The 136,694-nt window shown below is 45.7% G+C and overlaps 1 protein-coding gene across 1 annotated transcript; it reads left to right on the forward strand.

Annotated features, from left to right (window-relative positions):
* Positions 1-9,818: 9,818 nt before the first annotated feature.
* Positions 9,819-87,683, forward strand: CRYBB3 (crystallin beta B3). The gene is made up of 5 exons (XM_075341728.1): positions 9,819-9,917; positions 54,698-54,816; positions 64,881-65,013; positions 74,198-74,340; positions 87,442-87,683. The coding sequence occupies exons 1-5, from the start codon at positions 9,843-9,845 to the stop codon at positions 87,653-87,655; spliced, it is 684 nt and encodes a 227-aa protein (XP_075197843.1). The 5' UTR covers positions 9,819-9,842; the 3' UTR covers positions 87,656-87,683.
* The last annotated feature ends 49,011 nt before the right edge of the window (positions 87,684-136,694 follow it).

Here is a 136,694-nt window from a genome sequence, read left to right on the forward strand (position 1 = left end):
TGTTATAGAAGCTACAACATGAGAAAAATAAAGAAAGCCTGTACAACGACTTGATTGCAAAAAAAGATGTAAATTTTATTAATATAATACCAATACAAAAGATATAAAATAGTAGAACCAGATAGTGAGTGCCAGCAGGTGGCGACCTCACATCACATACCAGCACACAGAGGCACACCACAAAAATCGGCAAATAAACCCAGCGGAGTGCCGCCCGTAGACATTGTAAGTACCCACAGACAGCTCAATCACATGGGAAATGCCAAAAATTGGATAATGTCCTGCAATAGCTGTACATAGGAACCAAGTAATAAAACAGAGTCAATTTATTTATATGCAGCACAATATTACAGTGAAATAACAAATTACAAGCCCTAAGTACCTGTGCGTGAAGTGAGAGCCCAGAAACCCCGACCTATAGGTTTCGGTGTTATAATCCTTCTTCCGGGGGTCATGTGAGGTCGCCACCTCCTGGCACTCACTATCTGGTTCTACTATTTTATATCCTTTGTATTGGTATTATATTAATAAAATTTAAATCTTTTTTGCAATCAAGTCGTTGTACAGGCTTTCTTTATTTTTCTCATTAAAATTCTGTATATGGCTTCCTCCATATCTCAATTATGGCATGGGACACTCTGTGTATATTGGTATTGTTTATTTAGAAGCTACAACATGCAGCCCAGTAAGTGGCACATCACTGGAAGCACAGTCTCTACCCCTGTATTATGCTGCTCTCAGATTAACTAGTAAAACTTGCTGACAGATTCCCTTTAACAGTTGTAATAGTGATTGTGCAGGATAAGAAAAAAGATTCTGCAGGGCTGTGTTCACAACTGTGGTCACATTGCATTTTTTTTGCTGTGCTTTTTAAAAAATTCAGCAAAAACTGCCATTTTATTGGGATTAGGGTAAAACAAGGCTATGTTGGAAATCAGCCTCAATGGGCTGTGTCTGGTATTGCAGCCTTTACTGAAGTGGGGATGAGTGTCAACGCTAGATACAGCACACATACAAGTGTGATATCGTTTAAGGATAAATGTAGACCCGTTTCTTCCTATTATGTACTAGCTCTTTACATTTCAGATGCTATGGAATTTCAATGGAATAGCAACCAATATGGATGCAGAGTATTTTGGATTGTGATAGAAATGTTGTGCCTTGAACCATTTACTACTAGTGTAGTTAAATCTGTAAGTTCAAAGAAGATTCCAATTTAAAGGGAATCTGTCAGCACGATGTAGGCAGAGTCCCTGAATCCAATGGTGTATCACTTAGTTACTGGATGCACCTGTTCTGATACAGTTTTTAGATTTAGCAATGCAGCTGAGCTAAGAAAGCTTCCCCCGCCCACACCATATCTATATACAATGGACAGAAGAAATGGAAGGTTTGGATCCAGCACCGATTCCAGATAAGATAAAAAATTCCTTTATTGATGTAATAATCATAAGGACTCTTTTTGTTTTTATTATGAAGTCCGAAACGCGTAAAGGCTACCTATGACCTGAATTTTCCATCTGCGGTCTTCATATATTTTTTAAAATGTATCAATAAAGGAATCAGTGCTGGATCCTAACCTTCCATTTCTTCTGTCAGCTACATGCCGGTTAGGACTAACCAGCGGACTCCGTGCACCCCTGGGATCTTGTAGTATTGGGTGACAGGTGAGCTGATTTTTCTTTCATTCGCTCTATATACAATGTCTTTAGACAAGTAGGTGCTAATCACAAGAGGGGACGACGTCGAACAATATGTCAGGAGCTAATGATTGTAACCTAGTGATCAAATAAAAAGTTTAAAGAGGTTGTTCACTACTTTAACATTGATGGCCTATCCTTAGCATAGGTCATCAATGTCTGATTGGCCAGAGTCTGACATCCTGCAGCCCCACAGATCAGCTGTCCTCGCTGCCAGCAGGCTCCCAGAAATGCTCAGTTCTGGAACTGCTCTTTCTTCTGATAGTGGCCGCTGCCGGGAAGTGCACATACCCTCCTATTGATTTGAATAGGAGGTGGATGTACAGCACCCACCCACTATCAGAAGATGGAGAAGCTCCGTAACTGAGCATTTCTGTCCACCTGCTGCCTCCTCCGGGTCGAGAATAGCTGATTGGCAGGGGTGCAGGTTGTCGGAACCCCGGCCGATCAGACATTGATGACCTATCCTAAGGACAGGCCATCAATATTAAAGTAGTGGACAATGTTGTTAAAATGCTACAGTTTTTTTGAGGGTATAGTCTGACATCTCTTTAAGGCTAACGTCACATGTACAGTAATCATCCATTAGAACAGATCCAACAACAATCCGTTGATGACTTTTTTGCCCGTTTTGAAAAAAATGATTTTTTTCAGAGTCCATTTTTTTTAACATGGGAGTCTATGGTAAATAGATCCATTAACTGATTGCTATATAGCTATCTGTTTTTCTTTCATTTGTAAATGATCCATTTTTTGGTTACTGGATCTGTTTCAAATGGAAAATAAATAGCAATTAGTTAACAGATCCATTTTCCATAGCCTCCCATGTTAAAAAAAAAAGGATACTGCAAAAATAATTTATTTCAAAACAGGCAAAAAAGTTGTGTTTCAACAATTTTTTTCCGATAGATTGCTGCTGGATCTGTTCTAATGGATGAATATTGGACATGTGACTAATAATAGCCTTACTGCATTGAATTCAATGTTATAACCTATGGTCATTCATGTAAGTCCCATGCATCAGGTTCTGATACTTTTACTAATAGGGAATAATAATGCATATACTTTTGTAGCCTGGTACATCAGCATACAAAAATACTAAACCTAGAAATTATGATAAAATTATACAAGAAATATAGTCAATATATAAGGACGAGAACAAAGAGTTTTTGCATGCAAAAAATAGACAAATTTATTAGACACAGTGGGTGAACATCCGTATTAAAATCACATAAAATCAGCAAAGTGACAGGACCATGGGCTGGATACCATGTTGCCTCAGGGAAAAATAACAATCAGTATATATATATATATATATATATATATATATATATAGCTGTACATCCAGGCAGATACATATGTTGAATACATTCTATCTTAGTACCAGCAGTATAGAAAACCCCTCAGGGTCACAACCACATTTTGGCATGTGCAGAAAATCATCATGTATCTACCAGAATTGGATGACAGCAATAGAGCCAGGCCAGGTCACAGGAGCAAACCTCCAAACGCAGACGTACGTTTCGAAAAGGATTTCTTTATATCTTCATCAGAGCAGAGGCGTTCTAACCTTCCACCCCAACAAACCGGGTTTTAAATATTCGCGCCGATCAGCTGTGTCCAGAGGCTCCGAATCGGCGCATGCGCGGGCTCTCAGGCAAGTCCCGCGAGACTGCCGCCGTCACGTCAAACCGCGCATGCACGGGAGCAGGGACGCGTCACCATGGCTCCCGCGCAGGCGCGGGACGGCAAGACAGCAGCGATCCAGCAAGGACGAGCATGAGAGGCAGCGCACGCGCACAGGAACCACCAGGACTCGCTGAGGTCGTAACAGTACACGGAAATACAACAATGCAGGTAACTAATCATCAATTTCAAAGAGAGCGGCGCTCTATATGGGAGTCGAGATGTTATTTTGATGTGATGGGGAAATCCATTACATCTTTATTCATCCATGTGGATCACGTATCACTCCCAAAGATGATGGATATTAACAGTTTAACCTATAAGCATAAAAGGGGTAAATAAATATCTCCGGTGTCAGGGATAGATGGATAGACAAAAGGTGCATTTTTTTTAAAAACATTTAAAACATCACGGATGCAAGTGGTGAAGGAATAGAGACAGTGCCACAGTCAAATATATGGAATGAGAACAAGATATATACAACAAGTTCATCAGCATACGAGCACATTAATACTGTACGTGTGTACATATGCATGTGCACAATGCGTATGTCCCATGATGTTATAAAAAAAGGTGAATAACTAACGGCCTCGTTGAGACCCCTAGGGACCAGAGTGTCCAAGGTGACAATCCATTTCGTCTCGCATTGTGCTAGACGTTTTTTGAGGTCACCACCCCTGATTCCCCCCACTATAGTCTCAATGCCTCTGATTCTGAGTTTGGCGGGGTCACAGGAGTGGTGAGATCTAAAATGTCTAGGCAGTGTTTTTAAAACACTTGGATCTACTTCCGATTTTGCCGCAGCAATGTCCCTAACATGCTCCCTGACCCTAATGCGGAGCTCACGGGAGGTGAGCCCCACATAGGTCAGGGGGCATGTACATGTAGCAAAATATACCACGTGTGTGGTGCCACACGTGATATATTGTTTTATATGGAAGTTTTTTAATCCGTCTGAAGAATGAAATGTAGAGCTACGAAGCACATTGCTGCAGGCCAGGCAGTGCCCACAAGGGACGCAGCCCTGTATCGGCCCGCGAGACCCAAATGGATTGGCCCTAGGAGGGACATAATGGCTCTGTACCAGGATGTCTTTCAAACTTCTGGCACGCCTAGAGGTCATCATCGGATTCTGGGTAAGTATCTCTGCCAAAACCGGGTCAGTGAATAAGACTGGCCAATGTCTCTTCATGATATGGCGCATTGTTTCCCATTCTTGGTTGTAGGTTCCAATGAACCTCACTGTATCATCCTGTTGTTTACGTCTTTTTGGGGGGTCGACCAACAATTGTGCTCTTGGAGTTTTTTTAGCACGGTTGTAGCCTGATTTAATACTCCTCCCACTGTATCCCCTATCACGGAAGCGGTCTCTAAGGTCCGCAGACTGTGCCTCAAACATGGTATCGGATGAGCAAATCCGTCTCACCCTCAAGTATTGCCCGGTCGGAATTGCGTGAATTGTAGATGGATTATGGGCCGAGGACGCATGCAGCAGTGCATTTACGGACGTCTCCTTACGAAAGACGTCTGTTTGGATCGATCCCCTGTCATCCACCGTAATTAGTATATCCAGGAAATCGATCCTGCATCTGCTGCTCTTATAGGTAAATTTGATGTTAAATTTATTGGTGTTCAACTGTCCCATGAACTGGTCAAGCTGCTCCGGACTACCCTGCCACACAAAAAAGACGTCGTCTATATAACGCAACCAGCACTGCACATGGGCGCAAAGCTCGGGGCCCCCATCCCCAAACACCAGCCTCTCCCAGTATCCCAGGAAGACGCCAGCGTACGAGGGCGCACAGGCCACGCCCATGGCAGTGCCATGCTGCTGTAAGTAAAAAACATCTTTGAATACAAAAAAATTATGGGACAGAGCAAACCGGAGCAGTTCAATTACCAGTTCGCCCATGTCGCCATCCCGACCTGACATCTCGAGGAAAAAACGGGCCGCTCTGAGGCCGTCCTCATGAGAGATACAGGTGTAGAGGCTTTCGATATCGGCTGTAACCAGGATCATGTCATCTTCCACAAAGACCCCATCAATGCGCCGCAGGACGTCCGTAGTGTCACGAACATAAGAGGGCAGTGTCTCCACCAAAGGTTTCAGATGGTAATCTATAAATTTACTAATGGGATCACACAAGCCCTCTATGCCGGACACTATTGGACGTCCGGGGGGATTGACGGCGTCTTTGTGGATTTTAGGTAGGATATAGAAAGTAGGTATCCTAGGATATTTTTTACAAAGTCCTTCAGACATTTTCCTGGTAATTAAACCTTTCTCAAAAGCCTCTCTCAAGATGACAGTGAGCTCATTGGAAAAAGCAACCAACGGACTGGAAGGAAGTCTCTTATAGGTCTCCTTGTTCCGTAGTTGTCTCAGTACTTCCCGTTCATACTTGTCTACTGGTAAAACAACCACATGGACCCCCTTGTCTGCTGATTTTATAATTATGTCATGATATCCCTGCAATTCAACCAGTGCTGTTCTCTGAACCCGTGTCAAGTTATCACGTTTGCATCTGGTTGATATTTGCCTGAAATCATCACACACCATTTTGGTAAAGATGTCCACAGCGGGACTCAGAGACAAGGGGGGAAATTTTGTAGACTTTGTCAGCAATGTATGTGGGAACGTACCTGTAGGTTGGGCCTCCTGTTCCTGGAGTAGATCCTCTAGGTTTTGCATGGCATCCCTTTCCACCTGACTGTCAGAAACCATATTCCGCTTATGAAAAAGTTTTTTTAAAATTAGTTTGCGAGAGAATAGGTTGAGGTCCTTCAAGGCTGTAAATAGATGGAAGGGATTAGAGGGGGAGAAGGTGAGACCCCGTGATAGGACCTCCACCTGAGCACCAGTGAGCACCCGTGTTGATAAATTGATTACCTGCAACCTATTTCCCTGCCGCTTATTCCTTCCCTGGGCTGCAGGTGGACGGGCCCGTTGCTTGATGCGCGCTCCAACCGTTTCGGCTGCAGTTGGGGAGCTCACCGAAGCTCCGGAGGAGGAATCCCCTCATGAGGTCTCTGACACCAGGGAGGAGGATCAAGTTTTCTGATTCTTAGAGGGGTAACCCCCTGTACGTCCTCTCCCTGTGTCCATTCTCCACTTGTAAGCTCTCCGAGTAGAATAATCAGTAATATCCCTGTTTAATTTTTTTAACTTGTACGCCTTGATCTCTTGTTCCCATCTCTCTAATTCCTGATTCATTTCGGTATTAAATCGGGTCATGAAGTCTGGTGTACAGGTGTCATTCAGACTTTTCTCCAGGGATTCTAATTCTGTTTCAATCAAAGTCAAAGCAGAAGAATTATGGTCCCATAGGAGGGCCAAAAAGCCACGGGAACACGTTTGAGCATGTTCCTCCCACTTAGTTTTAAATCCGTCGTCATCTAAGATGAAGGAGGGAAAGAACTGTACGCGGAGACCACGGGGCACTAGATCTTTCTCGAGATACTTTCCCAAAAAAGCCTTATTCCACCATAATTTCGTTCTTTTTTTCAATAATTCCTTATATCTTAAACTCATTGTCTCATTCGACTGGGAACCCTCACTTCCACCACCTGATGCACCTCCTGTCTTCAAAATGTCATCTATTTGGGACTGCCAGGTATTATCCCTGGCTCTGAAGTTCATGTTGGCTGGGAGACTATCTGTGATAAACAGAAAAGACACATATATTAGGAAAATACTCCATATAGCCCAATGTAAATGTTTGTGGGGATCAAAGGACCTAAAACCCCACAATTGGCACAAACTCAAAAGCATAATATATAAGGACGAGAACAAAGAGTTTTTGCGTGCAAAAAATAGACAAATTTATTAGACACAGTGGGTGAACATCCGTATTAAAATCACATAAAATCAGCAAAGTGACAGGACCATGGGCTGGATACCATGTTGCCTCAGGGTAAAATAACAATCAGTATATATATATATATATATATATATATATAGCTGTACATCCAGGCAGATACATATGTTGAATACATTCTATCTTAGTACCAGCAGTATAGAAAACCCCTCAGGGTCACAACCACATTTTGGCATGTGCAGAAAATCATCATGTATCTACCAGAATTGGATGACAGCAATAGAGCCAGGCCAGGTCACAGGAGCAAACCTCCAAACGCAGACGTACGTTTCGAAAAGGATTTCTTTATATCTTCATCAGAGCAGAGGCGTTCTAACCGTCCAACCCAACAGGGGTGCAGGTTGTCGGACCCCGGCCGATCAGACATTGATGACCTATCTTAAGGACAGGCCATCAATATTAAAGTAGTGGACAATGTTGTTAAAATGCTACAGTTTTTTTGAGGGTATAGTCTGACATCTCTTTAAGGCTAACGTCACATGTACAGTAATCATCCATTAGAACAGATCCAACAACAATCCGTTGATGACTTTTTTGCCCGTTTTGAAAAAAATGATTTTTTTCAGAGTCCATTTTTTTTAACATGGGAGTCTATGGTAAATAGATTCATTAACTGATTGCTATATAGCTATCTGTTTTTCTTTCATTTGTAAATGATCCATTTTTTGGTTACTGGATCAGTTTCAAATGGAAAATAAATAGCAATTAGTTAACAGATCCATTTTTCATAGCCTCCCATGTTAAAAAAAAAAAAGGATACTGCAGAAATAATTTATTTCAAAACAGGCAAAAAAGTTGTGTTTCAACAATTTTTTTCCGATAGATTGCTGCTGGATCTGTTCTAACGGATGAATACTGGACATGTGACATTAGCCTTACTGCATTGAATTCAATGTTATAACCTATGGTCATTCATGTAAGTCCCATGCATCAGGTTCTGATACTTTTACTAATAGGGAATAATAATGCATATACTTTTGTAGACTGGTACATCAGCATACAAAAATACTAAACCTAGAAATTATGATAAAATTATACAAGAAATATAGTCATCTTCATTGTTTGTTAAAGCACTCCCTAATTTTAGACTAGTGTTGACCAAACCCACCAATATCGACAATAATGACAGAACAAAAAGGTAATTCTCCAGCTCCATCGTCAACTGATATAAGCCCCACCCCCTTAGTGCAGTGGGTGGAGCTTAGTGTTCCTTCTTCTACTGCAGACAGAGCCCAGAAGGGAGGCTTCTGCTGCAGTCAGTTGTCTTACAGCCACACACAGGACAGTGAGGAGAAGGTGGACATTTCTCATCTCTTCAAACACACTGGTTATATCTTTTAATATATTTCTCAGTTTTATTGTACTATGTAACAATCCAGAATCAATGAATGTAAGGAAATTAGGGGAGGAATTTATGAGATATTTTAAAATGTTTAGGGCATTTTCTGTGTGTTGTGTGGCTTTTCATTAATCTTTCAGATGTCATCTATTGCAGAGATCTACCAATGTGACCCTTTAGTGGTAATTCAGAATAAGAGCTCTATGCTGAAAAAGATTGATGTGGTTTTGGAAAAATCCTTATCATCTTTTGTAGTTTATTTAAAAACAACAACAATAACAAACTGTGCTTCATTCATGCTCCCCAGGTTCAGTGCCAAGTCTCCACCTTTTCTCACAAAGTCTGCAACGTTGATGGCGCTGTAACAAATAAGTGAGCTTAGCGCTCTGATCAAGCTGACATGCCATCTCAGGGCCACTGGGCTCACTGATTTGCTGCCGTGTGCCTATGTAGACAATAACAGGCACCAGGAACAGCGGCAGACACTTAGCGCTGGGCCTGGGCACAAACTGCAGCCAGGGGACAGGGATTTTCCGAAACTAGAAAGCACCTTTAAATACTGTAAATTGGATCTTCTATCTTGTTGTGGAAGACTCTCCCCTTCTATGACACCTTTTACATTAGTAACATTGAGATCTTTTCTCTGGAGCGCCTTCATCTGGATCACGCTACGATCTGGCAGACTGGACAGTGCAATGTCTATCGGCCTACTCTAGCATTTGATCTAAAGGTCACAAGTTTCATATTCACAGATGGTCTTTTTATTTACACCTACAGATTCTGTGAATATCTATTACCAAATCCTTAACTGGTTATTAGTTTTAAAATATGTTCTAGGCAAGACACTGATGTGTAGGCGAGATATAAAGTCACATTCATCCAATTACACAGGATTACCTAAAACGCCACAGAAAACAGAGCAGTTGTTCGTAGCCAGACCAGCTATATCATTATATGATAAAGATCAAAATGAGATGATGTGTTTCTGTTTCATGTGTTAGATAATAGCCTCCTATCTATTTTCCATGACTGCAGTAATACCTTAATTTTCTGCAGGTTATATTGCAAATGTAAGAGTGTCTATATCATAGACGCAGCCTATTATCATAATAGGGCCTCATTCTAACAAATAATGAAAACCTGTGCAGTGATTCAATGAAGTCCTATATTCTACATTTATATCATATACTTATTGATGTATCCTGATTACTAACACTATTCTTTTTGGTCCAGGTAAACATGAGTGAACCACAAAGCACTCCAGAACAGATGGCAGCGGGCAAGAGTCATGGTGGTATTGGTGGTAATTACAAGGTATTGTGCTATATTCTTGGTTTACTAACATATTCATGCCATCTCAGGAACAAGTGCTGTTTTTTGATATTAGAATTATAAGCTGAGAATATTCATGAGCATCTTGGTGTTTATTTGTGACACTGCATTTATAGAAACTGAAACACTTTAAAGGGAACCTGTCATGTTGAAAATGGTATCTGATCTGTGGTTAGATGTTATAGAGCAGGAGATGCTGGTCAGATTGATAGACATATTTGTGGGAAAAGGTTAAAGGGTACTTTACACGCTGCGATATCAGTACCGATATCGCTAGCGAGCGTACCCACCCCCGTCGGTTGTGCGTCATGGGCAAATTGCTGCCCGTGGCGCACAACATCGCTAACACCCGTCACACGGACTTACTTTCCCTGCGACGTCGCTCTGGCCGGCGATCCGCCTCCTTTCTAAGGGGGCGGTTCGTGCAGCGTCACAGCGATGTCACACGGCACCAGTCCAATAGCAGAAGAGGGGCGAAGCTGAGCAGCCGGAACATGCCGCCCACCTCCTTCCTTCCTCATTGCCGGTGCACGCAGGTAAGGAGATGTTCGTCATTCCTGCGGTGTCACACATAGCGATGTGTGCTGCCGCAGGAACGACGAACAACAGCGTACCTACAGCAGCAACGATATTATGAAAAGGAGCGACGTGTCAATGAGCAACGATTTTTCACGCTTTTGCACTTGTTGATCGTCGCTCCTTGGTGTCACACGCTGCAATGTCGCTAACGGCGCCGGATGTGCGTCACTAACGACGTGACCCCCGACGATATATCGTTAGCGATGTCGCAGCGTGTAAAGCACCCTTAAGTAAAACTTGTATTTCATTTATTGAAATCCCTGGTATATGTATATGAGTCCAGAGGGCGGTCCTGTTCAGTGATTGACAGCCTTCCCTTTATGACTGTACATGCTGAGATAGCTGTAAATCACTAGTAGCATCACCCCCAGAATTCATATGCATACAGTGTCTTGAAAAAGTATTCGTACCCCGTGAAGGTCACATGTTTTCTCATTACACCCACTAACTTAAATGTATTTTGTTGGGATTGTATTTGATATACTAACACTAAGTAGCAAGTATTTGTGAAGTGTAAAAGAAATGATACATGGTTTTCTAAATATTTAAAAAAATAAATCTGAAAATTGTGACATGCCTTTGGATTCAGCCCCAACTACTGCTGCAAGTCTTTTGGGATATGTATCTTTGCACATCTAGAGATTGAAATTTTGCCAAATCTTCTTTGCAAAATATCTCTGATCCATCTGTGAACAGCAATTTTCAAGTGTGGAAACAAATTTTCCATGGGATTTAGGTCTGAACTTTGACTGGATCATTAAAACACAAGAATATGGTTTGATCTAAGCCATAACATTGTAGCTATGACAGTAGGTTTAAGGTCATTGTCCTGCTTGAAATTGAACATCCGCCCTAGTTGCAAGTCTTTTCCAGATTCTTACAGGTTTTCCTCCAGAGATTGCTCTGTATTTAGTTCCATCCATATTCAAATCAACACTGACCTGCTTCCCTGTCCCAGCTGAAGAAAAGCATCCACACAGCATGATGTCGCGACCACTATATTTGATGGTGTTACTAGGGTGATGTGCACTGTTAACTTTTCGCCACACATACTTGTGGAGACACGGGGCTCAGTGGGTGCTCTCGTCCACTAAAACCCACCGCCTTTAGAAAGACAGCGTGGCTCAGGGCTCATCCCAACTGAACGCCGGCCTCCTTAACCGTGGGCGTAACACTACTCAGAAAACACAGGATGAGGGAACCACAATAATTAGACTTTATTGGATCCCCAAACAATTAACGGCACATAACACATAACCAGCAAAACACACAAATGTAACAGCCAACAGAGTCTCACCCTTCCGCTGGCTCACCAGGGATTTAGAATGTCCATGCCTCAGAGGTTCCAGGGCCGCTTACTCCAGTCCAGCAGCACCCCTGCTTTTGGCGGGCACCCACCGAGAAAGGAATAACGCCAGATTTAGGAAGCTGTGTGAGGTCTGCAAAGTCTGTAACAGGTGACTGAACTGTCCCAACCTGAGTGTCCTCCTTAGGTAGTCCTGGTATGATGTTACAATCCTGTCAGCCGGAGTCGAAATCCCTAGGCTGTGGATATGGTCTCCAACCGGATCCGGAGTCCCTAGATTGAAGCCATAAGATATCCTGATCCTCTAGTCAGCTCCAAAGAGCTTAGACTGGATCCATCAGCATCCATCAACCTTCATCAACCCTGGTGGCTTAAAGAAGTCCCTTTTATAGCCATAACATTCCCTTAGGATACACTGCGTCCTCATCGATTGGTTGGACAAGATTGCTTCTCCCATTGGAGGAATTTCAAGCTGCATGGATAATGTTCATTTAAATGATGTGCATAGAAAGACTCAGTATATCTACATGGAGTCGGCAAGTCACCGACTAGACAATGGCTACTAAGGTAATTACATTATCAATACACAACTACAATACAATGGTTACTGGAAAAGTCTGGGGAGCAATAGCTAAGCAAACATGACTTAGCACACATAAGAACAATAGTCTGGCTGAATGTTAAGAAACTTTAACCCATGAGAGTCCATGTCGTCACAATACTGTTTTGTATTTAACCCAAAAATTTCTACTTTATCTCATCTACACATACTAGGAATGTCTCTACAGGGCTTTTTGTAAACTGCAAACGGGACTTCTTAGGACTTGCTTTGTAAAATGGCTTTCTTCTGACCACTCTTCCAGATTTGTAGATTTTATGACTGATAGTTGCCACCTGAGCTGTGGCTCAGCGGACCTCTCAAGTGACCAATGGCCCTCCAGGCTGCTTATCTAATTTGTCCTCTCCTTGCTTGAAATGTCAGTTTAGGTGGATGGCCATGTGTTGGTAGATTAGTAATTCTGCAATACTCCTTTCACTTTTGGATGATATTTAGAGTTTGCTAAGAATGTTAGCCTATGCTTAAGGATGCTCTTCTGCGTCGGAATGCGTCACGGTCTTCATTTTTTGGATGGACTTTTTTTAATTCTATCTGGAAATAAAGCAAGAATACATTTTATTCTGGATGTGCCGATTTTTCTTCTTCTTTATGTTATAATCCATCTGGTGGACTTTTAATCGTTGCACTACGTGGATCTGTGGTTACTCATTCCATTAGGCGTGGCAAGCTTTCTTCTACCTCCTTATTGAGCTATACAGTTGTGTTCAAAATAATAGCAGTGTGTTAAAAAATATGAGTTAAGCTCAAACTCTTTGTAACAGTTCTTATTTCCATGCATTGGGAACATTGGACACTCTTTTCTAAATCAAAACATGCAGAGAAATGTATATAATGTTAAGAACTTTACAGAAAATATAGGAAATGATCATTGGCCTGTTAAAAAAAAAATAGCAGTGTCTGCATTTTTCTTTACATAATCAAAATCTGTCCTCTTTTTATTTAGGATTTAGCATTCCTGTGAATCACTAATCTAATACTTACTTGTATAACCACAGGGTTTTTATAGAACTGCTTCACATCCATGTTGCATAGACTCAACCAATTTCTGGCACCTATCAACTCTTATTCTAGCCCAGGATGCTTTCACTACATCCCAGAATTTATTTGCATTTGTTGGCTTTGCCTTAGAAATGGCGATTTTTATTTCCCCCCCACAAGTGTTCTATAAGATTAAGGTCCAGGGATTGGGTTGTCTACTTCATAACCTCAATTTTGTTGGACTGGAACCAAGATTTTGCTTGTTTACTGGGGTTTTAAGGGTCATTGTCTTGTTGAAACACCCATTTCAAGGGCATTTCCTCTTCAGTGTAAGGCAACATGACCTCTTCAAGTATTTGGATATATGCAAACTGGTCCATGATCGCTGGTATCTGGTAAATAGGCCTGGCACCATAGTAAGAGAAACATGCCCATATCATGATGCTTGCATCACCATGCTTCACGGTCTTCAGAGTGTCCTGTGGATTGCATTCAGAGTTTGGCGTTGTCTGAAGAACTGTCTTGGACCCAAAAAGAACAGTTTTACTTTCATCAGTCCACAAAATATTTCTCAATTTCTCTTTAGGCCAATTGATGTGTTCTTTGGCAAATTGTATCCGCTTCAGTATATGTCTATTTTTAACAGAGGGACTTTGCGGGGACTTCTTCCTAACAGATTAGCTTCACACCGGCGTGTTCTAACTGTCACAGTCCTCACAGGTCACTTGAGACTGTCTTTGATCATTCTGGAGCTGATAGTTGGCTGAGCCTTTGCCATTCTGGCTATGCTTCCATTCATTCGAATGGTCGTCTTCCATTTTCTTCCATGTCACTCTGTTTTTGCTTTCCATTTTAAAGCATTGGAGATCATTTTAGCTGAACAGCCGATCATTGCCTGCACTTCTTTATAAGTTTTACGTTCTCCAATCAACTTTTTAATCAAAGTACGCTGTTCTTCCGAACAGTGTCTACAACGACCCATATTCCTTAGGCTTTCAAGGAAAAATGCATATACATGTGCTGGATTCACCCTTAAATAAGGGTCACTTAATTCACACCTGTTTCTTCACAGAATGATTGACCTCACTCATTTACCTCCACACTACTATTATTTGGAACAATTAATTATTGAAATACACAGACTCAACAACCTGCAGATCATGTATGCCGAGTCTGGTGGTTTTCTAAGAATCTACTGCACCAACTGGTAAATTGTTTTACATGTGGTAATATAATTTATATTATTTATAATATATATATATTGGACTGCTATTATTTTGAACACTACTGTACATCATCTGCTCTATAGGGTGAAGAAATGCTGCATTTTCAATGAAATGCAATATATTTGTGTTAGGTTGACCTAACGGTCACAGCTGTTGCCAGCGATGTCCGAATGCAGAGAGGGTACCGGTGACCCCCCCTCTGCTACTCCGTCTCAATGAAAACAAGCGGACGCTGTTATACACATAAGACTGGAGATGTGCGGCTCCGAATAGAAAGTGTATTGATATTGTTTACATTACAAAGTTATACAAAGTTGATTAGGGCGTAACTATGCAGCATACATATTCATTAAAGGCGTGAATTACATATTCCCAGCAAGAGAAATTAATATAATGACTTATACTCCAATAACAAGATGTTTTTCAGTCGTCTCTAAGTCCAAACATTCTGCGTCCTTGAGGTTGGTCTCACAGTTTATTACGCAAATAAGTCTGGTTCGGTCTTGCCAGGGAGAATGAATTTCTATTATTTTCTAAGTCAGTGAAAAAGGTTAACTCTTTCCTCACAATCCCCCCTATTGGCGTGATTGATGGACAGGGGGCCATCGAGAAGCTGTGGACTATAGAGAAAGCAGGCTAGCCTCCAGTTACTTTCTGAGCCGCGGGTTTGCTCAGGGAGTGTCGTCTCACATCCGTCACCCAGGACTGCCTGCATGCCTCTCGATAGGAGTCTCATCATGATACGCCAAGGTGATTTCTAGAGGAAAGAGTAGAGAAGAGAAAAAAAGGCATATTAGTGATTTCATACGGGTGCTGAATAATCATTGTATCTACATTGCTTCAAGCAGCGGGAAAACAAAGCCATTAGCAACTTGAACACTACATAAGCAACTAGTAAACAGAGTAACACTTGGAACACTGATAGTCTGTTGTAACAGCCTCCCCATTGAAACACTTTGTTTATTGGGACTGGTATGGCTAAGTATGGCATGGAAGAGGCTGTCACAGGTGCGTGTGTACTTATCCAGCAGTCTGTGATCTCAAGTTTTTCAGCTAACACTTCATGATGGGTCTCAAATGAATTCTGCCATGGTGTAGAAGGCCCTAAAAAGGGAGTACACATAGAAATACTTATCAGCAGTATTAGGCCTTCTTGCAGTGGCTGGCATGGACCCATGTCGATCTCCCCTCAAGTTTGACGGAGGTTGGAGTGGTCAGCTGGACAGTCAAAGGCCCTTCGAATCGTGGCTCAAGGGTCTTTTTCACGTGCTTCTTTAGGTAGACCCGGTCACCAGGCTTTAGAGAGTGGGTTCCTGGAACGGCATCAGGATCAGGTAGAGAAGAGTAGACCCTTTGGTGGGTTTCAGTTAGTCTCTTCTGCAGGGAAACAACATAAGACGTTAGGCTATCACATTGCAGGTGTAACTCCTGTGGGAAGTAGCATCCTAATCTGGGTGCACTACCAAAGAGTATTTCAAAGGGTGAGAGCCTGTGCTTTCCCTGCGTTGTAGTCCTTATAGAGTAAAGAGCTATGGGGAGACATTCTGTCCATGGTCTACCAGTCTCCTCCACTGCCTTGGCTAGTTTGAGCTTTAGAGTTCCATTTAACCTTTCCACTTTCCCTGATGACTGTGGGTGGTAAGGCGTGTGTAAGGCTGACTGAATGCCTAACAGGGAACAGGTATTCTGGAAAACCTGTCCAGTGAAATGGGTAACTCGGTCTGACTCTATGACTTCAGGGAGTCCAAACCGAGGCACCAGCTCACAGGCCAATTTCTTTGCTGTAATTCGAGCCGTGGCTGAGATTACAGGATAGGCCTCTGGCCATCCTGAGAAGAGGTCTACACAGACAAGTACAAACTCGTAGATGCCATGTTTTGGCAACTGTATATAGTCTATTTGTACTCTTTGAAATGGGGCAAACGTCTTTGGCATGTGTCTTTGCGGGGTTTTAGTTAGCTGGCCTGGATTGTGTTGTTGACAGATGTGACAAGCTTTTATTCTCTGGGAGGCGTATTGTCTGAAGCCGGGGGCTACCCAATATGGTTGCATCTGGTTCATGATTGAGTTTGTGCTACCGTGTGTGGGATAGTGGAGTTCTTGGAAAATGGCAGGGAACCAACTGCGTGGCAGGACGGGAAGTCCGTTTAGGCGCCAAATCCCCTCCACTTTTTCTGCCCCCTTGGCCCGCCATCCGGACTTTTCTTCCTCAGAGGCGTTTTCTTGTGTCTCAAAGAGGTTCTGCATTTCTTCCTCCGTCGTTGACACTATTTCCGTCTCCTTCAAAGGGAGTAAGGCGGCTTGTTTTGCTGTTTGATCGGCCAAGCGATTTCCCCTTGCCTCGTGTGTTTGAGCCTTGGTGTGGGCAGCAACCTTTATGATTGCTAGCTGTTTTGGTATCAAGGCTACTTCCATTAGTTTCTTCACTGAGGCTCCATGCCTGATGGGATTTCCTGTTGCTGTGAGGAATCCTCTTGTCTGCCAGATAGTGCCAAAATCGTGCACAATGCCGTGTGCATAGGCTGAGTCCGTGTAGATGTTCGCTGTTCGTTCTTCCAGAAACTCAATTGCCCAGATGAGAGCAAGAAGTTCTGCTTCTTGAGCAGATATGCGTGGAGGTAGCGGTTGCTTGGCTAAGACTGCATATAGAGTCACTACTGCAAATTCAGTGTGGAACTTGCCTGCTTCATCAGCGTATCTGCTACCATCCACAAAAAGTTCAAAGTCTGGATTTGTAAGCGGTGTTGCCTGAATATTGTGCAGGGGCTTTGCCTCATGTTCAATGAGTTCCTGACAATCATGATCAAATGGTGCGCTGGTACGTTTGTCACTCTCTTCTGTCCTCTCTTCTGTCCCCCCTTCTAAACTTGTAAAGATCAGCAAGGTTTAGACTTGTAACTCGAGCAAATGAGATGTTTGGGGGTAGCAACAGCGTGCACTGGAGTCTGACTTGTCTTGCCATGGAGAGGTGTTTCAACTGCACTTGATTGAGATCAGCATAAATGTCATGGCTGGTAAGGATGGTAGTCGGGAAATCGAGTGAGATTTCAGATGCTTTCTGCAGTATGTCTGAAACTGCTGTAACAGCACGGACACAGGCTGGTGCTGCTTTTGTGACATTGTCAAGTTGAGAGGAGTAGTACCCAATTATGTGATGTTTGTCCGTTTTCTGGGTGAGTACTCCTACGGCAAATCCTTGAAGCTCTGCTACGAACAGATTAAAGGTGAGATCATAGTTTGGTAGTGCCAGAGCAGGTGCATCAATCACTAGTTCCTTGAGATTTTGAAAGTTTTGTCGAGCTTCTTCTGTAAGGGAAAAAGGAACATTCTTTGTGCAATCATACAGCGGTTGCATGAGTAGTGACGCATTGGGAATCCACCGTCTGCATTTATCTCTGCTTGCTTTGCATCCTACTTCTGCCAGAAAGGTAAGAAGGTTTATTGAAGCCGTTTTACATTCCTCTTCACTAGGGCAGCACAGTAGTAAATCATCCACGTACTGGTAGATGTACTGCGAGAGGTAGCGGGAGGGGGGATTGTCTCAGCTGCGGTGGCGTAATTCCAGGCTTGACTGAAACTTTTACTGTGGGCACGGGTAGTGTGCCGAGGTCAGTTTTTGATGTGGACCAGAGTTTTGCAGGAACTTGTAGAAGTATTGGATCCGTGTTTACTTTACATGTAACATCAGATTCTGGTTGATCTTCTATCATCTGGAGAGTGCACAGGATTTCTTCTGGGATATCTTCTGGAATTTGCAGGATAGCAGATCCATCTTCATTGTAGACAATCTGAGCTTGTAGTCTTGATAGTAGATCTTCTCCCACTAGGGCATCTCCACCCAGGGGGGACACTAAGAATTTAGACACGAACATGTGTGGTCCCAGTTTCACCTTTGGTGGATGTGTTATTGGGATTATCTGGGCTTGTCCATTAAATCCGGATACTACAGTAGCTTCAGATGAGATGGATCCTTCAGGCACTAGGTTCCTGGGGTTCAGGAGCGTGAGGCTCCTGAGTCCACCAAAGCTCTTATTTCCTTGTTGCCAATGGGAAGGGGGACGTGTATAAATGGACCTCTGGCATCCCTATCCCGTGCTACCGCAAGTCAGGCAGTCTTCTCCTCCTGACTCTCGGGTTGGTTTTGAGTGTCCCTCTTCTTCTTTCTACAGTCTCTGATCACATGTTCTCTGATCCCACAATAGTAGCAGGTCGGTGCCTTCCTTCTTGTACCTTCTGGCTGACCGTCCACTGCTGCTATGACAACTTTCTTGTTGCTCCTTTTATCCTTTGCGTCGGTTTCTAAGCCACTTGCTTTGTTGACTAGAAGATCTATGTCTTCCATGTTTCTCCATTCTGGGCTTTCAATCTTTCTGCCAGAGGTGCATGTATTCCATCCATGAAGGATCTTACCATCAGGCGTCGTATTGCACCCGCTTGTAAGTCCAGCCCTTCATCTGCGAATGACTGCATCAATCTGTAGTAAAATGAGCTGACATTCTCCACAGGACCTTGATGCACTGGTCCCATTGTGCCCTTAGTTCTTTGCTCCTGGGCGCAGAAGAGATTGAGTCTTATCATGAAATCTTGGCCCGATTCCACATTACGGGTATTGTCCGGAACATGTCCTGTCAGGTGGGCAGTGAGTTTGGCATACAGTTCGGGAGACATTTTAACTCTACACAAACCTTCCATGTCCAACCAAGTGCTTCTGTAGGAGACCTGTATTTGGTTCAGGTAACGTGAAAAACTGACTGGGTTTCTAGTCGGGTCTGGAGCATTTTGCAGGAAAGCCATCTGCTCGGCTGGAGTCCAGGGTACGTAGTCATCATACGTACGAGGAACTGCATCTCTGGGAGCATCTGGGTTTTGTGGATTAACAGGTGGTCTTATCAGGACTCTTCTTTCCACTATGGGATAGAGAGGCACTGGTGCTGTGGCTTGTAGCTTGTGCTGTGGGGCTCCACAGGCTAGGCATGTTTCACTCCAGTCCGGATTTTGTTGGCCACAGTTTGTGCAGGTCCATCCCGGGGATCCTGCTATTTTTGAAGCTGTTCCAGGAGTAGCTGACAGGTACAGAGGAGGCTGCTGTTGATCCTTATTAGCCTTCTTCCCAGCTTCTTCCCATGTGTCTGATTCTTCATGATATATCCAACCTTGATCGTGGGCTGTTTTTGCCATGTCAGAAAGAGTTCTGACTAGTTCAGTCCACGATTTATCTGCTATCACTCCTGCTCTAGTAGCTGTTATTGTGTCCCATTTGTTGGGGTCCAATTGATCCTTCCCCTTCAATCCAAATGTCTTAAAAACTTCCTTGGACTGACTGGCTGTTCTTTTGCCATGATAACACGTAATGAGATGTTGCAGGGTGCATCCAGCTCTTCTGTCTTTTGATATTCCTTGCCCCATTCTTCTTCTTCTATCTTCTTCAGCTTTTAGACCCTTGAACGTCCTTTGGACTAAACCTACCTATCCTGGAGATACTCAGAGACTAACTCCTTTTGTATTCCCACCTAAGGTGAGGTCTAGAACCACCTTTCCTGGAAGTACCCAAAGACTGATTCTTGATCTGTATTCCTACTGAAAGGTGGTGTCCTAACTTCAGAGGGGGCTGAGAATGTTGAATGGTGCTGGGTTACCCTTCTGTACCAGAGATACACTCTATATCCGATAGCAATGGCAAACAGGGATATTCCCACTAACACAAGGGCAGTGAATATCACATCCATTGGACAGAGCAGGTACACTATTCCCTTTCAACACTCACTGATGTATGGGATCTATGACAACCAACAAGGACAACAGCACAGAAGTAAAGCGCAGGAGAGCAGACACGCGACACACGGAGAGGCAGAGAAACACAGAGAAACAAACAAGCAAACAACCAAACAAGGCACAGAAAACATCAGCTGGCAAGGCTCTCTCAGAGTTCAGTAGAAACCCGCCAATAACCCAGTATCTACTCACAGTGTACCTCTTGCGCGTTGAGGAGAGGGGAGATCAGATGTGGGGAGCATAAAGAGAAGAATAAGGTTCAACTCTTACCTGGCCAGGTGTTTCTGGTCCCCACGTCTGGTCCACTCCTCCTCTGAATGGCAAGACAGTCCACTGCGTCCTGGTATTAGAAACACGGGTCCCTGCTTTTCGGGCGCCAGATAATGTTAGGTTGACCTAACGGTCACAGCTGTTGCCAGCGATGTCCGAATGCAGAGAGGGTACCGGTGACCCCCCCTCTGCTACTCCGTCTCAATGAAAACAAGCGGACGCTGTTATACACATAAGACTGGAGATGTGCGGCTCCGAATAGAAAGTGTATTGGTATTGTTTACATTACAAAGTTATACAAAGTTGATTAGGGCGTAACTATGCAACATACATATTCAATAAAGGCGTGAATTACATATTCCCAGCAAGAGAAATTAATATAATGTCTTATACTCCAATAACAAGATGTTTTTCAGTCGTCTCTAAGTCAAAACATTCTGCGTCCTTGAGGTTGGTCTCACAGTTTATTACGCAAATAAGTCTGGTTCGGTCTTGCCAGGGAGAATGAATTTCTATTATTTTCTAAGTCAGTGAAAAAGGTTAACTCTTTCCTCACATTTGCAGTATGACCTGTAATGTTACGTTGCTTGTCTATTCCCCAATGCGTGGAAACATATAGGAGTTCTGGAACACACAGAAATGTAATAGTCTGCAAAGCATGTAGCACACAAGGCTCATACATAGTCTCTGGGATTATGCAGGGGTATAAATCTTCCAGTTTCATCAGACAAATATTGAAGAAGTTTAGACTCTGCAATGCCATTTTTTAACCAGCAGGGGATGGTATTCTGATGTATTTCCACTTTATTATATTGTATAGTAGCATTTTGCTTAGAAGTTTACATTATGGAGCACAAATTTGTCATATCCATACTTCACTTTAATGTTTTACTGAATTCCATGCATTGTATTGAACTGTCCTAAATCTGATATATTGGGATATGTGATGCGCTAAGTATTTGTAAGTGTCTTAGATTGTGCTTGTTACATGCTGTCTTGTTATGTGTTGCATAAGTATAAATTCAACACATGAATTTCGACTATTGTCAGGTCACACAATTTCTTTAAATATTCAAGGGACACTAAAGTCCATTTATATTTTATTGAATACGTATGGTTCCCCACTGACTGTTGTCCACACATAACAGAAATCATAAGGCGCGTGTGTGTCGCCCCCGTGCCAGCAGCCACCACTGATCGGATCCGGACCTTCTGGGGGGTGGCTCGAGGGTCTCCGGACCCGGGGGTCTCGCGGACACACCGAATAAAAGGGGGGATGTAGATGTACGGGCTAGGCAGTATTAAGTTTGTGACGCCACCCACGGTATATGGTGATGTGGGACACCACCGCTGCTGTTATGGGGCACCCGGGGGAGAGGTATTAGCAGCTGGATGTTAACCCCTCCGTGGGTAGGGATGGTTGCCCCGGGACCCAGTGTCTTAGTGCAGGGTATAGCGATGGCATACCTCCCAACCGTCCCGGATACAGCGGGACTATCACGCTTTGCATTGTTTGTCCCGTTGCCACGGGCGGGACGGCCGTCTCCTGGGCTCCGCCCACCCACTCTCTCCCCGCCTCCCTGCTTTTCCCTCCTACCATCCTAACACGTGACGTGGCATAACAGAGAGGAGCGCGCTGCCCGAAACTGCTCTGTGCTGCTGCTAAGGTATGTAAACATAATCTCCCCAGCGCTGATTCCCCTCCCTCCCCCACCCTCCCCGGCCGGAGCCTCTCTGTGCGGTCGGCCGGCCGCCTCTCTGTGCGGGCGGACGGCCGCCTCTCTGCGGGCGGACGGCCGCCTCTCTGTGCGGGCGGCCCGCCGCCTCTCTGTGCGGTCGGGCGGCCGCCTCTCTGTGCGGTCGGCCGGCCGCCTCTCTGTGCGGTCGGCCGGCCGCCTCTCTGTGCGGTCGGGCGGCCGCCTCTCTGTGCGGTCGGCCGGCCGCCTCTCTGTGCGGTCGGCCGGCCGCCTCTCTGTGCGGTCGGCCGGCCGCCTCTCTGTGCGGTCGGCCGGCCGCCTGTCTCTGCGGGCGGACGGCCGCCTGTCTCTGCGGGCAGACGGCCACCTGTCTCTGCGGGTGGACGGCCGCCTGTCTCTGCGGGCGGCCCGCCGCCTCACTGTGCGGGAGGCCGGCCGCCGCCTGTCTGTGCGGGCGCCCCCCGTCGCCTGTCTGTGCGGGCGCCTCCCGCCGCCTGTCTGTGCGGGCTGCCGGCCGCCTGTCTGTGAAGGCGACCGACCGCCTCACTGTGCGGGCGACCGGCCGCCTCACTGTGGCTGCCTGCATCTCCGTGCTGGAGGCCCGCCGGCTGCCTGCGTCTCCGTGCTGGAGGCCCGCCGGCTGCCTGCGTCTCCGTGTTTGGAGCCTGCCGGCTGCCTGCCTCTCCGTGCTGGAGGCCCGCCGGCTGCCTGCGTGTCCATGCTGGAGGCCCACCGGCTGCCTGCGTGTCCATGCTGGAGGCCCGCCGGCTGCCTGCGTGTCCATGCTGGAGGCCCACCGGCTGCCTGCGTGTCCATGCTGGAGGCCCGCCGGCTGCCTGCGTGTCCATGCTGGAGGCCCGCCGGCTGCCTGCGTGTCCATGATGGAGGCCCGCCGGCTGCCTGCGTGTCCATGCTGGAGGCCCGCTGGCTGCCTGCGTGTCCATGCTGGAGGCCCTCTGGCTGCCTGCGTGTCCATGATGAAGGCCCGCCGGCTGCCTGCGTGTCCATGCTGGAGGCCCGCCGGCTGCCTGCGTGTCCATGCTGGAGGCCCGCCGGCTGCCTGCGTGTCCATGCTGGAGGCCCGCCGGCTGCCTGCGTGTCCATGCTGGAGGCCCGCCGGCTGCCTGCGTGTCCATGCTGAATGGGTGTGGATGGGGAGTGGATATGGGCGTGACTGTGAAATGGGTGTGGTTAGGGGGCGTGGCCTAAAAAATTGCCCCTCTTTTCCTTCTTTAAAAGTTGGGAGGTATGCGATGGCAAGGGCCGGCGCACCTGGGCAAGCAGGGGGATGTTTGGTTACTCGCAGCAAATGAATCACACGAGTCTTTTGGTAAACCAAGGTGCTGGCGGCTGGTTGCATTCAGGTCCCCCACCCAGGCTGGTGGTCACTGTCCTTTTCCTCTGCACTTGTTTTGTGTATGGTGGACTGCCTGGTCTGGAACTTAGGAGTCCGCTCCCGGCTGGATGTGGCCTAAGGAGCCGTGCCCGCAGACGCTGGCCCGTGGGATCTATGGGCCCTGGCGGTGGCCTCCTATTCCTATTGGTGGGCTGTTGTCTTCTCTTAGGAACTTTGGGTGGGACAGGACCTGTAATCCTGCCCTCAATCGGTTAATTAGCTAGGCCACTGGTTTCGGTCCTGGCTTCAGGGTCCGAGTACCCCCTCTGTGCTACGGTTTCCAGCTTGGTTCCCCGTGTCAGTACCGGCGGGCTACAACCCTGTCCCGGTCCACCTCGGTTCTTCCGAGCCGTCTTCCCGTCTCCTGCTGACGGAGACCATCGTCTGCCACCTAGCCAAGGCACCAGGGCTCCAACCCTGGCACCGTTCAACTTGAACTTCAAAGCTTCACTACTTGTATTCCCGCCCCGGGCTGTCTAGACTGGTGTGTCTATCTTTCCCTAAGGGGGGGGTGACTAGGGTTTTTCGGTCGGCTGTGTGTTACCTAGGTGAGGGAAGGTGTTATGCGGGGGCCTACCTGTGACTATCTGGTTTTGCCAGGGCGTCACATCCCCCCTTGGTTTAATACAGACCATCCGCGGGCTGTCCGACCACCAACATTTATTGAACAGGAACTGAAAAAAATGGAAAAAGGGGTAAAACACAATTACAAGTATACTAAGATATTTACATCGAAGTATATTTGGTTTCTTCCCTTACGGGAGGCATTTTTCTTAAACGTTACACATTTAAAACCGGGACGGGACGGACTGGGTCCTTCTCAGCTCACTCACCCAAAACAACCTAGCCCTAATGCCACCTCTAAAACACAGGTTGGCACCCTTTGCCCAAGTCCAGGTTAGGTCCGGGTGTTGCCCGCACGGGCCGGGTAAAAAGTTCCTTACCCAACAGTCCTTTTTCAAGGGCCCCACGTCCAGGGGACCCCTGACCCGGAGGATAGTCACCGGTTTTGCTAGTGACTGGGCCTCAGCCGACTCTACCGCAGGCCCTTCCTCCAACCAGCCTCTCCAGAGACTGCTGCAGGGTGAGAAGGTTGGTCAGGGACTATTTACAAAACCCAATAGTTTTTGGGTTGGCTTTCCAGTCCAAAGCCATGGTCCATGAACTGTAAAACAGGAACTGTAAAACAACAGACGGTCTCAAAGGGGACTTCAGGACTTGGGTAGCCTGGGAACCGCTAACTTAACCTTTTAATCTGGTGAAGATCTCAGTTAATTGGCATTCATTCATACATATATTCACACCACTCATTAAATTGCGGTCTCCCTGTACCTGAGCGGTGGCTGACCTAAGTTAGGGCGTGTGGACCTTCTAAGCCCTCTAGGTTCGCATTTAACCAGCGGGGGAGAGGTAAGGGCAGGTCCCTCTGCCCCAGTGTCAGGTATGGCTGGCAGAGACCTATGGAGGCGGGGTATAGGTGCATCCAGGGGTGGGATTCAGCCGGTTCTGTCTGGTTCTGGAGAACCGGTTGTTAAAATAGCAGCCGGTTCCCTGAACCGGCAAGAAACAGCTGCGGCAATCCGGTTCCCTGTATTCATTTGTGTTAGTGTCTCTTTAAGACACTAGCACAAATGAATCCCCGTACCTCCGCATAGCACTTCCGGGTACAGTGGAGCCTGTCTGCTCCCTGACCCGGCGTGCAGCGACGCGCTGACGCTACAGAGGTCACGGCAGCGTTGAGAGGTAGCTCCTCCTACTGCCGTCTGTCAGCGTGCCTGCAGAGAGCCGCGGAGGACGGAAGACTGAGGAAAAGCTGCCGGTGCTTGGAGCAGGTAAGCGCTCAGTGAGCCGAAGATGCAGGGAGAGGGGCCGCATAAGATGGCAGCTATATGTGGTTATATGGGGAGAGGCCACATAAGATGGGAGCGCTATATGGGGAGAGGGGCCACATAAGATGGGAGCTATATGGGTAGAGGAGGCCACATAAGATTGCAGCTATATGTGGCTATATGGAGATAGGGGCCACAAAAGATGGGAGCTATATGGGGAGAGGGGTCACATAAGATGAGAGCTATATGGGGAAAGGGGCCACATAAGATGGGAGCTATATGGGAAAAAAAGCCATATGGGACAGGATCTGCAGGGGGAAAGAGGCCATAATGGGATGGGATCTGCAGGGGAAAGAGACCATAATGGGATGGGATCTGCAGGGGGCAAGAAACCACATGGGATGGGATCTGTAGGGGGAAAGAGGCCATTATGGAATTGGATCTGCAGGGGAAAGAGGCCATGACGGGATGGAATCTGCAGGGGAAAGAGGCCGTGATGGGATGGGATCTGCAGGGGAAAGAGGCCATGATGGCATGGGATCTGCAGGGTAAAGAGGCCATGATGGGATGGGATCTGCAGGGGGAAAGAGGCCATGATGGGATGGGATCTGCAGGGGAAAGAGGCTATGATGGGATGGGATCTGCAGGGGGTAAGAAACCACATGGGATGGGATCTGTAGGGGCAAAGGAGCCACATGGGATGAGATCTGTATGGGGAAGGTCGTCCGTTCCAATTTTAGCAGGGCTCCTTTAGTAATAATTTTTAAAAACTGTAGAAAAACCATTTAATACAATATGACTGGAGCAACTGGTACTGGACAGGAGAGTGACGGTATAGGATGGGAAGGAAATTTTACTTTAAATTACTTGTATTTTTTGGTTGAGGAAACTGTGTGAAAATGGGTGTGGCTAACAAAATGGGTGTGGTTACAGAATGGGTGTGGTTTTCAAATTGGCGGGGTTTACAGAGAACCTGTTGTTAAAAATTTGAATCCCACCCCTGGGTGCATCCCTGGGCACTGATATTAGTGTATTGCTGATAGACCCTTGACCCTGGCTCTCTATCTTCCACGGCTTGTGGGAACATGATAACGGGAACAATCACCGCTCTATTCTGCATAGGCCAATCAGCCGGAAAATCACCCATTACAGTGTGGATCACCTCTTTCTTCTTTTCCACGTTCGGCGTAGGAGGGGGGACCTCCTCCACCACCTTCAGGGGTTCTGGGCACTTCTTCAGGTGGTCCCTGGAAACAGTGGCCATAGTCTTTCCCTGGTCACGACTGACAAGGTATGTTTTCTAGTCTTCCCATCAAGTAGGTTGGATAACATAAGGGGTCCTCTCTCACTGGTCATCGAGCTTGTGCGTCCTTCTTTTCCTCTTCAGTACCACATCTCCGGGTCCAAAGGGGGTAGCCCGGGCTCGTCTGTTAAAACGCTGCTCTTGCCTCTCTCTGCTCTGGCGCAGGTTCCTCTCTACATATTCTTGGATCTGCCGGTACTGCTTCTGGCGCTTGGCGTCCCAATTGGCAGTGGGGGAGATGGTCTCAGGTACCTCGACGTCCAATTCTAGGTCCACCGGCAACTTCCCGGGCCGGGCCCTCATCAGGTATGCAGGTGTGCACTTAGTGGAGCTGCAGGGAATATTATTGTACATGTCCACCAGGTCGGGCAACTTCTCGGGCCACAAGTTTCTTTCACCCAGAGGCAAGGTTTTGAGGAGGTTGAGAACCAAATGATTCATTTTCTCGCACATCCCGTTAGTCTGGGCATGGTAGGCCGTGGTCCGGATCGTCTTGCACCCATACAAATTGCAGAATTCCTGAAAAATCTCTGCCTCAAAGGCCGAGCCCCAGTCTGTAAGCACCTTCTCTGGGTAACCATGCGGCCAGCAAAAGTAGGCCTGCAAGACCCTTGCTGCAGTGCTACCCAGCGTTGTTCCAGGGCCCCCAGCTTTGCCGTGTCCAGGTGCATCAGAGGGTTGTTGTCCGTATAGGCTGTGAACTTCGCCGATGCCAGGTAATGCTTAAACCTTTCCGTTATCGCCCAGACAAGTGCCAAGAACTCCAATTTGAAGGAGCTGTAATTTTCGGGATTCATTTCCATCGGCTGGAGCTTCCTGCTTGCATAAGCGATCACCTTTTCCCTGCCATCTTGCATCTGGGACAGGACAGCACCCATGCCCACATTGCTGGCGTGGGTATAGAGGATGAACGGGAGGCCATAGTCGGGGAAGGCCAGAATTTCTTCTCCGGTTAGGGCCGACTTCAATTGCTGAAAGGATTCTTCGGGTTGTTCACCCCAGGCGAACGGGGGCCCAGGAGCTCTGCCATTCTTGGTCTGTCCCACTAGGAGGTCCCGCATGGGGGCTGCCATCTTGGTGTAACGCTCGATGAAGCAACGGTAGTAGCCCACCAGGCCCAGGAACTGCCTTACTTCTTTAACTGTGGTAGGCTGCGGCCAACTCTGGATGGCCATGATCTTCTCGGGATCCGGGGCCACCCCTTCGGCACTTACCATATGCCCGAGATACTGCACTCTGGGTTTCAGCAGATGGCATTTAGAGGGTTTCAATTTCATCCCGTATTTGGAGAGGGCTTCAAACACTTCAGCGAGGTGTTCCAAATGGGCCTCATACGTCTTAGAGTAGACGATAACGTCATCCAGGTACAGCAGAACTGTCTTGAAGTTGCGGTGTCCCAAGCAGCACTCCATGAGCCTCTGGAAGGTTCCTGGGGTGTTACACAACCCAAAAGGCATGCTGTTGAACTTGCAAAGACCCATCGGGGTAGCGAACGCAGTCTTTTCGCAGTCTTCTTTCACAACCGACACCTGCCAGCAGCCACTAGTGAGGTCAAGAGTAGAGAAATAATTAGCTGTCTTTAGCGCAGCCAACGATTTTTCGATGCGAGGAAGAGGGTACGCACCTTTATGCGTTATCTGGTTAATCTTCTGGTAATCCACACACATTCTCATGGTGCTGTCCTTCTTCCTCACCAGGACCAACGGAGCTGCCCAGGGACTACAACTATCACGGATGACCCCTGCCTCCTTCATGTTCCTCAACATGTCTTTGGCGCACTGGTAATGTGCAGGTGGATTCGGCCTATATCTCTGTTTGATAGGTGGATGTATGCCAGTGGGAATATGGTGCTGAACCCCCTTGATCCTCACGAAGTCTAAGGGGTGTTTACTAAATACTTGCGCATACTCTTGCACTACCCGGTAATCCCCTCCTTTGCGATGGGCAGGTGTGGATTCGGTGCCTACATGTAGCTCCTGGCACCACTCTTCTAACTGCTTGGGTGGGGTATCACTGCCTGGCTGTGATGCGGTGATAGTGAAGTCTGCTACGTGGATGGCGTCTGCATATACAGTGAATAATTTAGCAATGGAGGCGTAACGGGGAAGAACCTCTTCCTCTCCGCAGTTCATAACTCTCACGGGCACTCGTCCTTTCTTGACATCAATCACCCCTCTGGCTGCCATTACTGTGGGCCAGTGCTCAGAAGGCAGAGGCTCCACCACTGCCTGGTAATCCTGTATACGGGACCCACCACTGCCCTACACCAAATCATCATCTCACTCCGCGGAGGCACCACTAGAGGTGCTACATCCATCACTTGCACACCACCGATCTCTGCACCTGACATGTTCACCTGTTGCCGCTGCATGAGAGCCCGGATATCACATGCAGAGCCCTCTGACGGCCTCCTCCTGCTGTGGCAGACAGTTGCTGCAATAGGTGCAGCACTTCCCCCATACAATTTTCAATCACATTGGTCCATAGGACCATTTTTGGGTTGCGGTCACTGGGGTCATTCTGCACTACAATCAGTCCTTGATGTTTCAGCTCCACTCGCCCCACCTTCAAGGTCACCTCCTTAAATCCCACTTGGGTCATAGGGAGTCCGTTGGCCACAATGATGGTCAAACTGGCATCCAGGGGCGTGAGCTCACTATCAGACCAATAACGTTTGTACAGTATATAGGGTATAGTCGTTTCCTGCGAACCGTTGTCAAGAAGGGCGGAGGTCGGGATACCGTCCACAGCAAGGGAGATAATGGGGCCTCCAACGTATCGATCACGCCAGTCAGCTGGGCCTTGAGGATCTATTCCTGAGGATTGGCTCTTGGCCTCAGGGGTTGCTCGTTTAAAGGATACCGGCGGGAGTAGTGACCAGTCTTGTTGCACTTGTAGCAGATGGGTGGTCCATACCGGCTGTCGTTGTTCCTCCTCTGTTGCATCCAAGGGACGTCTTCTGGGCTGTCGGCAAGCTGTATCTTCTCCGCTGGCTTGGCCTTCGGTGGTAGCTGTAAGGCGGCGAGGATCCTGGCGACGTCATCACTCAGGCGCTGGACTTGCGATGACAGGTCCTTCAGGGTCCGCACCTGCGGGGGCCGGCAGGGCCAACAGGGGGCTGCTATCGAGACGGGAGCAGTGCCAACCGGCCAGGATGGCGGGTCGGGGGCACCAGCATCGACCATCTGTAGGGCTTTAGTGGCCCGGTCTTTTAGAACTGGAAAGTTCAAGTCCGAGTGCTCCAGAGACCACAGCCGTAGTTGTTTACGATCTTCAGCGGACCCTAGCCCCTGCAGGAACTGCTCTACCAGCATTTTGTTGCTCTCAGCCTCGTTAATAGGGTTCACCTGCTTCAGCGTGCGTAGGGCCGTCTGCAGCCTCAAGGCATAGTCTCAGATACTGTCCCGCGGGCGCTGTCGGAAGTTATAGAAATGCATCCGCAACTCCGCTTCGGTACGGGTTTCAAAAGCAACCTGTAGTTTGTCAAAAATGGCGGTTACCGAGACCCGATCAGTGTCCGCCCAAGTCTCCACCTCCTGCTCAGCGGCGCCGGTCAGCTGCCCGAGTACCACAGATGCACGCTGCTTGCCAGTCATGGCAAATCAAGAATAGTACATATTTTCTTCTTGAATACCTGCAGGGCATCAGGTTTCCCATCATACTGGGGTAGCCAGGCAGCACCAGGCACGTAGGGCAAGGAGATCGGCATTACTTGGGTGACCGCCAGAGCCACGGCTCCCCCTTCTCCTGCGACCGGAGCGGGAGCCGCCACATTTTCGTCACCTGCCACATCTGCGCGTGACGCCGCTCCAGCGGCCGGTGCCACTCCGCCATCTGGGTTAGGCGCAAACATCTTCTCTCTTTTACGGCTAGTTAGTTTCATTTTACAACCTCGGGGTTCACCTTCTGGCCGTGTTCCCAGGGGTCTGGGCTTCAGCTTTGCGCCCTTTTCTCGGGGAAGAAGACGCTGGGATGCAGTTTTCGCGCCTAAAAATGGCGGCAAAAATGGCGACTTCTGAAAACTTTTCAACGGATCACCGCTGACTGTCCAGAACAAGGCGCACTTCCACCAGGTAAGTGGATGGGTAAGTATCCTGTTCGTGACGCCAAGTTTCGGGGTGTGCCGCCCCCGTGCCAGCAGCCGCCGCTGCTCGGATCCGGACCTTATGGGGGGTCGCTCGAGGGTCTCCAGACCCGGGGGTCTCACAGACACGCTGAATAAAAGGGGGGGGACGTAGATGTACGGACTAGGCCGTATTAAGTTTGTGACGCCACCCACGGTGTATGGTGAGGTGGGACACCACCGCTGCTGTTATGGGGCACCCAGGGGAGATGTAGTAGCAGCTGGATGTTAACTCCTCCATGGGTAGGGATGGTTGCCCCAGCAAGCAGGGGGATGTTTGGTTACTCACAGCAAATGAATCACACGAGTCTTTTGGTAAACCAAGGTGCTGGTGGCCGGCCGCCACGGTCAGTTGCATTCAGGTCCCCCACCCAGGCTGGTGGTCACTGTCCTTTTCCTCTGCACTTGTTTTGTGTATGGTGGACTGCCTGGTCTGGAACTCAGGAGTCCGTTCCCGGCTGGATGTGGCCTAAGGAGCCGTGGCCGCAGATACTGGCCCATGGGATCTATGGGCCCTGGCGGTGGCCTTCTATCCCTATCGGGGGACTGTTGTCTTCTCTTAGGGACTTTGGGTGGGACAGGACCTGTAATCCTGCCCTCAATCGGTTAATTAGCTAGGCCGCTGGTTTCGGTCCTGGCTTCAGGGTCCGAGTACCCCCTCTGTGCTACGGTTTCCGGGTCGGTTCCCCGTGTCCAGTACTGGCGGGCTACAACCCTGTCCCAGTCCACCTCGGTTCTGTCGAGTCGTCTTCCCATCTCCTGCTGATGGAGACCACCGTCTGCCACCTAGCCAAGGCACCAGGGCTCCAACCCTGGCACCGTTCAACTTGAACTTCCTCTGCTGGAGCTACACCTAGCTCCAGTCCACACTCCTCTCAACTTGAACGCCAAAGCTTATCTACTTGTTTTCCCACCCCGGGCTGTCTAGACCCCTAGGGTGGGTGTGTACCACCATCTGGTCCTGCCCACTGATGTGTCCATCTTTCTCTAAGGGGGGGTGACTAGGGTTTCAGGTTGGCTATGTGTTACCTAGGTGAGGGAAGGTGTTATGCGGGGGCCTATATGTGACTTCCTGATTTTGCCAGGGCGTCACACGTGTTTTGTGAAGATTTTGTTGCAGACTTACCTTGATTACCCTGACATACACTGAATAAAAATCTAAACACAACACTGTTTTTGCTCCCATTTTTCATAAGCTGAATTCAAAGATCTAAAACGTTATCGACAAAAAAGGCCTTTTTCTCTCAAAAATTGTTCAATCTGTGTTAGTGAGCACTTCTCCTTTGCAGAGATAATCCATCCACCACACAGGTGCGGCATATCAAGATGCTGATTAGACAGCAGGATTATTGTACAGGTGTGCCTTAGGTTGGCCACAATAAAGGGCCACTCTAAGGCTATGTGCGGACGCTGCAGATTTACCGCGGATTTTACTGTGGATTTGCTGCAGAAAATGTGTCTAACATTGCTGCAGTCATTCCCCAGCAAATCTTATGGGTTTTAAAAAATTCTGTGCACACATTGCGTTTTTTTTATACCCGCGGATTTACCCGCGGATTTTCCGCTGTGGAATTAATGAGCATGTCACTTCTTTTCTGCAGGTACCTGCGGTTTTTGCCATAGATAATGGTAAAAATCCGCGGGAACCGACTTGCAGAAAATCCGCGGCAAATCCACAGAAAATCTGGAAAACTGCGGTAAAACGCATGCGGATTTCGTTGCGCTCTGGATGCGTTTTTTTTACTGCGGTTTCGGGATTCTTTAAGAGGGTCCGATTTTTTCTTAAGAAAAAAAGGCATTTTCTAGTGCACACATAGCCAAAAATTTCCTTTTTTGCAATATTGAGGGGGTCAAAAAAAACAGCCAGTATGTGGCGTGACTATCATTCACGCAGTGCAACACATCTTTGCATAAAGTGGATCAGGTTGTTGATTGTGGCCTGTGGAATGTTGGTCCACTCCTCTTCAATGGCTGTGCGAAGTCACTGTCATATACACCAATCCAGAGCATCTCAAGAAAGCTCAATGGGTGACATGTTTGATGAGTATGCTGGCCATGCAAGATGATTTCAGCTTGAAGGAATTGTGTACAGATCATTGTAACATGGAGCCATGTTGCTTTTTACTTTTCACTTGCCTTTTACTGTAATCCTCTGTGGATTTCAAGATACAGTGGCATGCAAACGTTCGGGCATCTCTGGTTAAAATTACGATTAGTGAACAGTTAAGCAAGTTAAAGATGAAAGGATCTCTAAAAGGCATAAAGTTAAAGATGACATCTTTCCTTTGTGTTTTAGGCAGAAAAAATAATTTATTTTTCATCTTTACATTTTTAAATGAACGAAAAAGGAAAATGGACCAATGTAAAAGTTTAGGCACCCTGCATGATTAGTACCTAGTAGCACCCCCTTTTGCAAGTAGTAACACCCCTTTTGGCAATTGTCACAGCTTGTAAACGCTTTTTATAGCCAGCTAAGAGTCTTTCAATTTTTGTTTGAGGGATTCTCATCCATACTTCCTTGGAAAAGTCTTCCAGTTCTGTGAGATTCCTGGGTTGCTTGCATGCACTGCTCTTTTGAAGTCTAGCCTAAATTTTCAATGACGTTCAAATCAGAGGACTGTTGAGGTAGTCTATTGTGGATTTGGATGTGTGTTTAGGATCAAATTATTGCATTGATCCTTTTTCCTTTTTTGTTAATTTTAAAATGTAAAATTAAAATAAAATATTTTTTGCCTAAAATACAAAATAAACATGTAATCTTTAACTTTATGCCTTTTAGCGATCATTTAATCTTCAACTTGCTTAACTGTTCACAATAATAGTAATTTTGACCAGCGGTGCCCAAACTTTTGCATGCCACTATATGTCCCTATGAGGTTAAATCCACAGTTGACCTCGAAAGTGTGTCACATAAATCAACAAATGCAAATACAAATGCAGATATCATCACAAAAATAGTGATGTCAGCAGGTCAAAGTGGCAAGTTTCTGCTCTGCATTTCCGTTGCTCCACTGGCCTCCTGCATGTGCCATTTTTTGGTGTTTTTAATTCCACCAAACAGCTCAAGAGATTTGCCTTTTTATCTCGTGCCCAATTTTCTGGGGTTTTTTTAGTTTTTTTTTTTAATTAATGGGGCAAGTCTCATACAAATCTCTAGGGGTGTGTCTTTAGACTCCTCTGCATTATTACTAGTGAGACACACCCCCTATAAAGACAGTAAAAATTGAATACTCAGAGAAGCAGCAGGAATAAATTAAGAACAAAAACTGCCTGTGTTTGACCTCCTGACAGGTCCCCTTCATGCACAATATTTCATGGTCGTTGTACTGGACGACCATACATCCCTGCATCTATGGATGTTCTGTGAACTAGGCAGCCTGATGGCATGTCACGTGTGCACCACCCCGAAACAATGACTTCACGTCAGGCCAGCTAATCAAACTAAGGCCTGTTTCACACGTCAGTGATTCTGGTACGTTTGTGCTTTTTTTTAAACATACCAGAATCACTGACATACGCAGACCCATTATAATGAATGGGTCTGCTCACACGTCAGTGATGTTTCACTGACCATGTCTCCGTGCAGCGTTCATGCGTGTCCGTGATTGCCGCACGGAGACATGTCCATTTTTTTCTTGCATCACCGATGTCCCACGGACCACGCAGTGGTGTGGTCCGTGAAACACGTGCCAGAAAAAAACGTGCTTTTAAAATAAAAAAAATTTGTACTCACCCGGCTTCAGCGGCGCTCTCTGCAGCCTGTTCTTCCTGCTGCTTCTGAGCCGTCTCATTACTGTCGCGCATATTCATGATGCACGACACAGCCGACCCGGAAGCAGCTGCTGCGGGGGTCAGCGCCGGCCGGATGCTGCACCGCGGGAGCGATCAGCACCATGGAGAGCGGGAGCGCACACAGGTGAGTTGATTTCTAAGTGCAATCACGGGCCACGGAGAACGGAGCCTGGATTGCACTTAGACAACCCACGTGTGCCGTAATTCATGGCACACGGAGGGACATGTGCGTGTTTTACACGCCAGTGAAAAACGTCAGTGTTTTTCACTGACGTGTGAAACGGACCTAAGAGCCAGGATTCTATTATGTAAGAGGCAGTTTGCCCAACTCCCATCTGACAGTTATGGATAACTAAAGGCCACTTTACACGCAGAGATAAATCTTTGGCAGATCTGTGGTTGCAGTGAAATCATGGACATATTGTTCCATTTGTACAAAGCCACAAACCTGGCACTGATTGTCCACAATTTCACTGCAACCACAGATCTGCTGCAGATTTATCTCTGTGTGTAAATTGGCCTTAAGGCCGGTTTCACACCTGCGTTCAGCGCAATCCGCCGCTATGGAGAATAGCACAGTCCGTTAACGCACTGCGCTATTCTCTATAGGCTCATATGGACGACGCACTGTAACGCAAGTGTCAGCGTTGCATCCGCTGCACGACGCAGCGTCGTTATTTTGACGCTGCGTCGGGCTGAAGGAACGCTGCATGTAGCATTTTTTGGGTCGTTAAAATATCGCACCTTGACGGATTCCGTTGGTATCTGCCAAGGTGTGTAATGATTGTCTATGGCGGCGGATTCTGCCGCAATGCGCTAAGCGGCAGAATCCGCTGATGGTTCCTGTCACGTTCTACTGAGCATGCTCAGCATGTCCAGTAGAACGATCTAAATCTTTGAAAAAAACTTCTGGTCTCTCCCCCCCTCCCCCCCTCATACTCACTGATCACGGGCGCGACTCTGCACAGCTGTCACAAAGCTCTGGCGGCTTTTCCTCTTTTGAAAATGCCGGCCGCTCATTAATCCATCTCGTATTCACATATTTCCCCGCCCATGATTGGTTGCAGTCAGACCCGCCCCCACGCTGAGTGACAGCTGTCGTACTGCAACCAATCACAGCCGCCAGTGGGTGGGTCTATATCGTGCAGTAAAATAAATAAATTATTTTAAAAAAACGGCGTGCTTTCCCCCCAATTTTGATACCAGCCAAGATAAAGCCACATGGCTGAAGGCTGGTATTCTCAGGATGGAGATCCCCACGTTATGGGGAGCCCCTCAGCCTAACAATATGAGCCAGCCGCCGCCCAGAATTGCCGCATCCATTAGATGCAACAGTCCCGGGAATCTACCCGGCTCATCCCGAATTGCCCTGGTGCGGGGTAATAAGGAGTTAAATGGCAGCTTGTAGCTGCCACTAAGTCCTAGGTTAATCATGGCAGGCGTCTCCCCGAGATACCTTCCATGATTAACCTGTAAGTGAAAGTAAATAAACACAAACACCCAAAAAAATCCTTTATTTGGAATAAAAGACAAAAAACACCCTCTTTCACCACTTTATTAAAAGCACCAAATGCCCCTCCAGGTCCGGCATAATCCACACGAGGTCCCGTGAAGCATCCAGCTCTGCTTCATGAAGCTGACAGGAGCGGCAGTAGAACACCACCTCTCTCTGTCAGCTCCACGCAGCAACTGAAGTGAGCCGCGCGATCAGCTGTGCCCTCATTCAGGTGACCCGCGGGCACAGCTCTTGGGTGGAGGACTTCAGCTGTGGCCGCGGGTCACCTGAGTGACAGCACAGCTGATCGCGCAGTTCACTGCAGTCACTCAGGGGATTTGCAGTCACCTCTCTCTTTCCTCTCGACCGCAAATCTCCTTTCCCAGCGAAACATTAAAAAAAACAATAAAACGCAAAACATTCTTTTAAGAGAATCCATTACTTTTATTAGCACACTATTTGCAACGCATCCGTCACATGCGTCACACAACGCACTGTGACGGATGCCTCACAACGCAAATGTGAAACCGGCCTAAGCTGACCACTGAACTTGGTTCTGCAAATTAATTCACACCATCTCTAGCAGTAATATGCAAAATATAATTTTAAATACAAATTTAAAATCTGCAGCAAAAACTACATGTCAATTTACACTGTGGATATTCTCTGCAGCTTTTGTATGACATTTCTAAAATTATCAATGCTAACTGCTGAGACCCAACACCACCACCCCAAAAAGTCCAATATAAAGAAAACACACAACTTAAACAAAACTGCTTTAATGGATGGAGGTCGGTCACAGCCATTCTAAACATTATCTCTTAGAAAAGCCACAAAAGGCCAAGTGCAATGTCGCGGGCAGGGGGTGACTGACCATGTCAGGGAAGGATACCCGAGGCGCTCGGGTCCGGGTTCGTGGCCGGGGCTCGTGCAGCGGCCCGTTGCCCACAAGAATAAAAAAGGGGTTATTTACAGGGGAAGAGTTTGTCAGTGACGCCACCTGTGGGTTGCGGTGAGGGTTTGTGACACCGCCGCTGCCTTGGTACGGGACCCCCAGGGCTGATGGAGCTGGGCAGCGAGGTGGAATCCCCTCCACGGGTAGGGGAGGTATAGTCCCGGGGCCCAGAGGATGGTGCGGGGTTGCAGGGAGCAGTCTTTAGCAATGGACCGAATGGTACCGGAGTACTCACTGTGGTAATAAATCACACAAAGTCCATGTGGTAAACCAAAGCCGGATGCCGGGAGCCTCTGGAGGGGCGTGCTTGGTCCCGCACATGGGCTGACAGAGCAGGAGCCCTTCCTCTTGCACTTGTAGTTTCTTGTGTGGTGACAACCCGCATAAAACGGGAGAAATCCGCTCCCCAGTGTTTTGTGTACTGTGGGAGCCGTTGCCCGCAAAATCTGACCCTTGGAATCTCTGTGAGTTCTGGCAGACACCCTATCCCCCGCGTTGGGCTTCCGTTTCGCTCTCTGGGCTACTCGTGGGACAAAGTCTGGAACCTTGTCCCCTACTGGCTAATCGGTAAGGTGCTTGAAGCGGTCCTTGCCCTGGGGTCCAGGTACCCCGACTGTGCACGGCCTCCGGATTCCCGCTGTTGGCACCAGCGGGCTACAACCCTGCCCTGGTCCACTTTAGGTCCCCCACGACCGCATCTCAGTCACCTGTGGCCCTGCTCTGCCGTCTGCCACCTAGTCAGCTCAGGTAGTCCGGTAGTCCAGGGGCTCCAACCCCTGACCACCACTTCACACTCCTCTTCACTCCACTGTCTAGACTCATCTGCTAACTTCAACTGACGTGTTCCCTCCCCTGACACCTCAGGACCCCTAGGTGGGTGTTCCCATCCGCCTGGTCCCTCCCACTGGTGTGTCCATATTGTCCCGTGGGGGTTGACTAGGCTTTTGTGGCTGGTGTTACCTATGTGTGGGGTGTTGGTGGAATCCCAAGGAGAAGGTGATTCCTGCACCCAGGAGGGGGTACAGTCATCTGTGACTACCTGGTTTTGCCAGGGCATCACACAAACACTTGCAGCATAACACGCCGGACTCCTGGCTGATAAATCCTGCCTCAGTAGGCCATTAATTGGGCATTGACTGCCAAGGAGGAGCATGGTGACTAAACTGTGCTCCGACCCCCACCCAGAAGAAAAAGGGCCTGCTCGATTCCATCTTGAAGGCCAGACAAACAACTAAAAAGTCTGATATCCATCAGCCAACATGAGGCTGGAATTATTTTCTTCCAACTGGCGATGACGGATGACAACTCCTCCTTTGAAGCGGATGAACCGGGACATCCTGGCATTCAGGATTTTGCGAGAACGCTTAATGGCAGAAACTTCACGAGCGCCCTGCCACACCGCCCGAGAGATGACCTCTGACCATACCAGGACCAGTTCAGAATATCTGACCGCATCATGGTAAGCAGAACATCCAGCCGGAAGGAGCAGAGGTCATTCCCGCTGGCATGAATGACAAGGATAACAGGGGATGAGGCCACATGTGAGATCCCCACAACCTTAGGTAGAATCTGGGACCAAATTAAACCTCTGATGCCTCTCCAGGCGATGTCGAGCACTCTGAAACCGAGACCTCTGCCACCTGGCTGACCATCAGCTTGCTGAGCAGCCCAAAAGATATACGAGCGACCCAATATCCACACCTTCAGCCTGGCACCTAGAAGAAAAACACATCAGGGAAGCAGCAAATCAGGCCTAACATACTTTGCAAAGCACGCCGAACGCCATCTGCCGATACGCTGAATTTCCGAGTTAGGCAGACCAGCTCGGGCTGCCTCAGTTGCGGTACCAATTTGAAAACAGTGTGTGCCAAATTCTCTGGGCGGCAGGCCTAGGTGCAAAAAACCCTTACGAAGAAGGGACAAAAACTGGTACTGTGTGAGGGGGGAACCATCCTCATGGGACAAAAAGGAAAAACCGCCACGCCCTAAAGAAAGGTTAGCCAAAGTAAAAAGTAATAGGCAAACTGGCCTGGGGATACTGTTTAGCAGAATCCATGACCCTAACCCGGCTGGGTCAGTTTTGGACTTGTGGACACGGATGCGAAGGCCTCCATCACAAAATGACACATCATCATGACGCAAACCACCTGACTTCTGTTTAGACAAAGAGTGCAATTCCCCTATGCGCAATGCCCCAAAAAATGCAAGGGCATAAGCGGCAGAAAACAAGGCGGACTCGAAAGGGGAGGAGCAGATAGCTGGAGTTGATGAAATCAACTGCTGGAGTAAGTTAAATGAAATAGGCCATCTGCTCATCCCCAGAGCCCGGCCTTCCTTCCAGCTCTTGAGGACCTGGCGAACAAAAAAACATTTGGTAACATCCGACCAACCCTGGAGATGAAAATGGAACGCCAAACTTGAAAGGCAACACTGTGCAACTGCCCCCGATACCCCAGCATTAAAAAAATAGAGCAAATAAGTAAGAGTGACATCGAGCTGACAGGCATCGGAAGACGACATCGACTTCCCTTCAGCAAACTTAGACACTCCTCCCACGCCTTACCATATGTATGCCATGTTGACTGTGCTACCGAAGATTGCACCAGAGGCATTAACTGGCATTTAGTGGCTTCCAGCAGTGGGCATTGCATTGCAGGGCATTGGGGCTCAATCCCCGAAATTTCTGCCAATTAAAGAGGGAGAGCGAGTCAACAGCAACATAAGTAACACCTGATACATGCCGGGTGCGAAAGCAGATATTGAAAACCAAGCAGCGCAAAACTAAAAACCGTATCAGCTTAATAACAGTAAGGGACAACGAGGCCAAATGATTGATAGCATGCACTACGCTAATGTTGTCTGACCAAAAGCAGATTTTCTTGTTGCCCAGGGAAGAGCCCCAGATGGAGACAGCTGCAACTATGGGAAAATCCTCCAAAAGCATGATATTCATGATGTGGCCCGAAAGACACCAAGACTTGAGCCAGGGCTCCGCGCACCACTTGTTGCCAAAGATTACCCCAAAGCTGGTGGATGCGGGCGCATCTGAGAACAAAGAAATTTCTTCATTTGATACCTCAGGGGACTAGAAGTAAGTATTGCCATTATAAGACAACAGGAACTGTTTCCAATCAAGTAAATCAGCGAGGAGAGTAGGAGCCATCCTGATTCTGTGGTGAGGCAACCGAATTCCCCTGGTGGACAGAGACAAGCGCCTGGAAAAAATTTGGCCCATAGGCATAACGTGACATGCAAAAACAAGTAGACCTAATAGGGACTGCATCTGACGCAAAGTAAGACTAAAGCCACAGAGTCTATTTCAATACCCAAGAAGGACAAGGAGGTAGTTGGGCTCACCATTTTTTCAGCACACAGCGGGACACCAAAATCAGCCATCAGGGACTGAAAAGAATCCAACTGATACTGACAGGACTCTGAATCATGTGGGCCAACAAAGAGGAAATCATCAAGATAATGAATTATGGAACGAACATCCGTTTCATGCCTGGCCACCCATTCCAAGAACAAACTAAAAATCTCAAAATAATGGCAAGAGATGGAACAACCCATGGGGAGGCAGGTGTCAAAGTAATAGCTACTCTCTACAAAAAGTCCCAAAAGGTGATGACAATCAGGGTGAACAGGGAGGAGTCGAAAGGCAGACTCAATGTCCGTTTTGGCCATAAGGGCCCCCGGGCTGGCATCACGGACTAAGGAGAACACTCTGTCAAAGGAAACATATGTGACAGACAAGTAAAGTTCCGAAATACCGTAATTTACAGAAGAACCCTTGGGGTCGGAAAGATGATGGATCAGCCGAAAATTCCCCGACTCTTTCTTTGGTACAAGTTCCAAAGAGGAGATGCGGAGGTTAGTAAAGGGCGGGACTGAAAACGGGTCACTATCCTGCCTAACGAAACCTCTTTCTGTAATTTGTCAATGATAGCCAGGGGAAAATCCCTGGCAGATTTAAGGTTAACCGCATACGTTGGGTGTCTAAAGAAACGGAAGGGGATGAAAAACCCATAGGTAAAATCATATTGTAACTGCGATGCCGCCTCTTTATTAGGGTTACGGGCGAGCCACGGTTCCATTGCAGACATGCTCCTTGGGCTCAACCTAGGAAGGTGATTTAGCTGGGAACTTAGCTGAGGGGCGGGGGCATTTAACTGCTGCGTGGGGGCCTCCACAGGCAGAGCACTCGTGCTTATACTTGCAGAGGCCGAAAATACAACAGTGTCCCTCATTGTAGAGCCAGTAGGAACACGGTCTCCGGACAGCCGCAAGCCCATTACCGGAGGCGGGACTAGCGGCTGTGGACTGAAAGGGGGTTGTGTCCTTTTGCACTAGCATAAGACGGAGCCATGAATCCATGGCTTTTACACCCAAACCTAAATGAGGCTGGAGTGCCAGGTGTCTCCTGAATTCCTTGTCATACTTCTAGGACTTGTAAGAATTATAAATAGCGTCAAAGTATATAAACATCTACGAACAATGTTCGAGATAGCGCTGACCTACAATGCAACCTATGACCGAAAAAGCCTGAATCCAGTTGTTCATGGTTCTGGCAACTTTTGGCCGGCGCTCAAATGACTTGTCATTGGCGCGGCGCTCCTTTACAATTGTGTGTTGGTTGATCGAGACCAGGGACCAGATATCAATATAATCATTGGTTCAAATATTAGTGATTGTGTCCTCATCCAAATGAGAACCAAGGGGGGAGGATCCTGCAGAAAAAGGCTATCCGTGTATGCAGCACGGATAGCCTGTGGCTCTTTTTCTTTTTGCGACGGAGGAAAGTTATGGGCCAAAACTGCTGGGTTTACATGAATCCTCCTAGCTGCCGGTGCGGTATAACGCTGGAAAGCTGGTTGACTAAAGCCTCAAAGGGCGGGAAACATTACATTAGCATCCCCCCAGCCCCAGAATATTGGTAATCACTGGCACTTTGCACAACTGGAGCACCTGGGACAGAGACTTGCTGAGTAGGAGTGGGTTCCTTGGCGGTTCCACAATGGTGTCTGGACCTTTAGCGTGAATGTCTGTGAGAACTCACCGACGATCCACACGACCCCTCTGTAGATGATGGCGAATGCCACTGGGATGATCGTGAATAGCGGCTCCACCTGGATTATCTCGAGGTGCGAGAGGAATAACCTCTGTGTCTGCTCTGGGGTCTGCGAGAGTGACGGTGGTCTGGGCTTCGGGAAGAGGACGGGGAGAATGAGCCAGCAGTGCGGGTACCGCGCCCGTAATGGCGGTGACGCCGGGCCGGAGATCCTGCACCCGCTAAGTACACAGGGATCATAGGGTTGGGCTGGGAACTGGAGGTTATAGGGACAGGTAAGCTGAGTTGAGATGGGGCTGTATGGGGGGGTAGGGGGGCAATAAATACAGCAGGGTCCACAATGGCAGTACTGGCCAGGACCATATTTTGTGTAGCAATAGGCACAGCAGGGGTTAATAAAATGGGCTCGTTTATTGAAGCAGCTGCAGCAGAAGGAGAGTGCTGTGCAGCAGGAGACACTAGATGACAGTGCTGAGCAGTTTCCTCGGTAGAGGAGATGCTGCTGGATGCCTGACCTCTCATGTTAATAGCGGTGGTGCAGGCAGAAGGAACAGGCTGGGAGCGAGTGAGGTAGCAGCGCTTTATTCTCTCACCAGGGCAGAGTTGCTTCCAGGTCCTGCGTGGCAGGGAGAGGCCGGAAACAGTGGGATCACCCTTTAGAAAAGGGAGGGGAGGGAGTTAATCCCATTGGCAGAACATACAGTTAGGTCCAGAAATATTTGGACAGTGACACAATTTTCGCGAGTTGGGCTCTACATGCCACCACATTGGATTTGAAATGAAACCTCTACAACAGAATTCAAGTGCAGATTGTAACGTTTAATTTGAAGGTTTGAACAAAAATATCTGATAGAAATTGTAGGAATTTTACACATTTCTTTACAAACACTCCACATTTTAGGAGGTCAAAAGTAATTGGACAAATAAACCAAACCCAAACAAAATATTTTTATTTTCAATATTTTGTTGCGAATCCTTTGGAGGCAATCACTGCCTTAAGTCTGGAACCCATGGACATCACCAAACGCTGGGTTTCCTCCTTCTTAATGCTTTGCCAGGCCTTTACAGCCGCAGCCTTCAGGTCTTGCTTGTTTGTGGGTCTTTCCGTCTTAAGTCTGGATTTGAGCAAGTGAAATGCATGCTCAATTGGGTTAAGATCTGGTGATTGACTTGGCCATTGCAGAATGTTCCACTTTTTTGCACTCATGAACTCCTGGGTAGCTTTGGCTGTATGCTTGGGGTCATTGTCCATCTGTACTATGAAGCGCCGTTCGATCAACTTTGCGGCATTTGGCTGAATCTGGGCTGAAAGTATATCCCGGTACACTTCAGAATTCATCCGACTACTCTTGTCTGCTGTTATGTCATCAATAAACACAAGTGACCCAGTGCCATTGAAAGCCATGCATGCCCATGCCATCACGTTGCCTCCACCATGTTTTACAGAGGATGTAGTGTGCCTTGGATCATGTGCCGTTCCCTTTCTTCTCCAAACTTTTTTCTTCCCATCATTCTGGTACAGGTTGATCTTTGTCTCATCTGTCCATAGAATACTTTTCCAGAACTGAGCTGGCTTCATGAGGTGTTTTTCAGCAAATTTAACTCTGGCCTGTCTATTTTTGGAATTGATGAATGGTTTGCATCTAGATGTGAACCCTTTGTATTTACTTTCATGGAGTCTTCTCTTTACTGTTGACTTAGAGACAGATACACCTACTTCACTGAGAGTGTTCTGGACTTCAGTTGATGTTGTGAACGGGTTCTTCTTCACCAAAGAAAGTATGCGGCGATCATCCACCACTGTTGTCATCCGTGGACGCCCAGGCCTTTTTGAGTTCCCAAGCTCACCAGTCAATTCCTTTTTTCTCAGAATGTACCCGACTGTTGATTTTGCTACTCCAAGCATGTCTGCTATCTCTCTGATGGATTTTTTCTTTTTTTTCAGCCTCAGGATGTTCTGCTTCACCTCAATTGAGAGTTCCTTAGACCGCATGTTGTCTGGTCACAGCAACAGCTTCCAAATGCAAAACCACACACCTGTAATCAACCCCAGACCTTTTAACTACTTCATTGATTACAGGTTAACGAGGGAGACGCCTTCAGAGTTAATTGCAGCCCTTAGAGTCCCTTGTCCAATTACTTTTGGTCCCTTGAAAAAGAGGAGGCTATGCATTACAGAGCTATGATTCCTAAACCCTTTCTCCGATTTGGATGTGAAAACTCTCATATTGCAGCTGGGAGTGTGCACTTTCAGCCCATATTATATATATAATTGTATTTCTGAACATGTTTTTGTAAACAGCTAAAATAACAAAACTTGTGTCACTGTCCAAATATTTCTGGACCTAACTGTAAGTGGGGAGAGCAGACATATGGGGCGACACTTGTTAACCCCTCTTAAACCGGGGCCCGGCAGTCAGGGAGGTCACTGATTATAGCCACAGTGCCCCCTACAGGTTTTATAAACTGCAGAAGATCTTCCATCCAAAAAATCTAAACAGATTGCTCACTCTTTTTGCACCTTGTGGGAAATGCGCAACCTTGGGCAAATACACCATTTGTAAATGCAGTTTTACTGGACAGTTAATATACTAAACATAGTATAGGCAATAACTCATATTAGCAAAATTGTATTTCTTACAATGTTTGTTAATTGTTGGAGGAGGTCCTCAAGAAATGTTGTCTTTTTTTTCTACTGTAGAAAGTGTGAATACTGTAGTCATTCCTGTATAATTGCTACAATCCCAACAAAATGATCTCTTCATTCCATGTAGCTACAGAATGTCTCTTACTACATGATATGTACAGTGCTCAACATAAAGAGTACACCCCAAGAGATTTGTCAGAAAACCTAATTATTCATTAAACAGGTTTCTAGCAGACAGTTGACTATAAATTGGTGTTATCTAAAGTGGTTGTCAGGGACTTTAACATTGATGACTTATCCTATCAATGTCTGATCGGTGGGGTGTGTGACACCCTTCCTCTTCGCCGATCAGCTGCTCGTGGTGTTGCCAGCAGTCGGAACTACAGTTGTGTTCAAAATAATAGCAGTGTGTACAAAAACATGAGTTAAGGCCAAAATGTTATAATAGTTTTTATTTCCATCCATTGGGAACATTTCACACTGTTTTCTAAATCAAAACATGCAGAGAAATGTATGTAGTTTTTAACTACTTTACAGAAAATATAAAAAAATTAACATTGGGCTGTTCCAAAAAATAGCATTTGTCTGCATTTGTGTTTACATAATCAAAATCTGTCCTCTTTTTATTTAGGATTTAGCATTCCTGTGAATCACTAACCTAATACTTAGTTGCATAACCACAGTTTTTATAGAACTGTTTCACATCTATGTTGCATAGAGACAACCAACCTCTGGCACCTATCAACTCTTAAGGCCCCGTTACACGCAACAACATCGCTAATGAGATATCGCTGGGGTCACGGAATTCGTGACGCACATCCGGCGTCGTTAGCGACGTTGTTGCGTGTGACACCTACGTGTGACCGCTAACGATCCGAAAAAAGGGAAAAATTGTTGATTGTTGACACGTCGTTCCTTTCCAAAAAATCGTTGATCTTTTAGACACAGGTTGTTCGTCGGTCCTGAGGCAGTACACATCGCTACGTGTGACACCCCGGGAACGACAAACAACAGCGTTCCTGCGTCCTCTGGCAACGAGGTGGGAGTAACGTTAATGCGTCTGCTCTCTGCCCCTCCGCTTCTATTGGTGGCCTGCTGTGTGACATCGCTGTGACGCCGCACAAACCTCCCCCTTAAAAAAGAGTTTGTCCGGCGGCCACAGCGACGTCGTTAGGAAGGTATGTGCGTGTGACGTGTACTAGCGATATTGTTCGCCACGGGCAGCAATTTGCCCGTGACACATGTACGACGGGGGCGGGTGCGATCGCTAGTGACATTCTAGCGATGTCGCAGCGTGTAAAGCAGCCTTTATTCAAGCCCAGGATGCTTTGACTACATCCCACAATTTATTTGCATTTGTTGGCTTTGCCTCAGAAACGACATTTTTTATGTCACACCCCAAGTGTTCTATCAGATTAAGGTCCACGGATTGGGTTGGCTACTCTATAACCTCAATTTTGTTGGACTGGAACCAATATTTTGCTCATATACTGTGTGTTTAGGGTCATTGTCTTGTTGAAACACCCATTTCAAGGGCATTTCCTCTTCATCATAAGGCAACATGGCCTCTTCAAGTATTCTGATATATACAGTATGCAAACTGGTCCATGATCCCTAGTATGCGGTAAATAGGCACCATAGTAAGAGAAACATGCCCATATCATGATGCTTGCATCACCATGCTTCACGGTCTTCAGAGTGTACTGTGGTTTGAATTCAGAGTTTGGGGGTCGTCTGACGAACTGTCTGCAGCCCTTGGACCCAAAAAGAATAATTTTACTATCATCAGTCCACACAATGCTTCTCCATTTCTCTTTAGACCAGTTGATGTGTTCTTTGGCAAATTGTATCTGCTTCAGTATATGTCTATTTTTAACAGTGGGACTTTGCGGGACTTCTTGCTAATAGATTAGCTTCACACGGGCGTCTTTTAACTGTCACAGTACCCACAGGTCACTTGAGACTGTCTTTGATCATTCTGGAGCTGATAGTTGGCTGAGCCTTTGCCATTCTGGCTATGCTTCCATTCATTCGAATGGTCATCTTCCATTTTCTTCCATGTCACTCTGTTTTTGCTTTCCATTTTAAAGCATCGGAGATCATTTTAGCTGAACAGCCGATCATTGCCTGCACTTCTTTCTAAGTTAACACCTCTACAATCAACTTTTTAATCAAAGTACGCTGTTCTTCCGAACAGTGTCTACAACGACCCATATTCTTCAGGCTTCCAAGGACGAAGGCATGTACAACATAGGCTTGCTTTAACCTTTAATAAGGGCCACTTGATTCACAACATTTTGTTCACAGAATGATTGAGCTCACTAATTTAACTCCACACTGCTATTATTTTGAACACCCCCTGCCCCTTTCAATTAATTATTCAAATACACAGATTCAAAACCTGCAGATCATGAATACAGAGTCTGGTGGTTTTCTAAGAATTTACTCCATCAACTGGTAAATTGTTTGACATGTGGTAATATAATTTATACCAAAAACAGTGAATAATCTGGTTAGCCATATTGGACTGCTATTATTTTGAAAATTACTGTACTCAGTTGTGGAGCTGCTAAAGACACAATATGGTGTATATGTAAGGTGCCAGAGTGAGGTAGTCATGGCCGAGGCCATGTTGTTGCACCCTGGCACCTCACATAGAGAATCGATTGTTGGTTGTGTGTGTTGATGTGAGTGTGGTGCATTACACTAACTGGTTTCTTGCATTTTGCCGATATCTTCCAAGTTTTTGCACTCAGGGTTGGCCACAGATGAATAATGGGACACCCAAAGTTCTTATTCAAAACTCACTTTACTGAACAGTCTTTATCAACAAACAGTGATACAATACATATGATAAGACAATTTCTTGCTTTCCTTCTTTCCTGGGATATAACTCACTTCTGGACTCTCTTTTGATTCCAAGCTGATCTATCTCTTTTCAAGTCTGTCTTTTATACTCTAACCCTTATGGCTTAGGTCTGCGATTTTTAACAGGCTTGCTACTACTTCACACAGCCAAACTCCATGTCCAGCTCTACCATCCAGCAACAGGACATTTCTTTTAACATAACAGCTTACACGTGGCAAGGGCTCTTGCGTGCAGTCTTCTATTGCCATGGGCAACATTCAATGTCCTTGACCTGGCCGGCACATCGAGACATCCGTTTTTCTTCCCTCTTTTGTGAACAACAGTGCCTTTGTTTCACACAACACTACTCAGGTGGCAGTCTGACAGTCTCTTGGGGATATGAGGAAACGTCCATGGGGTGAGGGGGCAAGGTCCATGGGGACAGTGGCAAAGTCCATGGGGCTGTGTACAAAGTCCATAGAGATAGGGTCCCTGGCCCTTGGCGAAGAGTGTAGAATCCTCTCGCTGTTCACAATTCTTCCAACCAGCAGGGGGGTGAGCAACATGCACAAAATAAACTGGGAAGGGGAAAACACAAAACTTTCAGCTGCTCTCAGCCAAACAAGGAGTCTGTTCAGGTGTGTCCACCAACCAATGCCCCAGGAACGGAGAACAGTTCATGACAGTTATGTGTAAATAGCACATCAAGGGGACGCTGCAGATCAGACCCTTTTTTTTTATTTTTCTAAACCTCACTGCAACCATAGTTAGCCCCATGTTTCCATGACAGCCAGCTGGGCCCTCTGTGATTCAGAACACCAAACCACTATACATCTCTCATGCGGGATGTGATATGGTGATCCATCCTTTGTTTCGGTCTCTAACAATGATGCCGTGCTGCTCTGGGGTGGGCAATTTCTCTGCTTCCTCAGGGTGGTGCCTCTTCCGGCTCAACTACTCGTTTCTTCCGAGCCGCCGCCCGTTCTCTATCAGTTTGTTGCGAGAGTCGGGGTCTCTCTTTCCACCGCACCCTCTGGGGGTGCGCAATGTTAAACATGGGCCGACATCTCCAGCCACTGTTTCTCCTCCTGTAGGCAGCCTTTGATTTTGAAAAGCTGCATGGACCTTGGCGCGCTTTCACTTTGATGCCGCCCACGATGGAGAGATCTTCTTTTAGCCATGCGCCGTAGTCTGCCATCTTAGTACCTACGCCCATAGCCGTCTTTGACCATGGAACAGTCGCGGTTTCCACTATGGATTGAGCCTGGTGTCAGAGGGCAGTAGTCGTGGGTGAAGCCACATTGTTGCACCCTTGCACCTCACATTAATAATGGATTGTTGGTTGTGTTTGTTGATGTGAGTGCAATGCATTACACTCACTGGTCTCTTGCATTTTGCTGCCATTTTCCAAGTTTTGGCACTCAGGGTTGGCCACACATGAATAATGGAATACCCAAAGTTCTTATTCAAAACTCACTTTACTGAACAGTCCTTATCAACAAACAGTGATACAATACATATAATAAGACCATTTCTTGCTTTTCTTCTTTCCTGGGATATAACTCACTTCTGGACTTTCTTTTGATTCCAAGCTGATCTATCTCTTTTCAAGTCTGTCTTTTATACTCCAACCCTTCTGGCTTAGGTCTGCGGTTTTTAACAGGCTTGCTACTACTTCACACAGCCAAACTTCATGTCTGTATGCCCCGTCGGAGGAAAAATGGACGCTTACTTTGGTACCAACACGAGCCTTCGGCTCCAGACATGCAGGTGGTAACAATGAGATATCTGGTAGTGGTATAAAAGTATATGGGGACTAGAATCCAGTGCTTTAAAATGGTGGTAGAAGAGATAGCAAGTGTGGCACAAGCATGTTATACTTACCGAGTCTCCTGTGCAGCTGTAGCGCTACTTCTGTAGCCGCTCACGAACCTCATACATATGTACTGGCAGTCCCGGTATCTCTGATTGGTTACAGTCAGAAGCGCCCCCTCTTTGTGTGGCAGCTGTGTGTGTGCATCTCTATTGGTGTAAAAATAAATAAATAAATAAATTGGCGTAGGGTCCCCTGTATAATGATACCCAGCACAGATAAAGCATACAGCTATAGGCTGCAGCTCCCAGCAGTGTGCTTATCTTCGATGTGTATCAAAATAAGAGGGAAAAATTATTTAAATAAATAATTTAAAAAAAAAAACAGCTTGAAGACCCCTTAAATTTTGATACCCAGCCATGATAAAGCCAATACGTGGAAGCTGGTATTCTCAGACTGGAAAGATCCATGCTTATTGGCCCTGCAGCCTAAAAATAGCCTTCAGCCACCCAGGATTGTTGCATCCATTAGATGCGACAACCCTGGAACTTTATCCGACTCATCCCTATTGCCCTGGTGGGGTGGCAATCTGGGCAGTAAGGGGTTAATGACAGCTCACAGCTGCCACTAAACCCTAGACTAGTAATGGGGAGGGTCTATGAGACCCCCCATTACTAATCTGTAAGTGAAAAGAAATAAACACAAACACAGAAAAATTCCTGTATTTGAAATAAAATACAAAAAAGACACCCTTTTACCACTTTATTAACCCCCAAAACACCCAGGTCCAATGTAATCCACATGAGGTCTGACGACAATTCCAGGTCTGCTACATTAAATGCTGAGCGGTCAGCGCGTGGGTATAGAACATGATTGCCCACTGTGAGCTTCAGGCAGAGACTGAGCCCCAGTGATAAGTGATGATGTCACTCTGGTTGTTTGACGTCACAGCTGGAGTTTCCCACCTCAGGTAACCTCATTAAACTCAGTGACCTCAGTGAGGTCATTGAGTTCACAGACCTGTGTCTCTTGGCAGAAAACCATATTTTTTTACCAAGAGATGCAGATTTGATGCTGAAATTTGGACACCATATTCCTGCACCCAATCTACACCTCTTGGCAAAAAATTGCATCAATACTGCATCAAAAAGCATGCGCTTTTGATGCAATTTTTTTGCCAGGAGATGTAGATTGGGTGCAGGAATATGTTGTACAAATTTCAGCACCAAATCTGTATCTCTTGGCAAAAAACTGCACAAAAATGGTTTTGTTGCAGGTTTTCTGCCAGGAGCTGCAAATTTCATGTTGAAATCTGGTGTAGACATTTCATACAGTGGCATGTAAAGGTTTGTGCACCCCTGGTCAAAATTACTGTTATTGTGAACAGTTAAATAAGTTGAAGATTAAATGATTTCTAAAAGGCATAAAGTTAAAGGTGACACATTTCCTTTTTATTTTAGGCAAAAAATAAATTATTTTTATCTTTCACATTTGAAAAATTACAAAAAGGAAAATATGCCGAAGCAAAAGTTTGGGGTCCCTTGGAGATTTGTGCACTTCGATAACTTTGACCAAGGTTTCAGACCGTAATTAGATTGTTAGGGTTATGGCTTGTTCACTATCATCGTTAAGAAAGGCCAGGTGATGCAAATTTCACAGCTTTATAAAAATACTTTATAAAAACCTCTAATCTTGTGCCAAAAAACAGCAGCCATGGGTTCTTCTAAGCAGCTGCCTAGCAGTCTGAAAATGAAAATGGTGGTGGCCACAACGCAGGAGAAGGCCATAAGAAGATAGCAAATTGTTTTCTAATTGCCATTTCCACAGTTCGAAATGTATTTAAGAAATGGCAGTTAACAGGACTAGTGGAGGTCTACTTAAGGTCTGCAAAAACCAAGCAAAATTTCTGTGAGAGCTGTTTGTAGGATTGCTTGAGAGACAAATCAGAACCCCCGCTTGACTACAAAAGACCTTCGGCAAGATTTAGCAGACTCTAGAATTGTGGTACATTGTTCTACTGTTCAAAGACACAGGCATAAATATGGCCTTCATGGAAGAGTCATCAGGAGAAAACCTTTCCTGCGTCCTCACCATAAAATTTAGAGTCAGAAGTATGCAAAAGAACATCTAATCAAGCCTGATGCATTTTGGAAACAAGCCCTGTGGACCAATGAGATTAATAAAGAACTATTTGGCCACAATGATCAAAGGTATGTGTGGAGAAAAAGGGCACAGAATTTCAGAAAAAGAACATCTCTGCAACCACTGGGGATGAGGTGGATCAATCATGCTTTGGGTTTGTGTTGCAGCCAAAGGCATGGAGAACATTCTACAGTTAGAGGGATGAATGGATTCAATGAAGTTTCAACAAATTCTTGATGCAAACATAACACCATCAATAAAAAAGCTGAAGTTAAAAAGAAAATGGCTTCTACAAATGTATATTGATCCTAAACACATGTCAAAATCCACAATAGACTATCTCAAAAGGCACAAGCTGTAGGTTTATCAATAGTGCTCACAGACTCCTGACTTGAACATCATTGAAAATCTGTGGCTAGACCTCAAAGGAGCTATGCATGCAAGACGACCCAGAATCTCACAGAACTGGAAGACTTTTTCCAACGAAGAATGGATGAAAACCCCTCACACAAGACTTCAAAGACTTTTGGCTGGCTACAAAAAGTGATAATTGCCAAAGGGGGTGCTACTAGGTACTTAACATGAAGAGTGCGCAAAATTTTGAAAGACCAATGATGCTTTTTTGTTCATTTAAAAATGAAAAAGACAAAAATATTTTTTGTTACCTAAAATACAAAGGAAATGTGTCATCTTTAACTTTATGCCTTTTAAAGATCACTTAATCTTCAACTTGTTTAACTGCTCACAAGATCATTCATTTTACTAATGGAGAAGCGCAAATGTTTGCATGTTACTATAGATTTAAATGCAGTGAGTGTGACTCATTATATAAACAATACTTATAGTCATTACTATTTTAAAACTATTTAATTAATGGTTTACAGGGATCTTCAGAGCATGAGTATACGCTTTCCTTCATGTATAGCAGAGAGGAGCATTGAATAGTTGAACAATGTTAGTTTTTGTTGTGTATTTTGCTGCAATTTTCCCAAAAAACATGATAAGAACACTGAAATTCTACCACAATTTTGGAATATTGTGGTTAAAAAAATGCAGTGAAAATGCATTATGCAAGGAGGTGCATCTGTTTTTCATGAATTAGAAAGGGTCATGAAATGCAAGTGCAGCTCATATCAGTGGGATCTCTAGCTGTCAGAAGGTTTATTAGACAGGGTCAATAGGTTCATCTGAACATGCTCGACCAAGAGCCCTACAACTATTGCAGTACAGCCCCAGAGGCAACTGAGGTTAAAGAGCCCTGGCTAGTCATTAGGGAGGTGATAGCTGCAAATAAGTGCAGATTTAAACTAGATTGCATTGACACACATGATTTACTCTGTAAGTAGAGAAAATAGAGGCCAAATTATGTTTGCAGATATTCTCTACCTGAATGGAAGACTGCATTGTACAATATACTGGTTCATAGGTCTACATCACCCTTTCACTCTTACTGTAAAAAACTTAAAAAAAAACATATGTGACCAGATTCATCAAGAGTCCATCGATTTTCTCACTTGTCTTCATGAGGGGCAATGTGGAGTCAGATGTTCTTGATTCATGAAGAGGTGCTTGCTTCTTCATGAATCCGAAGTAACTCGCAAGCAGAGTGTACCTCTGTGAGCTACACCAGAAATCTTCCACTAGTTCCTGACATTTCTGGCAAAAGTAAGGCCACATCTCATCATGAATTAGATGAGCTGAAACATTGCACCCCCGACACGTCCCATATCAAGATCAGCTCTACCTAGCTCTGCCCATTTTGGAGTAACTGTGGGAAACTGGCAGAAAACTCCAAAAGTTGCAACATGTTTGTGCAATTCTAAACTGCACCAAAATTTTGCAAAATTTCAAAGCAATTTACACCAGATCTCTGGCAAAATGGCTCTGACGAATCAGGGCCATAAAGTGTGCTAAAGAGTTTTTTTTTTTTACTGTATTACATTTTGTAGGAAAGGAGCAGACTATGATTTCCTTTACTGTAAAAAAAGAATGCTGAAGAATACTGGCCCCAATGGGTGACCTTTTTGTATATGAGAGATGTATGGAGGCCTGTGGATAGGGGAATATGGTGGCACATATGCCAAATGTATGTAATTCAGAAGAGAGTCCTAACCCAGGGGCAGACATATCATTGGTGGAACCTGTGCGGCCGCAAGAGGCCTAAAGCGGGCTTTACACGCTGCGACATCGCTAATGCGGAGTCGTTGGGGTCACGGAATTCGTGACGCACATCCGGCCGCATTATTAGCGATGCCGTTGCGTGTGACACCGATAAGCGATTTTGCATCGTTGCAAAAACGTGCAAAATCGCTAATCGGCGACATGGGGGTCCATTCTCAAATCTCGTTACTGCAGCAGTAACGAGGTTGTTCCTCGTTCCTGCGGCAGCACACATCGCTGCGTGTGACGCCGCAGGAACGAGGAAGCTCCCCTTACCTGCCTCCCGGCCGCTATGCGGAAGGAAGGAGGTGGGCGGGATGTTACGTCCCGCTCAGCTCCGCCCCTCCGCTGCTATTGGGCGGCGGTTCAGTGACGTCGCTGTGACGCCGCACGGACCGCCCCCTTAGAAAGGAGGCGGTTCGCCCGTCACAGCGACGTCGCCGGACAGGTATGTATGTGTGACGGCTGTTGTGCGACACGGGCAGCGATTTGCCCGTGTCGCGCAACAGATGGGGGCGGGTACCCACACTAGCGATATTGGGACCGATATTGCAGTGTGTAAAGTAGCCTTAAGAAGTCAGGGGGCCACTTCTACTTCCAAAGCAGGTGGAATTCTTTATTTTGATGAGCTATTGGCTGAGAAGGCCCCATATATAGCTTTTGCTTGACTTACTAGAAGAAAGAACAACAGAGATTGAATCAGGATGCAGACTACTGTTTTATCATTTTAATCTTAATTCTCAGATCACACTCTTTGAATTGGAGAATTTTCAGGGGAAGAAGTGTGAGCTCACTGGAGAATGCCAGAATTTGGGAGAGAAAGGACTTGAGAAAGTTGGATCCATCCAAGTGGAATCTGGACCGTAAGTGGAGAATGCATTCTACTTTCATTAAGAGTCATGTTAACTTTGGTTAATTTCTAGCAAATAAATGATAAATGTGGTATTAGGTTCTCTCAATATTGTGGCATAATGTGACATATAGGCAAGTGGTTGTACAATACTATGACCACAAAATGAGCTCAATTGCCTAATAAACTTCTGGCACTGAAATTGAACATAATATCTTTGGGTAGACAGTGTGGTATAGGACTTCTATAGTTTTTTGCAAAATATTGTATTAATCTATAATCATGATTCCATAGGGCATTGATTGACAGTGTTCTCTGTATGACTCTGCATTAGGGGTAGATCCACTATTGTAACCTAGGCCGGTTAATTACAATTAGTATGTAATGCACGTCATTGCAAATTTTACTTCATTTTTTCATACCCCCTATATTAACCTTAACAACACACGGCATAGAAAATAAAAGTGGAGCATAGAAACACCTAACTGAGCAGTCAGCGAAAGGCAATCACTTGCATCCTCCCCTTATAAAAGCACCAATATAACCAATAATACTGCCGCACATTAACCATATTGTAGATTTCACGGGAATTATCCCACTACTTATTCTATGTTCACAATCTTTCCATCAATGCATTTAAATTATGGAGAGATGAGTGCATTTTTTTATTTAATAAAATTTATACTAATTAATTAATAATTTATCCTCTTGTATTGATTGGTGTGCCTATTAGTTCTGGGTTGTTTGCTTTACTTTTTTCTACTCTTAAGGGGGCTTTACACTCTGCGACATCGCTAATGCGAACTCGCTGGGATCACGGAATTGGTGACGCACATCCGGCCGTATTAGCGATGCCGTTGCGTGGGACACCTATGAGCGATTTTGCAACATCGCAAAAACGTGCAAAATCGCTCATCGGTGACATGGGGGTCCATTCTCAAATATCGTTACTGCAGCAGTAACGAAGTTGTTCCTCGTTCCTGCGGCAGCACACATCGCTCCGTGTGACACCGCAGGAACGAGGAACCTCTCCTTACCTGCCTCCCGGCCGCTATGCGGAAGGAAGGAGGTGGGCGGGATGTTACGTCCCGCTCATCTCTGCCCCTCCGCTTCTATTGGGCGGCGGTTCAGTGACGCAGCTGTGATGTTGCTGTGACGCTGAACGAACCGCCCCCTTAGAAAGGAGGCGGATCACCAGTCACAGCGACGTCGCTGGGCAGGTAAGTAGTGTGACGGGTCTGGGCGATGTTGTGCGGCACGGGCAGCGATTGGCCCATGTCGCACAACAGATGGGGGCGGGTACCCACGCTAGCGATATCGGTACCGATATCACAGTGTGTAAAGCGGCCTTTAGTCATTTTTTTGTCAACCTGTAGTTATTTCCCGTTTAATATAATAATTCATTGAACTGATCGTTACTATTCTCCTTGTCAAATGACTTTGTCACCACAAAATTTTATAGGGGTTACATCCTTTTATCAGGGGGGCTGGTAATACTGAGTTGTCAATTAGGCCTAGACTACACAAACACTTTCTTTAGCATGACTAATTTTAACTGGATTGCATGCAGCTAAATGTATTATTTTGTATTCGAGTGTTAACCTCATAACTGGTTACATGTTACAGAAGCTTCCATATAGTCCAGGATTTACAAGTTTGCATTAACCAGATATGTTAGCAGAGGTGACCGCTCCTTGATAAGCGATACACTGGTGAGAATTTCTGTGATTACAGATTTCCTTTTCTTCTCCATCCAACCCAGACAGTCATGACTAGGTTTGACAGCTGCAGGGATTATTGGTGGGATATTTAAGACCCCCAACTTCTACAGCCATCTCCAGCACCTAACACAGGACAATTTGGAATCACCAAACTAGTCACCAAAATATATTTGCACTTTAGAGCAGATCTGTAAAGTCAGATCCCCGACCACACCCTGAAATTCAGAAATCCATATACCGTAGTTAATAAGTCACACTCATGCATAGTCATTTCAGGTTATATTTTAATAACTTAGCACAACCTCCTTTTTAAGTGTCACTTTTCATCCACTATCGGCACCATTCTCTTTTAGTCATTTGTCACCACTCTCCCCATTCTCACACCTTCCCTCCTGCAAGCAATAGGCAGTCCCCATCCGCACCCATCCGATACTGCAATCTGCATTCTTCATCCTCCCACTCCTCTCCCATGGCCAGCAAGCATAAGGCTACATGTGCACGCTGCATTTTTTTGTTGCGTTTTTGTCACTTTTTGGTACAGTTTTGCTGTCAGAACTTTCTGACATTTGACTTCCAAGCAAAGTCTATGAGAAGTCAGATTTGCTGTGCACGCGTTGCAATTTATTTGTCAGCAGTTGTATTGACAAAATTTTGTCACAAAAAAGCAGCATGTTCATTCTTTCTTGTGTTTTTGTCAACATTTGTCACCCATTGAAATCAATGAGGGGATGAATAACGCATGGCTACAAATTGTTCGCGTTTTGCATACGTTTTATCCGCGATTTTGTCAACAAAAACGAAGCTCACCAACTTAGTTCCAGAATGACAAAATCAATGCTGGAGTGATTTTGACATGTCGGTGTCTCCCTCTCTCTCCGTCTCTGTCTCACTCTCTCCAAGCTCTACATACTAACGATCATCGGCGTGCGCAGCTGTCACACTGCTCCCGTGGCCTCTCATTCTTCTTCCCGACCCCCTCATTAGCCTCATAACATACTCACTGCAGCCACTCATTAGGCTCATACATATTCACTCTTCCTCCTGTCTGTGATTGGTTGCAGTCAGACGCGCCCCCATGCTGAATGACAGCTGTCTGACTGCAACCAATCACAGCTGCCGGTGGGCGTGTCTACATAGTACAGTACAATAAATAAATAATTAAAAAAACGGCATGCGGTCCCCCAATTTTCATACCCAGCCAAGATAAAGCCTTACAGCTGAGGGCTGGTATTTTCAGGCTGGGGAGACCCACGTTATTGGGAGCTCTCCATACTAAAAATATCAACCAGCAGCCGTCCGGAATTGCTCATCCATTAGATGTGACAGCCCCGGGACTTTTCCACCTTTCCCGATTTACCCTAGTGCAGTGGCAATCAGGGTAATAAGGAGTTAATGGCAGCCCATAGTTGCCACTAAGTCCTAGATTAGTCAAGACAGGCGTCTATGAGACACCCCCATTACTAATCTGTAAGTGAAAGTAAATAAACACAAAAACCCCAAAAATTCTTTATTTGAAATAAAAGACAAAAAAACACCCTCTTTCACCACTTTATTAACAACTCAAACACCTATCCAGATCTGACGTAATCCCACAGCGCTTCCAGCACTGCTACATCTGACACTCACAGAGAGTGCCATAGAATAACACTGCTCACTGTGAGCTCCATGCAGCAACTGAAGTAAGTCGCTCTATCAGTGGTGATGTCACTCAGGTTAGCCGCGGCAACAGCTGGAGTCCTCCACCTCTGACAGCAAATCACCCGAGTGACTGAAGTAAGCCACAAGATCAGCGGTGCCGTCACTCAGGTGATTTGTGGTCACAGCTGCAGTCCTTCACCTGTGAGCGCAAATCAGGCCACAACTGAAGTGAGCTGCAGGTGTAGGACTCATGTGAGTGATGGCACCACCGATCACTTCAGTAGCGGCCGGAACCTCACAGCAGTGAACCTGTGACGTCACTGCCAAGACACATGCCATACTGCGGGACCCATAGCTGTGATATCACGGGTTCACCCCAATTCATTCTGATTGCTGCAGCTCTGTTTGCACTCACAGCTGGCAGTCATGTTCTTTGACGCTCGCTGTGACAGGACAGAGATGTAGCAGATCTGAATCGACATGGGACCTCGTGTGAATTACTTCAGACCTTGAGGGGTGTTTGGGGGTTAATAAAGTGGTGAAAGAGGGGGCTTTTTATTTTATTTAAAATAAAGGATTTTTGGGCTGTTTGTGGTTATTTACTTTCATTTACATATTCACTAATCTGATGTCATAGATGCCTGACATCACTAACCTAGGACTTAGTGGCAGCTATGGGCTGCCATTAACCCTTTATTACCCCGATTGCCACCGCACCAGGGCAATCAGGAAGAGCTGGGTCCAGCACGAGAATTGGCTCATCTTATGGATGCACCACTTCTGGGGTGGCTGTGGGCTGCTATTGTTAGGCTGGAAAGGGCCAAATAATGATGTCTCTTCCCACCCAAATAATAGCAGCCCTCAGTTGTCTGCTGTACCTTGGCTGGTATAAGAAAAATGGGGGGGACCCCACCTCATTTTTTTTTTTTTTAAATAAATGAAATAAGTATAAAAAAAAAGCATGGAATCCCCTCTATTTTTCATACAGCTGAGGGTTGCAGCCTGCAGCTACTGCTGTTTTTGCACTGGGTATGAAAAAGGGGGGGACCCCATGTCATTTTTTTACCCCCCAAAAATTAAAAAAAACAGCTGGCCAAGTTGGCTATCGCTCTATCAAGCTATCCTGTTATTTCTTTCTATGTATTCTATCTGTTCTTTCTTATTATCTACTCTATATGTTCTTTCTATCTATCTTTCTATTCTTTCTATTTTTTTTCTAGCTATCATCTATTCTAGCTATTTATCCATTATCTTATCCTATCATATTTTGTTTCTCCTTAAAAAAATGCATTAACAAAAACGCATTAAAAACGCACCTACATTACAAGCATTTTTTTTTTACATTTTCAGGCTCTCTCTGACAAGGTGCCATTTTGGTTGCAGTTTTGGTTGCAGTTTGTGTGCAGAAAAAACTGCAGCGTGCGCATGTAGCCTTAAATCACGTTTCCACTACTTCCCCACTGCATGCAACATATTATCAGTAACCTTTTCCCATTGGCATCAACATGCTCTACCTACCTCACCAATACACAAGTAGCCAGCTATTCCTCATTGACGCTAAGTCGTCACACCTTGTCCTCCTCATTCATGATCATAAGGAGAGTAATTCCTAATTTATATGGGACAAGCATAGTTTGCATTATGGTTTATTAACCTCATAAGGACGAGGTGCTTTTTTTTATTCTTGCACTTTCATTTTTTTTCTGTTCTTCTTCCAAGAACCAACTTTTTTTAAATTTTTCTGATTTTGGTTGCTTGTGCACCTTTTTCTAGCACACTTTTTCCTGCAGCTCAGCTTTCCATTAATATGCTTGGATACAGCACTCTGTGAACAGCATCTTCTTTAGCAAGGATCTTTTGTGGCTTACTCTCCTTGTGAAGTGTGTCAATGACTGCCTTCTGGACATCTGTCAAGTCAGCAGTCTTCCCCATGATTGTATAGCCTACTGAACCAGACTAAAGCCCGCTTTACACGCTGCAATGTATCTTACAATGTGTCGGCAGGGTCACGTCGTAAGTGACGCACATCCGGCATCGTAAGGTACATTGCAGTGTGTGACAGGTACGTGCGATTGCGATTGAACGGTAAAACGTTCATCGCACCCACATTGTTCATTTCTCTAGAATTGAATGTGAGGTTGTTCAATGTTCCCGAGGCAGCACACATCGCAGTGTGTGACACCCCGGAAACATTGAACAGATCTTACCTGCGTCCTGCGGCTCCTGGCCGGTAATGCGGAAGGAAAGAGGTGGGCGGGATGTTTATGTCCTGCTCAGCTCCGCCCTCCGCTTCTATTGGCCGGCTGCCGCGTGACGTCGATGTGACGCCGAACGTCCCTCCCACTCCAGGAAGTGGACGTTCACCGCCCACATCGAGGCCATATGGACGGGTAAGTACGTGTGACGGGAGTTAATCGTTTGTGCGGCACGTTCAACAAATTGAACATGCCACACATACGATGGGGCGTTGCAAATCGCATACGATATCGTATGCGAAATTGCAATGTGTAAAGCAGGCTTAAGGGACCATTTTAAATAGGAAGCTTTTGCAGGTGTTTTGTGGTAATTATTCTAATTTTCTGAGATAATCACTTTTGGGTTTTCATTGCCTTATGCCATAATCATCAACATTAACAGAAATAAACACTTGAAATAGATCACTCTGTTTGTAATGACTCTATATAATATATGTATTTTCCTTTTGTATTGAATTACTGAAATAAATTAACTTTTGATGATATTCTAATTTATTGAGATGTACTTGTATATACTAGTACATTGTGCCTGTGAAGACAAAGGATACCACATATATGTTCAAACAGAGAAAATTCTAACATACTTGGCAGAGCTGCTTGTTGCTTACAGGTAAAACTACTGCCTGACATAGTAGAGGTTGTGAAATTAAATCCTCGGACAGTCCACATTTTTAAAACTGAAGAATTAATTCATTAAAATGAATGTATGCACAAAGCACTCCTGCCCCTCAGCCAGAGTCGGCAGAGGAACTGAACAATCACTGCAGCATCCTCTCCTCACCTAGGATATATTGGAGACACAGAGTGGAAGTCGGGACATAATCCTGACCTACTTGGACAGCAGCACGTCTCCCCGATTTGGGATTGTCCTGCTGGATCCAGGATGGTTGTGAGCTATTGAGCTATTCAAACAGATGTACTTGCCATACAGCTGCACAGATTTACCTAACATTGTCAGAACCAAGCACACTCCAAACAATGAGATATTGTTTTGACAAAAAAGGAATTCAATAGAGGCTTGTAATTTATTCACAGTGCTATATATACAGTATATACAGTATACTATATATGTATATATTTATATATACCTAAAACAGAATGCAAAAACATGGTGTGAATCTTAGTGGCTTGTCAGAAGTGGCCAATCTAGAAAACGTAAATTTGTATTTTTTTATATGCACAGTCGTTGTTTTACATTGATGTGCTGAAAAACTGCATTTTCATGGACAACCTGTTTTAAAAATCGCTCTTATTTTACCTGCCAGTGGTGTTAAATAACACATTAAAAAAAAATGTTCTAAGGAAGGACGTCTTGGGGAGATCTAGCAAAATTGATTTTGCTCCTCACTTAAAGGGGTTGTCCAACTTTGCGGACATATTATTTATTTGTATTAGGGTTTAAAGATCATTTTTGCAATTGGATTTTCATTGAAACTATAGAATTGTTTACCTTTTACAGGCTCTTTGTTTCTCTGTACATTCAACACATTCAACACATTCAACTTTTATGTGATTTGTGGCTTTAAATCAGCTGAGAGGATCTGAGAAAAATATTACAAAAACAAGCTCAATGATGGATTTTTAGTTAACTTATTCTGTAGCCAACAATAGCCAGAGGATATAGAAGTAAAAATGACATTTAGCAAATACAGGCATTTAAGTTAAAAATAAAAAGAAGAAAATTGTCCCCAAAAATGGACAACCCCTTTTAGTGCTCCTGCACTGCCAAATTCTTTTTTTCACTTTTATGTTCTGGCTATGTTCATGATAGATATTTTTCAGTCACATTTTTTTAATGCATTGCAGGTGTAAAGTACTGTGCAACATTTTAGGCAGGTGAGGAAATAATGTTGCAATGTAAGAATACTTTAAAAAATAAAAGTATTAATAATTTAATTTTATCATTTAACAAAATGCAAAGTCACTGAGCAAAAGGGAAATCTAAATCAAATTTATATTTGGTGTGACCACAGAATTAATTCTCCTAGGTACACTTGCACAGTTTTGAAGGAACTCAACAGGAATGTTGTTATAAATGTCTCGGAGAACTAACCATGGATCCACTTCTGTGGCTGTAGGCCTGTGATAATCCTTCTGTCTTTTTGTATAATCACAGACTAAATCAATGATGTTGAGATGAGGGCTCTCTAGGTGCCAGATCATCATTTCCCGAACTCCATATCTTTCTTTATGCTGAAATTATTGGCAGTATGTTTGGAGTTGTTCTCCTGGTGCATAATAAATTTGAAGCCAATCATATGCTTCTCAGATGGTATTGCATGATGGATAAGTATCTACTATACTACTATATTTCTCAGCATTAGAAATACCAAAAAAATTAGCAATTGTGAAAACCATTTGTCATGATTTACTCCTGGCTCAGCTGTGGCTGAGCCTTTGCTAGTGTCCCCCACTGATACAGGTCACGTTAGGGGTTAGTTCTTCCTGCCTCGTTCCGGAGGTTAGGCCACTACATTATGGCACTGCATCTCTGGAACTACGCCAGTGATATTTCCGGCTCTGCTGCATTCTGCTTGTGAGTGACCTGTTATCTGCCCTGCCCCCTCCTGACCTTCATGTTCATCTGATCTGTTGTTGACCTCAGTTCTCTGTTCCCGTCCTGTCAGTGTCTCTCCCACTGTCTCCCTTCAGTTCCATGCTCATCTGTCTCCCTGTTCATTCCTCGTCAGCATACCTTAGTTTCCATTCCTGTCCTCTTCCCAGTCCTCCCCGCTTCTGTGCTCTTGACTTCCCGGCTACCTACTCCTTGCTTCCACCTGACTACGTTTTGCTTTGCCCCTGTGTATTTACGAGATCTCATGTTGTGATCTGGAGTCCTGACCATTCTACTGCCCTCTGGTGGGCTTGACTACTATTACCTCTGTTAGGGAATACTGTGCTCATACGGTTTCACCACTCTACCGCCCTCTAGTGGTTTACCTGCTAAATAACTTCTCATGTAGTTCCAGGAACCTTCTCTGTACTACGTTACAGCGCTGTACTACTGCTTTAGGACATCCTATAGTACAGCATGACACCATTGATGCAGTTGGTCTAGCAGATGAAAGACTTATTGGCCACGATTCATCAAGACTGGTGTTGTTCCATATGTCTCTTAATGAATGTTCTTCACTAGTTCCACCCATTTTGGTAGAGCTGCCTGAAACTGACATGAAAATACCAAAGGTTGCAAACATTTTTTACAACGTCGTGTTGCACTAAACTGCTGGGACTTTTCAAAGTATTTTTTTGCCAGATTTCTGGTATAAACACCTAAATGAATCAAGGCCATCATGCTTACTTCCTTTCAAAATTAGAAGATGTACTGCAGTGTCATTAGCTTAGAACTGGCAGCAACCAGTGGGACCAAACTACTCACATCTACTGTTTGGAGAAATTTGGCCAGAAGTGTGGAAACAAGACCAAATCACTCAACTATGCATGAAAACAAAGGAACTGGGGTGTAGAAAAATGTCAGAAGGTGCTCTAGACAGATTAATTAAAATTTTAAAGATTAAGTTGTAACAGAAGGCAGTTTGCTTGCCGAAAGGCAAAAAAATGAGTGTCTCCAGGCAACGATGAAGCATGGTGGAGGTTGTGTACAAGTTTACGTTTGCATTTCAGCATAAGGTGTTCGAGATTTATTCAGGATTACTGGTATTCACAATGCTGGAAAAATACAGGCAATACCATCAGGGAGGCATCTGATTGGCTCCAAATTTATTCTTCAGCAGGACATCGACCCAAAACATACAGCCAATGTCATTAAGAACTATCTTTAATATAAGGAAGAACAAAGAAACCTGAAGTGATGATATGGCCCAACAGAATTCTGATCTCATCATCTTTGGGTCTATGTGGGATTGTAAGAAGATACAGAAGGATTGGCACAAGCCTACATCCACAGAAAATATGTGGTTAGTTCTCCAAGATGTTGAGAACAACCTTCCTGTCGAGTTCCTTCAAAATTGTGTAAGTGTACCTAGAAGAAATTATGCTATTTTGAAGCCAAAAAATGGTCACACCAAATATTGATTTGGTTTTGATTTCTCTTTTGCTCAGTCACTTTGCATTTTGTTAACTGATGAAGATAAACTATTAACAATTTTATTTTTGAAAGTATTCTTACTTTGCAGCATTTTTTCCCCACACCTGCCTAAAATGTTTGCACCATACTTTATGGCAAGAACATGCCCTGATGTTGTATCTTTTACTTACCCCTAGTCCTTCATATAGCCACTATATGTACTCTAAAAGAGTAGCTTTGACATAAAAAAAAATATAGTTTATGTTCCCCTAAGCATGGGAAAAGAGTCCAATATACCTACAAAGAAATGTCTTTTATTGGTTTAAGAAAACCCCAAAAGCTGTGTGTGTATATATGTATAGCATATGTTGCAGACTATATATCTATATTTTATAGCAAAGTTTATGTAGTTTCTTCATTTATTTTTCACGTCTAGATGGCTTAGTTTTGAGCGACAAGCGTTTGGTGGGGAGCAGTTTGTCCTAGAAAAGGGCGACTATCCAAGATGGGACACCTGGTCTAACAGCCACAGGAGTGACTATTTGATGTCCATCCGTCCCTTGAACATTGTGAGTTTCATTTGTGTGATAGGAGTTGTGGCCATGTTTTTTGACATATAACTATAAACGCGTCCAAAAATAATAGTGGTTACATGCTGGACATAGTTAATATACCCACAAATAAAAATGTTTATGACCAATGTAATTTAAATCCATATCAAAGTACATAAGTTTATTGGTAATGCAGGTAAAAATATTTTGGAAAAAGTAAAATCCTATGAAACATATTTTAATATGGTTTAATATTTGTTTTTTACCTTTTTCCTGTTTTTTTTTTCTGTGTTACATTTTCAGTTTTTGTGCTTTAATATGGAGTTAACTCCTTCAATACCATTGATGTACATTTTCTCTATAGTCCTTTTCAGCTTGTCAGTCTTTTAAGTGCATACACAGAACACTTTAAAAAAAAAATCACAGAAGGTGTTTTTTTCCTGCTGTACACTATGGATGGCAGAAAAAAAAAATCACATTCTTGTGTACTAGTCCATAAATTTATGGTTGGATAGCATCTAATCTTGTTGACCACTTGTAACATTGGAGACAGATAATACAGGATAATTTCATACACAATAACACAAGAATTACTTTTCATTCTAATCTTGCTCTGTGATAATATTGAGACTGGTATTTTGTACAGCAATCTTGTTGAATATTCCACTGGAAAAAGATGTTCTAAATCAGGCATGTGGAACCTCTTGCCCGAGGACCAGTTACGACTAGAGTTGAGCGCGGTTCGCGGTTCTAGGTTCTCCAGTTCGCGGCTCGAGTGATTTTGGGGGCTGTTCTGGATCGAACTAGAACTCGAGCTTTTTGCTAAAGCTCGATAGTTCTAGATACGTTCGAGAACGGTTCTAGCAGCAAAAAGACAAGATAATTACTAGCTGGCTTTCCGCTGTAATAGTGTAAGTCACTCTGTGACTCACACTATTATGAAATTTCAGTGTATAGTGTGCGGGAACAGCGCAATCAGATCACTGCTGTTTGGATAATGGCGATCACCATTTTTTTTTTTTCCTTGTCTTCCTTCCCTAAGCGCACGCGTGTAGTGGGGCGGGCCAGCATGTCAGCCAATTCCAGACACACACACAGCTAAGTTGACTTTTAGCCAGAGAAGCAATGGCATGTGTGATAGGATGTCCATGTCACATGTCCCTGCATTATAAAAACGAGTATCTGCCCGTCCGGACGCCATTATCTCTTCTGCGTCTGGGTGTCAGTCACCGCTGGCGTAGCTCCTGTCTCCGATACTGCTGTGTACGCTCTAAACACAGCGCTATACAGAATAGGCATAGAAGTTTCTTTCAGCCCTTGTAAGGGCTAATACCGGCAGGGTCAGAGCCATAGGTGACAGTCAGGGCCTTGAAAACAGATTTTAACAGCTACACAAGATGAAAGCGTCTGTGTAGCTAAGGTCAGGGATTTCCTCGCTGCATTTCCCCATTAGGAGGGATAGAAAGGGAGGCTTCCTTTCCTCTACCCAGACCCACAAACCTGCCACTGTACCCTCCTGCCCTTTGCACACTCAAACTCATTGTTACTAAGCCATTATACTAGCAAACACTGAGGAAACTTAGTGGCATCCTAAACGTGGCTGTTGGACTTCTGTATTGTCCCACTAGTGCAAAGATATTTGCAGCACGTCTGCCTGCATTGCACACTCAAACTCATTGTTACTAAGCCATTATAAGCTTGCTTAAGTAGTCTTATACTAGGCATTGCCCCCACTAGCCAGATTCCTACTCCACACTGATGAGGGGCAAATACCCCGAAACGGCTGTCTGTGGATGGATACCATGTTTGGTATAGGTGGTCTCCTTGACTGGAGACTGCCCTTCCCGTGGTTGTTCCTTCCCGGTGAAAGACCTGGCTAGTTTCCTGCCAGCGTTGAGAAACACGTGATGGTGTCTCCGCGGCTTTCTTATTTGCATACTTCCCAGGGGGCAATGCTCTAGAATCACTGCGTTGAGAAACACGTGATGGTGTCTCCGCAGTGGATATGTTGATCTCCCTAAGGTCAACAATGCTTGCTTAAGTAGTCTTATACTAGGCATTGCCCCCACTAGCCAGATTCCTACTCCACACTGATGAGGGGCAAATACCCCGAAACGGCTGTCTGTGGATGGATACCATGTTTGGTATAGGTGGTCTCCTTGACTGGAGACTGCCCTTCCCGTGGTTGTTCCTTCCCGGTGAAAGACCTGGCTAGTTTCCTGCCAGCGTTGAGAAACACGTGATGGTGTCTCCGCGGCTTTCTTATTTGCATACTTCCCAGGGGGCAATGCTATAGAATCACTGCGTTGAGAAACACGTGATGGTGTCTCCGCAGTGGATATGTTGATCTCCCTAAGGTCAACAATGTTTGCTTAAGTAGTCTTATACTAGGCATTGCCCCCACTAGCCAGATTCCTACTCCACACTGATGAGGGGCAAATACCCCGAAACGGCTGTCTGTGGATGGATACCATGTTTGGTATAGGTGGTCTCCTTGACTGGAGACTGCCCTTCCCGTGGTTGTTCCTTCCCGGTGAAAGACCTGGCTAGTTTCCTGCCAGCGTTGAGAAACACGTGATGGTGTCTCCGCGGCTTTCTTATTTGCATACTTCCCAGGGGGCAATGCTCTAGAATCACTGCATTGAGAAACACGTGATGGTGTCTCCGCAGTGGATATGTTGATCTCCCTAAGGTCAACAATGCTTGCTTAAGCAATCACACTTGCATTCTCCCAGCTCTGAAGTCTCCATCCGCCCTGCACAGTATGGTGGAACTGAGATGGCTGAGTCTGCAGAGCTGTTCAGTCACACTATAGCCTGGGAATCAGAAGTCTGCTCCCAAGCTACAGTGAGTACAGACCAGGAAATGGTCTGCAGTGATGCCCAGAACCTTTGTGACTCTGATTCAGGCCGTGAGGACCAAGTTTCTGAGCATAATGTTGACCCTTTTTCACAAACTGTAACACCTGTTGTTATAGACAATGAGGAACATACTGATGACGATGAGATGCAGATACCAGATTGGGATGATAACTTAAATATTCGGTCAGGGCAAGAAGAGGCTCGGTCTGAGGGTGAGGGGAGTGCAAACACAACAATTGATGAGGAAGTTCTAGATCCCACCTACTGTCAACCCACAGTCAGGCACTCGAGGAGGTCAACAGAGGCGGTGGAGGAGGATGCAACCGACGACGAAGTTACCTTGCGCCTTTCTGGCCAGAGTTGGAGCACTGGTAGCACGTCTACAACTGCATCCTCAGCCACCACTCTGCCTCTGAGCACTAGTCGGGGGGGCTCAGCAGGTCGCATGCCCTCTAAGCCTTGCCTAGCCTGGTCCTTTTTTGACATAGCAAAAGATCGGCCAAATTATGTGATCTGTAAAATTTGTCGTGATTCTGTTAGTAGAGGGCAAAACCTCAGCAGTTTGACAACTTCTTCCATGAATCGTCACATGAATAAATATCATATGTCCCAGTGGGAAGCTCACCGTGCTGCAATGCGGCCTAGTGGAGCGAACCATCCACCGCCTGCCCCTTCCAGTGCATCCGCGCGCTCTTCATCTTCTAGGACTGTGGGGACAGCTGTCACACCTGGTTTTCCACGCACAACTTCCACCACTGTAACCGCAACAGGCAGTTTGTTTGGTAGGTCGTCAGTTGGTTTGGAAGGGGAAACAAGTACGTGTGTACAGCTCTCTCAGACATCGATAGCACCAACGTTGGATGAAGGCAACATCATGTCTACGCCTGCACTTTCCTCACAAAGCTGCATTTTTCCAGGGACACCCTACTCACCACCGTCTACACACAGCAGCCAGATCTCTGTCCCTCAGATGTGGACAAATAAAAGGCCATTTCCTGTGACCCATGACAAAGCTAAGAGGTTGACTTTATCCCTCTGTAAGCTCTTGGCTACCGAAATGCTGCCTTTCCGCCTGGTGGACACACAGGATTTTAGAGACCTTATGTCTGTCGGCTGTGCCCCAGTACCAGATGCCCAGTCGCCACTACTTCTCTAAGAAAGGTGTGCCCGCGCTACACCAGCATGTCGCACACAACATCACCGCTTCCTTGAGAAACTCTGTGTGTCAACGGGTGCATTCCACCACCGATACTTGGACCAGTAAGCATGGACAGGGACGTTACATGTCGCTGACTGGGCACTGGGTAACTATGGTGATAGATGGTGAAGGGTCTGCTGCACAAGTCTTGCCGTCCCCACGACTTGTGTGTCAATCCTCTGTCTGTCCAAGTTCCGCCACTGCTTCTGCCTCCTCCACCTCATCTGGGTCCTCCACCTCCGCCCCAAGCCTGCCTGGTCAGGCCACCAGCGTTCTCACTGCGCAGAAGGAATCACGCACCCCTCATTACTATGCTGGCAGCAGAGCGCAACGGCATCAGGCGGTCTTTAGCTTGACATGTCTTGGAAATAGGAGTCACACAGCGGCTCAGTTGTGGGCAGCTCTGGAGACTGAGTTGAATAAATGGTTGTCTCCACTCATCCTGCAGCCTGGTAAGGCCGTGTGCGACAATGCTGCAAACCTGGGTGCGGCCCTTCACCTGGGCAAGGTGACACACGTGCCTTGTATGGCTCACGTGTTGAACCTTGTTGTCCAGCAATTTTTAACACACTATCCCGGCCTAGATGGCCTTCTGACCAGGGCACGAAAACTGTCTGCTCACTTCCGCCGTTCAACCGCCGCAGCTGAGCGACTTGCATCGCTCCAGAAGTCTTTCGGTCTGCCGGTTCATCGCCTGAAATGCGATGTGCTGACACGCTGGAATTCGACTCTCCACATGTTACAGCGACTGTGGCAGCACCGCCGAGCCCTAGTGCAATACGTCATGACGTATAGCCTGGGCCAACGAGATGCAGAGGTGGGGCATATCACCCTGATGGAGTGGTCTCAGATCAAGCACCTATGCACCCTTCTGCACAGTTTCGACATGGCGACGAATATGTTTAGCGCTGACAATGCCATTATCAGCATGACAATTCCAGTCATTTACATGCTGGAGCACACGCTAAACACTATTCGGAGTCAGGGGGTGGGACAACAGGAAGGGGAGGAACTACAGGAGGATTCATATGCGCAAGACACAACAACATCACCAGGGTCCAGACGTTCATCATCACCAACGCGGCAGGCATGGGACCATGGGGGACAGGGATCAACAAGGGCGCATGGTAGCAGGCGAAATGTTGAGAAAGGTGTAGGAGAACATGAAGAAATGGAGGACGATCTGTCCATGGACATGGAAGACTCAGCGGATGAGGGAGACCTTGGTCAAATTTCAGTTGAAAGAGGTTGGGGGGGAGATGTCAGAGGAAAAAAGAATGGTTAGCACCTCTATGCCACAAACACAGCGTGGACTTGGTCCGCATGGCTGCGCAAGACACATGAGTGCCTTCTTGCTGCACTACCTCCAACATGACCCTCGTATTACCAAAATTAGAAGTGATGATGACTACTGGCTTGCCACACTATTAGATCCCCGGTACAAGTCCAAATTTTGTGACATAATTCCAGCCATAGAAAGGGACGCACGTATGCAGGAGTATCAGCAGAAGCTGTTACTCGATCTTAGCTCGGCTTTTCCACCAAACAACCGTGCAGGTGCAGGGAGTGAATCTCCCAGTTGTAACTTGACAAACATGGGACGGTCTCGTCATCTTCAACAGTCTACCCGTACCAGTAGCACCGTATCTGGTGCTGATAACAGCAATTTTATTGAATCTTTTCATAATTTTTTTAGACCGTCCTTTGCAAGGCCACCAGAGACAACAAGTCTGACACATAGTCAACGGCTGGAGAGGATGATACAGGAGTATCTCCAAATGAACATCGATGCCATGACTTTGCAAATGGAGCCTTGCTCATTTTGGGCTTCAAATCTTGAAAAATGGCCAGAGCTCTCCACTTACGCCTTGGAGATTTTGTCGTGTCCAGCTGCCAGCGTTGTCTCTGAACGTGTCTTCAGTGCTGCTGGGTATGTGCTGACAGATAAGCGCACGCGTCTGTCCAGTGACAATGTGGACAGACTAACGTTCATCAAAATGAACAAGTCATGGATCCACAAGGAATTTACTACCCCTGTGTCATCCTGGGGAGAGTAAATGCTTGTGGATTTGGAATGTGCTTGATGCAAATCAAAACATCCTGTTTGCAACTGGGGCACAAGTGCTGCCACTGATGAGGTGTCTGTGTGGCCCAATTTTTGGAAAAAAAGGGAGACTCCGCTTGGAGTAACCCTTGCTTGCTGTGTTTTTTAAAAGGAGCCAAGATGAACAAGTCATGGTTCAGCAAAGACTTTATCTACCTACCCCAGGGTCATCCTGGGAACGGTTAAGTATGGCGTATTTTTGAATGTGCTTGATGCAAATCTACCTGTGAAGTGTACAACTGGGGCACAAGTGCTGCCACTGAAGGGGTGGGTGTGTGTGGGGCCCAATTTTTGGAAAAAAGGGAGACTCCGCTTGGAGTAACCCTTGCTTACATTGTTTTTAAAAATGATCCAAGATGCACAGCGCTGGGATCAGGAAAGACTTTGCTACCTACCCCGGTGTCATCCTGGGGTTGGTTAACTATTGGAAAAAAGGGAGAACTCCGCTTGGAGTCACCTTGTGGTGTTTTACATGATTTTAGAAGGGCGTGCCATGCCTATATATGTGTCTCCTCCTCTTTTTCCTTGTCCAGCTCTTTTGTTTTCGCATGAGTATATGTCCTTGTCACTTTCCCATGTGTTTGTGTTGTGTTGTGAGTTGTTTGTCACCTTTTGGACACCTTTGAGGGTGTTTTCTAGGTGTTCTAATGTGTTTGTGATTGCCTGCCATTGTTTCCTATGCGGTTCGAGTTCGGTTCGTCGAACGTTCGCCGAACTGAACTCGAACGAGACCTCCGTTCGACGAACCGAACTCGAGCCGAACCGCGGCTGGTTCGCTCATCTCTAGTTACGACCCATAGTGTATTTTTTTCTGGCCCTCAGGCAGATTCCTGGGGACCGCTGTGCTTAGTTTGCAATCCCTGTTTTGCCAACTACTGGCCCTATAATTTCTCCTTACACTGCAAGCATGCGCGTGCGGTATTCACTACTGAATACTACAACGCATGCAATGAAGGATTTCATCTAGACACTGGTCAGTATCAGCATCAGGACATACTTTGTGGGCAGAGTTAGTGTGCTCTGTGCTCCTATCCCACCAATGAAGACTCGCAGCCCCAGCTAACAAGGGACCCTTAGCCTGAGGGCCAGTCTAGGAGCCCCTGTCCCCTGCGCTCTTCCAATTTACCGTGACATTATAGTCGGCCCATACTTACATTTTTGGCACGCATCTAGTTGATGCAGTATCTAGGCAGTGGCAGTGTTTGTCCCTCCAGGTGGTGGAATTAAAGGGGGCAACACAGCATTAAGAAAAGTCTGCCACTCCGGCGTGATCCGTGCTGGTTGCCGAATTGAAACTGCCCCTTCTTGAAAGATTCTGGGAAGCACAGCTAGTTTGTTTCCCTTCAGGGAAGCATGCAAATGGTATTTCCGTGTTCGTCCCCCCTCCTCTGAGGCACAGCAGGTGAGGCGCAGCAGGTGAGAATTATGGTCTTGCACCTGAGTGTAGACCCAAAAGCATGGGTTTTTTTCTTCGCCTCATGAGTCACCTGTGTTTGTGTCAGTGGACGGATTTTTCTCTGCACTTGGACTTATCTATGATGACCCCGATAAAATATCTTTAGTTAATTATAGAATTTGTTCACTGCACCAAGGCAATCGGCCAGTAGAGGATAATTGTGCTGAACTCAGGCACTGGTGCGTGGACACAGTGGAATGAACCTGTACTCAAAAAACTGTTTTTTTCAGAGTGTGTCCGAGATTGTAAAGGAGGTGTTGGTGATGTATGAAACTCCAGCTTCTCTTGAGTGTGCCATGTCTCTTGTAATCCCTACAGAGGTCTCATAATACCAAGACTCTCTGGGAGAGGGTTACTCTACCTACTTTACCTCCCGAGGCCTCACCCAAGCGCATGAGAGAGATCCCAGGAGAGGGAAAATTCATCTACTCTTAAAAAGGCAGATTGCAACTGTGATACATTCCCAACAACATGTGATCCCAGAGGAAACCAGTAGGCTAGCAGAGTTTATCTCTTGCTAGCCTGACCATTAATGAGCACACAGCTGGTTGATGCCCGAGCCTGCCAGCTCAGAAACACCAGAAAAACCATAGTGTGGAGTGTCAGAATATGTACTGTGAACAGAATCTGATGCCAACATAACACTCAGCAAGTTTTGAGCAAAACTCCTTGTGACACCTTTGGTGATGTATATGTTCCAGCCCCAGCATCTCCTATGTGCTGTATATGCTACAGCCTCCGAATGGGGTTATTAATGTCCAAATGGCCCTTTTGTAAAAAAAAGGTTCCCTGCCCCTGCACTAAATTCATGAAAATGTGTTACCTCTTAATGAACGTGGGCAACTTTAAAGGGAACCTGTCTTGTGAAAAAACACTATAAACCTGCAGAAATTGAGTTACTCTCTAGGTTAATAGCGTTCTAAAGCTGCTCAGCCACTGCACTAAAAGCCTGGTTACCAGGAGGAAGTGAATCACAGCCAGAGCACTTTCAGTCACTGCTCATTATGGAGTAAGCAGATGCTGTAACCACGGCCCTGCACTGACTGAAAGCTGGTTCTGTGTTGCATCAGTACAGATTTGGCTGTTAGTCAGTGCAGGGGCATTGTTATAGCCACCCGCTAGCAGACACAAACAGAATATGCCCCCGGTGCAAGAACAGTATAGAGACCCTTTGCAGTCCAATAATACATCAGAATGCAAGATACCACTTGCTTTGGAGGTGGATATGGGCCCCCTTATGTCCGCTCCTGAAGACACCATTCACTGTTTAATGAGCGGTGTCTGAACCTGTGGCCGCGCTTCCTTCTTCCTGACAGCCGGCTCCCTACTAATATAACATTTATCACATATTCAACAGAACATCTTATTACATTTACGCCCCTTAATATCACTTAGTATAATATTTGCCTCAACTTTTTGAATAGAGATCACAGTTTCTCAACTAATATAATAATGCTGCACATGTTACTTATTCTTTCATGAGTTTCCTTGCTCTATTATTTTATCTGGCTTAAAATTATATAATAAAATGTATTTCTGTGTAATGACCTTCATTTACTGTGTTAATGCATCTTCTAATGTAGGACAGCGCTGAGCATAAGATTCACCTATTTGAAAATGCTGGCTATAATGGAAGGAAGATGGAGATTGTGGATGATGATGTACCCAGTCTGTGGGCCCATGGCTTCCAGGACCGTGTGGCCAGTATAAAGGTCCTCAATGGAACGTAAGAGCCCATTTTTCACATATGGTATTATGTTTTTATTATTATTATAGTGTGTGTTTAAGCTAATTTTGCATGCTGTGGATCATATAATGTTTCTCCGGAATGTTCTTACTTACCATCAGGGGATCATGATTTCTACAAAAACATCGTCTTCAAAAAGGAAATTTAGGATGCACTTAAACCGGCCAATTATTTTGAACGAGTGTTCTTAGGAACGATTATTTTTTGATAATCACACAGTGTAAACAGGCTTCCAATCTCCTGAATAATAAGCAAAATGCTCATTTGTTGAGTGAAACAAAACAACTTTTAAATAGGTTTAAAAATCATTGTTTTCTGCAGAACATCAACCTGTTTAAAAAGGAAATGTTCTACTGGGAACAGTAAAGGGGGCTTTACACGCTGCGACATCGCTAATGCGGAGTCGTTGTGGTCACGGAATTTGTGGCGCACATCCGGCCGCATTAGCGATGTTGCTGCGTGGGACACCAATGAGCGATTTTGCATCGTTGCAAAAACGTGCAAAATCGCTCATCGCTGACATGGGGGTCCATTCTCGATTATTGTTACTGCAGCAGTAACGATGTAGTTCGTCGCTCCTGCGGCAGCACACATCGCTATGTGTGACGCCGCAGGAACGAGGAACCTCTCCTTACCTGCGTCCCGGCCGCTATGAGGAAGGAAGGAGGTGGGCGGATGTTCCGGCCACTCATCTCCGCCCCTCCGCTTCTATTGGGCGGCCGCTCAGTGACGTCGCTGTGACGCCGCACGGACCGCCCCCTTATAAAGGAGGCGGTTCGCCGGTCACAGCGACGTCGCTGGGAAGGTAAGTATGTGTGATGGGTCTGCGCAATGTTGTGCGGCACAGGCAGCGATTTGCCCGTGTCGCATAACAGATGGGGCGGGTACCCACGCTAGCGATATCAGGACCGATATCGCAGCGTGTAAAGTAGCCTTTAGGCTGTGTGCACATGGTGCATTTTTCCCGCGTTTTTTCTTGCAGATTTTCACACATCTGCAAAAATATCCTGCTGCCAGTAAAGTCTATGAGAATTTGTAAGTGTTGTGCACGCGTTGAAGATTTTTTCCTTGCAGATTTTGGTGCAGAAAAAAATCTGCATGTCAATTCTTTCTGCATTTTTTCCTGCGTTTTCACCTTTGAAAGCAATGAAAAAGACGCATTGAAAAACTGTATAAAAAACACGGCAAAAACATTTTTCCGCAGCATTTCTTCCTGTCAGAACATGCAGATTTGGATGCAGATTGTCTTTGAATTTCTAAGCAATAAATTTTGTTTTTATTTTCTGAAAATGAGAAATGGTCAAAATAAAAAAAATACATTGCTTTAAGACCTCAAATAATACAAAGAAAAAAAGTTCAGAATCATTTAGAAACAACAATACTAATGTTTTAACTCAGGAAGAGTTCAGAAATCAATATTTTGAGGAACCATGATTTTTAATTACAGGTTTCATGCGTCTTGGCATGTTTTCCACCAGTCTTTCACACTGCTTTTGGGTGACTTTATGCCACTCTTGGGGCAAAAATGTAAGCAGTTCTTTGTTTGGTGGCTTGTAACTATCCGTCTTCCTCTTGATTATATTCCAGAGGTTTTCAATGAGGTTCAGGCCTGGAGATTAGACTGGCTATGACAGGATTTTGATGTGGTGGTCCTACATCTACACATTGATTGACCTAACTGTGTGGCATGGCGCATTGTCTTGCTGGAAAAAAACAGTCCTCGGAGTTGAGGAACATTGCCTGAGCAGAAAGAAGCAACTGTTTTTCTAGGATAACCTTGTATGCTGCTAGAGTCACATCTATTAAGAGAAAAATCATAAAAACTGAAAATTTGGAAGTGGTCTCCTAAGTTTTGCCAGAGCTGTGTGTGTGTGTGTGTGTGTGTGTGTGTGTGTGTATTATATATATATATATATATATATATATATATATATATATATATATATTCTCAAAAAATAAAAGGAACATTTGAACAACAAAATGGTATTTTGGTGTTCCCTTTATATTTTTGAGCAGTGTGTGTGTATGTATATATATATATATATATATATATATAAATACAGGATCTTGCAAAAGTATTTGGCCCCCTTGAATTTTTCAACCTTCTCCCACATTTCAGACTTCAAACAAAGTTAAAAATTGTAATGTTATGGTGAAGAATCAACAACAAGTGGGACACAATTGTGAAGTTGAATGACATTTTTTGCTTATTTTAAACTTTTGTAAAAGAGAATAAACTGAAAATTGTGGCGTGCAATATTATTCGGCCCCTTTACTTTCAGTGCAGCAAACTCACTCCATAAGTTCATTAAGGATCTCTGAATGATCCAATGTTGTCCTAAATGATGATAAATATAAGCCACCTGTGTGTAATCTAATCTCTGTTTAAATTCACCTGCTCTGTGATAGTCTCAGTGTTCTGTTTAAGGCACAGAGAGCATCATGAAGACCAAGGAACACAACAGGCAGGTCCGTGATACTGGTGTGCAGAAGTTTAAAGCCGCATTTGGTTACAAAAAGATTTCCACAACTTTAAACATCCCAAGGAGCACTGTGCAAGCGATCATATTGAAACGGAAAGAGTATCATACCACTGCAAATCTACCAAGACCTGGTCGTCCATCCAAAATTTCATTTCAAACAAGGAGAAGATTGATCAGAGATGCAGCCAAGATCACTCCATGATCACTCTGGATGAACTGCAGAGATCTACAGCTGAGGTGGGAGAGTCTGTCCATAGGACAACAATCAGGCGTACTCTGCACAAATCTGGCCTTTATAGAAGAGTGGCAAGAAGAAAGCCATTTCTCAAAGATATCCATAAAAAGTGTTGTCTAAAGTTTGCCACAAGCCACCTGGGAGACACACCAAACATGTGGAAGAAGGTGCTCTGGTCACTGCTGTTCACAAACGCTCTCCATCCAACCTCACTCAGCTCGAGCTGTTTGCAAAGGTAGAATGGGCAAGAATTTCAGTCTCTCGATGTGCACAACTGATAGAGATATAACCCAAGTGTTTTGCAGCTGTAATCGCAGCAAAAGGTGGCACTACAAAGTATTAACTTAAAGGGGCCGAATAATATTGCACGCCCCAATTTTCAGTTTATTTTTTAAAAAAGTTTAAAATAAGCAATAAATATCGTTCAACTTCACAATTGTGTCCCACTTGTTGTTGATTCTTCACCACAAAATTATTTTTTTTATCTTTATGTTTAAAGCCTGAAATATGGAAAAAGGTTGAAAAATTCAAAGGGGCCGAATACTTTAGCAAGGCACTTTGTGTATTTTTTTTTTTTTATATATATTGTTAGGGCCAGATGGACGGGCAGACCCAGGAGGTGGATCCACTGGGCCGAACACCTTCCTGAAGGCAAGGAGTCCGGTAGCCGGAGCACTACAGGTAGCAGGACAGTCCGTGCAACAGAGTAGAATGGTGAAGTCCCTGGGACCACGGAGTCACTGATGGTAGTCCGGGTGACGGAGCTCAGGTTCGGAGGCCAAGGTGTTGTCAGGCAGAGTCCGGAACCGATGGAGTGAGAGGACGGGTCACCACAGGGATCAGAGATGGAACGGACTGACGGGATGGCAGATAGTCAGCGTTCGGGGTTCGGAAGACGGCAGGACCGGATGGCGAGGCAGGAGCGGCTCTAGAAGAGAGATCGGTGAGTATATCACAGAGACACAAGGAGACCTGACTCCTAGCTTAGGAAACACGAAGAACAGGCCCCGCCCACTTGGACACTAAACCCCTTTATACCCTGTACCTGTGTGTTCAATTTCCTGTCAGTGGACGCTGGCCCTTTAAGAGAGGGTCAATGACCGCGCGCGCGCCCTAATGCGCATGCGCGAGGCCCGGGTGCCAGAAGCCAGGGCAGGGAGCGGTGAGCAGGAAGCAGGAGAGCCGGGCTGGGGCTGAGTAGCCGACGGGCGCCGGGAGCGGGGACCAGGACGCCTGGGGACCGCAGGCACTGGAGGCTGGAGACCGGGGAGCGGCGGACGCCGGACAGAGGAACCGGGGAGCGACGCAGGGAAGCCGGGGAGCGTGGCAGGTGAGCCGGGGAGCAGAGCAGGGGACCCGGGGAGCGTGACATATATATATATATATATATATATATATATAAAAATATATATATAAAAATATATATATATATATATATATATATATATATATACTGTATATATATATATGTATATATATATATATATATATATATACACACACACACACACACACCCCGTATTTTTCCGCTTTATAAGACGCACCTGATTATAAGACGTACCCCCAAATTTGGTGTAGGAATAGAGAATTTTTTAATAAATGGGGTCCATCTTATAATGCCAGTGTCCGTCTAACAAATAATATAGGGTATATGTCCCTCATAGCCCCCTCATCCTAAAATTAGCCACCTTAATCTGGATATGGCCACCTTATATTGAACACGTCCCCCAGTAAGGCCCACAGGCCCACTGTGGCAGGCCCACTGTGGCCAGGCCCCCAGGCCCACAGGCCCACTGTGGCAGGCCCACAGGCCCACTGTGGCCAGGCCCACAGGCCCACTGTGGCCAGGCCCACAGGCCCACTGTGGCCAGGCCCACTGTTTGCACGCACACAGGCCCACTGTTTGCACGCACACAGGCCCACTGTTTGCAGGCACACAGGCCCACTGTTTGCAGGCCCACAGGCCCACTGTGGCAGGCCCACAGGCCCACTGTGGCAGGCCCACAGGCCCACTGTTTGCACGCACACAGGCCCACTGTTTGCAGGCACACAGGCCCACTGTTTGCAGGCCCACAGGCCCACTGTGGCAGGCCCACAGGCCCACTGTGGCCAGGCCCACTGTGGCCAGGCCCACAGGCCCACTGTGGCCAGGCCCACAGGCCCACTGTTTGCAGGCACACAGGCCCACTGTTTGCAGGCACACAGGCCCACTGTTTGCAGGCACAAAGGCCCACTGTTTGCAGGCACACAGGCCCACTGTTAGATATCGCCCCCATGTTGCTGCTTTTAGTAAAATAAACTCCTTACCTTCTGCAGCAGTGTCCTGTCTGGTGTCACCCTCCTCGTGGTTGAGCTCCTCCAGTGTCTCCTGCACTTCCTACTTCCTGGTTCTAGTGCCAGTCCTGTGATCGGGACAGCAGAGAGAGATATCTCTGCGTGCAAGATCACAGCAGCAGCAGCAGGAGGGAGACCGGGCAGACACGCTGGAGGAGGTGAGTAAAGAGTTTATTATTTTACTATGGGCAGCAGCATGGGGGCCATATCTAACACAGGGGGAGGGGGAATGTGCGATCAAAGGTAAGCACAGGCAGATAATATGCGCAGCTCCCCCAGCCCATCGCCGCGGTGCATATTATATGAGCGGGTGCAGGAGATCAAAGGCTGCCACCCGCAGCTTCACAAGCCTCTACCAACCCCCCCAGCCCCCCCCCAGCACCGCTCCAGAGCGGCCTCCACCTCCCCTGGATCCTGCAGTATATAATCTGTATATTTGGTTTATAAGACGCACCCCCTACTTTCCCCCAAAATTTGGGGGAACAAAAGTGCGTCTTATAAAGCGAAAAATACGGTATATATATATATATATATATATATATATATATATATATTTATATAAATTATATAGTGTCCTGCAAGAGTATTCATGCCCTTGACTTTTACCTATTTTGTTATATTACAATCCAGGGTTTAAATATTGTTGTAATCCAATTTGTGTGTAATGCATTAGCACTTAATAGTCTAAGCTGGCTAAGTAGAATGAGAAAAATATAGGTAAAAAATTAATTTATGGGATAAAACAAATAAAAATTGCCTTGTGCATATGTATTCAGCCTGTTTGCTATGACGCCCTTAAAAATTTCTTCTGCAAGCAATTACTTTCATAAGTTGCATCCTTACTGAAAGGAAGTTTACCTGTAATCAATTTAAGTGTCACATGATCTGTCAGTATATACACACCTTTTTTGAAATGCCATAGAGGCTGCAACACCATTAGTTAAGTTGCACAACTAACCAAACAACACAATTATGAAGATGAAGGAGATCTCCAAACAAGTCAGAAACAAAGTTGTTGAGAAGTACAAGTCAGTATTGGGTTCTAAAAAAATATCCCACTCTCTGATAATCCCCCGGAGCACCATCAAATTCATTATCATCAAACGGAAAGAAGATGGTACCACAGCAAACCTGCCAAGAGAGGACTGCCCACCAACACTCTCACTACGGGTCAGGAGGGCATAAACCAAAGAGGCAGCACAGAGACCAAAGGTAACCCTGAGGGAGCTGCAGAGTTCCCAAGCAGAGACTGGAGTATCTGCCCAAATGACCACAATAAGCCTTACATTTCATAGAGTGGGCCTTTATGGAAGAGAGGCCAGAAAACAGCCTTTACTTACAGCCAAAAGATATAAGGGAGACTCCCCAAATGTATGGAGGAAGGTACTGTGGTCACATGATACCAAAATTGAACTTTTTGGCTACCAAGGTAAACGCTATGTCTAGTGCTAAATCAACACAGTTCATCAACCCAAGAACACCATCCCCACTGTGAGACAGTCAGCATCATACTGTGGGGATGCTTTTTGGCAGCAAAGACAGGGAAAATGGTCTGAGTCAAGGGAAAATGCATGGTGAAAAATACAGTGATATTCCTAAGCAAAACCCGTTTCAGTCTGTCAGTGTTTTGAGACTGGGACGGAGGGTTACCTTCCAACAAGACAGTGATCCAAAGATTTAAGCTAAAGCAACACTTGAGTGGTTTAAGGGGACATGTATAAATGTATTGAAGTGGCCTAGTCAAAGCCCAGACCTTAATCCAATTTAGAATCTGTAGTATGACTTGAAGATTAATGTTCACCAAAGGAAACCATCAAATTTGGAGGCAATGGGGCAGTTTTCCCTTGAGGATTGGGCAAAAATCTCTGTGTCAAGATATGAAAAGCTCATATGACTTATCCAAAGTGACTTGCAGCTGTAATTGCCACAAAAGAAGGCTCTACAAAATGCTGACTTTAGGGGAGTGAATAGTTACGCACACTGAAGTTTTTAGTTATTTTGTCTTATTTGTTGTTTGCTTCACAATAAATTGAAAGCCAAATTTCACAGCTATAGATACAGTTAGGTCCAGAAATATTTGGACAGTGACACAAGTTTTGTTATTTTAGCTGTTTACAAAAACATGTTCAGAAATACAATTATATATATAATATGGGCTGAAAGTGCACACTCCCAGCTGCAATATGAGAGTTTTCACATCCAAATCGGAGAAAAGGTTTAGGAATCATAGCTCTGTAATGCATAGCCTCCTCTTTTTCAAGGGACCAAAAGTAATTGGACAAGGGACTCTAAGGACTGCAATTAACTCTGAAGGTGTCTCCCTCATTAACCTGTAATCAATGAAGTAGTTAAAAGGTCTGGGGTTTATTACAGGTGTGTGGTTTTGCATTTGGAAGCTGTTGCTGTGACCAGACAACATGCGGTCTAAGGAACTCTCAATTGAGGTGAAGCAGAACATCCTGAGGCTGAAAAAAAAGAAAAAATCCATCAGAGAGATAGCAGACATGCTTGGAGTAGCAAAATCAACAGTCGGGTACATTCTGAGAAAAAAGGAATTGACTGGTGAGCTTGGGAACTCAAAAAGGCCTGGGCATCCACGGATGACAACAGTGGTGGATGATCGCCGCATACTTTCTTTGGTGAAGAAGAACCCGTTCACAACATCAACTGAAGTCCAGAACACTCTCAGTGAAGTAGGTGTATCTGTCTCTAAGTCAACAGTAAAGAGAAGACTCCATGAAAGTAAATACAAAGGGTTCACATCTAGATGCAAACCATTCATCAATTCCAATAATAGACAGGCCAGAGTTAAATTTGCTGAAAAACACCTCATGAAGCCAGCTCAGTTCTGGAAAAGTATTCTATGGACAGATGAGACAAAGATCAACCTGTACCAGAATTATGGGAAGAAAAAAGTGTGGAGAAGAAAGGGAACGGCACATGATCCAAGGCACACCACATCTTCTGTAAACATGGTGGAGGCAACGTGATGCCATGGGCATGCATGGCTTTCAATGGCACTGGGTCACTTGTGTTTATTGATGACATAACAGCAGACAAGAGTAGCCAGATGAATTCCGAAGCAAACAGGGATATACTTTCAGCCCAGATTCAGTCAAATGCCGCAAAGTTGATCGGACGGCGCTTCATAGTACAGATGGACAATGACCCCAAGCATACAGCCAAAGCTACCCAGGAGTTCATGAGTGCAAAAAAGTGGAACATTCTGCAATGGCCAAGTCAATCACCAGATCTTAACCCAATTGAGCATGCATTTCACTTGCTCAAATCCAGACTTAAGACGGAAAGACCCACAAACAAGCAAGACCTGAAGGCTGCGGCTGTAAAGGCCTGGCAAAGCATTAAGAAGGAGGAAACCCAGCATTTGGTGATGTCCATGGGTTCCAGACTTAAGGCAGTGATTGCCTCCAAAGGATTCGCAACAAAATATTGAAAATAAAAATATTTTGTTTTGGTTTGGTTTATTTGTCCAATTACTTTTGACCTCCTAAAATGTGGAGTGTTTGTAAATAAATGTGTACAATTCCTACAATTTCTATCAGATATTTTTGTTCAAACCTTCAAATTAAACGTTACAATCTGCTTTTGAATTCTGTTGTAGAGGTTTCATTTCAAATCCAATGTGGTGGCATGCAGAGCCCAACTCGCGAAAATTGTGTCACTGTCCAAATATTTCTGGACCTAACTGTATGTCATTTACATGAGATCCAAGAAAAAGAAGAAAGAGGAGGCACTTACCAGTGGTATAAAATTTATTTTATTTGTGCTTCATAAAAACACATGAGCAGTGAGCAGATATGCAGGAGGATGCAGAGAGTATCTGCACGATGGCTGTTTTGCACTTCCCAGCACTTGTACGGGTCCGTTACGTGAACTGATGCAAACCCTCAGAAAAAACCCAGTGAAATTCCAGGTTATGAGGTAGCAAAAGATGAAAAGATTTCCAAAGGGGGTGAATACTATGTTATGCAATTACAGTATAGGTCAGAGGTCTCAAACACACAGCCCGTGGGCCGCATGCGGTCCGTCAGGCTGCTTCTTGTGGCCCACAGGCCTGTGGACCCAGTAATGATCACGGCCGCTGCAGGGGCCGCAGCCATCAGAGCTTGATTTCAGATGAATGTTTTGCCGGCACTGCGGAGTCAAGGTCTCTCTTCCCAACTCAATTTTGCTGCCAGCCAATCAGAGGCAAGCAACTGAGGCATATGACCTTAGTTACTTGCCTCTGATTGGCCAGCGGCTGCTGTAGAGAACTTGACTCTGCCCAATACCGGCAAGTAGCACTGACAGTGGCTGCGATCATTACCATGTCCACGTGTCTGCAGGCCAACGGCAGACCGGTGAGAAGAATGTTTTGGTGTGTTTGTGTGTGTGTGTTGCCTGCTGAGGCTGCACAGGTCAGGGTGTGTGTTTGTGTGTGCAGAATGACACAACAGGGGACCAGGATTGTGTGTGTGTCTGTGTGTGAAGAATGGCACAACAGGGGACCATGATAGTGTGTGTGAAGAATGACACAACAGGCAACCAGGAGTGTGTGTGTGTGTGTGTGTGTGTGTGTGTGTGTGTGTGTGTGTGTGTGTGTGTGTGTGAAAAATGGCACAACAGGGGACCAGGATTGTGTGTGTGTTGTGTGTGTGTGTGTGTGTCTGTGTGAAGAATGGCACAACAGGGGAACAGGATTGGGGCACATTACTACAGGATGAGGACCAGTATGGGGCACATTACTACAGGATGGGGACATTACTATAGAAAGGGGACAAGGAGGGGGCAAACTACTACAAGGGGACAAGGATGGGCACATTACTACAGGACGGGGACAAAGATGGGCACATTACTAAAAGATGGGCACAAGGATGGGCATATTACTACAGGTTGAGGACCAGGATGAGGACCAAGATGGGGACATTACTACAGGATGGGGACAAGGATGGGTACATTACTACAAGGGGAAAAGGATGGGCACATTACTACAGGATGGAAATAAGGATGAGCACATTACTACAAGGGGACAAGGATGGGTACATTACTACAGAATGGAGAGCAGCATGATACACATTGCTACAAAAAAGGGGACATTACTAAAATATGAGGACCAGGATGAAAACATTACTACAAGATGTTGGCCAATATTACTATATGGTGCTAATTTTAAAACTGTATTACCTACAAAAAGGTGATAAAATGTAAAGAAAACCCAAACAAAATATAGTATGATTTTTATTAACTATCAAAAAAAATAAATATATATATATATATATATATATATATATACGCACACGCACACGCACACACACGCACACACACACACACACACACACCTGTACACTTGCTATAATAAACAAATGAAAAATGTTCAAGAACAGTGATCCAAAGGTGTATAGAGAAAAAATATGGTGCCAATAAAGATGTCATTTTGTCCTGAAACAATGCGACACCCCAAATTATTTTTTTCCATGTGTGGCCCATACACCCAGCCGAGTTTTAGACTCCTGGTATAGGTAATGTATACAGTAATATCAACAATGGCACACTGGAAACTTTTTACATACTATATTTATAAATGTGGCTATAAATCAAATACTCCTTGTTTTTAAACTGTTGTGATTTTTGATAAGATATATTTTTATGTTTTATTCATGGTTATACATAATTTGTGAATAGGTCTTTATTTACATGTATACCAGTAGCTGCCTGGCCATTTTCTCATTTTTATTCATGAATTCAGGTTAATGTAGATTCTTATTAAACCAAACAAAAAAACTCCTAATAAAAATGTATACTTTATTTCTATATCAATTAAAAAGGTTATATTCATGCAACCAGAAACACACAATGTGCATAAAGTGTTAGATACACCGGATGGAAAGTGTAAAGGGTGCTTTACACGCTGCGATATCGCTAACGATTTATCGTCTGGGTCACGGTGTTTGTGACGCACATTCAGCGTCATTAGCGACATCGCAGCGTGTGACACGTACGAGCGACCTTAAACGATCGCAAAAGAGACAAAAATCGTTAGTTTTGGAGAGGTCGTCCAAAAACCAAAAATCATTGTCTGCTTAGTAGCGATGTTGTTCCTCATTCCTGCGGCACCACACATCGCTATGTGTGACATTGCAGGAGCGACGAACATCTCCTTACCTGCGTCCACCGGCAATGAGGAAGGAAGGAGATGAGCGGGATGTTACGTCCCGCTCATCTCCGCCCCTCCGCTTCTATTGGCCGGCCGCTGAGTGACGCCACAGTGACGTTGCTATGACGCCGAACGCACCTCCCCCTTGAGGGAGGGATTGTACGGCGGTTACAGCGACGTCGCTGACCAGGTATGTGCGTGTGATACTGCCATAGTGATAATGTTCGCTATGGCAGCGATCACCAAATGTCGCTCCAACGACGGGGGCGGGGGCTATCGTGCTCGACATCGCTAGCAATTGCTAGCGATGTCACAGTGTGTAAAGTACCCTTAAGGGTAATTATTTCTAGGGGCTGTGCAGATCAATGGTAAATAAACCTAATCGATTCAAATGCTGGACCCTAGGGGATATGACTCACCCTTAATTGGTCCCTGCCTAGTAATGGGGCTTTAAGCACCCTAACTTTCTTGGTGCCCCCATTCCACGGCAGCTGCCTCTATTGTATCCCTTGCTAACTGCTAACTTGAAAATAACCATCACCAAATTTACCAGAATAAAGTACTAAGTGCAAAACCACATATACACATACAACAGACACAAATTAATAGTGCGGTTGCTACCCAAAAGAGTCAACAGCAATAAATATTTACACTAGGTGACACCTTGTGCAGGCGTCACACGGTACGATCTATCGTGCGATCGCACAAGCGATCGTACCCGCCCTCGTCGTTTGTGCGTCACGGGCAATTTGTAGCAACGATAAGGTGAGTATTTTTGCTCGTTCACCGTCACTCGTAGCTGTCACACGCTACGATATATCAAACGATGCCGGATGTGCGTTACTTACAACGTGACCCCGCCGACATATCGTCCAATATATCGTACCGTGTGACGCCCGCATTAGGGTTACCTAGGACTGGTATCACCAGTAATTCACTGGATCCTTTGAAATTGAACAATATGAGATCAAGGCACTCTAGACTGTCACTAATTAAATTCACTAGCAAAGAAAGAGATGCAAAATAACATACAGCTCACTGGTTGAATGTCTACAATGCAGGGATTACAGTTCACATATAAAGGATAAAGCACCATACTCCATTATTCCAAGGATAACATGTCCCCAGAAACATCCCTAGAAAGAGGCATGAATCATATCAGTTGACTATAGATAGGTGGGTGAGAAAAAGGAATGTACCCATTGAGTACTTTACGATTTGTTGGTAGCGCCTCCAGGCCTACTGTCGAGCCATGCATGTCAGCATGATCTTTCGGAGCAACAATAATATAAGACCTTGTCTTTGTATGTAACTGAATGACTGTGATTGTCCACCATCTGCTAGTAGAAACTTACCCTTTTGGTTTGGTTTTTACGATATAATGGTGCATTATCTTTACTTTCATTCTATGCTTATCAAGCTCCATTATACATTTGAAATGCATCTGTAAATTTGCTATTGACCACAGTATCCAAGAGTGCCGCGATGGGGACTAGCTTTCTCCTTTACTGATGCAGCTCCTCTAAAGATGATATCACTGTGGTATCTAATTACATGAAGCTTTATTAATCTATTGTTATCACTTGGGAAATTGTCTGCACATGTATATTTCCCAAGCAACAATATTGTTTTTTTGCAGGGTGCCTAGTGACGTTTTTGGGCACCAATATAAAATATTAGTGCATCAAGTCCTCAAGAATGAGAGTTGATCTCTCTTACCCAGCAGCTGTAAGTTCTTGGTAAAAGTTTGGATGTCCACTAATAGCTATATAGACACTCTAATAGGAAAAATAAAAACTTGTATCATATACACAGACAGAGCTATAATTTATCTCTAGGTGTAATAAGACTTAATTGTTTTTTTTTCGTTACAGTTGGGTCGGGTATGAATACCCTGGATACAGAGGTCGCCAATACGTATTTGAGAAGAATGAATACAGACACTGGAATGACTGGGAAGCCAACCAACCCCAAATACAGTCTGTACGCCGTATCCGTGACATGCAGTGGCACAAGCGTGGTTGCTTTGCTCCAGCCCCAGTAGCGGCGCCTTCTGCTGCACCTGCTCCTTCACCAGCCAGTAGCTGAAGGAGAGCAAAGCACTCTCACCAGCCGTCACCCTCTTCTGCTGACAAGCACGGCAAGAAGAGACGAGTAAAATGATTTTAAAACCTGATGACGTCTCTTTATTTTGTCAGTCTGTAATCTTAAATAAAGATTACTGCATCACAGTTATCCTGTTGTTTGTATTTTCCCATTCAGTATCTACCGGTGGTTTAACATTTTTGGAAGACTGATATTACACTCTGATTGAATTAACACACTTTCTGTGCATACATATTTTTGCAAAAAGCTATTTTTTAAAAACAAAGAACAAAATCCTTCACCGCTCCTGTTCCAACAACACCTAGTCCTCCGCCTCTCCCTACTTTCTATTAATGCGATGGCATCCCATAACCGGGACATGTAAATGGACAAAATCTGGATGTAGCAAATCACTTAATTTATTCCCCTAAAACAATGAAAACATTACATTTAAATAAATGTGCATTTTAAAGAAGGACAGTTAGGTCAGCCCTTAGTTTTTGAATTGGAACATTTATCAGATTTCATAAAACAAACTATAGATCATTAGAGCTGATGCCAATCCTTTGATCATCCATGTCAATATGGCTGTTTGATCCGAATATCATGATGCACATTTTAGGAGTCCAGCAGGACATGGACTCATAACATGGTTAATTTAATATCAGGATTTCCAAAGAAATTACCCCAGACCTATTACATCTAAAAAATGTATGCAGCTTGCATTGTGCAGTCTTGTGACACATGTGCATTAATACAACTAATTTTCTGCAAGACCAACCGTATTCATGTAAACCTAATAAAACACTTTCTTAACGAGCTGTATTTAGTCTCAGAAAAGGATGCTATACTGAGGATCTTACAGGTCAATCACTGTCATTTTCTCTCCTCTATACTCCATTTTACAGTTGCTATATCTAGTTTATAATACATATGAATTTAAAGGAAAATCCCCATATCTGCAATTATGACGTTATAGGATTCTGTTAAGAAAATATTAGGCAGAATATTTGGGCTTGTCCAATAATCAAAAGGGACACCACAACATACCGTATATTGTATCTGCATATTTTGCTGTTGTTATTGCTTTCTTTGAACTGCTTCTTGTTCTGTTTTCTATGGATTACATATAGCCATTGCCAAGCAGTCATGTCTGACCATACCTGCATAGGGCTGGATTCGCACAGCCTTGGACATGCATGTTGCTGCATAGAACAGAGAAGGAAGACACAGTGGTGACGCAACAAATTTATTAATCCACAAGCAGGGGTTGGAAAATATAGTGGTTGTGTGACGGCCTGGGCAAGCCAGGGGTCACAGGTCACAACACCACCACACCCTACACCCCAGATAGGTACACCAAAGCTACACAAAAATCCTTGTTGCCTTCCTCCAGGGGCTGATGTTCACACCAGGGGGTGGGCCAGGCGGTTGGCTTCGCCCACCGAGGAGTTCACAGCCCTGGAGGCAGGAAAACCAGGCAGATTAGGTTTGGAGTTTGAAGTAGAAGGAGTGAAAGTAGTGGAAGAGAAAGTGACAGTTGAGAAAGCCTGAAGTTGGTCCGGGTGTGTGCCCCGGACTGAGAACAGCAAGGTTAGCAGACGGCGGTGACCGTCTGCAGGAGAGACTGCTTGGAGGTTGCCGAAAGGACCGTGGACGGGTGGTGGCCCGGCGGTACCGGAGCGGTATACGAAGAGCAGTCAGCACCATTGGCAGGGGCCTTTCGGATCCCGGCAAGGCTAGGAGTCGCCGTGAATTTTCCAAATCCGTCAGTGAAGGGGACCTCTGGGTCTCCCAACAACCAAGTCCCGATTGAAGGCAACAGTCCAACCGTTAGAGAGAGACACCGCCACCGCCAGGGCACCAGTTTCTCAGGGCCAGCGCCTGCGGGCAAAGTAGGGCTCCTCCGGCCCATAACCAAGTCGGGGAGCGGGTTACCGGTGGGAACCCATCGCTACCATCATCATCTCAGGTGCAGGAAAAGGGACTGTCACCGTCAACTACTGGGGAAAAGCAACTGCAGCCGTCCGTGGGAACTGTCTTTCCAGCCGTGTGTTTTACCGAGAACTGTGTCCCCATCTCAGGCTGAGTGAGTACCACAGTGCCGTGAGGCACAGCGCTGCCCCCGCGTCCCTGCACCCCACCAAGCCCTGCACCGGCCCCGCCATCCCTCATCACCCACCTCATCACTGGGCCCCGGGACAACTACCCCCCTACCCACGGAGGGGAGAACCAACAACTTTGCTGCTCCCTGTCACCGCTCCCGGGATCCCCATACAGAGCAGCGGTGGTGTCCACACAATCACCACAACCGTGGGTGGCGCCACGGACAATAAACAATCCCAAAAACCAATCCCTTTTCACTCACGGGCGAGGAGCGCCGCTCGAGTCCCCGGGATCCGTCCCATCGCTCGAGCCACCGAGCAGCAGCAGGCCGCAGCAGCAGCGGCAGCCGGACCCGAGCAGTGGGAGAGCGCAGCGTCCCCTCCTCCGCCCGCGACAGTTGCTTATCACAGGGGAAGAATTACAGTATTTTTAGTTCTCAACAACAGCAATCAATAAACTTTCAGTCTACCAACTTCAAGGAAGGAACACTCCTTCTACTAACACGTGGCCCACGTTAACCATTATGGGAAAGGATCTGGACCAGTCAGGGCCTACGTCTGTAGTCCCTAGCCACTAAACCTACGTCTCTGTGGCTTACAGTCACTGAGCTGCACTGGAGGCTAAGCTGAAGTCACTATCATCACCATCTCCGCATTAAGTACCCCACGGCCGAGCAGAAGGCAGCAGCCCGGCGCATACGGGTTACCCATGGCTGGCTATCTTGCCTGGTGACATCTGCAGCTTGCCCACGTAGTCTGGACCGGGGATATTGACCGGCGTAGCGGGGGTTTGGGTCCTGACTGGTGTGGCAGGAGTCTCAGGGGTCTTGATCAGTGTAGTGGGGAACTCACTGGATGGTGCGGAGGGTCTTAACTGGCGTAGCGGGGATCTCATTGGACAGTACGGGGGTCTTGAGGGTCTTGACAGGAACAGCCGGGGTCTGGAGGGTCTTGACCGGCGTAGCTGGGATCTCGCTGGATGGTGCGGGGGCCTGGAGGGTCTTGCGTACTATCTGCTCCAGCCAGCTCCGGAAAAAGCCCGCTGCCTCACCAGTCTCCTACAGGGGAGGCTTCCTTCTTCCCCTTTGTCTGCACGTTCCTGCGCTGCTGCTCTGCTTCGCGTCAATGCTCCTCTTCCGGTCTTTCCTCCAGCTCACTTCACCTCCTCCCTTGTCTCTTCCTTAACTGGTCCCTCTCTCTAAGGCTTCCTCCCTGGAACTGGTCCTCAAGTTTTCAATTCCTAGGCTGCTATTTGTCTTCTGGTGGCTATTATTTCTTCGGCCAGCAGAGGGCAGTGGCAAATCATTAATCTTACAAGGCTGCATAGACCTCCGTGCCCATATTCCTACACTACCTGCATAGGGCTGGAATTTGCACAGCCTTGGACATGCATGTTGCTGCATAAAACACATCCAGTTTCCTCTATTGTGTCCTTTTCTGTCCTTAAAAGGAATCTTTCAGCAGATTTTTGCTCTCTAATCTGACACCAGCATTATGAGTTGGCTGAGACCCTAATTCTATGATGTGTCTCTTAAAAGGAACTTTTCACCAGGTTTTTCCCCTTATGAGCTGCGACCACCACCAGCAAGCTATAATATACAGCACTCTAGAATACTATATACAATGTGTCCACCCATATCCTGCCAATTGCCATTAACTAGAGAACGGCGGCAGCTATAGGAATAGAAGTGGTGTCTAGGCATAGTAAAGTAGCCATGCGCTATGCAATGAAACCACCTGTAGTGCCACCTGGTGGAAAACAACGGAGTTAGTATTTTTATCTCGAAAACGAAACGAGATAGAGAAAAAAAGTGAATTAAAAAATTGTAGGGCATCATCAAATCAATACGAATCGATACCTTGTATACAGAAATGCTATGATTAGAACGTGTAAAACTCCCAAGGCTGTGGACGTGAAGCGATACCTTATAGAGACTTTCCTACAAGTCCTTGGGTATGGTGGCTGCGTGGAGTGGCCTCCACGCTCACCAGACCTGACCCATTGGACTTCTTTTTGTGAGGTCACATCAAACAGCAGGTGTATGCGACCCCTCCACCAACATTGCAGGATCTATGACGACGTATCACAGATGCTTGTGCAAACGTGTCACCTAACATATTGCACAACGTGCAGCAAGATACAGTGTGCTGTCCAGAGTCCAGATGTGCATTGCAGCTGACGGTGGCCACTTTGAGCATCAAAGTTAACTGAGCGCCATATGCGTGACCAGCATTCAATATTTTGTGGGGGTCATGGGTTTCATATTATAGCATTCCTCTATGCAAGGTGTCGATTCGTATTGAATTGATGATGCTCTACATTTTTTTAATTCCCTTTTTTTCTCTATCTCGTTCGGTTTTTGAGATAATAATGCTAACTCCGTTGTTTTCCACCAGGTGGCGCTATAGGTGGTTTCATTGCGTAGCGCATGGCTACTTTACTATACCTAGACACCACTTCTATTCCTATAGCTGCCGGCGTTCTCAAGTTAATGGTGGTGAACAGGATATGGGTGGACACACTGTATAAGAAAGAGGTCCAATGGGTGTTGCTGCTCTCGGTCCAGCACCTCCTCTCTTCTTGCAATCACCGTCCTCCTGCCCAGCCCCGTATGGATGACGTTTCCTGCATAATTCACACAGAGGCCTCCATTGCGCTCCTGTACATGTGCACTTTGGCCTGCCCTGCTGAGGCTAGAGCAAAGTACTGTAATTCGTATGAAAAAGGTGAGTACCCAGCACCAATTTGAATGAAACTCAAAGTTTATTTCATCATTAAAATTATGATAAAACACAGAACACCTGGATGTTCTGCATTTTATTATAATTTTAATGATGAAATAAACTTTGAGTTTCATTCATATTGGTGCTGGGTACTCACCTTTTTCATACGAATTACAGTACTTTGCTCTAGCCTCAGCAGCAAAATTTTCAGTTTTTCTCTTTATTGGTATATTTTTGAGTGAAATGTAAATTGTTCTTTTATTCTATAAACTACTAACAACATGTCTCCAAATTTCCAAGCAATACATTTTGTATTTATTTTCTGAAAATGAGAAATGGTCAAAATAATAAAGAAAATGCATTGACTTCAAATAATGCAAAGACACAAGTTCATATTCATTTAGAAACAACAATACTAAAAATGTTTTAACTCAGAATGAGTTCGTAAATCAATATTTTGTGTAATAATCATGATTTTTAATCCCAGCTTTCATGCGTTTTGGCATGCTTCCCACCAGTCTTTCACACTGCTTTTGGGTGGCCTTATCCCACTCCTGGTGCAAAATGTAAGCAGTTCTTCTTTGTTTGATGGTTTGTGACTATCCATCTTCTTCTTGATTACATTCCAGAGGTTTTCACTGAGGTTCAGGTCTGGAGATTGGGCTGGCCATGACAGGTTTTTGATGTGGTGGTCCTCATCCACACATTGATTGACCTAGGTGTGTGGCATGGTGCATTGTCCTGCTGAAAAAAACAGTCCTCAGAGTTGGGGAACATTACCTGAGCAGAAAAAAGCAACTGTTTTTCCAGGATAACCTTGTATGCGGCTTGATTTATATGTCCTTCGAAAAGTTTAACCTTACACATACTCACCTGACTCACATTCCTCTAATCTCTGTTCCGGATCCCAGGGAGCCACTTCTTGTGACCGGCAAGTACATGCTGGCACCAAAAAATGCGCATTGACGCCATTGCAGGCGCTGACTGTTGTCCTTATGCCGGTACACCATAGAATAGGTGACAGAAGCTCCCCTAAAGATGCACTGTTGTTCTGGACTTCCAGTAGTGGAGCGCAAGGGCAGCTTCCTGCTTGGAGGTGTGCTAGAAAGTTGTGATGAGGGTGATCTGACCATGGGCTTCAGTAGAGGTCATAGGTTCCAGACGATAGCCCAGATTGCCCTAATTATAAACCACCTATGATTGTCATGCTAAGTATAGGGAAGTACCTAGCGAATGGCGAAAGAGAAGGGAAACCCTGTGTCTAGGGAAGGGGAAGATGGTGACCACTGACCAAATCTACCGCTGGTCCCTGGGGTCCCTCACCACCCTGGATAGGTTCCACACCTATGCCCCAGCCGGATACCTGAACCTAGGTATCCCTAGTGCTAGGCCCTAAATAGGGAACAGATGGAATTAGCTCTTCATCAACCCCACTAAACACTAAAGAAGACAACAAGGAGGACATACAGGGGAAAAAGCATGAGCTACTTATCCACAGATGACTCAGGTCAGGGGCGTACATAGAAATCATGGGGCCCCATAGCAAAAGTCTGAATGGGGCCCCCCACGCGATAAAAATACAATAAAATATTAACATAATAAACAGCGCACGTCTGGGGGGACATACAAGCTACTGGGGGCCGTCATACAAGTTACTAGGGGCGTATACACTGTGTGAAGAATTATTAGGCAAGTTGTATTTTAAAGATTTTTTTATTATTGATTAACAACTATGTTCTCAATCAACCCAAAAGACTCATAAATATCAAAGCTTAATATTTTTGGCAGTTGGAGTGGGTTTTTTTAAATTTGGCTATCTTAGGAGGATATCTGTTTGTGCAGGTAACTTTTACTGTGCAGAATTATTAGGAAACTTAATAAAAGCCAAATATATTCCCATCTCACTTGTTTATTTTCACCAGGTAAACCAATATAACTGCACAAAATTTAGAAATAAACATTTCTGACATGCAAAAACAAAACCCAAAAAATTAGTGACCAATATAGCCCCCTTACTTTCTGATGACACTCAGCAGCCGACCATCCATAGATTCTGTCATTGCTTGATCTGTTTACGATCAACATTGCATGCAGCAGCCACCACAGCCTCCAGACACTGTTCCCAGAGGTGCACTGTTTTCCCTCCCTGTAGAACTCACATTTTATGAGGGACCAAAGGTTCTTTATGGGGTTCAGATCAGGTGAACAAGGGGGCCATGTCATTATTTTTTCAACTTTTAGACCTTTACTGGCCAGCCACGCTGTGGAGTAGTTGGATGCATGTTATGGAGCATTGTCCTGCATGAAAATCATGTTTTCTTGAATGATAACGACTTCTTCCTGTACCACTGCTTGAAGAAGTTGTCTTCCAGAAACTGGCAGTAGGTCTGGGAGTTGAGCTTCATTCCATCCTCAACCCGAAAAGGTCCCACAAGTTGATCTTTGCTGATCCCAGCCCATACCAGTACCTACCTCCACCTTGCTGGCGTCTGAGTCGGAGTGGAGCTCTCTGCCCTTTACTGATCCAGCCTCTGGCCCATCCATCTTGCCCATCAAGAGTCACTCTCATTTCATCAGTCCATAAACCTTTGAAAAATCAGTCTTAAGATATTTCTTGGCCCAGTCTTGACGTTTTATCTTATGTTTCTTGTTCAGAGGTGGTGGTTTTTCAGCCTTCCTTACCTTGGCCATGTCCCTGAGTATGGCACACCTTGTGCTTTTTGATACTCCAGTAACGTTGCAGCTGTGAAATATGGCCAAACTGGTGGCAAATGGCATCTTGGCAGCTTCACGCTTGATTTTCCTTCAATTCATGGGCAGTTATTTTGCGCCTTTTTTGCCCAACACGCTTCTTGCGACCCTGTTGGCTATTTTCCATGAAACGCTTGATTGTTCGGTGATTACGCTTCAAAAGTTTGGCAATTTCAAGACTGCTGCATCCCTCTGCAAGACATTTCACAATTTTGGACTTTTCAGAGCCCATCAAATCTCTCTTCTGACCTATTTTGCCAAAGGTAAGGAAGTTGCCTAATAATTAAGCACACCTTATATAGGGTGTTGATGTCATTACACCACATCCCTCCTCATTACAGAGATGCACATCACCTGATTTACTTAATTGGTAGTTGGCTCTCAAGCCTATACAGCTTGGAGTAGGACAACATGTATAACAAGTATGTGATCAAAATACTCATTTGCCTAATAATTCTGCACATGGTGTCTACACATTAGGAATTAATCTTTATTTTAGCCAGGATATACATTTAGCAGTCCAGTAAGTAGACTATTACCGTGCTGCTGTTTTGACTGTGCCTGATGCGCCCGTTTGAGTCTCTACTGGGTGCAGACACCATGCTGAGCCGCCCGTGAGCAGTACAACCACTAATGGCTACCACCCGCCTGCCTGCCTCCAGAGGCGCAACAGAGCAGGAGGATCCTCTAGGACACTGCAGTGTACACGACACACCGGCGCTGATCTTTAGACACTAAGGCGGGCTTTGCACGCTGCGACATCAGTAACAATGTGTTACCGATGCTGCAGCGATAGTCCCGCCCCCGTCGCACGTTCGATATATAGTGAAAGTTGCCGTAGCGATTATTATCGCTACGGCAGCTTTACACACACATACCTGCCGTGCGACGTCCCTCTGGCCGGCGACCCGCCTCCTTCCTTAGGGGGCGGGTCGTGCGGCGTCACAGTGACGTCACACGGCAGGCGGCCAATTGAAGCGGAGGGGCGGAGATGAGCAGGATGTAAACATCCCGCCCACCTCCGTCCTTCTCATTGCAGCCGGCGGCAGGTAAGGTGAAGTTCCTCGCTCCTGCGGCTTCACACACAGCGATGTGTGCTGCCGCAGGAGCGAGGAACAACATCGCACCTGTCGCTGCACCGGCATTATGGAAATGTCGGAGGCTGCAGCGATGATACGATAACGACGCTTTTGCGCTCGTTCATCGTATCAAAAAGGATTTGCACGTTGCGATATCGACTGCGACGCCGGATGTGCGTCACTTTCGATTTGACCCCACCGACATCGCACGTGCAATGTCGCAACGTGCAAAGCCCGCCTAACAGTCTGACACTCAGCCTGGCTGGGAATCAGGGGCTGGCTGGCGAATTTTTTCCTGGGGGTCAAGCACAAAGCAGTGGCCCCTGATAAGTAACCTATACTTATTGGCTCTGATTCATTAAAGAGGTGGTCCAAAACTAAATTTTACTTTTCTTCTAAATCTGTTATAATCCAATCTTTTTTCTAAAATACATTAATGAAAAATTCTCTCACTCCTCTGCCTTATTGTTTTACTACTTCCTCTATGATGACACTTTGTTTGAAAATCCCCATTGCACCCTGGGATACTCAAACGTCATTAAGGGGCAGAGCCTCTGGTCAATCTGCAGCCTCTGCCCTCTTGCTGAAACAAAACATCATCAGTGACCTCCATTTCAGGGGCCAGGCTAATCTGTGTTTTATTTTGTATGCACCAGCTGTCAATTCCAACAGGTGCTCAGTAGAATCTTACCACTGTGCACTATTCTTCTCAGTGCACAATGACAGTGCACTCCTTTGCCAGCTCTGTTCAGAAGTGACGTCACTTGTGGGAATGGCTCTGGTCTCTGCTTGCTCGTTCTTTACTTAGCATGTGCACTGACCGTGCAGTCTGCTGCCAGCTTGTCACTTGTAATCAGAGCCGGCGAGGGATTGCACTGCCATTGTGCACTGAGAACAATTCTGCACAGTTACAAGATTCCACTGACTATCCGTGGTAATTGACAGCCGGCATATAATCAATAGAGCAGGGACGAGCCCAGCTCCTGAAATGGACGTCACTGATGACAATTAATTTCAGGGAGGGGGCAAAGGCTGCGACAGTGACCACAGCCTCTGCCCCCTGATCATGACTCGCTTGAGCCTCCTAGCATGCACTGGGATTTTCAAACAAAGCGACATCATAAAGGAAATATAAAAAATAAAGCAGCTAGAGAAGTGAGGGAAGGATAGGGAATTTCTAATTACAGTACTGTATATTAGAAAGATATTACGGTAAATTGCGAATTTAGATAGACAGAGATTTAGGAATAAAATTAAATTTCATTTCAGAGTAGTCCACTGCACAGCATCAAGTGCATGTTCCAACCTTTACAGTTTCAGATCTTATCCTTAGGACAGGCCATTATCACATCTGGAGATCCACCTATCGGCCGACTATATAGCAGTATTACAGCATTGTACCATTGATGTGAATAGAACAACCCTGGAATACCTTCAAGAACCTCTTAAAAAAGTACAAACCAGCGGCAGCCAGAGTAACAGTGCCCAACGCTTTCTGAGCACCGCTCCGCCTGACGCTCACTGAGCACCTCAGGGCCTGACCCTTGCTGAACACCGCAGGGCCTGACACTCGCTCAGCACCGCAGGGCCTGATGCTTGCTCAGCAGCACAGGGCCTGACGCTCACTCAGCACCGCAGGGCCTGATGCTCGCTCAGCACCGCACTGACTTACGCTCGCTCAGCACCGCACTGCCTGACGCTCGCTCAGCACCGCAGGGCCTGACGCTCGCTCAGCACTGCACTGACTGACGCTCACTTAGCACCGCACTGCCTGACGCTCGCTCAGCACCGCACTGCCTGACGCTCGCTCAGCACCGCACTGCCTGACGCTCGCTCAGCACCGCACTGCCTGATGCTCGCTCAGCACCGCACTGCCTGACGCTCGCTCAGCACCGCACTGCCTGAGAGTCGCTCAGCACCGCACTGCCTGACAGTCGCTCAGCACCGCACTGCCTGACAGTCGCTCAGCACCGCAGGGCCTGACGCTCACTCAGCACCGCAGGGCCTAATGCTCGCTCAGCATCGCAGGGCCTGATGCTCGCTCAGCAGCACAGGGCCTGACGCTCGCTCAGCACTGCACTGCCTGACACTCGCTCAGCACCGCAGGGCCTGATGCTCGCTCAGCACCGCACTGACTGACGCTCGCTCTGCGCCGCACTGACTGACGCTCGCTCAGCACCGCACTGACTGACGCTCGCTCAGCACCGCAGGGCCTGACGCTCGCTCAGCACCGCACTGACTGACGCTCGCTCAGCACCGCACTGCCTGACGCTCGCTCAGCACCGCACTGCCTGACGCTCGCTCAGCACCGCACTGCCTGACGCTCGCTCAGCACCGCACTGCCTGACGCTCGCTCAGCACCACACTGCCTGACAGTCGCTCAGCACCGCACTGCCTGACAGTCGCTCAGCACCGCACTGCCTGACAGTCGCTCAGCACCGCAGGGCCTGACGCTCACTCAGCACCGCAGGGCCTAATGCCCGCTCAGCATCGCAGGGCCTGATGCTCGCTCAGCAGCACAGGGCCTGACACTCGCTCAGCACTGCACTGCCTGACACTCGCTCAGCACCGCAGGGCCTGATGCTCGCTCAGCACCACACTGACTGACGCTCGCTCAGCGCCGCACTGACTGACGCTCGCTCAGCACCGCACTGACTGACGCTCGCTCAGCACCGCAGGGCCTGACGCTCGCTCAGCACCGCACTGACTGACGCTCGCTCAGCACCGCACTGCCTGACGCTCTCTCAGCACCGCACTGCCTGATGCTCGCTCAGCACCGCACTGACTGACGCTCGCTCAGCACCGCACTGACTGATGCTCGCTCAGCACCGCACTGACTGACGCTCGCTCAGCACCGCACTGCCTGACGCTCGCTCAGCACCGCAGGGCCTGACGCTCGCTCAGCACCGCACTGACTGACGCTCGCTCAGCACCGCACTGACTGATGCTCGCTCAGCACCGCACTGACTGACGCTCGCTCAGCACCGCACTGCCTGACGCTCGCTCAGCACCGCAGGGCCTGACGCTCGCTCAGCACCGCACTGACTGACGCTCGCTCAGCACCGCACTGCCTGACGCTCGCTCAGCACCGCACTGCCTGACGCTCTCTCAGCACCGCACTGCCTGACCCTCGCTCAGCACCGCACTGCCTGACGCTCGCTCAGCACCGCCTGCAAACAGTGGAATCAGCTGCAGCTAACAAACCAAAGATCTCCAGAGTAAACAGTAATAAAAAATAGTCCTACCAAAGTGCCTCACAGTAATTACTGATACATTTAAAAATAATTCAATTAAACAAATCTATAAATAGCTACATTTCTTTTTAGTAATGTATCAACCAACTAGTCATATAATTACCAAATAATACATACTACATAGTGATACTGAACAGCACCCACATATCAAAACCAATAACACTAGTATACATTGCAAAATAATGCCGCCACACCATGACCAAATATTATCACCACATGGAGTCTGAATATAACCATCATCCTGTTACTGAGCAAAGCCCACTGCACCAAGACCAGCGGGATCACACTGCAGATCCCCCCCACCCAAATTCTGCAGTGTGTGAACTTGGCTTAAAGTAGTATGTTCTCCTTCGTGCCCTTCACCACACACAATATAAATTTTCACATCTGTCTCCCCCATATAATGGTAACGATTATGACCCTCTTTTATAACCTTTTATGTAAAGCGCTGTGGCATTAATAGCGCTATATAAATGAATAAAATTATTAATTATTATTATATCTTTATAGCCTTAGGATCTATGTAAAACTCTGCACAGTACCAGGATAATACACATAGTGATGTCACAGTACAGGGATAATACACACAGTGATGTCACAGTACAGGGATAATACACACAGTGATGTCACAGTACAGGGATAATACACACAGTGATGTCACAGTACAGGGATAATGCACACAGGAATGTTACAATACAGGGATAATACTCACAGGGATGTTACAATACAGGGATAATACTTAGGGATGTTACAGTACAGGGATAATACACAGGGATGTTACAGTACAGGGATAATACACAGTGATGTCACTGTACAGGGATAATACACAGGGATGTGACAGTACAGGGATAATACACACAGTGATGTCACAGTATAGAGATAATACACACAGTGATGTCACAGTACAGGGATAATACACACAGTGATGTCACAGTACAAGGATAACACACACACTGATGTCACAGTACAGGGATAATACACACACTGATGTCACAATACAGTGATAATACACAGTGATGTGACAGTACAGGGATAATACACAGGGATGTTATAGTGCAGGGAGAATGCACAGGGATGTTACAGTGCAGGGATAATACACAGGGATGTGACAGTTCAGGGATGTTACAGTACAGGGGTAACACACAGGGATGTGACAGTACAGGGATAATACACAGAGATGTGACAGTACAGTGATAATACACAGGGATGTTACAGTGCAGGGATAACACAGTGATGTCACAATACAGGGATAATGCACAGGGATGTTACAGTACAGAGATAATACACAGGGATGTTACAGTACAGGGTTAATACACAGGGATGTTACAGTACAGGGTTAATACACAGGGATGTTACAGTGCAGGGATAATACACAGGGATGTGACAGTACAGGGATAATACACAGGGAGGATGTTACAGTACAGGGATAATATACAGTGATATCATAATACAGGGATTATACACAGGGATGTGACAGTACAGGGCACTTTCTTTCTGTAGTGTTACAGGCAGACATTTGTACATTATAATGCTCACCTACTCCTGTGGTGTGAGAGATGTTAGTGGCTCCCCTCTCTGCTGCACTTCCTGTCCTGCCTGTGTTCTGTGCTTTTTCTTTCTGGTTCTTCTACTTTCTGCTTCTCTTTGTGTGCTCTGCTCTCTGTTTGCTGTGCTGATTCTGCTCCTCCTGCCTTGTTGCTCTGCTAGGTTTTCTCTGGTCTCTGCTCATTATGCTCTCTGCTCCTTCATTGCTTCTTCTGCTCTGTGTTTTTCATCTTCCTATCTCATGCACTGTTCTGAACAAGCTCCGCCCCCTCTCCTGATTGGCTGTTCGCCTCCTGCCACCTCTCACAGCTCTCCATTGGAAGAAAATGCTGCCCGGAGACTCCCTCCTCTTCAGCAGAGGTTGCGCTGTGTGCGGTGTCTGTGTATGGCTATGAACAGTGCGGGCCCGTAGCTCCCTTAATCAGCTGTTTGGTGACTTCCCTGGGGCAGCCCGCCCGTGCTGGGAATTATGAAAGTGAAAGTGCATACAGAGCGGGCAGCCGTCACGGGGCCCCTTTCAGGTCCCGGGCCCCATAGCAGTGGCGTGGCCTGCCTCTATGGACTGTATGCCACTGACTCAGGTAGAGGTTCAGCAAAGTTACAGCAACCACGCCATAGCTGAGTACAAGCCGCTTGCTTGCAACCAGAGCTTGAATAAACTGAATAATATCACCAACACTCATCCAGGAAAGATGGGAGTATTTAAGCACAAGGGGAATACTGATAATCAGCAGTTGGACAGAAGTTTAGCTCCCATGGGTCCTAAAGGCGAATAGATGAGAATCCAGCAGGAAAGCTACCTATTACAATGAATACTGACAGCAGGAACAACAGGAAGCATTTTGCACAGCCAAATGCTGTGTCCTTCTACTGCCAGAAACCACATGACTGTCTGTCACCCGTGACACACCTGTGACAATGATTGACCTGACTGTAAAGGCGAACTCACAAAGAGGTAACTATAGCTACCAGTCCTCCTGCTGAGCCGAAACAAACATCTTAAAATTTGGTGCAACAACTGATTTGTTCTCTCAATCTGACTGTTGGTAATCAGGGTGATGAGCAGCGGAAAATGACAAATCAATTATTTATTTACAAATTGCACCCCTCTGTCAGATAGAATGTTCAGAGGGATTCCATGCAATCTTATCATATGATCGATAAATAACCTAGAAAGCGTTTCGGCATGAAACCAGATAACGGAACAAAGTAGGCTTGTTTACTGAATTGATCGATTGACCACCCAAATACCAGTTTTCTCACCAGACAAAGGCAAATGAACAGAACTGGTTTTTGGATTTCTGGTTGGATAAGATCTTGAGTGGACATAAAACACTTTTTCAATTTTTAAAGGTCCCAACAGCATCTGGCAATAAAGATTCACCCCCTTAAGTGTGAGGTATGACAGTCACAGCCGGGAGAGGAGCACTATAAGGAATCTTCATAAAGCTAGAAAACTCACTCTGCAACTATGATTGCGATGATCTGAATTGTGTCAGATTCCCCACCTGTTCACAAAATTTTGAAAAGGATCTATGCTGGCGAAAATTAAAAGAAACAAGGTAGGTCCAGTCTTAATGTGAAGCTGGTCATTATACGGAAAAGTCGTGAGTCAGGGTAGTTAAATATTCCGTGGTCAGGATAAAGGGGAGCAAGTCAAGATAGACAGGGGATAGACAGAAGCACAATCAGGCCATAGTCCAGAGTCATAATTCCTGGACGGTAGTGGATCAGAGCAAAGGGATAAAGCAACAGAATGGTCAAATAAGGTCAGAGGTTAGGCATCAAAAGATCAATCCACAAAGCACAGGTAACTGAGGCCAAATCACCAGTAAACATAATGCTACAACTGGAAGTTCTTTGGTATAAACTGCTCAGCTAAAAAGCTGGACAATTAACAGGAACAGGGAACACCTGCAGAAACCCAGCACCTCAAAGTATAGATTGGATGACTGAGCCGTCACTCAAAACACCAACAGCTCAGCATGCCCAAGCTCGGCGACTGAGATGTCACTCACTTAACTGACAGTGCAGGACGCCCTGACCACTGAGTGAAGGAATTGTGACAATAGTAATGTAAAAGTGTAAAATTAAAGCACCGAAAAGGGTAATGATAATAGGTAAAGTATATAAGGAAGATACTAAGTTTTCTTTTCTTGAATGCATTCCACTACTCAAAGAGCAAACGTGTAGGTTTATGCAGTACTTTGGATTCTCAACTTATTGTTACTTTCAAGCATAACCGTCACTAGACCCTAAGGGAGGAGCTATAGATAGAAGGAGGAGCTATAGATAGAGGGAGGAGCTATAGGTAGAGTTCAACCCCTCCTCCCTCTTCTATCAACAAAGAATCTCATCAGTAACAGCTGCCCTCTCCTATCTCTTTAATGGGAACGTCTTCACTAGAGATGAGCGAACCGGTCGTGGTTCGGCTCGAGTTCGGTTCGCCGAACGGAGGTCTTGTTCGAGTTCGGTTCGGCGAACCGGTTCGGCGAACCACTCGAACCGCATAGGAAACAATGGGAGGCAATCACAAACACATAAAAACACCTAGAAAACACCCTCAAAGGTGTCCAAAAGGTGACAAACAGCTCACAACACAAAACAAACACATGGGAAAGTGACAAGAACAAATTCTCATGCGAAAACAAAACAGCGTTACGAGGAAAAAGAGGACGAGACACAGATATAGGCATGCAATGCCCTTATAAAATCAAGTAAAACACCGCAAGATGACTCCAAGCGGAGTCTCCCTTTTTTCCAAAAATTGGGCCCCACACACACCCACCCCTTCAGTGGTAGCACTTGTGCCCCAGTTGTACACTTCACAGCTAGATTTGCATCAAGCACATTCAAAAATACGCCATACTTAACTGTCCCCAGGATGACACCGGGGTAGGTAGCAAAGTCTTTCCTGATCCCAGCTCTGTTCATCTTGGATCATTTTTAAAAACAATGTAAGCAAGGGTTACTCCAAGCGGAGTCTCCCTTTTTTCCAAAAATTGGGCCCCACACACACCCACCCCTTCAGTGGCAGCAGTTGTGACCCAGTTGTACACTTCACAGCTAGATTTGCATAAAGCACATTCAAAAATACGCCATACTTAACCGTCTCCAGAATGACACCGGGGTAGGTAGCTAAGTCTTTCCTGATCCCAGCTCTGTTCATCTTGGATCATTTTTAAAAACAATGTAAGCAAGGGTTACTTCAAGCGTAGTCTCCCTTTTTCCAAAAATTGGGCCACACACACACACCCACCCCTTCAGTGGCAGCACTTGTGCCCCACTTTTACACTTCACAGCTAGATTTGCATCAAGCACATTCCAAATCCACAAGCATTTACTCTCCCCAGGATGACACAGGGGTAGTAAATTCCTTCTGGATCCATGACTTGTTCATTTTGATGAACGTCAGTCTGTCCACATTGTCACTGGACAGACGCGTGCGCTTATCTGTCAGCACACACCCAGCAGCACTGAAGACACGTTCAGAGACAACGCTGGCAGCTGGACACGACAAAATCTCCAAGGCGTAAGTGGAGAGCTCTGGCCATTTTTCAAGATTTGAAGCCCAAAATGAGCAAGGCTCCATTTGCAAAGTCATAGCATCGATGTTCATTCGAGATACTCCTGTATCATCCTCTCCAGCCGTTGACTATGTGTCAGATTTGTTGTCTCTGGTGGCCTTGCAAAGGATGGTCTAAAAAAATTATGAAAAGATTCAATAAAATTGCTGTTACCAGCACCAGATATGGTGCTACTGGTACGGGTAGACTGTTGAAGATGACGAGACCGTCCCATGTTTGTCAAGTTACAACTGGAAGATTCACTCCCTGCACCTGCACGGTTGTTTGGTGGAAAAGCCGAGCTAAGATCGAGTAACAGCTTCTGCTGATACTCCTGCATACGTGCGTCCCTTTCTATGGCTGGAATTATGTCACAAAATTTGGACTTGTACCGGGGATCTAATAGTGTGGCAAGCCAGTACTCATCATCACTTCTAATTTTGACAATACGAGGGTCATGTTGAAGGTAGTGCAGCAAGAAGGCGCTCATGTGTCTTGCGCAGCCATGCGGACCAAGTCCACACTGTGTTTGTGGCATAGAGGTGCTAACCGTTCTTTCTTCCTCTGACATCTCCCCCCAACCTCTTTCAACAGAAATTTGACCATGGTCTCCCTCATCCGCTGAGTTATCCATGTCCATGGACAGTTCGTCCTCCATTTCTTCATGTTCTCCTGCACCTTCCTCAACATTTCGCCTGCTACTATGCCCCCTTGTTGATCCCTGTCCCCCATTATCCCATGCCTGCCGCGTTGGTGATGATGAACGTCTGGACCTTGGTGATGTTGTTGTGTCTTGCGCATATGAATCCTCCTGTAGTTCCTCCCCTTCCTGTTGTCCCACCCCCTGACTCCAAATAGTGTTTAGCGTGTGCTCCAGCATGTAAATGACTGGAATTGTCATGCTGATAATGGCATTGTCAGCGCTAAACATATTTGTCGCCATGTCGAAACTGTGCAGAAGGGTGCATAGGTCCTTGATCTGAGACCACTCCATCAGGGTGATCTGCTCCACCTCGGCATCTTGTTGGCCCAGGCTATACGTCATGACGTATTGCACCAGGGCTCGACGGTGCTGCAACAGTCTATGTAACATGTGAAGTGTCAAATTCCAGCGTGTAGGCACATCGCATTTCAGGCGATAAACCGGCAGGCCGAAAGACTTCTGGAGCGATGCAAGTCACTCAGCAGTGGTGGTTGAACGGCGGAAGTGAGCAGACAGTTTTCGTGCTCTGTTCAGAAGGCCATCTAGGCCGGGATAGTGTGTTAAAAATTGCTGGACAACAAGGTTCAACACGTGAGCCATACAAGGCATGTGTGTCACCTTGCCCAGGCGAAGGGCCACACCCAGGTTTGCAGCATTCTCGCACATGGCCTTACCAGGCTGCAGGTTGAGTGGAGACAACCATTTATTAAACTCAGTCTCCAGAGCTGCCCACAACTCAGCCGCTGTGTGACTCTTATTTCCAAGACATTTCAAGCTAAAGACTGCCTGATGCTGTTGCGCTCTGCTGCCAGCATAGTAATGAGGGGTGCGTGATTCCTTCTGCGCAGTTAGAACGCTAGTGGCCTGACCAGGCAGGCTTGGGGCGGAGGTGGAGGACCCAGACGAGGTGAAGGAGGCAGAAGCAGTGGCGTAACTTGGTCAGACAGAGGATTGACACACAAGTCGTGGGGACGGCAAGACTTGTGCAGCAGACCCTTCACCATCTATCACCATAGTTACCCAGTGCCCAGTCAGCGACATGTAACGTCCCTGTCCATGCTTACTGGTCCAAGTATCGGTGGTGAAATGCACCCGTTCACACACAGAGTTTCTCAAGGAAGCGGTGATGTTGTGTGCGACATGCTGGTGGAGCGCAGGCACACCTTTCTTACATAAGGTCTCTAAAATCCTGTGTGTCCACCAGGTGGAAAAGCAGCATTTCGGTAGCCAAGAGCTTACAGAGGGATAAAGTCAACCTCTTAGCTTTGACATGGGTCGCAGGAAATGGCCTTTTATTTGTCCACATCTGAGGGACAGAGATCTGGCTGCTGTGTGTAGACGGTGGTGAGTAGGGTGTCCCTGGAAAAATGCAGGTTTGTGAGGAAAGTGCAGGCATAGACATGATGTTGCCTTCATCCAACGTTGGTGCTATCGATGTCTGAGAGAGCTGTACACACGCACTTGTTTCCCCTTCCAAACCAACTGACGACCTACCAAGCAAACTGCCTGTTGCGGTTACAGTGGTGGAAGTTGTGCGTGGAAAACCAGGTGTGACAGCTGTCCCCACAGTCCTAGAAGATGAAGAGCGCGCGGATGCACTGGAAGGGGCAGGCGGTGGATGGTTCGCTCCGCCAGGCCGCATTGCAGCACGGTGAGCTTCCCACTGGGACATATGATATTTATTCATGTGACGATTCATGGAAGAAGTTGTCAAACTGCTGAGGTTTTGCCCTCTACTAACAGAATCACGACAAATTTTACAGATCACATAATTTGGGTGATCTTTTGCTACATCAAAAAAGAACCAGGCTAGGCAAGGCTTAGAGGGCATGCGACCTGCTGATCCACCCCGACTAGTGCTCAGAGGCACAGTGGTGGCTGAGGATGCAGTTGTAGACGTGCTACCAGTACTCCGACTCTGTCCAGGAAGGCGCAAGGTAACTTCGTCATCAGTTGCATCCTCCTCCACCGCCTCTGTTGACCTCCTCGAGTGCCTGACTGTGGGTTGACAGTAGGTGGGATCTAGAACTTCCTCATCAATTGTTGTGTTTGCACTCCCCTCACCCTCCGACCGAGCCTCTTCTTGCCCTGACCGAATATTTAAGTTGTCATCCCAATCTAGTATCTGCGTCTCATCATCATCAGTATGTTTCTCATTGTCTATTACAACAGGTGTTTCAGTTTGTGAATAAGGGTCAACATTATGCTCAGAATCTTGGTCATCACGGCCTGAATCTGAGTCACAAAGGTTCTGGGCATCACTGCAGACCATTTCCTGGTCTGTACTCACTGTAGCTTGGGAGCAGACCTCTGATTCCCAGGCTATAGTGAGACTGAACAGCTCTGCAGACTCAGCCATCTCAGTTCCACCATACTGTGCAGGGCGGATGGAGACTTCAGAGCTGGGAGAAAGCAAGTGTGATTGGGATGACAACTCAGAGGACTGGTGTTTTTTGGATGCGGTAGTTGAGGTGGCGGAGAGGGTACTTGTTGGACCACTTGAGATCCATTCAAGCATTTTCTTTTTTTGGCCATCATCTACCTTTGTTCCTGTTGTTCGTGTCCGTAAAAAAGGGAGCACATCGGATTGTCCACAGTAAGTAGTAGACATCTTACTTTTGCTGGAAGATGGTCTATCTTCAGCAGATGTTAATGGAGCTTTGCCACCTTCCCCACGGACAAACCTTTTTTTTCCTTTTGCAAACAGGCCTCTTACCCTTTCCACCAGCATCTGTCATTTTGCCACTCATTTTGATTGCAACAAGATTGTGCACTTAAAATGTATTAGTAAAAATTGAGAGGTGGTGTAGATTGCAGCGGGGGTCTATCTTTATTAACAGCAGAAAAAACAACAATTACTATCCCTGACAATGCAACTACGGCCCTTAAACTGGCAGCATAGTTTGCTAGTATAATGGCTTAGTAACAATGAGTTTGAGTGTGCAATGCAGTGGTGCTGCAAATAGCATTGCACCAGTGGGACACTAATGGAAGTCCAACAGCCACTTTTAGGATGCCACTAAGTTTACTCAGTGTTTGCTAGTATAATGGCTTAGTAACAATGAGCTTGAGTGTGCAATGCAGAGGTGCTGCAAATAGATTTGCACTAGTGGGACACTAATGGAAGTCCAACAGCCACTTTTAGGATGCCACTAAGTTTACTCAGTATTTGCTAGTATAATGGCTTAGTAACAATGAGTTTGAGTATGCAAAGGGCAGGAGGGTACAGTGGCAGGGTTGTGAGTCAGTGTACAGGATAAGAAGCCTCACTTTCTATCCCTCCTAATGGGGAAATGCAGCGAGAAAGTCCATGACCTTAGCTACACAGACGCTGTTATCTTCTGTAGCTGTTAAAATCTGTTTCCACGGACCTGACTGTCACCTATGGCTCTGAGCCTGCTGTTATTATTAGCCCTTACAAGGGCTAATAGAAACTTCTATCCCTATTCTGTATAGCGCTGTGTGTAGAGCGTACACAGCAGTATCGGAGACAGGAGCTATGCCAGCGGTGACTGACACCCAGACGCAGAAGAGACAATGGCGTCCGGACGGGCAGATACCCGTTTTTATAATGCAGGGACATGTGACATGGACATCCTATCACACATGCCGTTGCTTCTCTGGCTAAAAGTCCACTTAGCTGTGTGTGTGTCTGGGATTGGCTGACATGCTGGCCCGCCCCACTACACACGCATGCTTAGGGAAGGAAGACAAGGAAAAAAAAAGTGGCGATCGCCATTATCCCAGCAGCAGTGATCTGAATGCGCTGTTCCCGCACACTACACGCTGAAATTTCATAATAGTGTGAGTCACAGAGTGACTTACACTATTACAGCGGAAAGCCAGCTAGTAATTAGCTTGGCTTTTTGCTGCTAGAACCATTCTCGAACGTAACTAGAACTATCGAGCTTTAGCAAAAAGCTCGAGTTCTAGTTCGATCTAGAACAGCCCCCAAAATCACTCGAACCGCGAACTGGAGAACCACGAACCACGAACCGCGCTCAACTCTAGTCTTCACTGAATACAGATTTTCCCTCTGAAGTGAGATTTTTGATAATGACTGATCAATTCTGGCAAAGAATGAAGCAGATTTGTCTGATTAGATATATTACAAAGTTGCTTATTTCCATGTGTACTGTTGATTCATAAAATAAAAAGAATAAAACCACAGTGATGCTTTCAATTAGTAAAACATTACATTTGAAATATATAGACTGTACTTAGGACTTGTGACACAATTTCCACCCACAATGTTTCCTGCTTAGGCTTTCAAATCTACCAACTGATATCCTGTCAAACACATAGAGAATATCTCACGCTAACAAAAAATGATCGTCATCTAACATATTACCACTGGCGATGACAGTAGAGATACATTAATCTACACAGGTGAAGATTACTTCTGGCAGAAGTCATTTTGGATACATAGTTCAAAAGCGTTCTTTATTATTAGAATTTATTAGCTAGAACAATTGTCCAATAATCTGCACAATATGGATCTGAAATATGGCTGTATGCAGTAGGATTATGGACATCTACTTTAGGTCCCAAGTTGTTGGTAAGAGTTGTCGTGGGGACAAAATTAATCTACTGAGCCACTGATCTTCTGGATAATTTAGTATTGATTTTGTTCCTCTTATTGCACATTCTGCAAAATGTGGTAACGTATTGTGTATGTGTGTAAGTAAATATGCCTGTTATACGGCTGTGTGAGTCTATATGTGCATGTAGTGTGCATGTAGCAGAGGTGTGTGTCTGTATGTGCATGTAGTGTGCATGTCTATATGTGCATGCTGCAGAACAGTGTAGGTCTATGAGCAGAGGTGTGTGTCTGTATGTGCCCCCAAAGAAGATTACCTTGAAACGTATGTCGGGCGAGGGATTGGACACGACATTTGAGCACCACACATGAATATTATCGGCAAGTCTGGAGGACGGTGGCTTTAAATTATCGCTGGAACGGACGGGCACATCATGGTTGCTAATTGAGCTTGAGCGCCATCTAGTGTCTGTCTGGTTAATAGCTTGAATTTCTTATACTGAATTTAGCTATCTGTACCTGTGCTCCAGATGCGTTACTATACGTTTACTATTGCCCATGTTTTGATTGGGTTGGTGAAGGCTCTGATGTGAAAATAGCAACATGTGTTAATTAAAACTTAACTTTTAATTGGGTTATGTTAAAAATACAGTATAAAGTGCAAATAGTGATCCACACACCAATTTAAAAACCTGAAAATGATGAGGCCAGTCAAGGAATAAAGCACCATCACTTTCATATCATGACACAGGTGAAAAAAAGGGGTAATCTACCCTATGTATCAATACCCATCCAAATGTCGTCAGCTATAGGGACACTAGGTGAATATGGTCCACAGAAAAAAAGGGCTTGCAAGCAGCCCAAGATGTTACATAGCAATTGGCGATATTATAGCAAAAAATAGCTGCCTAGTAATAAAAACACAACCTATATATTAACAGGCAGATGGACATATCAATAAATGTATATATATTGTTAATTGGGGTATCCACTAGTTGATAACTCCAAGTGGATCCAATGTAAACAAAGAGAAAAACCTGTCTATAAATAGGCTATAGACAACAGTTGCTATATAATGTAATAGACACAAAAGAAAAAGGAGTGATCTCACCCAATTCCTATGTCCTGTTCAGGGGTTCAAAATTCTCCTGTGTTATCAAGATCCATATGTCAAGTTGGCGGAAGAAGTGACTTGGTCGCTAACCCTGTCAGAGATAAAGCTGACCCTTTTTCACAATAGACTCCCGCCCTGACAAGGGCAGTCCACAGCTGGCCCTGTTGTGGCTAGCCCTATTATCCAGACCAAGTGCCTCCCGACGCGTTTCATATCATATCCATGCTCATCAGGGGAGGAATATGGCACTTGAAAATGGCGGTGATGGCTCAATGCAGAGCTCAACCCTGTATGGCCTGGTATCCATGAGGATATACGAAACAATGGGGCTATAAAATGGGGGCCTTCACCCCACCCCTCTCTGGTGATTCGCCTATGCAAATTATGCAAATAGTGTGGCGGTGAAATGGAAAACCCGGATATTCAACAATTACACCGGGATTAATGATCAAAAGCAATTTATTTAAAATAGACTCTGCTATGACATGTAAAGGCGTATCGCCACAACAATAATCATACCGGATTTTAACAGTGGGAAGTATATCCATAACGCCGGTTCAACAGTGGAGGGATCTACTTCCTGGTTGTAAAGTCACATGACCGGTCACGTGGTCAGTGACGATTAGGGGCGTGTCAAAAGGCAACGGGGGTGTGCATCACGTCCCGATGCATAGTTCCGATCCGTCTGTAGTGGGAGGTATTGTTTTCATCACATGATCGGACACGCGGTCAAAAGTGAGACAAGGAGGTATATGTCACCTCATTATAGTGGAACATATATCTATAGCGCCGATCCATCAGTGAAGGGATCTACTTCCTAGTTGTAAAGTCACATGACCGATCACGCGGTCAGTGACGATTAGGGGCGTGTCAAAGGACAACGGTGGTGTGCATCACATCCCGATGCATAGTTCCGATCCGTCTGTAGTGGGAGGTATTGTTTTCATCACATGATCGGACACGCGGTCAAAAGTGAGACAAGGAGGTATATGTCACCTCATTATAGTGGAACATATATCTATAGCGCCGATCCATCAGTGGAGGAATCTACTTCCTAGTTGTAAAGTCACATGACCGGTCACGCGGTCAGTGACGGTTAGGGGCGTGTCAAAAGGCAACGGGGGTGTGCATCACATCCCAATACATGGTTCCAATCCATCTATAAAGAGAGGTATTGTTTTGGTCACATGACCGACCACACGGTCAGTAGTGATTGGAAGCATATTAGAGAAAAGAGAATAAACGTCACCTCCCAAAAAATAGAACCGGTACATCAATGAAGGGACGCATTTCCTGGGTCACATAACTGATCACAGGTCAGTGACACTTGGAGGCGCGTCCTAAGCATCGGGAAAATGTGTTATGTCCAAAATATGACATATACGTTATAACTAGTGATGAGCGAGTACTAAAAAGCTCGGGTGCTCGAGGCTCGGGCCGAGCATCCCAAGATACTCGTGTACTCGGCCCGAGCACCGAGCCCAATGTTATCCTATGGGAGACCCGAGTATTTTTGTGAAATGACCCCCGGCAGCATGTAAAAACCCTAAAAATGGCACAAAAGTCTCAGAAGAGTGCTCAAATGACATGGCAACAGCATGGGGCAGACCCCTTGAAGCATTTATCACTCAAAAGTCACAGCTGTGAACAATTTTGTCCGCGTTTTACGCCATTTTTACGGACTCACCAGAAAACCTTCCAAAATGACACCAAAATGAATTTTCATGGCGGAAATGTTAAGGGCACATACCCAATAGTGAGATAGAGCTGGTGTATGTTACTTTTTGAGATTAATACATGAAAGATTTTACGTAAAACATTGTGTGGCACTCCGATGTCTAAAACGCACATTTTGTGCTTTTTACTAACGATGTCGGTCATTTTTTTTTTCATTCTATCTCCCGTCGGTCGGTCTCGCTCTGTCTGTCTCTCTCTGTCTTGTCTGTCCCCCTCTCACAGTCTGTCGGTCATTCTCCCCCCTCTCTCTTACTTACCGTTCCCCGATCACTGCTGCGGCGCTGCACGGCTGTTCACTAAACTCCGGCGGCTTTTCCTCTTTTGAAAAAGCCGGCCACTCATTAAACAATCTCGTAATCCCTGTTTTCCTGCTTTTCAGCGCCTATGATTGGTTGCAGTGAGACACACCCCCCACGCTGAGTGACAGGTGTCTCACTGCACCCAAACACAGCAGCCGGTGTGTGTGTGTATACTGTGCAGTGAAATAAATAATTAAATAATTAAAAAAAACGGCGTGCGGTCCCCCCAATTTTAAAACCAGCCAGATAAAGCCATACGGCTGAAGGCTGGTATTCTCAGGATGGGGAGCTCCACGTTATGGGGAGCCCCCCACCCTAACAATATCAGTCAGCAGCCGCCCAGAATTGCCGCATACATTATATGCGACAGATCTGGGACTGTACCCGGCTCTTCCCGATTTACCCTAGTGCGTTGGCAAATCGGGGTAATAAGGAGTTAATGGCAGCCCATAGCTGCCACTAAATCCTAGATTAATCATGTCAGGCGTCTCCCCGAGATACCTTCCATGATTAATCTGTAAATTACAGTTAAAAAACACACACACACGAAAAATCCTTTATTAGAAATAAAAAACACTAACAAAGTCCCTCATCACCAATTTATTAACCCCGACAAACCCTCCTTGTCCGGCGTAATCCACGGTCCTCCAGCGTCGCGTCCAGCTCTGCTACATGCAGGTGACAGGAGCTGCAGAGTACACCGCCGCTTCGGTCACCTCCACGCAGCTAATGAGGTGAGTATAGCAATCAGCTGAGCTGTCACTGAGGTTACCTGGATCCAGCGGTGGATGCAGCGGTGGCCGCGGGTAACCTCAGTGACAGCTCAGCTGATCGCGCTACTCACCGCCGCTCCGGTCACCTCCATGCAGCTAATGAGGTGAGTATAGCGATCAGCTGCTGTCAGTCAGGTAACTCACGGCCACCGCTGGATCCAGCGGTGCCGCGATTAACCTCAGTGACAGCAGCTGATCGCGCTACTCATCTCATTAGCTGCGTGGAGGTGACCGGAGCGGCGGTGTATTCTGCAGCTCCTGTCACCTGCATGCAGCAGAGCTGGACGCGACGCTGGAAGACCGTGGATTACGCCGGACATGGAGGGTTTGTCGGGGTTAATAAATTGGTAATGAGGGACTTTGTTAGTGTTTTTTATTTCTAATAAAGGATTTTTCGTGTGTGTGTGTTTTTTAACTGTAATTTACAGATTAATCATGGAAAGAATCTCGGGGAGACGCCTGACATGATTAATCTAGGACTTATTGGCAGCTATGGGCTGCCATTAACTCCTTATTACCCCGATTTGCCAACGCACTAGGGTAAATCGGGAAGAGCCGGGTACAGTCCCAGATCTGTCGAATATAATGTATGCGGCAATTCTGGGCGGCTGCTGACTGATATTTTTAGGGTGGGGGGCTCCCCATAACGTGGAGCTCCCCATCCTGAGAATACCAGCCTTCAGCCGTATGGCTTTATCTGGCTGGTATTAAAATTGGGGGGACCGCACGCAGTTTTTTTTAATTATTTATTTATTTTACTGCACAGTATAGACACGCCCACCGGCTGCTGTGATTGGGTGCAGTGAGACACCTGTCACTCAGCGTGGGGGCGTGTCTCACTGCAACCAATCATAGGCGCCTGTGGGCGGGGATAGCAGGGAATATGAGATGGCTGTGTGCAGAGCACAGCGCGCCCGCCGGTATAAAGGCTCGGTCACGCTGTGCAGGCCGGCCAATCACTGCAATTCCACAACTAACAGGGCTGTGGCATTGCAGTGGTCTGCCAGCCAATCCCTGCATGAGGGCTGGCTCTCAAAAGAGCGCCAACATGCAGGGATGAAGACCACGAGTACAGCACGAGTATTGCAAAATTACTCGGTACCCGCCGAGTAGCCCGAGTACAGTGATACTCGTGCGAGTACCGAGTAGTAACAAGCATGCTCGCTCATCACTAGTTATAACATTCACTGAGGACACTGAACAGGTCTAGCAGAGTCATAACTGCGGTTATGGTGCTGGATGGGAGGGACATGCTCTGTGCTATTCACACGGCACGTGTCATAATCTCATCAAAACGAACATAAGCCTCTTCCCATTCACAGCTCTGATGTCCGGTTCCGCTCCTTTTGGGCTTTTTACTGGTGTCCTCACTTTCTGTCCTGCCCCCCTTTTTTTGGACTTTATGTGCTTGATTTGTTATTAGATTAACCACATAGTGTGTATATGATCTTAATATAATAAACTGTTTTTGTATTTTTCCACAATAAAAATAAATTAATTATAAACAGTTTCTGTGTTTACTGGCAATATGGTGATATATATATATATTGGGTCATATAATCTCCCAGAGGTTGAGTTCATGGGATTAAAATGTACGTGCATGTAGTGTGCATGTCTATATGTGCCTGCTGCAGAATGGTGTAGGTCTATGGGCACGTAGCCATGTATATCTAAGGGAATGTAGCAAAGCTGTGTATATTTATGGGCATCTAGGAGAGCTATGCATGTCTATGGGCATGTAGCAGAGCCATGAATGTCTATGGGCATATAGAAGAACTGTGTATGTCTATCCAAATATAGCAGAGCTGTGTATGTGTGCTGCCCCCGCATCAGCAACCGGGCTGCTCGGATCCGGATCCGCGGTGGCTCGAGGGGCGTCCGGACCCGGGGGTTGTGCGCCCACTTGAATCAAGGGGGTAAATGTACAGGGGATCGTGTGGAAAGTTCGTGACGCCACCCGTGGTGTGTGGTAAGGATAAAGTACCACCACTGCGGCTGGGAGTACCCGGTGGCGATGGTGTGGGCAGCCAGGTGTTTAACCCCTCCACGGGTAGGGGGCATGCCCCGGGACTGGTGGCTGGGAGGTGCCGTCGGGCCGGTAAGGGTTAATTGCGTACTCACTCAGTCCAATAATGCTGACGCTAACAATCGTGGTAAACCAAAGTTCTTGATGCACTTCAGCAGGGAGCACGCCTGGATCCCGTGCCCGTTGGTGTTGCTTGTTAGCCTGTGACCTTGACCTTGGCACCTCTTTTCTGTAGTTGGTTCCTTTTAGCATAGAACTAAACGGGTCCCGCTCACTCGTATGGCTAACGGAGTGAGCTTGCTCTCAGGGTTCACGCTTGGGATTTTCTGGACTAGGAAGTGGGAAGGTCCTATCCCCCTCGTTGCGCTAGTATCCCGATTTTGAAGCAGTGGAGAACGGATCTTGAAGGCTACGTCCTCGTCAGGTGAATTACCAGGAAGCCCGAAGCTATTTCCTGGCCTGGGGTCCACGTACCCCGTCGTGCCCTGGCCACTGCCCAGTGATGGCACAAGGCCGCCGGTTGTCCTCCTCGACAGGCCGTGCCCCTTGTCCCGATCCCCTGCGACCGGGGTCCAGCTCCTACCAGGCCCAGACTAACGTCTGCCACCTAGTAAACGAGGAGCCCAGCTCCTGACCTCTCCACTTGAGAGTCACCACTCAACTAACTGTGTCCTAACACTCCTGACCTCCCCATAACCAACCCCCCAAGTGGCCATCCCTATTCCCTTCAGGCTGTCTACTGGTGTGTCTGATGGGTGTGGTGCAGAGTGTTCCTAGGGTTTTGATTAGCTTGTTCTTAGCAACACCAAAGATCAGGGACCCGTAACCAAGGAGGAGATGGATATCATGGAGAAGGGCAGATTGCACAATATCCTGTGACGACCTGATAGTCCAGGGCGTCACATATGTGTATGGCATGTAGTAGAGTTGTGTATGTGTGGCGACCCTGAGGCTTCAGTCACCACAGAGGTACTGGACCTAAGCCAGAGGTGTGGTATTGCATTCTGGGTATGGAGGAGGTCATCCACCGGTTTGTACAAAACACAACACCTCACTCAGCAACACCTCATCAAACATGGCAAGGGCATATTTAACCCAAAGCCAGGCCGGGGGGGTGGAGTCTTAGGGGTGGGTTACACAGTAGTGTCAGTGGAGTGTGAAGGAGCCATGGAGAAGAGAAGACCGGTGGTCTGGAGCTGGTACAGCTCGGCCAGGGCACAAAAAAGAAGGGGTCCTAGAGACCACTGGAAGTGCAACATACTCCCCTGGCCTTGTTTCACATACAACCTTTGGGTGGAAGGACTAGGTCGCAAATCGGGGACTGGTCCCTAGGCTGAGGAAAAGAACCTACATACTCTGGTAGTAAAACCAGAGGCCGAGGTGACTGCAAGCACCGAGGCCACATCCACACACAAATTTGCTGGAAGGTGACCCTAAAGGGCCAAGGGATAGAGCTTTACGTCACCCAAAAGGGTCCACGGGCACCGTATCAGGGCTCAGTGTGTGAGGACGCAAAGGAGGAGGGAGAAGCAAGCACAGGAAGATGACCGGGGAAGGGACACATACGAAAGGTACACCGGACTCGACTTCCGAACTACCCGGGATCGGCTGGAGCCCTTCACAGTGGAACCCAGCATTCCAAAGGCGGTGACTGATGTCATGTTACCTTGGGACCTGCTACAATGAGTAAAAACCTTGCAACTGCATCCCTGTGTTGCTCCATTATTTACCTACGCCTCCAGCTCTGCAGCCCCACCATCATAGACTACTACCCCCATCCGCCCTGGGACCCAGCTTTAACTGTGGAGAGCTATACCAACCAAACTGCGTCATCATATGTCCATTTCCTTGCGATCCTCATTGAGATGGTTCTACTCCTTCATTGGAGTCCAGCTGTGTTTAATTAAACTGATAGGACTTGATTTGGAAAGGCACTCACGTGTCTATATAAGACCTCACAGCTCACAGTGCATGTCAGACCAAATTAGAATCAAGAGGTCAAAGGAACTGCATAAGGAGCTCAGAGACAGAATTGTGGCAAGGCACAGATCTGGCCAATGTTACAAAATTTCTGCAGTACTCAAGGTTCCTAAGAGCACAGTGGCTTCCATAATCCTTAAATGGAAGACGTTTGGGTCCACCAGAACTCTTCCTAGACCTGGTTGTCCAGTCAAACTTAGCAATCGTGGGAGAAGAGCCTTGGTGAGAGAGGTAGAGAAGAACCCCAAGATCACTGTGGCTGAGCTCCAGAGATGCAGTAGGGAGATGGGAGAAAGTTCCACAAAGTCAACTATCACTGCAGCCCTTCACCAGTCGTGGCCTTTATGGCAGAGTGGCCTGACAGAAGCCACTACTCAGTGCAAGACATGAAAGCCTGCATTGACTTTGAAAAAAAAACAAACAAACACATGAAGGACTGTCAGACTATAAGAAATAAGAATAAGGAATAACGTTTGGAACACCATTCTAAGTCTGAACTGGGTGCAAAAACCTAAAAAAACATCACTATGGGGAGATAAGGTATGCACACCAGTGACTATGTAAGGGGAATACATGGAATAGCAGAAACTGCTGTGTGAATACTGACTTGAAAAATCCAATAGCTATATGAAGAGTGAATATGTGAAAAATGGAACCTGCATTACTGCCATGAACATATGAATCAAGAGAAATTTAGCTACTGAATTGATCAATGCAATAGAGCCCCAACACTACGCCAAAGTATTTCTCTACGTTGGGGTCCCTAGCTTGTGTGTGTCCTCTCATGAAGTTAAAAAACTTACCGTGTATGGCAAGTCAGTATTCACACAGCAGTTTCTGCTATTTCATGTATTCCCCTTACATAGTCACTGGTGTGCATATAAGAAATAAGATTCTTTGGTCTGATGAGACGAAGATAGAACTTTTTGATGATAATTCTAAGCGGTATGTGTAGAGAAAACCCAGCACTGCTCATCACATGCCCAATACAATCCCAACAGTGAAACATAGTGGTGGCAGCATCATGCTATGGGGGTGTTTTTCAGCTGCAGGGACAGGACGACTGGTTGCAATTGAAGGAAAGATGAATGAGGCCAAGTACAGAGATATCCTGAAAGAAAACCTCTTACAGAGTGCTCTGGACCTCAGACTTGGCCAAAGGTTCACCTTGTAACAAGACAATGACCCTAAGCACACAACTAAAATAACAAAGGAGTGGCTTCAGAACAACTCTGTGACCATTCTTGACTGGCCCAGCCAGAGCCCTGACCTAAAGCCAATTGAGTTTCTCTGGAGAGACTTGAAAATGGCTATCCACCAATGTTCACCATCCAACCTGATGGAACTGGAGAGGATCTGCAAGGAAGAATGGCAGAGGTTCCCGAAATTCAGGTGTGAAAAACATGTTGCATCATCCCCAAGAAGAATCATGGCTGTACTAGCTCGAAGGGGTGCTTCTAGTCCATACTGAGCAAAGGGTCTGAATACTTATGACCATGTGATATTTCCGTTTTTCTTGTTTAATAATTTTGCAAAAAATTCGACATTTCTGTTTTTTTTTCTGTTAAGATGGAGTGCAGCGTGTACATTAATGAGAAAAAAAATGAACTTTTTTGAATTTGCCAAATGGCTGCAATGAAACAAAGAGTGAAAAATTTAAAGGGGTATGAATACTTTCTGTACCCACAGTATATGTTTTATTTGGAATATAAGGCAGTCATCAACTGCATGGAGGAATACAGAAAGGACAAGACAAAAATAAAACTAGACAAGTCAAACAATATAGTCTAGAATATAACACCATCTGGTATCTGTGAAAGATAGTCCCTCTACTGCATAAGCCTGCAGCTGTATACTCACTAAGGCAATCCTTACAGAGGCAAAGGTAACATATAAAAATACTATACGTGACCCTCTGCAGGAGCTATATAACCAGTCATCCAAAGCATTTATCCATATTTGTGCTTGAATTATGGTGAAAATAGTCTGGCTAATGGCTAAGAGTTGTGTGCTCGTTTTCTTTTAAAACATCAAGTTTCCCTATTGTATAAGTTAAAAAAATGAGTTGTACAAATACTATTAACGCTAGAAGTCCCAGAGAGGGGTCATTTAACATGTCTACCTTTGGAACCCAGTGACGGGTCGAATGACCAGAAGGATTTTAGCTAACATCCTATAATCACCGTCTTTGTTCTGTAATTAAGGCCATTACAGTCGCACCACAGGAGGTTGTTGTTTTCCATTGAGTTTAGCCATTTAGTTTCTAGTTAGTTCTATTCAGTTTATTGTATTTTGTCATTTGACCCTCTTTCGGGACTTCAGGTGGGAGCTCGAAATTTCTGGGATTTCTAGTGTTAAAGTAGTCGGTAAAATGTGTGATATTGTTCCAACACCAATTTCTACTATGGATGTGACACATTTTGTAATAGATCCTAATTAGTGATGGGCGGACTCGCAGATACTCAGGGATCGGAGGGTCCAACCTGGTTTAAAAAATACCCCAGATATCTGGCTGGACAATGGTCCCCATATACGTTTTTAACCCACGCTGATCTGTAATTTTACAGTCTGAGTCTAGCTATCACTAATCCTAATAGATCAATCAGTTTATGAGACTCAATTTTCTTGTCTTTGCACCTGGACAGAATAGATACTAATTAACATCCAGAGTAAGATATTTCAGCAAATAAAAAGATTATACCCTGACAGGTAAATAAAAAAAATGTCAAAAAGGTTTTATTTCTTCCTTCAAATCTTTAGGTCCATGGTCCTATATTTGCAGTGAAGCATAAATACCAAGTTGTACACCTATTTCCTGGGTAACAGACTTTTCTGGGTCTATAGGTTTTCAGACTCATACATACTTCAGAGTTTTGAGACAAGAAGGATGTCAGGTTACAGAGTAGATACTATAAATGGTCAAGTATGTTGCACAGAGGCCTTTAGTTTTCCAGTTTGAGTCCTAATTATAATAATTTAAAAGGAATCTATCACCAGGTTTTTAGACCCTGAAACCAACGATGTGGCATTTACTGGGCTTTGTGTTTTAAATTTCGCAAAAATCACTGTTTTATCTCCTGTAGATCTCTCAGTTCTCTAAATGCTCTGTATAATCCCAACTACACCACTGATTAACAGTTTTCTGTGTACACTCTGCATAAGCAGGAAGCTGCCAATCAGTGATGGGGGAGCTGAAGAATATAGAGGATTATATGGCAGAAGGTTTACTAGTCATCTTGGTATAGTGCAGATAAAATAGGGATTTTATTGGAAAGACAGAAAGTACAGTAAGTGATACATCACCAAAATCAGGGTCTCTGTCTCTACATCAGGCTACTTTCAGATTAAGTGACAAAAATCTGGTGACAGATGCCCTGCGCATTTAGCTTTAGGGAATATTATTATATTTCACATTCTTCTACCAATTTTTGTTGCACTTTTTCCAATCAGTTAAAGATTCAGAAATTGGCTTGGGAAATACTATAATGAAATTGTCAGATATAGGAATTTAGTACAGAGCTAACTTTTCTAATGGCTGTATAGAATTATTCGAAAGACACAATTCACAAAAACAGCTGCGAAATAATGTTTGTGCCCAGCAGAGGGAGCTAGTGCAAAACGTACAGCGTAAACCCAAGAATGTGGTCACAGGCAAATGGAGTTCTACTTTCATTTAAAAAGCTTTAATAGACATCCATTAGGGCTAGGCCGCATACATCCAGGCATATTGGTGAGCTCCACCACAGATCCTGAATAGGGGATGCCAAATATTCCATCGGTGGCACGCATACCACTATATTTTCATATGCAGCCTGAAGTTCCTTTTTTTTTAATGAGGTATCCACATACAAAATTGTATTATCAGATGCTGTAAATCATTCTGCCATTTGTGATCCTACCGACTGGAATAAAAAACATAAAAAGTAGGACATTGCTGAATTCAAACAGTGTGCAGCAGAATTTACTGACCACCTTTATTGTATGGATCATTCTTGATCACAAAAAGATTATTATTTTGCATGATTATACAGATTGACAGAATTCTCATAGCGTTTAATGAGAACCCGCAACCAGGTCAAAAGTGGGCAGTTTTTGCAATTATTTTATCAGATTTAAATTTTTTCTTTTTTTAAATCCACTATACGTTACCAGATCCATGTGTTATTACTTGTTATTATTTGCGCAGGTGTGAGATTATGGGCGGCGCTGTGCGTGGCGGCACTGCGTCATGCTCATACCCGACCCAATCCTCGTGCCTGCGCATTTATCTCACCGGCGCACGCGAGGGCAGCTATGTTTTCTGCTCTGCCCGCGATATGGCAGAGCGAACTGCGCCTGCGCAAGCGGACATGAATGGACAGGCGCGAGAATTGATAGAGTAACGTGGATGATGACGGAGGCGTCATCACGTGAATCAAGAAAGGAGGACGGCGAAGAGTGGCAGGAGGGGGGACAGGAGCTGAAAAAGAGGACGCCCATCTCACCCACACAGGTCATTAGCATATGTAACGGTCATGTTTTATAAAGTTATTTTTGGGGTCTGCAAGGGGAGTCAGGGCACAAGGTGCACCTTTATAGAATGCAGCCTCGGAGCTGCAGAAGGTGATACTTTTAGTTTAATAGTGAAAAATCTGGTGACAGGTTCCCTTTAACATACCCTACTACATAGGCACTATGAAAGTCGGGAATATTATACATGAGGTGCATAAATTTCATATTACATGAGAGAAGTATACAGTGGGATGTGCACTTCTGAAGAGTCCACAGGCAAACACTTTCCTAGCACACAGCCTCTCATCTACAGTGGAGAGACATAACGGTGGCTCAGTGGTTAGCACTGTAGCTTTGCAGCGCTGTAGTCCTGGGTTCAAATCCCACCAAGGACAACATCTGCAAAGAGATTGACCACTCTCCCTGTGTTTGTGTGGGTTTCCTCCCATATTCCAAAACATACTGAAGTTGAATTTACATTGTGAGCCCCAATGGGGACAGTTTTGTTAATGTATGTAAAGCGCTGTGGAATTAATAGCGTTATATAAGTGAATAAATATTATTATTCACTGGAATAGACAGACAACCAGATACGTAAACACAAGGTAATTATGTACCGTTATTCAGGACAAGCAACCTCTCACCCATCCCAATTCCCATACTGAGCACATGTCCAGCTAATGAACTAATAAATGGTAGATCCAGAATTAGATGGGTATATTCACATTGCTTTAAAAAGGGTTTGCCACCAGGTCAAGATTGGGCAGTTTTTGCTCCTATTGTACCTCCCCCTCTGATGTTTCACGAGCACCATAGACTTCTATGGGTGTGCGTGATCCGATATACACTGCCAATGGGAGCATGCTGCTATTTTTTGCTCATGTCTATTCGGCATGGAAAAAAAACCCAACAGATCTGCTCTACCTCTTTGACTAACATGGGTCAGAGCCAATGTGAGATTTTCTCGCATTGCACTTGTCTGATTTGTCTGCCTAATGTGAGTGAGGCCTTAAGCTTTACTGACATCAGAGTACAAATATGCTGAGTGTAATCTGATAAAAAAAATCGCATTGCACACACACCAATGTTAAACAATAAGGAAGTGCTAATCTGCATTTTTTCCTCAGCTGTTTTTGGCCTGAGGAAAAAAATCGTAGCATGCGGCCGCGTATATCAGATGAGACTTGCCAATACAAGTCTATGAGTATGGCCTCAGTTCCACTTATGCATAGCTTTCAATGCAAGAGCATCAGAAGGAATATGCTAATGACCCTCTGCTGCGAGCATCAGCCGAGGGTCATCTGACTGTGATCCGATGTTGCGATCGGGTCACAGCTGCGGAAAAAAGGGGGGGGAACACTTTCACCCCATCTCCTCCCCCCTCTGTCTCTGTTTACATCGCACTGCAGTCGGATTACATGCAAGTGCAGTACGAAGTTCACACGCACCCATAGACTTGTATGGGGGTGCGTGAGCAGAGAATCGCTGCCAAACGCAGCATGCTGGGATTTATTTTTCAGGCTGATATGGCATGAGAAATCAATTGCAGATGGACACTGCCCCATAGTGTTGCACTGGTGTGTGTGCAATATGATGTTTTATCAGATTGCACATGTGGCGCCCCTGAGGCTCTGGTCGCCACAGGGTACTGCACCTCAATTAAGGTGTGGTATCCATCTCATGTAAGGGGGGGTTAATCCCCGGTATTCCACATTCACATTTTACATACAGATTAGGAGCCTTCAGAGAGGGTGGGATGGCTCAGGGTAGGCAGGGGGTCGCCATCACGATGCATGGGACTTCCCCGGTCACTGAAGCCAGCCACCTGGGGGGCGGCTTCCACTGGGGGTAGAAGTAGGCGCAACACACTAACATAAGCAGACAAGTCGGGATCGTCGTTCTGACAAGACATCTCTGGAACTCTTGGACTTTACTAGGCCCAAGGCTTGGAGCAGGAGCTCAGCCAGTGTACCTAACCGCTGAGGGGGACATCCTAGAAACAGGACATTCTTTCTCTCTCTTTCTTCAAACACCGGTGGTGGCCCCCTTATTTACTCGGGATCGGCCGGAGCCCATAATGGGGTTGACCAGTACGACCGGGCTGGCAGCTGAAGTTGTGAGTAAAAGACACCTTGAACCCACAGAGACTGTGTTGGCTTGTCCTTACCGGCGTCGCAGCCCAGCATTTAGGCGCCAACGGCTATTATAACTCTCATTATCCACCCAGGGTCCGCTCCGCCTGCGGGGAGCGACAACATCCCGGCTGCCATAACACCTGGCCCGGTGAGGAATTCTGCAGTGGCGGCTTCTCCTTGGCCACATACCACAGGTGGCGTCACGACAAACTTTTCCCAACACCCCACTTTTTTACTGCACGCCTCGGGGCAACGGAACCAGGCAAGGCCACCAGTGACATCACCTGACCTGATCCGAAATGAACCCAGCAACGAGTAGGTTAACCACCTGCCCCATGTGGCGCTACACACACATCTGTGCAAAACACAAGTGGAACAAAGGCCTAAGAGAAAAAAACAGACAGCACATGGGCCATCCGTATGCCGTCTGTATTTTATGGATACATTACTATTCTGTAGCATAAAACTCTATAAATAGTCTGGTAAATGCTTGAAGAATAATAGCTGCTGAGAACAAAAACGGATGTCATACAGATCCCTTTTGAGAAAACAATCTCACACTTACATGACTTATGGAATACCAAACGGATTTCACTTGTTCAACTCTCCTGGATGAAAATCGGAGCAATTTTTTATGCGCAGATGTGAGCGAAACACAGCCGATAGGTATATGTGGCTGGCTATGAAAAACATGACATTTCTTCACTCCTGCAAAATCCTTTTAAGATCCCTGTTGGTTGCAGAAATTATATGCATGGTACTGATTTATGTGATTTTTTTTTTAATTCTTAGTTCCTAATGAACATGGACCATAATAAATTAGTATTAATATAGTTTGTGTGATAACTGTCAGTGGGAAAGACTCGTGTCACATGTCTAGAAAAGAAAGCAGCTGCTGGTTTCTCATGTTATATAGCAACACAGTTTTAAGCTTTCCTGTTCTGCTAAGACCATACAACCGGATGTGTGCGAAAGACCATCTCCTCCCTTTATAACCGCAAAGGTGTTGAAATAACAAACTGAAATGGCAGCAGTGCGAGCTCCTTCCTCACACATTTGTATAAGGAGGAGGGGGCCGGAGATTCACTTGTGTACACATTTCCAAGTGGTGGTTTAATGCAACGCAAACATACTGTAGCTGCAGCGAGACCAGCGCCTCTTTTCTCCAATATCACATGCAGGAGAGATAATTGGGACTAATTTTTCTATGTATAGTCACCATAGTCTAAGAATCAGTTTAATCTATCTCATATTTATCATGTATCTATCTGTCTGTCTGTCTCTGTCTGTCTGTCTGTCTGTCTGTCTGTCTATTTATCTTCATTGTAAAGAAGAACAAGGAGTCCTGGAAATGAAAATATGGCTACCATAGAGGCCTGATCTCAAAATCATTGTTTCAGTCTGGGATTACATGATGAGACAGAAGGCTTACTTCAGCAGAAGATCTGTGGTTACTTCTCACAGATGTTTGGAACAAACTTCCCTCTGAGTTCCTTCCAAAGCTGTGTGCAAATGTACCTAGGAAAATTGATGCTTTAATTCTCTTTTGAAGTCAAAGTGTGGGCACTAGTGATGAGGGAGCACCACCATGCTCGGGTGCTTGGTACTCTTAGTTAGTGATGAGGGAGCACTACCATGCTCGGGTGCTCGGTACTCATAGTGAGCAGATGGATGCTCAGATCGACAATCTGTCAGGTTTCGGAAATGTCAACAGACAACATTGAACTTCAGCTCTCGCCAAAGATTTTCTATTGGATTCAGGTCTGGAGACTGGCTAGGCCACTCCAGGGCCTTGAAATGCTTCTTACGGAGCCACACCTTAGTTGCCCTGGCTGTGTGTTTTGAGTCCTTGTCATTAGTCATATATTCAGGGATGGGAGACATATATCCCAGTGTGTGCTTCAGCTTGATGTGCGCCTAAGGACGAACATCCTGCTGAAATGCATTGCAACATAGAGACCTGTCAGATCCCTGCACTGCAATACAAGCTGCTGGCGAGCAGCTGACATCGGTGGTACCAAGACAAGGGGTGCATGACAGTGATGTGTAATACGATGTCTGATGATGGCTATTGCGAGCTGGGTACAGAGGTTGCCGTACGATGTGGAAGCAGAGGGAGGTGAGTAGAGTTTATTTTTTTAATGCATTTGAGACAGAGCAGGGCCTGTATTGAAGGCAGGATGGATGCGCTCATGTATCGCGAGATTTTGTCCAACAACTTCCTTCCCTTAGTAAGAACATTGAAAATGGGTAGTGGCTGGGTCTTCCAGCATGACAATGACCTGAAACACACAGCCAGGGCAACGAATGAGAGCAATATGATGTGAGCTGCCAGTCACTGCTCGCTTCATACAGAGAATGCCGTGCGTTGTGGAAATAGAGGGAGGTGAGTAGGTGTTTTTTTTTATGCATTTAAGACAGTACAGGGACTGTATATACAATGAATGGGCCCAGGATAAGGACACATATAAGAGGATGGGCTCAGGATGGGGACCATATATACCAGGATAAGGTCATACATACGAGGATGGGGACATACAGTATATAGCAGGATGGGCCCAGGGTGGGAACATATATACAACGATGGGGACATATATACCAGAATGGGGACATATATACTATATATACTAGGATGTGACTAGGATGGGGGACATATATAGCATGATGCACCCAGGATGGGGACATATATACTAGGATAGGCCCAGGATGGTGACATATATACCAGGATAGGGGCATAAATACCAGGATGGGTTACTTATATGTGGGGATGAGCCCAGGATGGGGACATACATACCAGCATGGGCCCAGGATGAGGACATACATTCCATGATATGGCCTATCCTGTTATGTATGTCCTCATCCTGGTATATATGTCCCCATCCTGGTATATATGTCCCTATCCTGGTATATATGTCCTCATTGTGGTCCCCATCCTGGTATATATGTCCTCATCCTGGTCCCTATTCTAATATGAATGTACTAATCCTGGGCCCATCCTGGTATGTCCCCATCCAGTTATACGTATATATCACCATCCTGGACCTATCCTGGAATATATGCCCTCCTTCTGGTCCTCATCCTGGTATCCTCCACACGCTCCCTAAAGAAGCATATTGGCCAAATGCACATCGGGGTAGTGGGCCATCACACCAGCAGACCAGGGCTTAGATCACGCTGGCATACATGTGCCACTTGATAGGTATACACTTTAGAGAGGTAGTGGGAGAGTGCCCGTTTTCTTGTGGAGGTGGTCTGCCCCTTTGATGTCCTGTCTCCTGGCCACACGCTCACTGCCGGTGTTGTGGACCAAGTGATGAGGTCACGTGACTTTTTGGTGGGCATGGTGTGTGCGTCCCTTACTAATTCACACCACCCAGTGCACAGATGCCTGAGACCTGGTGGGCTCTATAAAAGCCACCAATGTTATTTATTCTACACATCCTAATGAAACTACACACGCAGTGTAATGTCCTTCGAGATGGGCGCTACCAAGGGCACACTGTGTAAATCTGTAATATAACCACTGGTATGCAATGAGTCTGCTGATAGCATGCCCCATTTTGGCAGTATATATTCATTACTTTTATACGCTATATGAAGCCTGATAATGACAAACATATACCCTGGTTTACCACTTTAATAAGCCAATAAGCCCAGAAAAGCCCTCCATGTCCGGCGTAATCCACGGACCTCCAGCATCGCATCCAGCTCTGCTGCATGGAGGTGACCGGAGCTGCAGAAGACACCGCCGCTCCTGTCACCTCCACGCAGGTAATGAAGGCAATAGCGCGATCAGCTGAGCTGTCACTGAGGTTACTCGCGGCCAACGCTGAATACAGCTGATCGCGCTATTGCCTTCATTAGCTGCGTGGAGCTGACAGGAGCGGCGGTGTCCTCTGCAGCTCCGGTCACCTCCATGCAGCAGAGCTGGAAGCGACGCTGGATCACCCTGGATTACGCCGGACATGGATGGCTTTTTCGGGCTTATTAAAGTGGTGAACCAGGGTATATGTTTGTGTTTTTTATTTCTAATAAAGGATTTTTTCGGGTGAGTGTGTTTATTTACTGTAATTTACAGATTAATCATGGAAGGAATCTTGGGGAGACGCCTGACATGATTAATCTAGGACTTATTGGCAGCTATGGGCTGCCAATAACTCCTTATTACCCTGATTTGCCAATGCACCAGGGCAAATCGGGAAGAGCCGGGTACAGTCCCAGAACTGTCGCATATAATGTATGCGGCAATTCTGGGCGGCTGCTGACTGATATTGTTAGGCTGGGGGGCTCCCCATAATGTGGAGCTCCCCATCCTGAGAATACCAGCCTTCAGCCGTATGGCTTTATCTGGCTGGTATTAAAATAAGGGGGGGACCGCACGCCGGTTTTTTTAATTATTTATTTTACTGCACTTTATAGACACGCCCACCGGCTGCTGTGATTGGGTGCAGTGAGACAGCTGTCACTCAGCGTGGGGGACGTGTCTAACTGCAACCAATCATAGGTGCCGGTGGGCGGGGAAAGCAGGGAATATGAGATTGATTAATGAGCGGCCGGCATATTCAAAGTAATTGTTGCCGCGTATTCTCTGCACAGCTGTTCCTTGCCGTGCTGGTGATCGGGGAGCAGTAAGTATGAGAGAGGGCTACTAACTTCAGTCACTCGGGGGATTAGCGGTCACTGGTGAATCCTTCACAGGTGACCGCTAATCAGTATGTGGCACACAGACAGAGCCGCGGCATGACAATGAAGTCGGGTGAAGTTGACCCGAGTTCATTCTCATCGCGCAACTCTGTCTGCTGTCAGCCGACATGTATCAACGACATTGTGCAACACACAAACGGACATTCCACACGGACATTCCACGTACACATACACGGGCATTTTACACACAAACACGGACATTTTACACGTACACACGGCTCGCATATGCCATCACACGGATGCCATACGTACCGGAGAAATGCCCCAAAAAAAGGGAACACGGACCCGAAAAACGGACCGTGTCATACGGACTTTTTTTTGCGGAAGTGTGTTTTAGGCCTAACATAGTTACATAGTTACTTAGGTTGAAAAAAGACCTAGGTCCATCTAGTTCAACCTTCCTCCACCAGTTTTACATTTGGTCACTAAGTCATTTATAACCAACAAAGTTGTGTGTACTGAGGAAATCATCCAGCCGTTTCTAAAAGCTCTTATAGTATCTGCCATTACTACCTCTTGTTGTAGGGCATTCCACAGTCTGACTGCTCTAACTGTAAAGAACCCTTTCCTATTTAGCTGTTGGAATCGCTTTTCTTCTACTCGCAGTGAGTGCCCCTGGTCCTTAGTATTGTGTTTGGAAGAAATAAGTCTTGTGCCAGTCCTTTATATTGACCACACATGTATTTATACATATAAATGAGATCTCCTCTGAGACGTCTTTTTTCTAAGCAACACATATCTAACTTTTTCAACCTGTCATCATATGGGAGGTCTTTCATTCCTTGTAGTAGTCTAGTTGCCCTGATTTGAACTGACTCTAACTTCTGAATGTCCTTTTTAAAATGTGGAGCCCAAAACTGGATCCCATATTCCAGATGTGGCCTTACAAGTGATTTATAGAGGGGTAACAATACGTTGGGATCACGGGATCTAATCTCTCTTTTTATAAGCTGGGTTCACACTAAGCGACAGCGACAACGACGTCGCTGTTACGTCACCATTTTCGGTGACGTAACAGCGACCTTGTAAGTCGCTGTTATGATCGCTGCTTAGCTGTCAAACACAGCAGAAGCAGCGATCATAACGTCGCTGTGCTACATGTGCAGAGAGCAGGGAGCCGCGCTTAGCGCTGGCTCCTTGCTCTCCTAGGTACAGTACACATCGGGTTAATTAACCCGATGTGTGCTGCAGCTACATGTCACAGTGCAGAGAGCAGGGAGCCGCGCTTAGCGCTGGCTCCTTGCTCTCCTAGGTACAGTACACATCGGGTTAATTAACCCGATGTGTGCTGCAGCTACATGTCACAGTGCAGAGAGCAGGGAGCCGCGCGCACTGCTTAGCGCTGGCTCCTTGCTCTCCTTGCTACAGTATACATCGGGTTAATTACCCGATGCGTACTGCAGCCACATGTGCACAGAGCAGGAGCCGGCACTGGCAGCAAGAGCGGAGGCTGGTAACGAAGGTAAATATCGGGTAACCAGGGAAAGGGCTTCCCTTGGTTACCCGATGTTTACGCTGGTTACAGCTTACCGCAGCTGCCAGACGCCGGCTCCTGCTCCCTGCTCGCTTCATTTCGTCGCTCTGTCGCTGTCACACACAGCGATGTGTGTGTCACAGCGGGAGAGTGACGACCAAAAAATGAAGCTGGACATTCAGCAACGACCGGCGACCTCACAGCAGGGGCCAGGTCGTTGCTGGATGTCACACACAGCGACAGCGACGGGACGTCGCTGCAACGTCACAGAAAATGGTGACGTAGCAGCGACGTCGTTGTCGTTGTCGCTGTGTGTGACACCAGCTATACACCCTAAAATCTTGTTTGCTTTAGCAGCTGCTGCTTGACGTTGAGTGTTGCTGCTCAGCTTATTTGTAATGAGAATACCCAAGTCCGTCTCCTGTTCCGTAGTCCCGAGCTTACTTCCATTTGATGTATACACAGTTATAGGATTACTCCATCCTAGGTGCATTACTTTACATTTATCAATATTAAATCTCATTTGCCAAGTATTTGCCCATTCTGACATCTTATCCAGATCTTTTTGTAATATTGTACTATCAAGGTCAGTTTTTAACATCCTACATAGTTTGGTGTCATCAGCAAAGACTGACACTTTACTATCAATCTCATCCACAAGGTCATTAATAAAGATATTAAAAAAAATCAGTCCTAGCACAGATCCCTGTGGCACCCCACTGCTGACTATAGCCCATTTAGAGAATGTACCATTTATGACTACTCTTTTTTTTCCTATCTTTTAGCCAATTCCTTACCCAGTTGCATATAGTTTCCCCTAGTCCTTGCTTCTGGAGCTTTAGAATAAGGCTATTATGTGGTACAGTATCAAATGCCTTTGCAAAGTCCAAATAAATCACAGCAGCTGCATTACCAGTATCCAGGTTTGCACTTACCCCCTCATAGAACCCCAACAGATTGGTTAGACATGACTTATCTTTCATGAATCCATGCTGTTTGTCAGTTATTATACTATTTTCTGCAATATATTTTTGCATGTCATCCCTTAATATGCCCTCATAAACTTTGCATACTACTGATGTCATGCTTACTGGACAGTAGTTGCCTGGATCTACCCTCTTACTTTTCTTAAATATCGGTACCACATCAGCAATCCTCCAATCCTGAGGCACCAACCCTGTTACAAGAGAATCTAAAAAGATGAGATACAGTGGTCTGTCGATTACGGAGCTCAATTCCCTCAATATTCGTGGATGAATGCCATCTGGCCCTGGGGATTTGTCAATGTTTAATTTACTCAGACGTAGGCGTACTTCATCTTGTGTTAAATTAATTATATCGGGTGGTCAACTTTGATTTTTCATTTGTTGAATGATCCTTGGTACAGTCAGTTCCTTGGTGAACACAGAGGAGAAATGCCTATTTAATATCTCAGTCTTTTGTTTGTCCTCTATAACTAACATGTTATTATATGTTAAGGGACCAATACTATTCTTTGTTTTCCTTTTGACATTAATGTATTTATAAAAGATTTTGGGATTTATAGTAATATCATTGACGATTTTTGTTTCAGTAGCTAGTTTTGCTTGTTTGATTTCTTTTTTACATTTTGATATCTTTATACTTCTGAAATGCTATTTCTGTATTCTCAGCCTTCAAAATTTTAAACGCCCTTTGTGTGTGTTGGATTCCCTATTCCCCATGAAGGGGTGTTACAGTGCCTACAAGTAGTATTCAACCCCCTGCAGATTTAGCAGGTTTGATAAGATGCAAATAAGTTAGAGCCTGCAAACTTCAAACAAGAGCAGGATTTATTAACAGATGCATAAATCTTACAAACCAACAAGTTATGTTGCTCAGTTACATTTTAATAAATTTTCAACATAAAAGTGTGGGTCCATTATTATTCAACCCCTAGGTTTAATATTTTGTGGAATAACCCTTGTTTGCAATTACAGCTAATAATCGTCTTTTATAAGACCTGATCAGGCTGGCACAGGTCTCTGGAGTTATCTTGGCCCACTCCTCCATGCAGATCTTCTCCAAGTTATCTAGGTTCTTTGTGTGTCTCATGTGGACTCTAATCTTGAGCTCCTTCCACAAGTTTTTAATTGGGTTAAGGTCAGGAGACTGACTAGGCCACTGCAACAACTTGATTTTTTCCCTCTTGAACCAGGGCTTGGTTTTCTTGGCCGTGTGCTTTGGGTCGTTGTCTTGTTGGAAGATGAAATGACAACCCATCTTAAGATCCTTGATGGAGGAGTGGAGGTTCTTGGCCAAAATCTCCAGGTAGGCCGTGCTATCCATGTTCCCAAGGATGTGGACCAGATGGCCAGGCCCCTTGGCTGAGAAACAGCCCCACAGCATGATGCTGCCACCACCATGCTTGACTGTAGGGATGGTATTCTTGGGGTCGTATGCAGTGCCATCCAGTCTCCAAACGTCACGTGTGTGGTTGGCACCAAAGATCTCGATCTTGGTCTCATCAGACCAGAAAACCTTGAACCAGTCTGTCTCAGAGTCCTCCAAGTGATCATGAGCAAACTGTAGACGAGCCTTGACATGATGCTTTGAAAGTAAAGGTACCTTACGGGCTCGTCTGGAACGGAGACCATTGCGGTGGAGTACGTTACTTATGGTATTGACTGAAACCAATGTCCCCACTGCCATGAGATCTTCCCGGAGCTCCTTCCTTGTTGTGCTTGGGTTAGCCTTGACTCTTCGGACAAGCCTGGCCTCGGCACGGGTGGAAACTTTCAAAGGCTGTCCAGGCCGTGGAAGGCAAACAGTAGTTCCATAAGCCTTCCACTTCCGGATGATGCTCTCCCAACAGTGGAGACAGGTAGGCCCAACTCTTTGGAAAGGGTTTTGTACCCCTTGCCAGCCTTGTGACCCTCCACGATCTTGTCTCTGATGGCCTTGGAATGCTCCTTTGTCTTTTCCATGTTGACCAAGTATGAGTGCTGTTCACAAGTTTGGGGAGGGTTTTAATTAGTCAGAAAAGGCTGGAAAAAGAGATAATTAATCCAAACATGTGAAGCTCATTGTTCTTTGTGCCTGAAATACTTTTTAATACTTTAGAGGAACCAAACAGAATTCTTGTGGTTTGAGGGGTTGAATAATAAATGACCCTCTGAATAAACTTTTCACAATTTAAAAAAAAAAAAAAAAAAAAAAGAAATAACATTCTTTTTTGCTGCAGTGCATTTCACACTTCCAGGCTGATCTACAGTCCAAATGTCACAATGCCAAGTTAATTCCGAATGTGTAAACCTGCTAAATCTGCAGGGGGTTGAATACTACTTGTAGGCACTGTATATACATGTATTGAATCTATGGATATTTTGATGAAAATAATTGTAATTAATAAAGTTGTTATTTTTTAGTCAATTCTAGTCCCTCCATCCTTTGTAGGTTTATATACTGTGGTGAGTGACAAAATCTACCACTTGGTACCTGATGTTAAAATGGTGATTGCACATAACCTGGGCCCATCTAGGAATATATATTCCCCATCCTGGAATATATTTCTCCATCCTGGTATAAATGTCCCAATTCTGGACCCATCCTGGTATATATGTGCTCATTCTTGTCCCTATCCTGGTATACATATATCATCATCCTGGTCCCTATCCTAGCATGTACTGTATCTCCTAACTCTGGGCCCATCCTGGTATGTATATCCCCATCCTGGGTGCATCCTGGCATATATATCTTAATAATGATATGTGTGTCCCCATTCTGGTATGCCTGTCCCTATCTTGGTATATATGTCCCCATCTTGAACCCATCCTGGTATATGTGTTCCAATCCTGGTATATATATTCTCATTCTGGATCCATCCTGATATATACAAGTATGTCCCTCATCCTGGTATAAATGTCTCCATCCTGGGTCCATCTTTGTATATGTCCTCATCTTGATATATACAGTACAGACCAAAAGTTTGGACACACCTTCTCATTCAAGGAGTTTTCTTTATTTTCATGACTCTAAAATTTGTAGATTCACATTGAAGACATCAAAACTATGAATGAAAACATGTGGAATGAAATACTTAAAAAAGTGTGAATCAACTGAAAATATGTCTTATATTCTAGGTTCTTTAAAGTAGCCACCTTTTGCTTTGATTACTTTTGATTACTGCTTTGCACACTCTTGGCATTCTCTTGATGAGCTTCAAGAGGTAGTCACCGGAAATGGTTTTCCAACAGTCTTGAAGGAGTTCCCAGAGATGCTTAGCACTTTTTGGCCCTTTTGCCTTCACTCTGCATTCCAGCTCATCCCATACCATCTCGATTGGGTTCAGGTCTGGTGACTGTGGAGGCCAGGTCATCTGGCGTAGCATCCCATCACTCTCCTTCTTAGTCAAATAGCCCTTACACAGCCTGGACATGTGTTTGTGATCATTGTCCTGTTGAAAAATAAATGATGATCCAACTAAACGCAAACCGGATGGAATAGCACGCCGCTGCAAGATGCTGTGGTAGCCATGCTGTTTTAGTATGCCTTCAATTTTGAATAAATCCCCAACAGTGTCACCAGCAAAGCACCCCCCACACCATCACACCTCCTCCTCCATGCTTCACGGTGGGAACCAGGCATGTAGAGTCCATCCGTTCACCTTTTCTGCGTCACACAAAGACATGGTGGTTGGATCCAAAAATCTCAAATTTAGACTCATCAGACAAAAGCACAGATTTCCACTGGTTTAATGTCCATTCCTTGTGTTCTTTAGCCCAAACAAGTCTCTTCTGCTTGTTGCCTGTCCTTAGCAGTGGTTTCCTAGCAGCTATTTTACTATGAAGGCCTGCTGCACAAAGTCTCCTCTTAATAGTTGTTCTAGAGATGAGAAGGTGTGTCCAAACTTTTGGTCTGTACTGTATGTCCCCATCCTGTGCATTAAAAAAAAATTGTACTCATCCCCCTCCGCTCCCTTGTCGCTTTTCATGGTCTGTTGCCAGCTTGCACATCGTATTGTGTGGCATGGTGCATGATGTCACTGTTATTGCACCCCCAGTCACAGTACCATCCTGGTATGTAAGTCCGATGATATTCTGGTATTATTATTATTATTATTATTATTATTATTTATTTATTTAGTGATATATCCATCCTAGGCCCAATTCTGTTAAATGTCTTCTTCCTGGTACATATGTCCCCCATCCTGGTATATATGTCCCCCATCCTAGAATCTACATCCTCCATCCTGGTATATAAGTCTCCTATCCTGGTATATATCCACCATCCTAGACCCCATCCTGCTATATATTTCCCCCTTTCTGGTATATATGTCTCTTACACTGGTATAGATCTCTTGTCCTAGGCCCCATCATGGTATATATTTTACTCGTACAAGCCTATATGTTCCCCATCCTGGTATATATGTCCTCATCCTAGGGCTATCCTGATATATATGTCACCACCCCAGTATATATTCCCCCCATTTTATGCGAATCCTAATACATATTTATCCCATCCTGGCATATACAGTACAGACCAAAAATTTGGACACACCTTCGCATTCAAAGAATTTTCTTTATTTTCATGACTCTGAAAATTGTAGATTCACATTGAATGCATCAAAACTATGAATTAACACATGTAGAATGAAGTACTTAACAAAAAATTGTGAAATAACTGAAAATATGTCTTATATTCTAGGTTCTTCAAAGTAGCCACCTTTTGCTTTGATTACTGCTTTGCACACTCTTGGCATTCTCTTGATGAGCTTTAAGAGGTAGTCACCAGAAATGGTTTTCCCTTCACAGGTGTGACCTTTCAGGTTTAATAAGTGGGAATTCTTGCCTTATAAATGGGGTTGGGACCATCAATTGTGTTGTGCAAAAGTCTGGTGGATACACTGCTGATAGACTGTTAGAATTTGTATTATCGCAACAAAAAAAGCAGCTAAGTAAAGAAAAATGAGTGGCCATCATTACTTTAAGAAATCAAGGTCAGTCAGTCTGAAAAATTGGGAAAACTTTGAAAGTGTCCCCAAGTGCAGTGGCAAAAACCATCAAACGCTACATAGAAACTGGC

This window comes from Anomaloglossus baeobatrachus, chromosome 1 (genome assembly GCF_048569485.1).
Source record: "Anomaloglossus baeobatrachus isolate aAnoBae1 chromosome 1, aAnoBae1.hap1, whole genome shotgun sequence".
NCBI classification, from domain to species: domain Eukaryota; kingdom Metazoa; phylum Chordata; class Amphibia; order Anura; family Aromobatidae; genus Anomaloglossus; species Anomaloglossus baeobatrachus.

Coding starts and splice junctions, on each gene's coding strand:
- CRYBB3 (XM_075341728.1), top strand. CDS start 9,843: ATGAGTGAACCACAAAGCACTCCAGAACAGATGGCAGCGGGCAAGAGT. Junction 9,918..54,697: donor GTATTGGTGGTAATTACAAG/GTATTGTGCTAT, acceptor CTTAATTCTCAG/ATCACACTCTTTGAATTGGA. Junction 74,341..87,441: donor ATAAAGGTCCTCAATGGAAC/GTAAGAGCCCAT, acceptor TTTTCGTTACAG/TTGGGTCGGGTATGAATACC.